Here is a 125,283-nt window from a genome sequence, read left to right as displayed (position 1 = left end):
TACATATATTCCACCTGTCATCGCCAATTTATGTTGATTACCTTCAAAATAGATAAGTGAAATAAAATACAGGCTACATTCTATTTCAGAATGAGTTCCTCTTTTGTCCCCCCCATTCAGAGAGTTAACTTCAACCACAACCTTAATGTATTTAACAGTTCAGTACTAATTCAGCACACGTGCAAAGTTGAAAAGGTCAAATATTGGATTGCATCATATATAGCATATTAAAACTGGAGTTAAATGTCTACATTAGTTTTGACTTTATTTGACTTTTTCATTTATATTTTGGAGGGCAGCTTCAGTATGTTCCTTGAATCAGTAGCTTATTAGATGACAGCGCCGCTTCCCGGTGGCTCAGGTTGCCAGGGAAATTAGCATCCCCCTCTTAAAGCCTTTTAGTGTGAATATGCCCCCGAGGTGATGTCATCGGAATGGGACATACACGCACACACACTAAATAAGTCCACATGACTTTGTCAATTAAAGGTTGAAAAGATTGATGGATGTGAGACAAGAACAATTTGAAAACACAAGGGTTTTCAAACGGCAACGCATGACACATGACTGAGAAACTAGTCTCAGTAAATGATCAGTCTATCAAATACATCCAAACTTGCATCCGATTGTGTTGCCACCTTTCATCGCCAGCGATCTTCCCTTATTGGAGACTAGTAAAAACTGAATGGTGCTTGTTAAAGTGTGTGAATCACCCACCTATATAAACAGAGACACATCCTCTTCGGTGATTCAAACAAATACGAGGAAGTAAGAGATCAAAGTGTTGGTGTTTCTTACCACATGTGCAGACAAGTATTTACTGTAAAAGCTTTCTGCAAGAGTAACTTACAGTAAATGGTGAAACAGCATGAAGTATGTTTTGCTTCCCATTTACATGAACTCAAATTGTCAATTTACAGCAGGTTATTTTACTTATTCTCACCATCTATAAGTTAAGGTAACATAGGTGAGTGGTTATTTGCGTTAGTGAATAATTTCATTGCTAACCTATCAATCTCTCAATTAGTCATCAGTCTTCATCATTTTATAAATATGCTGAGGTGTGCAAGGAGGGTTAACATTAGGCAATTGGTGTCATACTTGAAGACATTTTAGCAGGGTTATATAGTACTTAAGGTGTGTTTGCGTTTTATCTTGATGTACTTTTTCATCACACCACTACAGACTTACCTCATGGAAGAACAACAAAAAATTGCCTCTTCTCTTCGATTAGTAGTTTTTGCACGATTAAGTCACTATTAGTCACATCACTCAAATAAAGCAAAGAACAACTGATACTATCACAAAGCCTACATTTGTATGACTTTGGATACGAGTACCCATATATATATTCCTTGCACGCATCCTATCACAAAAAGGTACAGCTGTCCGGATTTGCCTGGGACCACTGGGGTGCCGGGTGCAAAACAAGGCAGGCCATTAGAAATGAATGCCAAAAAAGAAGGAAAAAAGGGAAACTGTAACAAATGGGGGAAAATAGCCACTGACATATTGCACTGCTCTAAGAGAAAGTATCATTGTTCGGATCTTTTTTTGTTAGCAACAGCAGGGGGAGGCTTCCAGCAAGGTCTAAGAAATATCATGTGATTCACTTAAACCACTGAAAGAGCAAATCGAGGGCCAAAACTTTGCCTGGACAGCTCTAGGGGACTTTGAAGTCAAATAAAGCTACCTCATCGATCACAGATTCAAAGGCCCCTTTTTCCCTCCTCTTGTCTTGCACTTTTGCTTTTCACTCTCGGGAGCCTTTTGTTTGTGATAATGCTGTTATAAAACCCCTTCACTTCCTCCAGAAAATAAAAATAAAAAGACATAATCAAATTTCAATATAAAGACATTTGTGACTATTTTCTTAAAACCATGCAGAATAACCTAACACAGCTGACCACCTGCATGAATGTCAAGTGTATGAAACGCTTTCAACTAGGTTATAGCTAACGTTGCATCAAAATGTCCAAAGTAACTCTTAACACTAATGGTTTTGAAGAAGAGGAAAAGATAGAACTTAGATTTAAATAGTCACAAAATGGAACACCGGTCAAATTAATGCAAAATTAATGTTTAGATTACGTAAAATGCTGTTGACATTAATGGCTCAGAATTGTGTGAATAGCTCTTTGAACGGGATGCCAAGATGGTGGCTGCTTCTAGATTGCATGATGTCAGAATAACTTTACAAAACTGCACGCTCATCAACCAGCGGAACCTTTTCCGAGGCAACTTAAAAACGTCATCAAAAACCTGGGGTCTCTCTGACGAAGGTCGGATAATTGAGGTGCCAATGCTGAGCTTGCCAACCTGGCATCCATTTCAAGAACTTTAAAAAAAGTGTATGATGACTCTGATGTTTAAAATATTTGCAGACAGTGAGGGAAAGAAAAGACAGGTTGATTTGAAGGTGAAGTACAAAATAGTTGTAAAATTAGTTGGTACATATGAAAGTCTGCATCAACAATACAAGAGGTGAAGTGAACATTGTATGCTGTGTCAGACAAATGAACTGGTTTTAGTTATGAGCTCTATTTTTGTGTTTAGCGCAAAGTGGCGGATCGTTCTTACTTTTGGGCTTTATACTTACTTTTAATTTTAAGGTGACCTTAAACACACACATATATATATATATATGAAGTCAACATAAGAAAGGCTCAATGTGAACTTTTATCATTCCAGGTCATGGAGTTAAAAAATGACTAAAGAAAGGAAAAGGTGGAGGATAGACGAGGATATACTTTTAAGCGATGATCTCATACGTTCCAAAGTCACCCTTTGGGAACACTTTCACCGAGCTAGTCCCAAACATTGAACCATTTTTAGAAAGTCATTAGTGGCACCTGAAATATGAAATAAGCCAATCGGATGCAGTTATTTTATAACAATTTGCGGTTGCTACCTGGAAGTATGCCTTCAGGAAGAACTCCTCACCCCTCTTCTTAGTAACCTTGCGAAGGAGAGCACACTGTTAATTGCTTGTGTCATGTTTTGGTAAACCTAAACCACTAATTGTTCTTGTGCCTTCTGTCTTGCGTTTTCCAGCCGTCCCCTCCGCTGTTCTCCCGCTCCCCCATGCCTTGCTCTGTTCTCGTCCATGCTCCTTCAGTCTTTGTTGAGTGATCCCCCAGCCTCCCCCATTTCCGCCCGGTGCAAAGTTGTGGATGGGAGAGCTCAGCCAAGGGTCACTGGTGTACTCTTGCTAGCTCCATCCCTGCGCACCTCTTTTATGTGCTTCATCTCTTGCCACAAATGCCCTCAAAGACCGTTTTCACTCTCAGTCACCCCAAAGTCAGTGAGGACACAAGCTGACGTGTGAAACAGCACTCGGGAAGAAAACTAGAATATTGTTCAATGACTTATGATACGAGCATTCAAACTTTTGAAAAGAAACCGACTTGAAAGGGGTTCATAGGCAACTGAGTCCTCTATATCAGTGCCAAAATATTGGTGTGACTACTTTTGACATATTGTAGGGTGTTGTAACTTGTTCTTAATGGTTATTAGTAAAAATTTGAATGAAAAGTAAATTGTAAAAAAAAAAATTGTGACAATGTTTTGGTTAAAATACTGCAAACAGTCTATATTGACAGAAAATTTGTATAACGCCGAATTTGTATGTGACTCAACAATACTAATTAAATACATAACTCCAGTATATAGTGTTAAAATTATTGTGTGATTAAGAATTTTAAAAAAATATATAAAAATGAACACAGGGTAACATAAACAGTTTTCTTTTCACTAATTCCCGAAATGCCAATGGCCAACAAAACTTGTGAATGTGTTTACCTACACTTATTTTTCTAATACTCACAATTTACTTTGCGCTATAAGAGTTGTCTTGACGTTCATACTTCTGGAATATTATACACAATGCATGTAGCAAGTTTGGGAAGATATTTTTTGGAAAATCAGGGTCTTCAATTACATAGCTGATGCTTCATAACATCTGTGATTTGCATAGACTACTGCTCATATTTACATTTTTAACCATTTATATTGGCTCTGGGAAACTACTCCAAATAATAATCTGACCAATAAAATCCCTTGTATAAATGACACGAGACACAAAAGATGACAAGATTAGGAGCTAAACAAATGTTGCATTTTTTCTTCTGTAGTTTACACCAGGTTGTCCCCATAACTTATCTTCAATGGATTTTAGTGTGTGTGTGTGCATGCATGTGTGTGTGTGTGTGTAGAGGGGTAATGAGTGCAATAATGGCTTACATCTGTTGAGCCCAGACTTCAAAACCAGCAATATCATTTGCTAATATGAGCAACTGAATTTATACAGAAGCAAGACATGGCATAACATCTCAAGTGTAGTAGTTATTTCGTATGTTTATTTATCAGTTACCAGCGGCTTGACAGAAATTGGCAAACTACAGTGAATGCGGCCGAATTCTGTGGGGTCACATTCTCCTCGGCATGATTTCATACTAACTGGCAGTAAAGATAATGTCTCTAATTGTTTCTTTAACACAACAACTGCAAGTTTAATGTGCTTGATAAGATGGGGGTACGTGCCTTATCCCCCATCTCGTCTGGCTGAATTGGAGTTCTTGAAAACATGTTGGATGAGGAGTGTGAACATGAACACACGTAGCTCAACATCAAAATGCAGAGTGGCTATTTGAAATAAAAATGTGGTAGGGCTTTAAATATTTCGGTCGCATAGCAGGAAAACCACAATACTCTCACTGCTTTTTAAAGTTGCAGTAACTGTAATGATAAACATTAAATTTGAACATCCAAATCACACCAAACCAAAAGCATATTCTATCACAGGCTCCTTTTGCACCTGACAAATACCATATTGGCCCGAATATAAGACAAGTTTTTTTTTCATTGAAATAAAACTTAAAAAGGGGGGGGGGGGGGGGGGTCGTCCTACATTCGGGGTCTAGACAAAGGCTTTTTTCAAACTTGAGTCTTGAAAAAGAGGGAGTCGTCTTATAATCGGGCCAATACGGTAGATGATAGAAAGTAGATGAGGCCTTAACAGGAGGCTCCTCAAATAATTTCAGATTTTTAAGCAAGCCATTCGACTGAGCTATCAATGTGCTTAGCTTGGAGCATCATCATCAAGTCGTGGGAGTAAATGGATGTTTCTGTCGGTACTCCGCACCTCTTTGCCTTCCAGAAAAAAAACATCACACCATCCAAAAGCCATTAAACCAAACCGGTCAGTTGCAAATGTTAACCACGTAAGGAAATTGTTCCAAGTTACATTCAACACACCATAAAACTCGGTGGTTGTGTGTTATATCTGAAGATATTTGGAGCTGTTCATGAACATGCAGACACAAATTTCAGTGCCTTGTATAGATCATAAAATTGCACATACTATACAAATATCTTCAGCAATGAATGAAAAAGTAGCTTTCTCACATGAACTGTCCCTGTCATTGTCTTTGTTTCTCACAATTATGTTTCTGCTGCAACATTACTTTGGCGTTACTGCAAAATGTTTGTCAACAGTTTTGTATTATGCTGGGTTTTATTCAAAAGTGCGCAAAACAAAAAATCCTCATTGTCTCACATTGAAATGTTTCTATTCTTTTCCTTGGAAATAAAGCAGGTGGGTAGTCAGAGCAGATTGTGGCTGTGAGACAACAATGACTCGAAACGCACATTGACCCTTATCATACAAAAACACACATAAGCCTTACGCTCACAGCAGCAGCGGCACTTTCAGACGTCACTGTGACGGAATCCCACTGTCCTGTATGTCATTGAAAGGCATTGTGAGCATGATGTATGACATCTGAGGGCAACAATCAATCAATTGGACCATCCCAAGTGTACAAATAATAGTTTTTTCCCCCTCTCACAGTTGCAATGTTTTAAAAATGTATTGTGATTTATTGACAATAAATGACACTGTCAGAAATTAGTTTATCATAGTGTTTGCAACAGATCTGCATTGCATCCGATTCTGACTCTCACGTACCTGAACCAGATAACCAGCTATTTAAAAAAAAAAAAAAAAAACATTCAATTATTGGGAACGTTTTTGTTCATCATTTTTCAACTGTTCAAACAAACTTGAATGTGTTTTGGATATCCCTTTCAGAGTAAGGAACAATATTACCATAAATTGGTTGTTGCCATGAGGAATTAGACTGGAAAGAATAAAACCAATTGTTTATATTATTACCTTTGGGCCTCGTTTGTGATTAAAGGCTAAATATGTATTGACCTCTGGGTTATGTGGTAGCTGATGTTGGGTGAGAAGCAGGATATACGCAGAACTGATTAGTACATAAAAATGTAAAGGAGCTGTGCTGCTAATGAATTTTTTATTTTTTTTTTTAACACACAGTGACATCCTAATCCCACAGTATATTTCCCTTAACACCATTTGAGAGAACCCCCCCCCTCCTCCTCCTCAACAACCTCCAAATATTTTGTGCATGCTTATAGTGTCTACCATCACTGCCAATGTGTGAGTTAGCAACCTCTCATACTCCTGACTCACCACACGCTCCAACACTGACTGCCCTTGCAGCCATTTACCTCAGGAGAGCTTGACTATCATTCATCCATGCTCATTCCGGATGAGCAGCCTTCTAAAGGTTAATTGCACTGGCTAATTGCTCTACCTCCCTTTTGCTAATGAGGGTGCCTTCCTTGATGATGTCACCAAAACGCCTCTCGGAGAACTTTGGTGCATGGTTTCTCATTTCAGAAGGGCACAGCAATGTCTAATCTGTGAAAAATCTTTAAAAATACAAAATGGGTTTACAAGAATATCAGCATGGTGGATAACTGGTTAGCACATCAGGCTCACAAAGGTTGAGGGTTTAAATCCAGGTTCTTGCCTTCCTGAGTGGCGTTTGCATGTTTTTCCTCCCACATTCCCAAAAATCCTATTTTACATCATACTCAACAGCGTTGATTCTGTTTTATGCCGATTTGCCAAAGTTGAAAGTGTAGAAAACACGTGCGCTCAGCAAATCTTATTTTAGGCCTAAACATGGAGGCGAAAAAAATAATTTCACTGCATGTGCTTCAATTGAAATAAGTACTCGCAAGCAGTTTACGATGGTCATAAAGAGGAAGGAATACTGATGAGCTTCGACGCATGAGGGCTTCATTTTTACTCTTTCGTGATGTCAGTTAATTCGTCAATGACCACGTGGTCACTCAAAGAGGCCAACATTTTATATTCTGAAAATAAAACACTGTCAAATTTATATTAATGAATTGGTGCAGTTTTTACACAGATTTGGTTGAGTTGGGCAAAGGTAAACTCTGCCGTTCCAATCAAAAAACACAGAGTAGATGTTGAAAGGGATGACTTGCACATCCGTACAGATCACACTCAGACAGAGTTTACTGTTCATTAAATATTTGTGTTGAAGAACAAAATTTAAATTTGACATCGGCGATCTGCAGCATATACAACATGGCTGACTAAATCACAGAGACAATAGTCAATGGCCAAGTAATGCATCACAGTGGTTAGTTCATTGAATCAAAGTCCCTGTTTCTTGTTACTGACAACGTTACTGACCATTTAATTAAATTATCATATTCACCTCAATCATCATCATCTATTCATAACAATAGCTATAGCTACAAAAAGCTCAAAAACCCATTTCAGCCTTTGGACTTGAATAATTTTGTCTCGGGCACAGGATTATCTTTACAGTATTTCCAGTGTAAATATTTCTGCGGGTTTTCGACAATGGTTTGCTCATTTCTCAGATGGGATCAAATTTGTCTTCCAGCATCCCTGTACTAGATTGCTTTTATTGGTTAGAGAAAACCAAGCCGAGTGACGTCAATGTTAAATTGTCCTACCTGTGTATGTATTTAATTTGACCTTGCCTATTCTCATCAGTGTACCACGTTTGTGCTCAATAGCCACATTTAATTTTTAACAGACAGATAGGCCAGATTATCCTTTGATGAGGCAAAAAAAAAGTTGAAGTTTAGATGTAAATTCTATATTATAATAAAAGAATAACTACTTATGGTTTTATAAATAGTCTCATCATCAATGTTTGGCCAGTAAGTCAAGCAGTCCTCATAATGCTGTTCTTCAAAAACTCCATTTTCCCTTCCCATTATCTATTGTTTTCTACTTCAATATTTTAATCCAACCTGTCATTTTCTGGGTGACCTGGAGCCTGTCCTATAGCTGAATTTAGGAAAGACGTGGATTACAATCTGTACTTGCTGGAACATTTTCACTTTGCATGGAGGAAGTTAGTCTGGACTCTTGTTGTTATGGCGCTCAGATCAAAAGCCAATAAAAGTATAATAAAATCACCAATCGGTTTGAATACATTCTGAGGACCCGCTTTGATTTAGTATTTGAAAACAAACTCCGCTATGCATGTCAATTATTTAAATTCTGCCGCACTCACCTACAGAATATTGGAACGTCTTTTCCACATGATGAAAAAAATATATACATGTACTGCCATAAAAATATTTCTTCCTGGCATTCATTTTGCATCTCAGACACAAGTTTATGAATGTTTTATTAAACTATTACCTATGTTCAAAATACACAACGGTAAGCATTACATATATCGCCTGCAGTAAAAAAAACTTTCCAGCTCGGCAGGTGCACTTGAGCTGAATAGCTGAAGTCACATCATTTTACACATTTGCATTTACTGATGCAGATGACATGAAATGCAGAGACTCCTGATATCCACTAAATGTGACAGTGGTAATATTATTGTACAAGCAGTCTTGATGTTTTACCAGTGGACCCACCCTGTTACAGCAACATGATCAAACAGAAGAATGACATGTTTCAAAACATTGTTACGCACCGGCCTGCCGCTGTTTCAAAGCTCTCCCAGATTAGATTGAGCAGGTAACTCCATGGAAACACATGATTAGGTTTGGGATCTGCGAGGTTAGGAAAAGGTAACAGTGCAACTGAAACCCAGATGTGACCAAATGTTAAGACCTGTGAGATTTTTCCCAAGAACTGCACTGAGGGAACAGGATGGGAATGGCAAAGATGGCCTATTATTGCTATAAATCCCCCCAAACACTGCGTAGGAAATGATTTATGTGCATAAATCTGCAGAATGGGGAAAGGTGGCAGATCAAATGACTGCTTCTGTAGTTGTGCATTGGGGATCTCGGGTGGTGCGTAACAGATCCTACTGTACACACGGTTTTGCATGCGTTGGCAGAGACAGCTCTCATATCATCAGATCATTTGTCCTGCATATACAATGATTGGTGAAAAAGAGCACGTTTGCATAAAAGGGTACAATTTGTTGATGTGACCTTTCATGTCTCTTCCAATATCGTATCAGATATTAAGCAGGTGTGTCAGACTGAGAAGCTCGGGGCAGTTTTGCAATGTGTTAATAACCTATTTTGTATCCTGAAGATTCCCACTGACTAAAACAAGCTTCAGAATTATGCACGCTTCATAAATTACATGATTTGTGGCAATGCACGGACAGTGCGAAGAGTTGAAATAACACCTGAACAAAAGAAAATGCAGCTATGTATACATCATATTCATTTACTCCCCCCATACCTCAAAGAACTCCTTGCCCCAAAACCTGCCACCCAAAACCTCCGCTCATCCAAATCACACCTTCGCCACGTCCCGAAAACCAAGTTACGCACCATGGGCGACCGGGCCTTCTGCCATGCAGCCCCCACACTGTGGAACTCCCTCCCCGACCACCTAAGAGGACCCCAATCCTCTGACTCTTTCAAAACCGGACTTAAAACTCACCTCTTTACTTTAGCATTTCCGTAATTTCTGTTCTCATATCCTGGTTGTCATCCAGTTGTTTTATACTTGCCCTTGCTTTGTTTTCTAGTTTTTACTTGCTATGTAGCACTTTGAGATCCCTCTGAATATAAAGCGCGTTATAAATATAATTTATTATTATTTAATTAACTTTAATGTCATAAATGACATGATTTGTGGCAATGCACGGACAGTGCGAATGGTTGAAATAACACCTGAACAACAGAAAATGCATCTATGTATATTACAATAGTTTATTCAACTTGATTATCTTATTATATGAGCACTTCCTTTACCCAAGTGCTTAGATTCATCCCATGATTGCTCCCTCAGGAAACTCTGATTCATGAACAGAGCATTTTTCCTATTGATGACTTAGAGCATCATTATGTTATTATTGTATTCAGGGCACACATATACGCGTGAGAATTAAAAAATGAGATGAAAAACCCACCCTATCTAAACTAGAAAGGATGTGTCAGCATGATGGACTTCAAAGTGTGAAAGCAAGGAAAGAGGAAATGAAGAGATTTTTCGGGGCCACTTTCTGAGCTCACGTTACATGTGAGAACTCCCATTCAATTTCAGCCACATCTCATCTCATATTGTCTATTATTTAATTGTACTGCAAGTTGCTTATCAGGTGGATTCAAAATGAGTCAGTAGGTAATACAAACAGATATCAATTACCAATGACTTGCATAAGGGTTTTTACATAAGACAGATTTTATAGATCAAGGGCTCTTATATTCTTCCTTTTTGTACATCTTTCACCCATTTTACAATTGCAAATGAGTACTGGGGCCACTGCCATCTCGCAAGCAAAATTGTCGTAATAAATAAAATAAATAAATAAAATAAATAAAATAAATAAAATAAATAAAATAAATAAAATAAATAAAATAAATAAAATAAATTTGTTTTTCACAAAAAAAAAGTCTTCAAAGAAGAAGAATTTTCAAAGAATAGCAGTTGCTGTTTTTTTTACTTTTGGAATTTTTAATGTTCTAGTAAAATAAAGATGTTATACATATACCCTATAATATTCTTGTAATCAATTGTATTACTTTATCCACACAATTGTCTCTTTTCAGTTTGGGCCCAATACAACTTTGGAGCACTTTACATCCCAAATAGCAACATCATTAGGTACTTTCACTTCAGCATAGCAACTTCAGAAAATATCAAATCACAATCGCAGCTCATATGTCTTTGCTGTCTCATTAAACGGACTGTGAAAGAAAACAAGGAAAAGGGCAGAAAAAAACCATCTAGTCTTTGTTACTACACCAAGGGAGAAAGTAAAGGGAAAAAAAGCTTAATACTGTAAAGACCCCAGGAGTCCTTATGTACCTGAGTTTCCACAAGACCACCTAAATAGCAGTTCTCCAACACCGGCAAACTGAGAATAAAGCTGAATTTATAAGTATAAGGATTTTCTTTTATGGACAACACCCTTGCCAGGTTTGCTTCGCTCAGAACAGGGAGGGTTCACACTGGACTGAACTATACTCACAAATAATGTGATGGCAGTCAGTCAAACTTGTGCAATTCCCCAAATGCCTTGAGAGCATCATGGCAGCCTTTCTTGTACGGGCGTGAAACTGAAATGTTCCTTTTCACTTTTATGAGATAACACGCAAAAGATAACACTTTCAACCTTCTCATCACTTCTTTTCATCTACAATATGTCTGTCTGTGTTTGCACAGTGCAGATGGTTAATCTGCCACAGCGCTGCACTCTCACCAAATCCAGTCCAACACCAACATTATGAAATGAGCAGCACAAATTACTATCAAAATAGAAGACCGCTTTAAAATAAACCTGGTTGATTTTACATTTACTGAAATATTCGTTCATCTGAGCTTCTGTCCACATTTTTAAACCACAATCTCTTTTTGTTACACTTTTCACTTTTTCAATAACAAGTGTATATATTTTTTTTCTGGTGAATGACTGAGCCAATGTTTCCTCTCCTGAAAATATCAGATTTAATGTGGTGTGCCATAATCTTAACAGATGTAGTGTTATAAATTGAAAACAAGGTAAGAATAGAACTTAATCAATCAACCTTTCATTATTATATATTATATTATATACTATTTAATACCAATAAAAAGAAATTCATATATATTTTTTTCCATCTCATTCTGCTGTTAAGGAAACAATTTGTGATGAGCAGAACCCCTTTACACGATAGGAAATGTAGAGTGCCCACCATAGTCATGATCTTTAAAAAATGGATGTGAATCTCAGAAGCTGTTTCCATTGAGCATGTGTTTAGTTTAATAAATGGAAGTGAAAGGTCTGAAGGGAACAGGAAAGGAAGTGGTTTTTCTGTCGTAACCTTTGCTGTTCATTAACAAAATTCAGATTTTATTCATCCGTTAGTGATGTCATTTTCTGAGTTCATCTGTGCTTGCATGGTAAGATGGAAATGTAAATAAATAAGTCCCTTCCGCTCATTATCTTTCCTCGAAATGCTTTTGTACATGCAAGCTATATGTGTCCTGGCTGTTATGGCAACAACCAGAATAAACGCCTATGTTAAAATCATTATGAGATCATGACAACAAAGCTGCCAGAGCTACTTCCACTTGCGAGGTATTCCAGGTGTACCACCATACCTTTTGACATATCTGATAGTGGTACCTATGCCAAAGTTTAATTAGATTTCCTTCTATATTATAATAATTCACTGTTTAAACCGTATCCACTTGAAGTTGTATGTTTTTACTGACTAGACCTATTGTATTGCTAGTTGTTGTGTCGGTGATAGCGGCAAGCAAAGTGTATTTCTTTTCTAAAATTTAAACAAAATGGCAAAACAGGCATGTGGACTCAAAAATACTGAACCGGTAGAATTAAAAAATATATATACTTTTGATGGCACCTGTCTACAGTTATCTAGCTTATTTGTTCCTTGTAACTCTTCCACTCCTGCTGTAAAACGTCACTCTGAGACAAATAATGTTCGGGGGATTACATCAGCTTTCCTTAAAGCCACATTTAAATGTAGATGGGCTGACATCATGCCTGGTAGCGAGGGCTTTTCTTATCCGATTGAACTTCCACATTCCACTCCAACCTGACTCCTTTTTTCTTGGACTCGGAGGCTTCCATCTGTTGACAATCATCTGTCCTTCAAACGTTGAATTGGGACACTTTTCACCAATTACCATCACCTGCTAGTAATCTCTATAAGGTGCTGGTAGTGGGTGCAAACCAGGGCCGCCATTTAATTCCCTATTCAGGGTTAATCACTGTTTTGTTGTGAAGGTATCATTTCTCAGAATATGTCATGACACATTGAGCTACTATCAAACAAGATAAATTGTATTTCACATGGGGACCACTAAAGTTGAACCCCGTAATATCTAAAATATGACCGAATTCACCAAATACATTAAAACACACATGGAATTTGAATTAATGTTTGGTGTCGCTTTTGCATAGAAAAAGAAAAATAGTAGCAGTAATACTGATTAAATGTCCTATATTGAATGTACATGAATCTCTCCGAGCCCATGTTTATCTAGTACCGTATTTTCCGCACTATAAGGCGCACCGGATTATAAAGCGCACCTTCAATGAATGGCCCATTTTAAAACTTTTTTCCATACATAAGGCGCACCGGATTATAAGGCGCACCTTCAATGAATGGCCCATTTTAAAACTTTGTCTATATATAAGATATATACATTTGGCCCGCGGGCCGGACTTTAGACACGCCTGCTGTAGTGGCTCAATATTGGTCCATATATAAGGCACACCTGATTATAAGGGGCACTGTCGGCTTTTCAGAAAATTTGGGCTTTTTAGGTGCGCCGTATAGTGCAGAAAATACGGTAAATAAATTTGTATATAAATGTGTCTTGAAAATAATATTTGTACAAGAACTGTAAATGTAAAAAGTTCAATATGTTAAAAATAACCAAACATTGTCTAATTATCAGATTACTGGGAGTCTATTTTGAGTACTATAATTAAAGCAACATGTTTAATATAGCACAAATTAAAGTCGTGTGAAACAAAACAGATTCCCAACATAACCCACAGGCTTTGGATTTGGTGCGTGAGCCAGAATTCATGTGCAACTACTGTACGGTTTTATTGCGTTTTGTGTAATTAAACGATTATTGACTGTATTCAAGTGGGAACATTAAAATGTGTTTGTTACTACAGAAATAAAGTAAATGTCAAGTAAACAGACCTATTATCTGTTCTAAAATGCACAATGATACCACGAAAGATCATGTGCTCACGTACACCTCTGCATGATGACGGTCACATAAAATTCCGTGTGACTTTTCTCAATATTTCCTTAATGAAAAGAAAAACAAAACAATTATGGATGTGCCTTGGTGAGCTATGGACAGCCAGCAGGGTGCCAAACAAATAAATCCCAGAATAATGAGGAAAGTGTATAAACCCACAAAGGTTCTGGGAATGGTTGTGAAGGCCTAGGCATCATCAAGGGGTCTTTGGCATTGCTAATCTGGGATGGAAACACATACTTTCCAATATCCCGAAGAAAAACAAAACAAAACAAAACAAAACAAGAGGAGAAGAAGTACACCAGGCTCCCTGGAAAACACCACTGTAAGCAGTTGCCTCATGGAATCCACATGGAAACTTTGCCGGCTAGAATTTGAAGACCTGCCCGGGACTCCCTTTTTCCCGTGGAGGGACACCAACTCGCGAACTAAAAGAGCCGGGATCATAGAGGTCTTTCTGTGTTTGGATTCTGTCTTGTGGCAACTGCCGCAGCAGGAAGAACAAATGCTCCAACGGAAATTACCCTGATCACTTTCAATGTTTCGCTTCGTAAAATTTTAAAGCTTAAGCTTCCTCCTCCAGTGCTCAAACAGAGCTTGAAGCAGCAATAATGAAGTGGTGTCTGACTTTTATCAGTTTGATAATAGTCTGTTAAACTCCTCCCTGAGAGAGCCTAAATGCACAGCGTTCTGTCAAACCGGATGATTCAAGAGATTTAACAGGTTTTTCTGGGATCAGTAAATATAGTTTAATCTCCTGTTTAGTATCTTGCAGAGAAAATTGGAGCAAACGAGATAATTCCATGCAAATGCACTCAAACCTAATTTGTCCTGGCATTTTACACAGGTAATCTACAAAGTGGCCGTGAGGACAGAAAGTCAAGAAACATGCTCTGTGTGCAGGATAGCATTTCCTTTTCCTGGTTACACAATTTATTCCCCCAAAGGATAATGTGATAATAACTGCTGATTTAACATAAACCACAACCTGTTTTTTCCAACATAAATATGATACATGTCATTTATGGACCATTTATTTTCATTGTGTGCGGGATATTATGGTCAATCAACGTATATACTGTCGATTAATTAACTAATACTACGAAGGAAGGCTTTCTTTGCATGATCTGGATCGACAACGTTTATTATATTCCCACTGTTAATATGTCAAGCAGTAATAGTTTATTTGAGCAAAAAAATAAATGAACAAAAATAAAGAAACCCAATGTTTGTTGATCTGCATCATAGTATTTTAAACTTGTGCGTATCCTAGTGGCAGCCAAACATGGGGAGCTCTACCTGAAAGGTTTTATGAAAGCAGGCAAGAGCCCTGACAAGAAATTTCCTTCTTCAAAACTCACATGGAACAAATTACATCGTCTTGAAATGCCCGCAGATCCTAAAGATAGCTGTAGGTAGGTCATTGCCCTGATGAAGTTCTTGGATCACACACTATGACTTATCCCACTCCATCAACCCCCAGAAACTTTTGACTTTTAACAACAAAATGAAAGAAAATCCAAGCTGATAAAAACATGTTCAGTTCAAAAACATCAGCAGGCTTGACTGAGGAATCATTGCAGGAGTCTACAGGGACAGCTCAGAGAATTAGCACTTATTTTCAGTGCTAATAATGTTGTCACCGCTGCTTCTCAAGTGGTAAGTGGCTCAACATGCCTCTCTGAGGTCATATCCTCTAAGGATTAAAGACAGGCCCATGCCCCCCGTTCCACTATTATGTGTGTTGAGCTCACGTTGCCAAAAGCAAGCTCGAAGGCTGTTGAGAGATCTAAAGAAAGTGCCATATAGTTTTTTCACGCTTTAAAGCTGCAGCAAGGAATATCAATTTGTTATTGTTTGCTACTGATTTGTATTGCACATCGCTTCTCAAAATTTGTCGTGAGTTTACACGGACAACCACAAGTAGTATGTGTTCTCCAAAAAAGCATTCTTACGTGATTTCATGCAACGACAGTGAATGATGAGCAATTACTTCTCACCCAGGGTGTTTGCTTGCTGTGTGTCAAAATAATGGATATAATTGACTTTCACTGCATGAATCAAATATTATATTGGAAAGAGAGAATGAATACCCTTTTAGTTTTTGTTTTCAAATGTTTTTTTTTTCTCACCAAGAATAATTTTTTGTATTTCACAAAACTCTCTAATTTGGTGTTTGTTGCAAGTCACTGTCTGTGTATGCACCTTTCCTAAGTAATTCCCGAGATCATCAGCTTTGCCGATAACTTTGTGGATTAATAAAACTATGAACGGAGTCAATGGGATCCAAAAGTCACTTTCTAACTCTATCCGGAACGCCTGCGCTACATTCATGCTGACTATTGGCTCTTGTCAACTGTCAAGGTTGCTAAGCGACCAGCAAGGCTGCTTTGTGTGGCAATGGTAAATGTGGGAAAAGTTAGTGACTCAAGGGGACATAGACCAGACTTTCTCCTTTAAGAATGCTCATTTCCGCTTTCTTTCAAGGATGTGGTGTCCGAATTGAGACACAAGTTGCACGTTGCACCAAGTACTGCGGTAATGCAGAGTCGTTGGCAAAGTCATCGGGGTACCAACCAGTTGCATAGAGCATTGGAGTGACTCAGTTTCATTTGCAATTCTTTGCAACAAGGTAGCCACTAGCCAGAGGTCTGGGGCAAATATTAGGCTTCAATTGGCCACTAATTGCTAAAACATTGGGAACAACTTTGGATAAAGCAAAAAAAAGTCAAAGTCAAAGTCAGCTTTATTGTCAATCTCTCCACGTCACAACACACAAAGAGACCGAAATTACAACAGGCGGTTGTATCTTCCACAGTAATTTGCTGAGACACCGTGTATGTACATAAGCGTACCGTATTTTCCGCACTATAAGGCGCACCTGATTATAAGGCGCACTGTCGGCTTTTGAGAAAATTGGAGCTTTTTAGGTGCGCCTTATAGTGCGGAAAATACGGTAGTTTAATACTCTTTGTTAAGCCCAAATCGGTTTTAACTTCAGTGAGATGTGAACACGTTTTATAAAAACATTTGAACGCATTTCTGTATTGACTTCTTACATCACAACGGTGATTCTTGTAAAGATAAAAGAAAAAGGTTGCTAACTCCTTACTCCTCACTTACGGACTTTATTTCAACACATTTTATGTCACCTTGCACTCAACTGCTGAATGACTTCACTTTTTCTAGCCAAATTTTATTTCATCATTGTGACCACTGAATAAGGTATGATAAAGGGTTCATCAATCGTCTACTGACACACATTTCCTTTCTGACTCACGGTACCAGTAAAGCCCAGCCTCTTAAGAAATAGTCAATCTTGATTTAAAAATAAGGCTTCAACCTTTAACTCACTTTGTTTAGGAAGGATAAGGGGAGCACTTGGGAAACTGCAGTGATTACTACGGAGATTGTCGTCATGGATTGTGTCACCAGTCTCTTCCTGTTGGCTATACACTTAAAATGCCAAGATAAGGGGCATCCCCAGATGTTGCAGGATGATGAAAAGAAAAAAGTACTTTCTGAATTGGGATTCTCATGGTACCCAGGCAGTTGGCCATGGGCCATCAAATGATATTAAAAAGTGACAAGTTCCATCAGGTGTTCCCTCAAATAGTCACTCGTGTAGTTATTTGTGGTGAATGCCCTTCTCATTTATATTCATTATATTCTACTTTAATGCTCCCCATGATGTACCAAGGATTTCAGTTTTTCTCATTTCCTTTGGATTTTGAATAAAAGTCTGACTCTAATCTGGTTGGAAAGTTAACTAAGGTCTAGTAAGATCCTATATACTACATAAGACTAACCATTTACAACCCAATATGATGACTCTTAATGTACATATTTCAGTTTGAGGCCTAAAAACGATGCCTGGTCACAAGTGGCCATGCAAATGAGAATTGACTAAGACAAAAAAATCTGCAGATAGTCAAACTCAATATTTAAATTGTCAGTATTTCTTGCCCAGTGTGGTCAGCCATTTTAATACGTAATCCCAACACACATAATGGAGGTCTCATAGTAGATAGATGGAGGTTTGCAAAAAGGTCTTCAGATCATTTTCTGATTGCATGCTATCACATATAAAAATATATATTAAACACTTTTGTTTGTTTTTCCAAAGCCCAAATCCATTTAGACAAGTAGAATTGCATTCATGTGTTACGATGCCAATCCACAAGTTGTAAGGAGACTGGTCATGAAATGAAGTACCAGTAATAAATTTTTATTGACAATATGTACTACAAGCAAAACATTGGCTTTAACGACAAGGAATTTGTTTTTTATGGTTTAGTTTTTTCTTGAGTCCTAGACTCCTTATGCAGGATTGAAACTATCCTGATATTGTTTCAAGTGTCAAATACACACAAATCTTTTTTTGTGTGTTTGGGCCTTAATTTCTTTCCAAGAAGGTCGCAAATACAAAAAGTGTTTTTTGTCTTCCTGCACTCAGTTTGTGAAAATGACAGTTTCAATTACTCATTTAGGTTTGACGTAAACAAACGGGCAAGCCAAAATGTCAGCTGGTTGGAGAGAAAGGAGTCTCATGATTGAAGCAATGTTACTATTAGACAGTGCGTACTTCCTCCTAAAGTATTGTTACAGGGTAACTCTTTTTTTTGCTGCACATTGAAAATATTTAGGTGAATTGGTATGAAATGAAAATTAAGTAGTCCCAGCATTTTTAATTTCATGAGACTAGTTTACAACAATTTCAATAAAATATCATACTCAGTCATATATTTATTTATTTATTCAGCATCTTAAACTATGAACTTGCCACTCTTATTTATAGGGGAAAACAAATCTTCTCAAAGCCAAAGACGGGGAATGTGAGTAAGGGTCAAGGAATATTAGTGTATTTAAGACATGTCAGTCTACAGAAATACAGAACACCAAATTATTGAGAATGCAATAGGGACGTGTGTGAGTACAACATATAAGGAGGAAAAGGTGTATTTTGGTTCACAAGTACTAATCAAGAGAAGATTATCTAAGGAAGTAAAAAAGTAAGTAAAACAGGTGGGGTAGAGGCAGGAAAAGGGATAGTCTTGGTTTGACTTTATCAAAGAAGCCCAAGGATTTCCACCTCCTAAACAATTGACGAGCTTCCTGACCACCAAGTACGTATTAGAGTCAAAATATAGAATTACTGCTATACACATTTCATTTGAAATGCAACGATTAGAATATTTTGTTGTGACTTACACATTGCTAGAAAGCATCCAAAAGAGAATTGTTAAGTTGTATTAGAAAGAAAATAAAAATATGGTGGTCTACTATCTACCATAAAAACATATACGTAGGAGTTTCATATATAGCACAGTCACATGACACAAATGTTGGGCTTTTATTTGAGCAATTTCTTTGGTAGAGTAAATTGCTTATGGTGACATATCACTTGCAGTTGTCTCAGCTTGCCGTGCATGTAAAAATCATACTGGAAACAAAGCTTCGGTGTTTAGTTTCAGGAAACCAAGAACTTACCACTCCCTGTGAGAAAGCAACCACTATCTCCAACCTTTTCCTGTTGGTTTGTACAGCGAGACCACTAAGTAATAACCCTGCAACTGTTTGGCTAGTGCAGTTAAAAAAGAGGAAACTTTGAAGGGCTACGTATCTGTATTTTCATTTATGAACTACGTTTTTTTACCTGAACAAAAAAAAGAAATACCTTTTATTTACCTTTGTTCTATTTGTTTGTTTTATTATAGCTACTATTTGCAATATAGCCAAGTATGCATTTTTGAAAGCAATTATTGTTACGGTGCCGTCACCACACATGTAATTACGTTAATAGGGAACTTTCATCAGCTATGTGATGAGCCACTTTTTCAGGAGTGCAGTGTCAAAGTGGCTAACGACTATCAAGTTCTATCCATGATTTTCTTAGTTCCCAAATAAACATAAAATGTCAGTTCTTTAATGGCCGCAACAATTGACACACACAACACAGCTGCACAAAAGTAGCTATGTGGAAAAGCTAAGGTGATGCAAAACAGAAACGTTCAACAGACGGCAGGGTTGCAGGCAATGGAGGGGACTCCGTCCGAGAAGGGATGACTAGTCACTCAACGCTCTTGGTGGATTTGGATTTGCTACACTATCAATCAAAAAACTTGGCTGAATGATCGTTGGTATTTGTAGTCTCATTGAACCGGCATAGCAACTACCTTTTGGAAATATGTTGAAAACTTAATGTGGAAAAATGTGTCATGATTTAACCGCACTAAGACATTTTGGCCACAATTCCCAAAGCTTTGCTGCAAAGTTTGGTGCGAAAACACTGTGCCTTTCTTGAAGAACACCATTTTTCCATTAAAACAAATTGATAGTATGGTAATGGTTATGTAAACACACACTTATTCAAACAAAAAAATGATGACACTTATTGACCCCATTCCTAGAAAGACACATAAATGATTACAGTGTCCTTTTGGATTCCGAAAAGCATGATTTATTCATTTACTGTATTTATTTGTCATTATGCTTCATCTCAGTGGAGGATTTTAATGTCGTTTCAGACCCCTTCAATTAAAACTGTCTATTCTAGCTCTGGACACCAACACAGAAACCTGCCCAAACACATATTTTACACGCTGGAAAACACTCAGCAACATTCCAGTCGCAGTCCAGTTAAAACAGAATATTCTAAAAACATTTGTTGTATGACAGTAGTATTTAGTGTTTGTCGTGTAGGATTTATCGTATCCTCGAAGGGCATTCTTAACTCAAACAAATGTGTAAACCAGAACATGTTCCCTGTCTGGAGGTGGTATTTAAATTAACAGTTAGACAACTCCTAAATGTCACTATAAATCTTAGTTGTGAGGCATTTACTGAAGCTTTCTGTTTGGTCATTTTTGCTCTCCATCTAAATAGATTAAAAAAGACAGGACATTTTGGTTCAAACCAGTTTTAGAAAGGAAAGTGATGGCATGAATAGAACAACAACGAGCACAAAATTCCAATCAAAAAGTGAAAATGAATAGTAGAGAAAAATAAAACATTTGCATTGAAAAGTCATTTGGTGACGTAATGCAGAAATATATTATCACTGTGATATAATGGCCTTGGCTTCTAATGAAACAGAGGTTTTTATTCAGTGCCAAATTGCACTAGCCTAATGCCCTTTGGGTGTTTCTTCCTACTTGTAGCACCAATATTGGGTTTCCTGTTCATTTTTTGGTTCAGATCAACATTCCCGCCCAGAACAAATGGTCTACCTCAGATGACTCTCCAAATACAAGTTGGGCCCAGCAGGTCTCCAGCCGTGTTTCCTATAACCTTTGATAGCCCTCGGAGGAGCCTCTTCTCATTGAGTGTTAGAGCGGAGGTTTTGGTGTTTTTCTGTCTGCTGTGTGTTTCCTGTCTATTCACTCGGCCAAATGACTTTAATTCAGACGGGGTACAGATGAAATTCAAAATACAGCTGTCATGTGCACCACAAATGAACCATCGGTAAGTGAGACCATTGTGAACTAGAAACTCATAGTTGAAGACCACAATGTATCCCAACGGATATCCTTTTGATTTTCTCATGCTATCCAATACATTAAATGAAAGCAACCATTATAGAGCTATAGTGTGGAACTGTTGTATGAAAACTGTTAAACGAGTTTATCAACCAATCAGCTCCTATAATTATGTTTCGCTGTCAATGCACCAAGTTCACCGAAGTAGCACTATGATGTAAAGTACATACAGTGTACAATCAAATTCCCCTGAAATCATTTAATTCAGAATTCAACCCATAATTGTGAGTAATTACCTTTACATGTTTTGTAAGATGTTCTATATTAAAAAGCATATATTGTGAGGCTATTAAGGTGAACGCGTAATAATGCACTGTTGCACCAGTTATATGATTTCACCTCTATGAACGTAGTATAAGATTAAACTGTGATCTAACTTTTAATAGAGAGTAGTTTGCCTACAAGTGGAATCGTTTATTCTCTGGTGTAAATACATAACAGACTTTGGTTGATAAAATGATCCTCAAATTAAATAATCGGGTAAAAAGATATTGAAATTAATCTGTACTGCCAGTGTTATTGTCCATTGTACTGGCGTTTCCCGTCAAACTGGGACAGTGCCCTGCATTTCATTTTTTTTTGTTTTTGAAGAAGTCTGTGATCGACTGATGATAATTTCGGGATATACCCTGTCATATTCAGCTTCCTTGTGAGCCTAACAAGGATGAAGAAGTCCAGAAAACGAATGGATGGATGGATGCATGTGTGTGTGGGTGGGTGGGTGAACTGTCACGGATGTTATGTTCACAATCATACAATATGCAGAGAGACAAGAAAAAATTGACGACTGAATTTCCACGCAGATTACGACAACTATCTTAACCCTTACTGACACGAGACATTTCAGGGTATTACAGGATTTTCAAGCACTATAAAGCATAGGCTCCAGTCATGGAATAACAAGCAGGATGGATGAAGTAGCCAATTACTAACATAATTAAATTGTGGAACATCACTTTCTCCCATTGATGTCTGCCTTTTATTTTATCTGTTTGTTGTTTTAGTTACTAATCCTCTAGATTAGCTCGTAATGAAACAAATCTGGCAATCCAGCTCAGGAGCAAGAACCAAAGGAAACGCAGATGGGAAATGTGAGGTGGCCTACACCCTTGAGTATAATGCCTCAGACATGGACCTTAGGGCCATTACCAGTTCCTAATTCCGCTGAACAATCCGGAGCAATCAGGAATAGCCTCGTCTTAAAGAACGACTGGTAAAACTCAGGCAATGGAAAAGTCTGTCTGCATAGCAACATGCAACAACAGGCTGGTTCATACCCCTCTTGAGTCAGTCGTGTTATGAGAAAACAGACTCAGGCAAACCGTACACCTGAAGTGGACATAAAGCAGAAAATCGCCACGTCATGTTAAAATACTGTAGACCCATCTGACAAATGTGTTATATTATATTATATTGCTCCAATGACATGAAGATTATCATTATTGGAGACAGGTTGACAACACTTTTGTGGCTCTCCGACCTTGTATACGTCTTGAGTGGGGACAAGGTATTGACGGTTTAAATCTATAATAGAGGGAGCAAAAAACTCAAACAACTTTACCTTAAACTTGAATGACATCACTACAAATGCTAGACAAGCATGAGAACAGATCTTCATATACATAATTCAACAAATTATTAATTTTGCATTGTCGCTGTTTTTATTTCACAAAAATATTTTACTAGCTATACATACAGTCGAAGTATTTGTCATTAAAAAAATATCCACTTTCAAACTGTTCCCATCATCAAACCAAATGAGCAATGTTTTCAGTGTTTTAACAACCTCTGCTGTTAAAATAAAATAATTAAAATAATAAGACCTTTGAAATATTTTTCTCTTTTGATATCACGGTCAACTATTTTTTAACTGAACACCAAGGCCGCCAGTACAACTTTCTTCTCTATGTTCCATTTCCTATTTTTCCAATATTACTGTCAAATATTTTTCGCTTGCCCTCACTGCTAGTGGCATCACATGAAAACATTACCAAATCAAAAGCAAACTAACTGAGGCAGACTCTTGCAAGTGATGCTGGACGCTGCTTATTTAGCAGAAAGAACCATCTAGAAAAATTCTGTTCTTTTCAGGCCCCTTGCACAAAAACCTCATTATATTTGCAGAAACACAATACATAAAGCCAACAGCTTTGTTGTAAAGCCGAGGATCCTAGATTGTTTTACTAATAATACCTATTGCTTTTGTGTCCTCCAACATCTGTGAGTGAGTGAATGACTTCATGTGAACACACTAATGTGTTGCCACATACACGTAGTCCACAACCGCACCCCAATTTCTCTTACTGGCCATGATCTTTCACTTGGAATCCAACATGACCTCGCATGCTGGTTGATGATGCGCTTGTGGTTACTTGACTTTATCGCGAATGCGATTAATTCAAGTTAAGGGAACCTAGACATGCAATGTCCACTCGTGAGCCAGATAAAACAGTCAACTACAGTTGACCCCGAAAAGTGCAAGGAAAGAGGTCACTCAGAGGTTATGTGAGCAGTTTGACAGCAGAGCTGAGATTGTCTTCAATACTTCCAGTCAGCCGCCCTTTTACAGCATTTAAAATGACTGCCGCCTTTCTTCTCACATTTTGCTGCAGCATATGTGATGAAAACAGATCTTTATTGAATTAAGTGCTGACTGTAAAGTTACCTACAATCAAGCAAAAGGAACTCTCAGGTCTCATGCCAGCAAGTTACTCTTGTGCCCTGTTCCGTCTGTCACACACAATGTTCATGTAATTCAAACAATTCCATTCAATAAACACTAGTTCAAAAATATTTTCTGAGGTCATACATTAAACCTGAAGCTAAAGAAGCTCATGAGCCAAACCTCTGTAAACGTGTTGCATTCAGTAAAATGAAAAAAGATAAATGCAAATATTCTCTCAATGCTGTATGCAAACGTGCTCGAGATAAACATGAATGGCATTTGTGCAGAACTACAAAGTTTGACGTCAGCAATCGCCCACTCAATCACAGACACATGGGACAGAGGAGTGTTGGTTTGAACCCCCTCCTACCTGCCCATACCAGACTTGATTGATTTGTCTGATTTGAACAGGAATTCGCATGATTACGGTCACATTAAAATGGTGGGGATATCCCGGCAGCCAGTGGCAGCCAGGTAGACTTGAAAATGCAACACCATAATGGTACCACATTTCCAGTCAGCCAGAACTTTTACAAACGTTTTTCTTCTGATTGGCTGCAATATCAGACTTCTTGTTTTTGGCACTCTAGGTTGCGTTATAATCTTTTGACAAAGAAAACCCATTACCATTTTGGTGACTGTAGACATCACGAATCATAGACATCCGTATTTCCCCGACTGCTCATTATTACCTTGATAAAGGACAGTTACATTCAAATTTAGTAGATATAAAATGTGATATTAATAATTGGCAATTAATAACATTCACTGAGGGTGCAGTTTATTCACAATTCTCTTCACACGTTGTTCTTTTAGAACTTCCTGAGCACTTTGGAAGGATAAAGCACATCGGTGCGTAATTACTTTTTGGAGATTTGTTTTATTTAGTATTTAAAAAAATCCCGTCCATTAAAATGTAAGGCCTTTTAAATTGTAAGTATTTTTTATTATTCATTTGATTTGTATGTTGATTTTCTCCTTGTTTTGTTCATGCTTTGTTTTCTGTGGTGCCTGATTTGTCACGGAACGGAGTGTGGGGATGAGTCGTGACATGATTAGTCTTATTAGTCTCAACTATGTCACCTCTGATCAGTTTCAGTTTCTTCCTTCCCCTTGTGTCCTGTGCACCTGTTCACAATCTTAATGTCTTCAATGTGTTTGGTTCTCTGCTGTTATTTAGTTCTTGTCAGATCCTCGTTATATGATGCGTGATGTTGTGTCATGTCAATTTTTCCCATCAAAACAAGCAATTTGATTAATTTCTAAAAGGTGACCTCCCAGCACAAAACACATCACTTGGGTCGAAATTTAAAAACGGCGATATATACATGAACTAAAATGGCAATAAAAGTACTTGACAATAATGATTTCTAGATTGTAGGATATTGGTTGAAATTACATTATGTCAATTTAAATATTTGGAATTAGCTGGTAAATAGAGAAAATCATAAAGTTGTACTCTTTGGCAACGCATATTTTCACTTATCAGAAATAAATTAAATACATTTATAATCTATATTTAATATAATTCTATAGAATCTCACAATTCTATATATCCAAACAGGGACTTGTATAATACTCTTTTGTTTTTAATATTTTTTCACTTGTTTTTTAATGTTCGATTATTTTGAAAAATTATTATTATTATTAGTAGTAGTAGTAGTATAGAATCCATACGGGGCATGTGCAAAGTAATTCTGGCTAATCAGAAGCAGCCTTTCAGCATTAGCCTAGCAACAAGGATGTTTTGTTTGCATCATGAGGGATCGTATCACGGCAGCTTCTTGATGGACTGTATGTGTAATGACATGGATTTAAATTTACTCCAGCACTGTACAGAACATGGAGCTTTCTGTTCATACCGGATGTGGTTTTCCTTGTTTTGTGCACTGCTGCAACCATTTTTACATACAGTAGTAGCACCAAATACGACCCTGTGACTTTAGTTGCAAATCTCCCCTGTGGGATACCAAGTCTTCTGGCTCCCTAGTCATCAATCCCTCAAATGTCCCCGCAGGCCCTGATCCCAGCTCCTTTGCAAAGCAGACAATTGCTCGACTTCCCACTTACTTCAATATACTGGTCCACCCCAATGACCCCAGTTCTGGTTGCATAGTACCCCAGGCCCCCACTTCTGACTCCAGGAAATACCAGTCCAACTTTGTACAGTACTAAGGCAGCAGGGTTCACCCAATTTCTGTTCAGTTCCTGCCCAGCTGGGTGGTCGCAACCTTTTCTCAGCCAGACCTGCACAGATCTACCGTAGCTTGGTATCAGAGGCACTTTCCAGAGCCTCCCTAGAAGTTTTAAGAACCCCATATTGCATGCATCTAAAGTGGCTCTTTAACAGGCTCTGTCAAAGCACTTGTTCCCGCCATGTTGGTGGGCCCCCAGAACAGGCTCTTTCTAGCTCAGCCCACTGTCTGTATGTTCTCCAGGCTCCCTTCTGCCATCGTGTCTTATTAGTATTACCCATGGCTTGTCATTTATTCTCTTGACAGCGGAGCTCTCTCTCTGTGTCTTTTCCAATCATCTCCTTTTTTTCTCTGGTGTCCTCCACAGATGTTAATAGCCTTGTAATAAATCTTTAGTGTATTTGGTTTGTTCTTGTCAGATCCTCAGTATGTGTTTGCAGTGTGTGTTTCTTTTGCCCTGGGTACTTTTCATTGATTATTTTAAAAAAATGTTCTTTGGAATTTGCTTCCTGGATTCTTTTTCTGTATTTGGATGCTACTAATGTGGTACATTCACCTGATATCCATGCAGGCAACATTGGTTCAGTCCCCATTCCCATGCATTTGCTAATCAACAATTTACTACAATGAATCTACTCCAACATACCTGTTCATATCGAAATGACATGGAATATAACAATATCAATATTAGTTTTCAATTTTACATTCTAAATTGTAAAGTACTTTATATTTCTAAATTCAGGTGTGTTTTTTTTTAAATTAAAAACAGTGCTATTACATTTATATTGTTTGGAAACATATGACATTTTAGAGGACATGCTCTTATGGTACTCGAAATGTTATCCTGGTATTGGAGGCCAAAACTGGTGATACTGCAATAACTGTTTAGACTTTTCATAATTTATTTCACTGTATTTTTTCCAGGGCATGTGCTTGTGTGTCTTTGTGTAAATTACAATGGCATGGCAGTCTCCATGCTCGGTAATATTTGATTCACCAGTTGTTTAACATAATATACAGGAAACCTGTCACACGCTGCTCTACTTCTAATGTCTATTGCTCTATGATTCATAGTCAAATTAAGCAATGTTTTCATATCCATCAATGTGGTTTGTACAACATACTGATTCAGTCTCACATGGTAGGGTTTTCCCAGTTCATGAAACGTTAAGGCGGAGGGTCAGTTGTTACAGTGTCTGGTTGCTATCTCCCGCAGAAACGTCAACTCACCTATTCCAACATTTATTTCTGGGAATATTAGGATGAATAAAAGTCGTCGGTAGTATGACTATGCCACCGAAATACCCCAACTGCTCTCCAGGAGCTGGAAAGCTCCCCACTGCTCCACTTTCTCACTCATGTCTGTGTTGATGATTAGGTTAAAAGCAGAGGGCACATTTTGTAAGTATGGACATGAAAATAAAAAAGGGTCTTGTGTAATGTGAAATGACGTTTAAAGACAGGTTGAAGGTTGAATCTCTTACACTTATACGTCAAACTTACTAAGTGTTTTCATATGCTCACATGCTGCTATTAATCACTTTCACTTTGGATGATAGCGAGCCATTAAATTTGCACGAGTGCAATTCCGTTTTTCGGCACAGCAAACACTGCCACTTTGTGTTTCAAAACAGACAGTGCTGCTTGAGAATCCAACTTTCAGACTCTAAAAGTGTTCCCAGTGATTATGGGCAGTGATGTTATGTCATGGGCATCCTACATTTTGAATAATAAATCATAATAAAAATAATAATACAAATAATTATTTAAAAACTGTTCAAAATGTAAGACCTTGTAACATAAATGTCAGATTTCCCACAAACTTGCTTCCAATTGCAAGATTGGTTGTAGGTCAAAAGTGGAACCTAATACTGTTCACAAATGCAATCATTTGTGATGTCCACTTAGAGAAGAAACGTGAACTTGTGCACCTGATTTTCATTTCTGACTTTATTCTTTGCACCAAAGTTGCTTCTACAATTCCCAGCCTTTGAAACCACCTTCAGTTTCAGATGCTGCATCCCAGCCAGAGTTTATAAGTGGGGGTTTAAAAAAAAAAATAGCCTATGCATATTGATAGATCAAAGTATATCCCATTTCCTCCGATGCCCCCATGACCGAAGCTTGTATCATTCAATTAATCCTTGGCGTGACGCACTCAGGGGCAGGTACAGAAAACGGAATTGGCGAGGAAGTACGTCTATTACGCAGGTTGTCATGCATGACATCACCGTGGGCTGGCTATAAAGTGCTCTATGGGTTCATACACACAACCAGAGGAGCACTTGAGAAGCTTTGGACAACAGGACGAATCCGAAGCTTTTATTGGCTTCCCGCATTAATCGTACGCCCATCCTCTTGTTGCGCTCTGACCAGAGGAATCCCCCTCAGAGTAGAGTTTTGAAGATGAACTTGTCTTACTTGGTAGCTTGTGGACTTATGGTCACGTTGCTTTCGGGGAGGATGCGCGCAAAACCTTTATCTGAGGCGCAGCAGAAGGTAAGAATGTTCGCTTTGTTGAGTGGGGGAGCTGATGCTGCCGCGGGGGAATCTGTTGATTTCTACTTTGCGTTTTAGTCATGCCCGCGGCCACTTCCACGAACGTTTTAAAATATTTTTTCTGCACTTCAGATGCCCTTCTAGTTATACCCGCGACAGAATGCAACGTACGAGTTATTTGTTGCTGTTTGTTCGTAAGATCACCATTACGCACATCCATCCAGACCAGAGGCGCGTGCACAAAAAGCACCTGCCCGGCGAACTAAGCCTTTAAAGGGCAAAGTGGGGGGTTTGATCTGATTGTGGGTGATATTGTGCGGCTTTCGAAGACGTGCGCCCATTGCTCCAACTTTAAATTTCCCGTTATGCTGCTCGCGTTATCCAAAATCGTTTTTGTTGTGACGTCATTAATAATCGATTTCTGATATTTGTGTGTTATAGTCTCTCAGAGGTTTGCTGGGGGACGAGCTGACGGATTTTCTGGAGGCGGAGGAGCGGGACAGGCGGGTAGATGCTGTGCGCGCTCGGATGCGCTTACTGCGAGATTTACGCATGGACACCCGGAGAGGGATGTGGGCTCGGCTGCTCAACGACCAGCCCCCACCGAGGAAGCACAAACCTGGAAGCAAGAAAGGGGGTTCCACGGCGCGGAGTGGCTGTTTCGGACATAAGATGGATAGGATAGGGACCATCAGTGGTATGGGCTGCTAGTATTGGATCACAGCTATTTGACGGTGAGTGTTGACCATATATACAATTTACCCTTCATCAAATTTGCACTTCGCATTACTAGCCTTTACATTAATGCAGAAACACAAAAGCTATCATAGAAAAGTGAGAAAAAAAGATGGAGGGTGAGGCTTGAAAGAATAACTGAACATCCAGAATGTGTTCAATAGGTGGTAGCCTCTTGGTTGCAGAAAAGCGAGCGTCTCCAAATATTCCCTAACAAGTGCACTCCGTTTATATATTTTCAACACTTGACTTGTGAAGATAGGGCACGTATGTGTGAATCCCAAGAAGCGATTACCTTTGGCTTCAATAATTAGTCCTATGAAATAAATTACTAATCCTACTGCAGGGACGCACATTTATTCTAACCTTGTCAAGGATATACATTCTATTCTCCTACCTATACTTTATGTTTGGGTTGATGTAAAAACACATCACAACCATTTTATTTGTGATGTCTTTTGTATTGTTTTTTGTTTGGTAGAGCAGTCATTAAAGCTTACATGCTCAAAGACTACCACAACTCGACTCATGACAGGTCACTTCCGCTAAAAAGCCTAGGAAGCTAATTGAAGTTATATGTACGATGCATTCCAGGTTTTTTTCTATCAAGAAATGTTACCACCATTACTGATAATAAAGTAGAAAGAAAGGTGGTGGTTGCAGCAACACTGGAGCCGCATTTTAAAATTCTTATTGCGGAAGTACACTACCGTTCAAAAGTTTGGGGTCACAAAATTGTTTGGGTGACCCCAAACTTTTGAACGGTAGTGTAAATATTATTATAATAAAATATTATGAATTAAATATTATAAATTATATCTTATATTTGTATAAGATTATATATAATCTATGAATATAAGTATACATATACATTCTAAGATTTTTTTACACAGAAAATTATATATATAATCTATAAATAATTATCTAAATAAATATATACACTACCGTTCAAAGGTTTGGGGTCACCCAAACAATTCTGTGACCCCAAACTTTTGAACGGTAGTGTACATACACCTGTCTTGAATAAACTAAATGACTCACCTGTACAGTAAGTCAACATTGTAATATAAATGGGGTGTGTGTATATTTGATCATGGAACACCCACCAGTCCTCCCATGAATTTCAAATGCATCATATTTGTCAGCTTGTGTGTCTTCTCTTGCAAAAATGGAAGTATTCAGTCACTTTGTAATATGGAACAATGCAATGCAATGAGTTGACATCACTAACATTTAATCTCTTCTCTTTTCCCCAGATCTCTGAAGGATGGGTTTGGAAAAGATCATTTTGTTCTCACCTGAAGGGAAAAAAAGAAACTCAACAAGTGTCAGATTTTCTGTACGAAAGTCATCATGACCAGTATAAAAAGAGACTGACTGACAGTGCTACAAAAACCTCATATAAATATATCTAATAAATATGCAGTTACCTGTATATAAATAGATATATACCATAAAAAATATTCAGACAAGGTGTAAAAACTACCAACTGCAAGGCTGTATATTGCTGCTACTGTACATCCATGTACTACATCTTCCACCTACAAAAATGTATTTATGTTAAGAACTATTTATATGTTTATAAAAAAAAAGAGGTATTTATAAATGAGTTTTATTTATGTAACATTTTGAAAAATGATGCAAACTGCAGGTCAATTGTGTTTGTAACTCTTTCTTTTGTCTCAGTTGTGATTGTTTTCAAAAATGATAAAAAAAGAAAGAAAATCCCATGTGTTCTCAGGCTTTTATGTTTTCATGAATAGAGTATAAGCGCAGTATTTGATTCCCAAGCAGGGTAAAAGGTGTGATGCAACTTCTGGATGAATCCAGCTACGGTATATGTGATCCAGCAATGCGCACAAGTGTCCCATGAAATATCAGCAGTGCTGCAGGAAATTATCCAACTTCATTTAAGTTCTCTAAAAAATACTTTTTTTCATTATAAAATGATCTTAATTAGTCAAGTCATGCATTTGATGTAGTATAGTGAGTGACAAACGGGAACGATTCAATGTTCATCCACTAGATGGCGGAAGGTACAATGAACCTGTGCCATGCATGGTTCGTTCCCCTTTGTCACCCACTTACAGTTACCCTTATATCATTTGACACGTTTTAGATTAGCTGAGTTAACACTAAATAATGTAAAAAAACTAACACATTTACACATGCTTACCTAATAAGAGGCATGTAGCATTCACTTTTTTACATTGTAAAATGTGTACAGTGCAGCAGTACTACAAGTGATGCTATCAGTCCATGAAGTGTAATACTGGGGCCCTCCATTGGAGGGCAGACTGAATCTGAGGGAGCAATAAGACACCAGTTACATTTGATAATCCTTTAATGAGTTTTGTACTTATCAGGTTCTAAATAATTGCAAATAGCAAAGTCAAATGAAAAAAATCATATCAAACATGTGGCTAAATCTAGGATATTTTTACTTTGATTTATAGTGTAGAGAGGGTGAATAGTCTGTGCAGTATCTCCCCTGCGCTTGACAGATCTGTAACTTGTCCAATTTGTAATCTGCCTCTTGCCTGTAAATAAATTGGAATAGACTTCAACTACACAAAAAATGCATTGGTGGATGTTGAGAGGAGTTGATGTCCACTCTTCACAGTGTGCGCAGAGATCAAGAGTTGAGCAATGCATAACGCAATGCTGCCTCGGTGTGGTTTTGATGGTCAATTACTCAAACATGATGTTTGTGTAGCATCTGAAGGGTGACTTGAAATTCAACTATTCATGACTTGAGTGAGATGCACCCCCAAACTACGAATGGTGTCATTGTTTTGGAATGCATAATGACAGTCGTTATGGTGCCTTTTGTCCATCAATGAGTTGGTGGGTGGAAACTCATTACTATTCCATTCCACTGTAAAAGAGCCACGGAGCTGCCTCCAAGCCAAACGAGGTCATGTATACATCTATATGGTGAAAGCAGAATTGCTGAGTCTTTTTGGAATGGAGGATAGGATGCCGTTGTATGTGGATGTACAGTAGATGTCCTCTCTCACCCTTATTTTAAAACAACTTTCTTCTTTGTCCAGAAAATGCACACTTATAGTCCTCAAAAGCGTGTTGTTTCTCTTTCAGGGGCAGGTCAACAGCATGAATTGATGAAGCCCTGTTTGGACGAATGGCAAAATGTCCAGAAGAGTCCAGTTGCAATTTAACGCTTCAAAAACCCCAAAATAACATTTCATCAGTATTCTGGGTATTAAAATCCTAACCAGAACGTGGGATCAGGATCTCATATACTGGTTTAAAATATCGATTTCTTGATTTAATTTTATCAACACAGATCTGATCCAGACTAAATGCTCTAAAATATGGATGAAGGCCCACCTTTACTACTACTCTATTACTACTCTGACTACTCTGAGCCAGAGATGAAATTGAAATTATTTCATGTCATTATAAACGTGTAAATATTTGCATGGTCTACCAACAGTTGTTTGCAATAAACCATCGATGCAAGAACAATCCAAACAGTTCAACACAACTGTACAACTTCAACTAGCAAACATGTGCTATATAGAAACCACGTGGTCTTCAAGACAGCTGCATTTAGTCCCCTGCATGGCCACATGTGAAACGCAGCCTGAACGGAATTCACCAAAATGGTTGCCTTACAGAAGTAAACGATTCATTTCAAACTTTATTTATTTTTATACAACAATAACTAGTCTAACTTGTATTATTTAAATGTAGTACATATCAAATAGTTGGTTATGGAAATAAAACCCCTACTTTCTCCATGAAGGCGAAGCGCGGGCGCGGTTCAAAAGAACTCCTGTCCGATTGGACGACACAACCACGTGGGAGGGGCCTCACGTGAACGCGCTTACTAAGAGAGTAAGGAGCGCGTCCTCTTCTCTGTCTTTCCTGCGCAGTGCCCCATCGTGTCGGCACAACCACGTGCATCCAGTAGTTATTTACTTGGTTCTTTTCTACGTCCTGTTCATCGAAATACACACGCTATCACGATGGTGAAGTTAGCGAAGGTAAGGCAACCAAAATTTATTTTTTTCTTAAAAAAAAAAAAACGTATTTTCACGAGTCCCGCGCACGAGGCCTTAATGTTGTAGTCCCGTTTTTTCAGAAATACGATTATAATCTGCGGCAAATTGCATTTCACCTCTGCCAGTAAATGTTGTATTAAATCAAACCCATGTCGAATGCCAGGCATGAACCAGGCAAATATGATATAATTGCACTAAAACGAGCGCATCTTCCTAGATTTTGAGCGGCCATGTTGCCTTCCTCTTGGCTGCTAGCGAGGCCTGCTAACAGATAGCAATTCAAGATGGCTTACATGCGCGTCCTCGTCTTGATCCCGCAATTTTAGTGCAAAGATTAATTGTGTTTACAGCCCGATTTGTGTCGTTCGACCTCGATGCCGCACATAATATCTGATTTAATGTCTTAATATCTTTGAGGAAAATGTTTAACGATTACATTTACACGAGGCTTAGCCGATCTCATGTATTACGGTGGCAATTCATTTGACGTCACTCGTTGCGACGTGTTTTCTTTATCCTGCTTTGTTTAAATTTTAGCGCCATCTCTCATCGTGTTTCTTTGGTAAAAAAAAAACGTAGATTATTTATCCCAGCATGGTTTTGATGTCTTTACACATTAGCTTAAATGCTAACGGGCTCATCGGCAGTGTTCCACGTGGGTTTTGCGCCTCCTCCATCGTCACACACGAGGCAGAACACGCGTGGCCCACGCCAGACCTTCAAACTTATGGCATACTGTATAGTTTATTGAACATAAACATGATGTTCAATATTCAATTTTACGAAGATTTCTAGTACAGTAAATCTGTTTAGGCGGAACGTTCCGCATACCAAGCGAGTTGAATGAAATGACTTAGAATGAAACTTGATATTATTTAAGCGATTTGAATGAAATGACTTAAAATGAATCTTGATATAATTTATTGTTTTCTAATTTTAGGCAGCAAACAAACAAGCAAACCAGAAGAAAAAAGCCCCTCCACCTCCCAAAGAAGTGGATGAAGAATCAAGTGAAGAGGACAGTGAAGAGGAGGAGGAGGAGGTATGGGAACTCTTCACTTTATTTGTCATGAATGTTTTGTCAGAGAATTAACCACTTGCCTAATTGTCATAATTTACAGACTCCGCCACCAAAAGTGGTAAAAAAGGCTACACCAGCTAAAGCCGCCAAGGTTAATGCCAAAAATGGCCAAGCTGCCAAGAAAGCAAAAAGTGAAGATGACGAAGAGGAGTCTGGTGAGTTTTTATTTTGTGTCAAAGATGGAAAGGATAAGGAAAGCCTTGTGCTCTACCACCTAATGTATTTAGTAAAAATAAAAAAAAATCGTGTTTGTTCATACTCTATTATCCAGAGTCTGCAGGTATGTCCTGCAAGGTTGTTTTAATATGTACCCACCCTCCATTTCTTGACTCGCATGTGGTCATCAGTACTCATGCGGGTAATGTTCGGAGGAAAAGTAACCTACAGCGCTATGTCTTCGGTGCTGGTGTGTTTCATTGTCCACCAGTTCTATCCTCAATCGCTGTTACATGACAAATGCTTTCAAGATAACATCTTACTTTCCACCCAGTTTGGGAAAATTTCTAATTTGACATGTTTGTAGATGAAGAGTCTGAAGAGGAGCCCCCACCACCCAAAAAAGGTGCTAAGCCTGCTGCAAAGGCCAAGCAATTGAAAGCCAAACCTGCAAAAGAGCCTTCAGATGATGATGAAGATGATGATGATGATGACGATGAAGAATCTGAGGAAGAGGCCCCTCCTCCAAAGGCTGCAAAACAAGGTGCTAAGCCAAAAGCTAAGCCAGCTAAACAGGAGGAAGAGGACGAGGAGGATGAGGAGGAAGATGGTAATCAAATGCAATTTCTTAAGATTTGGGGTGTATTGCAAGTGATGATCAATGGGACTTAATACTGACATTAAACTGTGATGTCACCTTATTTACTTATCTGATGCAACAACAGGTAGTTTCTGCTTGGCCCCCTACATTGTCCAATGGTTGAATAACTTTCTGTGGTTTCAGAATCCGGCGAGGAAATGGACACAGCACCCGCTCCAGCAGCTGCCAAAGCAAAGAAGGCGGGCATGGTAAAAGCTGAGGAGTCTGAGGATGAGGACGACGACGAGGAGGACGACGAGGAGGAGGAGGATGACGACGAGGAGGAGGATGAAGACGACGAGGCAGAGGGTGGGTGATGACATTGAAATGTAATGTTTGAAACAGGTTTAAGTGTTTCCATCACCCTACGCTATATGAAAACATGGAGAATGGAAGAGCTCATATTATAAAAGTGTCGCAGTAAATTCAGCTTTTGACTCATTTTCATCATGGTTTTTGCCCACCAAATTGTTAACTCTACGGGCTAGTTTCAAAATATTGTTGAATTGTGCCAACCCAACCGACTTGGGCAATTTGAAAGCCTGAAAGCCAAGTCTCTGACCTTAATTAACAGACGCCCCAGCAACTCCTGCGAAGAGGAAGGCGGGCGGCAAGAAGGACACACCTCCTGCCAAGAAGGCAAAGTCTGATGGAGAAGGTAAGGATTTTCTAACTTGCTGATTAAATGGCTTTTTCAGTCATGTCATTTGACAATGGCTGATGTTGCTTGTACTAATGAGCATTCTAACTTGTGTTTTAAGGTTTCTGTCTGTATGTTGGCAACTTAAACGCAAACAAAGAGTTTGATGAAATCAAAGACGCAATGAGGAAATTCTTCTCCAAGAATGACCTTGAGGTTTCTGATGTCCGGTTAGGTGGTTCCAAGTAAGACATTTTATTGCAAATTCAATTAATAGGTTAAATTCAGAAATCTTATTTTCATTCTGCAAACATTTCTACTAGTGAATTGGTTCAAAACTGTTTTGACAGAATTGCGACAAATTTAAGACGAAACATGTTTGTATTTTGCGCCATTTTGATTCTCGTCTATTCTCCAACAGGAAATTTGGCTATGTGGAATTTTCAAGTGAGGAAGATATGGAAAAGGCACTGGAACTCAACGGCAAAAAGGTTATGGGCCAGGAAATCAAGATAGACAGGGCCAAAACCAAGGGTGCATCCCTGGATTCCAAGAAAGGTACTACTGGTGGCCACTAGATTACATTAGGATGACATTGACCATGTTGATTTTTGTGTTCTTAGAAAGGGACTCACGGACACTTTTTGTAAAAAACCTTCCCTTTGCAATCACTGCTGATGAATTAAAGGAGGTTTTTGAAGATGCAGTTGATGTCAGGGTGCCATTAGGCCAGAATGGAACTGGTAGAGGGTAAGAACGTTTACTAAAGACTTGGTAAATGTACCTACTTCGGCTATGAAATGTTTATTTTGCCCTCCCTTCCAGAATTGCCTACATAGAGTTCAAAAGTGAGGCTGATGCAGAGAAGACTCTGGAAGATTCACAGGGTTCTGACATTCAGGGGAGGTCCATTGTTCTTGACTATGTAGGAGAAAAAAGCCAAAAAGGACCCAATGCGTTTGCAGGTAAATGCACAGCTGATTGCTTTTCCTTGTGTAAACTTGGTGTTGAATATAGTGGAGAAAGGGGCATCTACTTGGTTGGTCTAACGTGCATTTTGTTTTTCAGCAGCAGCTCCAGCCTCCAAAACACTAGTGGTGAATAATCTAGCCTTTAGCGCCACTGAAGAGACCCTGCAGTCTATGTTTGAGAAGGCAGTTTCCATTAGAATCCCACAGAGAGATGGTAGACCCAAAGGGTAAGTAAATTGTTTGGTAACATTCAGCATGCAGTTTTGCTACACCTTCTCATGAGCTCCTCACAATCTTGCCATGATTGTGCATGGATTCGTAAGAGAAGGAGAGCTATTGCACGGTTATGCAGGTTTACCCCAGTCATGTAGGGGTTGACTGTCCATGTTTGCTGTGCGACAGGGTTTTACCGCATGGTGAACTTGTGTAGTATGAAACCGGTGAGCTCATTTTGTCTTATATTCCACAGGTTTGCATTTTTAGAGTTTGACAGCACCGAAGATGCAAAGGAAGCCATTGAAACAATGAACAACACAGAGCTTGAAGGTCGCACAATGAGGCTTGAATTTAGCCAGAACAGCGGCGGCAGGTCAGAAGGAGGTAGGTCTTCAAAAAAGATACTTGGATTATGTGCTTGGTCAAACATGATGAAAACTTCATCTTCTGAAACTCCTGATGAGTTCAATGATAGTCAAGTGCTGATCTTGTTTAACACTGTAGCTTGATGCTTGTCTTCATTCTAAATTTAAATGAGCCTAACAATTATGTACTTTGCGTTTTGAAACCAGGTCCAACAAAGACTCTTTTCGTCAAGGGTCTCTCAGAAGATACTACGGATCAAACCCTTAAGGCTGCTTTTGACACAGCAGTGGGTGCTAGGATTGTCACAGACCGAGAAACGGGGTATTCTAAATGGTATGTTAAGTCTTCAACACTTTCCTGGCCCGCTGTGAAAGTAATGTTATAAGTTGTAGCTATGTCCTCCAGGACTAAAGTGAACTGGTTTCTATTTTAGCTTTGGCTTTGTGGACTTCGATAACGAGGATGACTGCAAGGCAGCCAAGGAGGCTATGGACCAAGGTGAAATCGACGGGAACAGCGTGACCCTGGACTATGCCAAGCCCAAGGGAGAAGGTGGCTTCCGTGGTGGGCGCGGTGGAGGTGGTTTTGGCGGTGGCAGAGGAGGGCGTGGTGGCTTCGGCGGTGGGCGTGGCGGCCGCGGCGGAGGTGGTGGCTACGGCGGCCGTGGCGGCGGCGGATTCGGCGGTGGATTCGGCGGCAGGGGAAGAGGAGGTCCTCGTGGAGGGGGACGTGGACGCGGCGGCTTTGGGGGTAAATACATCTAGTTTTGGGCCCATTTATTTCATCAAATAAGACTGTTACGCTGTAGTGTAAGGATTGAAATATTCTGACAGACCCACTGTCTTTTTAGGTGGACGTGGTGGTGGAGGATTTGGAGGCAAGCCCCAGGGGAAGAGAATTAAGTTTGATGAATAAATTAATTTTCTTTCTTTTTTCTTTCTTTTTTTTTACTTCATGGACTCTGGTTTAATCTGTTTTTCAGAGCTTTTGGACATTCCAAAAAGCATCCTTAATAAATATTTAACTGTAAGCGGGCATTTTAGCCCTTGTATTTAGAATCTGCCAGCTTCACCTACCCTCCTGTGCCAATATGGCGCTATGACCTTTCAACTCGCTCGAGTATTGAATGTCCTGAGTAATATAACCTGTGCCCATAGACCTCCTTCAGTTTGTAATTCTTAAAGAGGGACCGGGTCTGGCAAAACAAGTTTGCTGTGAAAACTGAGGCCAGTCCCTCACCCATTACCCCGCCCGCCCTCTCCCTCCGATACATACATGTGTAAATTAAACTGCTTGTATAATTTCTATTTTACCATTTTGTAAAAAAAATACACTTGTATCCACTCTTGGTTTTGTTTGTCGTTTAGTTTGCTTTAGTCTTACTGTAATGTGTAAAGCATTTTGATAGGATTTGAATCTCCAAGAGTTTAGTGTTATGGCGCTGGAATATTCATGTTTATCGGGACGTGTGTTAAGTTTGGAGAAAGACTGCACCTCAATTGTAACATGTTTGTAGTGTTGACTGTTTCCCATTTGAGAATACAATTGTCTCGATGAATAAACCTTGAAGGTGGTGATTTTTAACCGGGTGATCAATTCTGTCAATTTTTTCCAATTTCAAAATCACTACTGACTTGTGTGCAACCAAGCTTGCACTCAATGTTTCATCAGAATGCAAGTTCAAAAGATTCTCTATTTATATGCAAGTTCAACGTTTCAAAATCAATGGTTTTTGTGACTAAAACATTGATTTTGAAATGCTGACCGCTGTTGATTTTCATGTGTGAACTACGTCCACTAGGGGGTAGTCAAACGACAGCTGAAAGATCTAGTTAGCGTAATTGCTATATCACTAATTTTAAAAGAACCATGACAGCGCAATGGATCCCGTAAAGCTTGAGGAGACTTAGAATTTCTTTATACAGATTTAGTTTACTTTGCCCAGCCTTACCCCGTTCCATGTTTGATGCTTGCTGTGATGTGCTTGATCTATCTGGTCACGTGATTCCTGTCGGTCAGTGCTTTACTAAATACTAGTCATGGGAACATTCTAAATTAACTAGCGATTAAATACACTACAAAGACTATACTAATGGTGCAGTACATTCATTATACTGTACTGTCACCTTAGTTCATTACAGTTCTGCAACTAAGGAATGCTTTTAATTTGAAACAGTTCTTAACATTCTCACCTCTCCTTGTACTAACAAAGTTATTCTTCTTTGGGCCTTTGGGTAGTGTGAAAGACTACTGCCCTCTATTTAACCTATTAACCAGACTGACATCAGAAGACTCCCCCAATTCATGTCAACAAACACGGTGCTGATCAGCAGGCTACTTTGGGAACCTGGGTGTGTGGATTGCGTGGAATAGCTTGGGATAGGGCCAGCCATGATATCTAATTGCTGTTTCCACCAGGTTAAAAAGATAAAATCATTCCCTATTTTAGTTATCACAGCTGGAAATTGCGTGTGCAGAATGTAAGGGTTAAAATCTCCATATCTTAAATGGCTTAAATTAAACGGTAACGTAGGAAAACGTCGGGATTATTTAGAGCCAAGACAAAAACTGCTGATCGAGGACATATTTAAAACACCAAAAATAATTGCTGGCACCAAACTGGGATATTTATTCACACTTTCATATTCGCATACAGAATATTGCTTAACATCCACTCCCAATATGGAGTTATCATGGATTCCATGCTTTAAAATTAAACATCAACCCCACATTTGTCAAGGACAGGACTCTTAAATTAACATCTTACATATTCGTACCGCTAATAATTTAGTACAGGGTCATAATATAAACCTATTTTTTAAATACCAACAATCCCAGTACTATGGAGTAGCAGATGTTCATGGCAGTCACATTATTTGCCAAGTGCAATACAACAATTGATTCAAATGTTTATGCTTGTCCAAACAAAGAGCACTGGGGATTTTATGGTATAGGCTGATGCCTTTTAGCCACACTCCTACACCCAGATAAAAGATAGCAGGCGTCTTTTTATTGCCAAGTCATTTAAAAAAAAAAGTAAGGATTTGTTTCTTTGGACAGGCATAAACATTCATAAGTTATTTACTAGAGGTCACATTTGTAGGTTTATTATCAGTTATATCATTGACCAATTAGACAATTATGCTCAAGGATGGAAGCCCACAGTGTCACTGAGCACCAAGCAATATCACAAAGATCACTTTACTACATTTTCTTTTGTGTTTCCATTCTTAGATCTTGGAACTACCTTATAAATACCACAATTTCCCACGCTATAAATTAGGGGATTTTAAAGAACCTCTTTGCGGAGCGCAGAGCTGGCAAATGCTGTCCCATTTTCTCTCCACAGAAAGGAGAATATACATTGCTCGCCAATTTCAGCAGAGATCAACATTCAGCTAACGTTCTGGGCGCTGTCCATTCCCTTGTCCTCGTCAAGCTATAGGATCTCGACTTTCTGCGAGCATACCAGGTCACTGTTGACCAGATTCCACATATGTCGAAGTTCCAACGGGAGCAGTTTGTGAACAACAATCATGCTCCTAAAGAAACAAGGTTCTCTGTTCAACTTACTGCTCTTGTTTTTCACAAGGCCAAACGTCTTAAAGGCGTTGTGTTTTATCGGAGTGACCTGAAGCACCTCGAGGCACATACCCAAGAAGACGTCATCAATGGGGTACAACTCCAGGGTGTCTGCCACCCAGTGAAGCCTCCGTGCCACCGTTCCATCCATCAGAAAACCTCCTCCGCCAGCATATGGAGGGTAATGAGATTTGTTGTACAGAGCTTGTGGGATGTAGTACTTGTTTTCCTTTCTGCGGATTGGCTTGGCCTTAAAAATCACATCCCCAACAAATAGATTCCTCACATGGCCCGTGCTGTCGAGAAACTCGAAAATGTTCTCCACGTTGACGAAGACGTCATCGTCCCCTTTAAAGATGTAGCGAACGTTCGGGCAGTAGGTGTGGAACCATTTGAGGAAATGAGTCTCCTTCAGGGTGAGATTGAAAAAGCTATCCAAGAAGTCCCACTGGAGGATATCGCCGTAGATTTGGTTCTCATACTCCACAAGCTTCTGATGGTTTGCTCTTTCGGCACGGTTGGAAGGTGCAGCAAGAAGGAAAAGGGTCTTTATCCTCTTGCCATTCAACACTCGCTCCTTTCCCCAAGTTTTCCGAATGACCTCTCTACGGTCATACTGGGTAGCCACCGACTTGATCACCATGAGTAAATATACGTCCCCTGAGCACTTCTCAGGATGGTTGAGGAGCATTGGAAAGTAACGACAGTGTCGATAAAGCATGAACTGCTTGAAATTTTCCTCCAAGCCCCGGAACCAATGCTGGCCTGAGAAATTGAGATTGGCGCTACAGTTGGAGTTGGTTACACCCCAGGTTGTAGGAGTTTTTTCTTCAGTGACATGGGACTTCTGGGTGGTTGACCGACCAGGTGGAAAAAGACGGCGTTTGCTCGTCTTCCAAAAACTCGTTATTCTCCGAGAGGAGTGTAAAGCGCCAGATTGCGCTCCGTCCGAGGCATCCATGCGAGCCAGCCTCTCGAGTTGGGACTGAGCCACCATGTTGATGCTTCCCCTGTGGACAACAGTCAGTGCCACCACCGCAAGGCAGAACATGACAGCCACACTCTTGTACACCTTCCAACGATCTCTGTTGTTCATCCTGGTCAAGACAAAGAAATACATTTCAATCAGGTGCATTGTATTTTTAAAATATTTCCATTGAACAAGAACTGTGATCCCAAATCTAAAACCACAAATCTCGGACTGCAGCCAGACACTCAACTCACACTTTAGCTAAAACTCATTCACTGCCATTCACAAGTGGCTACTTAGAACTTTTGTAAATAATTGGGATTGGTATGAGAGTGCCTGATGCTACTCCATTGTAAATTTCATACTTGGAAAAAACTTTACTGATGGACAACCGATGGAACTTCATAGATGGAAACGGATGGAGAAAAAAAAGCTTTCTTTTCCTTTCATTTTTTAAACTTTGCTGGAAGATAAAAAAAACTGCTGTTTAGGAATGTGACTATTGATACCTAAAGAGAATTCAATGGGTGAATAAATACCCATTTATTCATTTGCATTTTCTTTAGGAGAAATTCTGTGTGCGCTGAGTAAAGAAAGTTTAGTTGCCATGATCACATATTTTATTCTTATGTATACGTTTTTGTTTGTGTAGCCTGCAAATCAAAGAATGTGTTTCATTAATACTGTACTCATTTTCAGTTTGTTGTTGTTTTTGCGTGCAAACAATAGATGTCACATACTGAAAACTGACCCCACCCTCGGCCCCTACCCACCATTCCATTTTTGGTGGTCATTTTTTATTATGATGACATTAAGTGCTAGAATAAAAACTGTTCATTTGTATGGTATAACTTTTGTAAGACTTTGTAATTGTCACGTTTCCATCATTTCATGCCAGGGCTCGTTGCGCTCTCCAAAGACACTCCTATATGAGACCTTAGCTCTTTTGTTTCAAATTAAAATTCACCTTCCCTTAAACTTGATTTAAATACAGTTCTATCCAATCCATCATTCAAAAAACACTTACATTGTGCCCGGGTCTGTGGAGTTGTCGAGGTGATGTAAGGAAACAAACCAGTTAACTCAGCGCAGAAAAGTCTGGAAGAAGATTGTAAAAATCCTTTCCATGAGAAGTCTTCTTTCAATTTATTGCAAACACAGACAGACACACAAATGAAAGAAGACGTGTATGGTGCAGCTGGATACTCCGCTCGGCGCTCACTCCCCTTCCGACTTGCCTTTTCAACACGCACCCACTGCACGCACCGCATCCGCGCATACGTCACACGAGAAAAGCCCACCCAACGAGAACAATGCAAACAAATGACAATTCATCAATATTTTATGGAGCATCTTCTGATATTATCGGGCCGAAAATTATATTATTTTTCTTTTGTCTGGAAACTTGGCTTTTTTTTAGTTATAAAATAAAACATCGCATATGCTTTCCTACTTACTGTAGCAATTGTGGCCATGTTTATAATACCAAACTCAACAGCAGCAGCAATGCAGTGATCCCTCTCTACTTCGCGTTTCGTTTATCGCGGCTTCACTACATCGCGGATTTTTTTTTTTTTTTCAAATTAGAAAAACATTTAAAAGTCCAAATAAAACTTCTAAATTGAGGATGTGTCTAACCTTTAGGACAATATAGTATTGCTCCAAATGTTCGTTTACATTCCTTAATCTTGACATCAGCAAGAGGCCTGCTGTTAATGAGCAGTGACTGTGCAAACTCCCAAAGTTTTTACGAGCCTGTAGAGTCCTTTCTTGGTCATTGTGTGATTTAGGCTTATAATGGGGTTAAGATTGGGGCAGGGCTATTCAATTACGAATTCAGTGGGTCCAAATTTTCAAATCAAGAAATGTAGCCAGGCCATGCCCAGCATTCCTTTTAGTTTCTTATGTTTAATCTGACATCAAAACATAAAGCAACAATGACAAGCACAATACTGGGACCAACAGTGGTCTTCCGCTGCTTTGTCAACTTGTGAAAGGACAACAACATTCCTCGGTGTGTTTCAAAATAGGGATTTTCTCAATCCGAACACAGCTGTGATCGAAATGGCCCCCTTCCTATCGTTCTCTCTATTTCCTGCATCCTACAAGTTATCCTTCTCAGGGCCATGTGCATCCTGTTGCCTGCCGACGCTGCTTTTTCCCATTTGGATTTTTCTCCCCCCTCTCTTGCAGCTGCGGAGCGGTGACATTGTTCATCAGTGACGGCCCACAGTCCTCATCAAGAAGCTGCATGGCAGCCCGCATACAATGCGGCTTTTCTCACCTCCACGAGGCATTTTAGCACCTCTCGGCTCTTTGTTTTACTTTTATAGCTCGCGTACGTCAGCTTGGTTTCCTACAGGCGCAGGAGGTTATTTTTAGTTTAAAAAATATTAATGGATATAAATATTTTGCAACATTGTTGTTCACGTCACGCTACAGCACAGGTGTCAAACTCAAGGCCCGGGGGCCAGATACGGCCCGCGAAAACAAAAAAATGCGAAATCTTCAACAGGTAGAATGACTTGGTTGACATCTTTGCCTTGCTACGTCTGCACCAGTTGTTCCTTTTTATCTTTTGTTTATCTTTTTGTTTACACAAGAACAACAAAGATGTCAAGGTGAACAGCAATGAAAAAAAAAAACAGCTGTTAATATGAAGTGGAAATTTCCATCTTTTAACCCACAGGAAGTTTACCCTGATCCTATTGTTGTGTTAAGCCCACCTGAGAGGATTACCTCGAGTCTGTCAGGTGTTCACCATGAAGGAATTTTTACTGCTGAACTGGGGGCGTGTGAGGGGGACATGCTCGAGGGTATACCGACCCCCTCCGCACACACCTTTTCCATTCAGCCATCAAGTGAGGATGTTCGTGTCTGACAATTAGGAACAGAGATACCATCCTCTTTCCCCAAACACCCCGAGGCATGGACTGATGTCATACACACAGCAAAAAAGCTTCCCATCCTGTGTGCACAAGTCCTCATTGGTAAGCTGATGCAGTCGCCAGTTGTGACACTGATTCTTATTCCTGTTCACAAGTCAACAGAGCAATATAACTGCCGAGTGACTCTGTGTCCCACAAACATGCTAATTCGCTCTAGTGTACACACACTTTCATTCAGGCAAAAGGTTAATGGTTGAATTTGTAGAAGCATTCCAGAGAAGACAGAGCGTGTGGTATCTAAACATGCTCTCCTCTACTGGATGTATAAAGCAGCAAAATGTCCATTGTCTTACTGACTTTTTATTTGATGTGCTCACCAAAACTACCAAATATGCCCTGAAAGTGTCAACAACAAAGTCACAGACTTGTAAGAATGGGTGGAGGGGTCACTTGGACCTATCTATTTCCCAGGACTGATTAAGAGGAAACAGGAGGTTTACCAGGGTCATGAAATGTTCTTCTTGGTTTGCGTCACCCGTTATCAACATCGCACAAGGCCGTTTACTGATAAAAACATCTAAATGGGATTCTACTGATCCTAACACCTTAAATTGTTGTTGGAAACTTGATTTTTTTTCTTAGGAATGAGCTACACCATCACCGTGCTTCACTGTAGATAAGGCGAAAAAATTCTCACAAACACTCCAACATCAGAGTCGAAACAGCAGATGGGCCTTTTTGTTTTTACAAGCATGGCAAATGGAAAGAAGACAAAGCCTGCATATCTGAGCGGGAGCTTTCCGGTGCATGATTCCAGTTGTCTTCTTTGTATCCAGCTTGACATTTCCGTACTGAAATAGCACATGTGACACATATCTGTCCGCACTTGACCCTGCAATACAGGCGTAATGCAGTGGGAAGTGTTTTTCATCCTTTTGTGTTACAAGACAGAATATACATCTATTTTTTTCTTTTCATATCTTCGTTCATTGTTTTGTTTTGATAAAAAGCAGCGGCTTCCTCTCTGCTGCGATTACAGCTGGACAGTACCAGCATGCTGGAGCTAAGGGTTACTAAGCCACCTGCATGCAAGTGCGTCAATGTGTCATGTGCGACTTGTTTCCTCACATTGTGCTGTTTCTCGCTGGCAGCATCCTCAATGAGAATCAGTGGACGTGTCATCCCTCAGGAGACTAAAAGTGAGTCAGGGAAAAGCCAAAACGAGCCATATCGCACTTCATAAAAATCTAAGTGTTCATCTACAACTATAATAATTTAAATATCACTTTGCTGAACATAATGCTGGTTATTATAGTTACATTATTAAAAATGAGTGGATAATGACAAATACAAGTTGGATTTCAAGCTGTTTATTATTATTATTTAGTGACAATAAAAAAAGTGTTCCACAAAAATATACATGACTGCTGGAGTTTGAACAGTGCAAATGGACATTGTAAAGAATGATAGCTGAAACATTCACAATTTCTTTTTTTTTAGGGAGGGGGGTGCGTAAACATTGCCACGGATCTAAAAATAAACATTTAAAAAGATCATACAACTAGAAAGTAGCAGTGTAGTTTCCAATAAGATGTCAATCAAAATGGCAATTAATCCGATAATGTCGTAGATAATAGATTCATGATTGCTTTAAAAGTTGCGCCTGGTTGTTGTGACCCAAATACCAACTAATACGTACACATTCATTCATAGCCACATGACCAAATAGTTAACAGGTGAGCTGTGATTGGTTACCTGAGCCCTGAGCAATTTATGTCATTTTCAGTGATGGATTTTTTTTTTGCTGCTTAATTCACAGAAAAGCAACATTAATCTGAAAACAGTATTTAGACTAGTGAGGGTCACACTGAACATATTAAAATCAGAGCGAAATCCATTTCTATGATCATAAATTTCTGATGATTGCGATGCAATCATGATTGACAGCATGCTACAATTACAATATCATAATGTACATAAAACAGCCATTGGCTGACCAAACTGATCTTTGATTTAAAAAAGATCAGTTATTAACTATTCATTGTTTTGTGACAGCATAAATGCTTAACTCATTCAGAAAACTTTAAACCAGTGTGATTTATACTACAAGTACTTCCTCATACCTTGTTGGAAATAAGATGAAAAGTTAAACAAATAGTTCCTGGTAGAGCTAATGTTTCACTTGTGATCACAAAATAAAGTTTTTTTTTCCCTTTTATCCCCCCCCCCTTTAAGTAAGCTACAAAATGCCTACATGACCAAGTGCAGGTGTGGTAGGAGAGAAAAGTTCGTCGGATATCACAATCAAACCAAAGGCTAACAATTTACCATTAATGTCACAGCTCTTTGTTTTGCCATGGTCCCTTATAAAGTACCAGTAGGCTGAACATTGGGCTTCCAGACTTATCAGTTCTGTCATAGTGTCAGGAGGTTCCGCATATTCGAGAATGCCAAGTGACCTTGTTGAGAAAGAAAGACAGAGCAGAGAATTGAGGGCCAAATGAGGCCACAACGAGCACCGGGGTTGGCCGGCTGGGGGATGTGATTATTGTCTGACCCCATATCGGTTTACAAATATCTGTGCTGAAGCCGGGAAAAAAAAAAATGCAGGATCACAATCCTTTGCATTGTTCGAGCCCCTTCGGGAGGGGGTTGGTGATCCTCAACCCCCTCGTTACCCTGACCCTGATCAAAACCTGAAAGGATGATGTTACAGGAAGCGTGATGTGCCGGGGGAGATAGATCTTTGCCGTGGTGACAGCGGCCTCCTCACCTCCGTGTTGACTGGCTGCCTGAAGGGGGAGACCGGGAGGTGAGGGATGAAGCTTTGGAGGGGGGAGGTACAGAAAATGGATCAAAGGCATTTATGAAGTAAAACAATGACAGGACCAAAGAGATTTGATTGTGTCGTAAAGGTGTGTCATAATTTCCCCCCTGAAAATGTAGACTGATTCTAAACTATACAATCTCACAGGCTAATAAGCTATTTCTAAAATGGACTTACTCAATTGTAAACATGAATTCAATATTACAGAAATTTGCCACTATGGTGCAAATTTATTATTAACACAATGTGGAAATCATTTCATGGTCTTTCCATTCTTCCATCATCCTTTGCTCACTTGCAGTGTGGGCGGCCGGGGCAAGGCACATGTCTATTGTGTAGCAAATAAGCCTAAAGGGGTATGCGCCATAACATGCAGCTGCTACACCAGGAAACTAGCAAGCTGCAGATATTACTGATAATAAAACCAAATGAGCAGCAGAAATTGTACTCGTGTAAACTAATAGGACCGATAGCAGACAAGTTGAGGATAAAAGCAATGGAAGCGCAGAATAAATGTCCACTTACTCTCTTTGTTGTGTCATTATTTGCCTCAAAGGTTCGATTAAGTGACTTCCGTATGACTTCATTGATGTATGACAAATGCCAGAACCTCACAAACACACTTATGCTTGGTTGCATGATTGATGGATGAGGTTACGGCCAAAACATAAGATACTACAGCTACAGTTACTGTATAAGCGTTGTGACATTTATTTATGATGACACTAAATGAATAAATTCTTACCTCTACTTTGTTGTTTCCCTCCGCTCGTGGAGCTTGTGGAGCACTGGTTGCACTGCTGAGGTTCAGCCTGGGAAAATTTGGGCGCCAGACTATATGCAGTGTTTCTCTGAATGTCTCCTGGGTCAGGAGTCCGTGGTAACCTCGGCTTGCTTGTGAATCCTTTTATTGAATCTCCACTGTTGACAAGAAAGATGAGAAATAATATGTACAGGTTTGGTTGGTCACTTAGTTTGTCCACGGCTGGTCTAAACCTAAAATAAGCAACGTGAACTGGGCTACAATTGCTGGGTCATCTCCTGACAATGTTATTGAGTCACTTTGCAACATCAGTTTTAATTGAAGCCACTTTCACTGGGTTGGTGAGATCCTCCTATTTGACGAGTTGCTTCGTGGGCACAAAGCTCACCTTGTACATGATCTTTGATCTTGACATGTGAGAGCATTCATTCATTTTAAAACCTCTGCTTCTTCATACCAGGCTTGATTACTGATATTTTAGAGGTAGCCATCAGTGGGTAGATCATACCTCAAACTCTTGTTACTATATAATATTGGTTTCAGCAATAGCACGGGTTTAGAAATGTGTAGTGTAGCAGTAGTTGTAATAGAAGTTTAAAAAAGTCCTTAAAACTGATTTAATGAAGTGTTGAGCAAATTTGCCTGCCAGTTGGTTCAATTTTGTCCAGAAGAAAAGGTGATGCAAGCAAGCATTGGTTGGACTAAGGAATGTACAGACAGTCCCAATTTCATGGCTGTTCAAACAGGAAATAATACTGTAACATGAAGCCACATCACCAACTCATATACTTAGTCTGGAAGTTAAAAGTATGGAGCTTGAACAGACCATTCATTGTCTTACAACTTATCTCTTTCAGCCAGAGTAATTGCAAGTAGTTAGTAATGAGTCTTAAGTCTACCTCTAAGAAGGGAAGACTTATTTGTAGCTCTCTTAATAGACCAGATAGTTAAAATAGAATACAATAGAAAGAAAAAGTTTCAACGCCAAAATATCTTAAAATATTATAAATAGTCTGTGATTATGCACTTTAGTGTCAGATTACCTTTCAAAATGTCCATTGTGTTTCTCTCTGAGGGCTCCTTTTCGGACTCGCACCTCATAGTGCTCAACGTCAGAAGCCTTGACTTGCCGGCCGGACTCCAAGTCTGAATGTTTGTGAAAAACTGTAAATACAATGATGTTACAAAATTAAATGCACCATGACAGTAGTCAAGAAGCCGACTGGCTTTTCTCCCCATCAACTCACAGTACTGAAACTGCTGTCATATTAGTTTATGCGTATTTGCAATGTTCTACCCACCCAGGCTTTGATGCAGGGAATCGGCCGTGCGTGGGCGGTTGCCAGAGCTCGTGTGAGGTCGAGAATCGCTCTTGGGAAAAGGGGAGTTTGCCTTCTCGCTCCTGTGTCCAAGGTGAGGAGATTCCATTTCTCGGTCAATGATGCCACCCTGGATACCTGGATAGTTATTCCTATTCATGACCCATAAATACAGATCAGATTGTAAGGAGGTCCAGATAAAAAGCAATAATCGTTGATCGTCATGTTCTTTTTGTCTTGAGCTGCAAGTGCGTCTGCATAAGTATTAATAAGGCAGTCTAGTAGAAGTGAGAGCAGCTTAAGTGCTGACCTAAAATTGCGATTTAAAAAATAAATAAATCTTTATTTCATACCTCAACCAGAGCCCACAGAAGCAAACAGGCTTTAATTTCATTGTTATCCTATTCACTGCACAATGCGGTTGCATAAACGCACAAGGTCCGATAACAAATAATAAAAGAAAGAGTAAAACTCAACACAGCATGCATATTTTTTTTGTTTCACTTACACAACATTTGTGTTACGATGGGAGCTTGGGGTCACCGGTCGCTGTAGAGGCTCATCTATGCTTGGTTGGTGCTGCGGGCTCGACTTCTTCTTCACTTTGGGTAGGTTGGTAATAATCTGTACAATCAAAACCCAGAAAAATTAGCATGGCAGACTTTATTTTTTAAAATAATTACTAAGAAACTCCCACATCTTATGAACAAAAACACAGAGAAAACAGAATAACACCATTCAACGAAATCTTGGAATTTGTCCATTCATTTAGAAAATGAGAGAACCTCTGTGTGTGTGTGTATGTTTTGCACTTACACCCAGGTACTCTGTAGTGAGCAGACTTTCGCCAGACAGCTCACTGGGCTTTGGCTGAAGGACTTCATCTTTATCTTGGTCCGATTCGATTAAATCTTCCTGTCACAACACAAACCACGCAGCACCTAATATAACATCTGCTGTTTTCTAATCTGCATTTTGTAACAATAAAAATCTTCCTGACAACCTTTCACTGAGCAGTTCTAATAATAAAATTAGTTTCCTTTAAAATGTGTACGCACAAAACCTTTCATTAACATTTATCCAGGTGGGGGCGTTTGATTACCTAAGACACATGCATAGTGGGTAGAAAGTTATTATTGCTATGACTGCTTTTACCACTGAAATCTGAAAAAGAAATCAGCTGTAAATGTTACGAAGACGACAGAACAGACTTGTGAAAACAGATGCAGTAAAGTATTAACATCAGCCTTACGTCATAGTCATCCTCCTCCTCGTCCTCGTCATCGTCTAATTCTGGTCCATCTGTATCCACTGGATGGAAAACAGCATTTATGTATTTAATGAAGAAAATTCTCAAATTCAATCATATGTTCAACTAACGCAGCGAGGTGTCTGAATAACAAAATCTAGATATTAATGAATGGAATATTTCAAGTTGATTTAGGAGTTTTACTGCCTGTCATTTCCACTTTGATTTGCACATCAGCAAGTGAAATTCAAATTCAGTGTCGGTCGCTTCCAAATTGGATAAATTGATATCCCAGAAATGTGATTGTGTTACATTGCAATGATTCATTATGTTCCCCTTAGTGCATGAGTACATTCACTGACCTGAGTTGAGCTGCTTAATTATACAGCCAATCTGTCTGTGAAGAACTGGATTATCCTCCTTGCGGAAGCAACAGAGGATCTCCTCCACACTCTTAACGCATTTGAGCAAAACACACATTATCAATCTGACCCGAGCAACAAGTATAAAAAAAAACACAATGCAAGTGCAAACGTCTTCAAAGACTAAACATCTGCTGGGTGTGCTGAGACATTTCATGCAAAGAGAAAGGCTAAGTCAGCATCCTGTAGAAGGGTGAAGACATCTTCAGTACTATCTCACCATTTCTTTTGCTTCCTGTCTCACGGAGGGGATACTCAGGATGCTGTACAGGGCTCCATTCACATAAGTAGGAATCTAGAGAAAACAACACAGATGTGTCTCCATTTGCAAAATCAACAGATTTGCACACAAAGAATAATTGCATTCAGTTTGCGTGTTGGAAACATCTTACTGTCATAAATACACACATGCACACACAGTTTTCAATGAGACCTAATGTATCACCTCGTGGTTGTCATGTCCGAGGAGGTTAGTTAGCACACTGAGCACATGTTTGGCATTTTCTGCACACTTCATTTTTCCTGTACAAAGACAGCCATCTTAGAAATGTACACAAACCCATGACTTCACAGTATGCGCTAGTTGAATATTTCTAAATATATATACACGTGAAACTACAATCTCACTTCTTCATGTTTCTTCTTCGTGTACCTTTTGTTCGCAGGCACAAGTTCATGAGAAGAGATGCAGAATACTCCAGAGTGTAATCGCTCAGACAGTCCGAGTCATCCAATTCATCCACCAGCCAGCCAATCAGATCACCTTCAATCATGACTGTCTGCTGGCTCCTCCTAATAAATCAAATGCAGCGATCAAAGTGGCTAAAAGGACATCACATATTTATGCATTGACTGCTGAAAAATGGCTGATTGAGACTTTGTTTTTGATGCGGTAGGGTGTTACAAACACACTTACATGAGGCTGAGTTTCTGCAGAGCCACCAGCACATTCTCTCTGGTCAAGGAGTCCTTCTCCTCCCTGAGTGTTTGCATCAAGAGTTTTAGAAGCGATGGGATTTGGGAGAGGTAAACTCGACCTGTAAAATACATTTGTCAGTCTCTAAGGTCACTTTTTACTTTAAAGCTGCTTATTTGCTGTCCTTGGTCTTATTCTATGATTGAGAAATTATGATGAAACATCAATACCATCGCTTTAACTTTTCTACAACAAAGCACATATGAAAATGTCAACCAATGCTGAAAGGCTTGCCTTCTAAACCACCTCTGTTGTTATTTCAATCCCCGAATCATGCCTACGACCATACCAAACTCTTATGAGACACACTTACCGTCTACAAAGGAGGAAAACGTATTGATGAGACGAGCCATGTACTGCCTCACCATTTCGTTCTTTGAAGTCAGTAACTGAAGCACAGTTTCCTATCGAGAAAGAATGTGCAGTCTGATTTTCATTAGATGCCTTGAGATGAAATCCATATTCAAAAAATGCAATTAGGACTTGGCAAGGAGCCACTGCAGGAAAGAAAAATAATCAAACCTGGAACTAATTGCTAGATATGTACCATTTTTACTTTACCAGGATTGTTGAAGTTTCACAATTGTTCAACATTTCATAATAAAGTTGTAAAACACAAAAGGAAATATTCAAAGGACTCCACCTGCTTGGTACTGTACTGTTCCAATAGATCATTGGTTATGTAAGCTTGAAGCGCAGTATCCCTCTGTTCACCAGGAAGTGAGCGAGTAAGTCTCTAAAATTGATCGACAGATTGAGAGGATCAGGATAAGTGGTCAGGAAACAACACTCTCACAAAAGCAGTGCTCGAATATTTTTTTTTTAAACCATTAATTGTAAAATGTACAAACCCAGCGCAGCGCCTGAAGCAAAAGTGACTTTAGACGGTCTGATCCTTCAAGCAGGTCCTTTTTAAGTTTCACATAATCCAGAGATGGCAGCATTGGCACATCCTTATGTCTACTGAGGATTGTCAGAAAAGACGTCCAAAATAAATTTCATTATCAGGATGTTCAAAAGAACCACAAGTGTAGAAGACCAAAACACTTACTATGGTGCAATGGATGCTTGAAGTATTGAGGAAGCCTAAAAAAAAAAAAAAAAAAAAACCTATCACGTTTTTATTTCAATTGTTAGACAAACGCGAGTTTCAATCATTAGTAAGCGTTGCATGCTTATCATGCGTGTGGGCACATGCTCAAATCCCAAATCTATATTTCTGTTTGGAAAGATACCCAATGCAAAGACAAGTCGGATAGGATTGTTGGAGTTAATAGTAAAAGCGCAACCACGACCATGAATTGAATATTATGGCCATGTTTTATGTATGTAAATAAATGTCATCTTGGTAACAGTCTGAAACAAGTCTGAGAAACGTCATTTAGTACATAACGAATATTATGTATTACGCTTTCATATTGTTGAGATCTGAGCTTGGTCTCAAATGACATTTTAACACATAACCCAAGGCTTACATAAGTGCTGGCTATTCTGTCAAGTAACCTTTACTATCTTGTAAAGCCATTTATTGTTCATGCTATTGACTTCACTGACAGCTCTGCGACGACTTTTTTCCAGCATGTAAAATGCAAGCAAAGAGACAAAACAAACAGTCCATAATGGTTAATCATGGTGTTAACATTGGAACATCCGCAAAGTACAATGTGGCTTTTCTGTGGAAGAGGACACGATGACCAGAGCAAAAGAGCAAAACAGTAACGGCGGAAGAACTCAGCAAGAGAAGTGAAATACAGATGAAAGTATGAGAAACTTACATCATCATAGGGACTCAGAGAGTAATATCCCTTTTGAGGACAAAAGTGTCACACACACGTACAAACACAAAAAGAAAGGTTTTTCAGTTCAAAAAATAAAGTCTACCTTTAAGAGATAGAACATCGTTCGTGTCGGAATTGAGCAGCTATACTCGTTATTTTGCGTCACAATCAAAATCACTACACGTTATAATTGCCTGCAAATCATATTTAATGCATTGATTTCTTTTTTTTTTTTACCATCAAGTCCACTTTTATGTGACTCTCATCAGAACCCCCAACAAACCAGATTAAGTAAAGTGTAAAAAAGTTGTTCTACTCACAGTGCCAGGCCTGGTAAGGTCAGTCATCTGCACTGTGCTCTGCCTTATCTGGCTGCTGAACAGGCGAGCACACACACTTTGCAGGTACTCGGCCGATATCTGCAAAAACATAGTAGGCCACATTCTATAAATAATATAAGTATAAATATAAGTAAATGTCATTTTTGTATTTCTAACTGTAATCGCACATCCACTACAGTAGGTGACAGTAGCACATCATTGTATAATTTAAACAGCCATGAAAACATAATTTTCCACAAGTTGTCAGTTTGAATACAAAGCTTTTAGCCAGTATTAAATTATTGTTGTGGGCATATTTGAATTTGCAAACGGCACTACATTTTTTCCACTGATGGAGGCCTTCAAGGTGTCAACCAGCTCAGCTGTGATGCCAATGAGCTGGTAGTAGTCTGCTTGCATCTTGTTGAACTTGCGCATGAAGGAGGTGGCACGGCGCTCTGACTCAAGCAGCTGCACCTCGAGTTGCTGCAAAGCTTCTGTGGAAAAAGAGAGGGGGCGTTTACAATGATGCAACAAGGGATTTGCAATTTTAGTCTAATGTTAATACATTTTAAATTGACAAGATAGTCACTAATCACATACTAAGCATCATTTACCTCTTGAGCTTTTTCCACCCTCCTTCTGCATACCGTCTGTTAAAGACCACGTCATCACACTCATTCAACATTTCTAATGTGTATCCATTTCTCTGAACGTCACATAACGGTGCGTAAAGAATACATGATAAGTGAGTCATAGAAGGTCCTATATCCTGTTAGAAGCTGCCACTGGCCTCACTTAGACAGTTTGTACAGGATTATGACAATTCATTTTATAGTGTGACGGCAAACTAGTGTCAATATGTGATTAATATAAGTTTGTTTTGTAGGGAGGGATGCACTTCGTTTTCTTTTTAAATGTTCATTGACCAACACCCTCTGTATGGACCAATACAGCTGTCATGCATGACTTTACATACACTTTAGAGTGGACCTCTTACACTTAACTTGTAGGACAAATAGAGGTTTTCCAAGCAGCAGTCTTTTTATTGTGTGTGTATATATATATAAGCATTTGACACGTCAGCTGTGTGAGTGCTTGCATAAGGAACTATTATATGCGTCAGATGAGCTTATGGTGGTTTGGGTTATGTTGTATGGAGTGATTATAGTTACGTTACACATTATACATTAATATGAGTAACTATTAATATTTTTGTAGCTATATTTTTTCATACAAATCACCCAGGGAATGTTGGTGTGACATGAAATGACCAGATTAGGACGGGTTCTTCTGTTAAGTGATAATTAATGTTCATGGACCTTGAATCGTCAAGCATTAGGTACATTAACGAAGTGATTTCTTATTTTAATTTGCAGCAAAGGATACATATAATGTTAGCAGTCTCGGGCAGTTTGGAGGCTTCATAGTCATGGACAAAAACTCTTGAAGTTTATTCTTCAACTTTGGTACCCAGGTTTCCTAGAAAAGATAATAGCTGATTGAAAATGTTCCCCTGACAAATAATCATTACAAACATAAAATAAATTAATTTAATAGACAACCTGAAAGAGATCCTTGAAGAAGGGATGATTAGTAGGGTTGGACACATAAGGCAAAGCATAATAAGGCAGAAACTCGGTGGTTTGACTCAGTGCTCTTCCACATGTCTCCAAGTATTTTTTGAAATAAGAAATTCTCTCTTCAAACTCCGCCTGGTCCTGTAGATGATAGAATCTGTTATGTCATGCCAAGATTCCAATGACTTTTAGGTGAAAGACCAATTTAAAGCACATAAAAAATACTACACATTATTTTTAGTATTATAAGTGTGTCTCTTGATTAGTAACTATTACAAAGCTTGTTTTGAGGGAGCAGACCTGTGTCACGCAAATTAGTTATTTCTAGTATTTTGCTTGCTGATGATGAAAGGACCGACCAAGCAGCAGCGCACACGCCCTCCAGTGGCCACCATTTTGTAAAGTAACTCTGGACTGTATGTGCTACATGGCTTTTAAATAAAAAGTAAGTGGATGCCTTTGGAATCATGTGGATTTCTGCATAATTTGCTCATAAAATGCATCTTGATATTCATTAAAGTGACAACAATAAATAAATACTATACTGGCTGTAATTGCTCTACTGCAACATGTTTAGTGGACGTTGAGCAGTTGATACTTGATCCAACAGTATAAATACAAAATACATACTTGTCTTTCAGAATGGCTTCTCAGTGGGTAGATGGTAAAATGGATATAAAGATAGAACTCCAGCTTTTGGGCCTCAGTATCGGTGCAAACTAGATCAGTATCAATATTTTCTTCCCACAACTGAAAAAACACCTTATGGGCTCCATCATCGAAAGAAGCGAGGAGATCTTTCTGCACACAGATGGGATTAGAAGAGAAATCAGTAAGACATCTGAAATATACAATCAAATTAGCCATGTACTCTAGATCCAAAACAAAGCTGTTAAACTTGTCATTTTACAGATTCTACTAACAAAGTATAATGCATCAGTTTTACAATTTACCTGGACGATGTGAGTCTTTACGTCTCTCAGCGCATTTCCTTGAGGTTTGGACACAAGCTTTCCTTTACTTTTGCACTCCATGTCAAAACTGTTTACTGTGGTATCAAACTGTTCAACCTTGAGGTACTATGGTAGGTAAAATAAACAAGAAATAGGGATCAATGACATATTTTGATTAATGTGGACACAACATATTGACTTATTCCATCAGATTGATTGATTGATTTATACCTCCATGATCATCCCAAGCAGATTGGCTTCAGTGGCTAAAATGTCCCCCATTCTGTCTTCCTCCTTGGAACTCATCTGAGTATCCACAAGTTGTTAATTAAACCACACATGAAAAACAATTTGCACTTCTTGGTAGCTGAATGTTTCTGGTTTTCTACTAAATATTTGGCTGATTCCAGCGTGTTCATTACCGACGAAAATGAAGTGAACTGTTCGATGATATGCTAGCAGCACCAGCAGCAGCAGCAGCAGCAAAGGTTCTGCATACGAGATCTTATTGTCGCCGTCACTCTTCTCAATAACAAAGATAACATCTAAACGGGTGCTGTCGTCCTTGCTCCAAAGGTCACAATCCAATACCAAATTATTGAAAAAAATCTCATGATCTTCTACAGTACCTCGATATTACTGCGACATCTATTAGCTAGCAACCGTGAGCGGAAGGGACGCTGACTACATAGCAACGAGAGTTTAGGCTGGAAAGTGGAAGTAAATGTCGTAAAACAATTATTTAACAATGGAAAATTTTGTTTTTGTTCATTTTACTATAAGAACGGCCTATGTATGGGTGTGTATTTTAACCCCCAAAAATATGTGGTGGTTTAAATAGATTGGATATGTTACAATATCCTTTTTAACATAATAAAAGCATATGGAGCTCGCCGGAAGTAGATTATGTGTCAAAGGTTGAGCACGTTGTTTGGGTTAGCCGCCGCATGTTGTTTTGAATGAATGACGAGGTAACCAAGCAAGAAGTTTAGTGCACACTATATTTTCACTTTTTACTACAACCTGCAGCCGAGCACCGCAAACGCCTTACTGTGTACAATATAGAAGGTAGTACACTCACGTCCAAGAGGTAAGCTTCGGGAAATGGGCACACGACACGCTAAAGCTACCAGTTAGCATATACCATTTAACATTATGGACAATCGAAGTTTAAAGTCAACGACTAGCCCTCACCCGATATTTTGTATTGACATATTTCTAATAATTTCCGACTAACTACGATCATTTCATAACTAGGACACATTTTCTGCTCATCATGTCAACATGAACGCTACTGTGTGCACTGTTGCCCCACACAACTTTCTAGCATAATTGTAAACTGCATATTTTTGTCATTCTTGTACATCTGTGTGCAGAAACAGGGAACCAAATGGCAGGAATTTTGTTTGAGGATATATTCGACGTAAAGGACATTGATCCAGATGGCAAGAAGTTTGACAGAGGTGTGTTATGTCTTTTGTTGAAAAGCTCCTGAAATCACACAGTGTAACATATTTTTTTGTGTTTTATTTGCTCCCTTTAAGACTACCATTGATGTTTTATCATGAATCCAAACTGATTATAAACATCATACCTGCTGATATTTACTAGGCAATCTAAATACGTTTTTACATTTTATTGCTTATTTTCCACAGTATCTCGTCTGCATTGTGAAAGTGAGTCTTTTAAGATGGACCTCATCTTGGATGTGAACATTCAAATCTATCCAGTAGATCTTGGTGAGATCTTACATCTTCATACTAAAAGTGCACAAGTCATTTAATTGGTTGTTTTTATCATGGAGTAAGGACATTAAAAGCATATGTATGGTCAGTCAGTGAATCTATACAAAAAACACATGATAGTGCTCAGTGAAAATCAATGTTTTTCTTATTAAGGTGACAAATTCAGATTAGTAATAGCCAGCACGTTATATGAAGACGGAACGCCAGATGATGGGGAGTACAATCCTCAGGATGACAGACCATCTCGGTATGTTTCTACTAATTCTCAATGAGACATTTGTCGTATTCATTTTTATTTGTCTAGTTATGAGAGACAAATTGCGTGTTTCATGTACACAAGATTCATCTTGCATGTAATTTGTTTTCCAGATCAGACCAATTTGATTATGTGATGTATGGGAAGGTTTATAAAATTGAGGGTGATGAGACGTCAACAGAAGCTGCAACACGCCTGTGAGTTATTTTATTATTTTCTTTTCCTGTTGTGTAATGCTAAAGGTTTATGAACTTTCTTGAATATCCTCTCTCTCCTTTCAGTTCTGCATATGTCTCTTACGGTGGCCTCCTCATGAGGCTGCAGGGAGACGCCAACAATCTTCATGGTTTCGAGGTGGACTCCAGGGTGTACCTTCTCATGAAGAAACTGGCCTTTTAAACCACTCCCCTCTTCTCATTGTTGCCCGTATCACAGTCTGCATCAAAATCATACTGAACCAAGTGCAGTGATAAATAACAAACTGAGGATATATAGAAGTAGTGTTTGTATTGTGCATTTATAGATAGGAACAAAGTTGGATTGTGAAAAGATTGTACAATTTAAAACCTGTTTCAACCTTCATCTCCTCAAAATCTGTAAATAGATTTTTTTATACATATGTTCTCACAAAAGGGCTCTTTATTTTTTGGATAATGTACATTTGAATCAATTTTGTGGTCCCAGAATTATGGAATAGTGATATTTGCAAGAACTATGCTGTGGATTTAGGTTTATAAAACTGTAGTTTTTGATGGATTTTTCTTTATTTTAAACAAAGTGAAACCTCGATAATTGAACAAACGCACATTTTCTTCGTGTTCAGTGCAGTGAAGAATTCCAAATTACCTTGATTTCTGCATAAATTTATTATATAATGTGATATGATCTTCATCTATGTTACAATAGACAAAACAGTCTACTTTAAGTAATACCACACTGACCATTATGTTTTCATGTTTTTCTTTGGACAATCATTTAAGTATTAAGTAAGTAAACTATGTGAACCCCTGAATTTATTTGACCACCACCCAAATAAGATAATTTGTTTCCTTAGGCCTATAGTTAATACACCAAAATGTTGAAGCTTTTTTTATTAAACCAAATTATAGTTGTACTGCCAAAATATTATAGTTCCTCATCACATTCTTAACAAGCACACACAATGCAGAAAAAAACCATACACCATGACATAATAGAAATACCTCTTCTGTCCTTGCACAATGGATACTGAAATTGCAGATTCTACTGTAAAATCAAACGTTTTGTTCCCTAACTGGCAGAGAATTATTTAGTCCCTGGCATGATGGAGCCTGTTACACTGATAATAGTGGACACTCAAGAGTCAAAATTTAATTTAGAGTAGAACTGAAAGGGGCAGAGTGTTATGTGGAATTTCAGCACAATGTCACGTTGGTAATGGATGTCACAGGATGGTGATACCATGAGAGCACTGAAGAAGCTTGCACATTTAGATGTGAACGAACATGGATTTATTCCTCTGGTTTTGCAGTATCAATATAAAAATGTTCAGATATTCTTAATTCAACCACATGACATTATTTTAGTATATACAGTATCTCACAAAAGTGAGTACACCCCTCTCATCTCTGCATTGTTTTAACTATATATTGTCATGGGACAACACTGAAGAAATGACACTTTGATCCAATGTTAAGGAGTCACTGTAGAGCTTGGATAGCAAAGTAAATTTATTGTTACTTCAAAGTAACTCAAAATACAACAGTGAATGTGTAAAATGCTGGCAACAAAAGTGAGTTGCTGGAGATGCATGGAAGATGCATGGAATTCCACAAAGTCGGTCGATAGAGATGACGTGCACCTTTTAAAATCGGATCAAAAGAAAACAGTTGGCATGGTGATATTTTCGTGTTACGAAAAGACGTATTTGAATGTTTCGTTGAAAAACCTTTATTACGGCTCGGAAGTGAATCCGAGTTTGTTATTGGTCGAGCTGTAACAGGATACCCGGAAGTGATGTTTGCGGGATTAAAATGCGCAGGAATGGGCCGATTGCTCTTTTTTACGTATGCACTGGCAGTTCTACTCGTCGGACTTTTAGATTCAACTAGGCATACGTCGTTAACTCACTGGCTGTAATTGGAAGCAGTTTCGATAGGATTTTGTTCACTGCGGTGTTTTATTGGTGACGCAAAAAATTATAGCTGCGGAATAATGAGGATGAACGTTACAAGTGTATAGCAGCCCATCACTATGGATCATAGACGGAAAAGGAAACTCACATTTTTCACCATTGGACTCATCTTTTTGCTGAGCGGCATTGAATATGGTAAATATTGCTTTGAAAATGCTATATGGCGTTAAATCTTGCATGTTCAGTCTTTTATCCCTAAAATAAATACTGACCATAAACTTGACCCAAAGTTAATCACATTATACCTTAACTACTACACGTTGTGTGTATACATGGTTCGAATAAAAGCTTGAAGGGCTAAACTGGTTCTACAGATATCTGATTGGGCTGTAGCACCATCGCTATACAAGTATTCCCAAATTTATATCTTCGCAGAAATTGCCGATCGGAAGAAGTCTCACTGAAACAGGCTTGCACACATTGGAACCCATCTTCTTAAGAGTCTCACATACACGCTTAAAAATGCTGGTTTATGACCCAGGAAATTGTGTCAATTTGATCCTACTTAAAAGTAGGGTCAATTTGACCCAGCAAGTGTCTATTTGATCCAACTTCAACGTTGTGTCAATTTGACTCACTTCCTGGGTTATTTTGCCCAAAAGAACCCAAAGTTTGGTTGCATCGACCCAACTTCCTGGGTAGGTCCAGTTTTAAGGTTTTAAATACATTTTTCTCAGTGAGCTGTGACAATGACATTCATGTGACCAGTGTCCACAAATTTCTTCTTCCTGTGCACACCCATTTAAGTAATGTGAATCAATGAGTCACCAAATTGCATTTGTCCATTTATGCCAAGATTTGAGTGGAAGTAAGTTAGTGTAGAAGTGCACTGATAGGCCTTGAATAATTTCTAGTATGGGAAGATTTGATATTTGTTTGTAAATCTTAATTTATAAAATATCTTTTCAAATCATCATGTGGTCCAAGAGTCACACAATAATTTTATAGTTGTCTAAAAGCTGTTACAGCTCTTGTATTCGCGCAGGCCTCTCTACGTATCTCTTTGACACCATTCTTGCATATCTAGTTTCAAGCAAATCCTTCTTCTCTTTGTCCTCAGCTGTGATACTGCCCACAATATGGAGGTATTTGCAAACATTAGAGGCACCATCATACTTCCTGGGTTTGACCCTATCAGCGTTCAGCCTGACCGGCCTGCTGTCGGGGCCACTGTTTGGCCACTGGTCTGATAGAACGCGAACCACCAAGAAGATAATCTTATTTGCCAACCTTTTTGAGATTGTGGGTGAGTTCACTCTTCTCTTGGACGCAATCATTGACTTGCTCATATTTGTAAAAGCAAATGTTTTTTCTTCTGTTTTATATTTCATTGTTCCCTTCTTTTGACCGTTCAGGTAACTTCATGTACTTTATGGGCTTTTCCAAGTGGCTCCTACTGTCAAGCAGACTCGTGGCAGGTAAGGCCTCACAATGCCTTTGTCATTGTTTCTGGTCTATTTGAAGGGTTTGCTTTACTTTGAGTTGTGTACATACCGTTTTTGAACCCAAGCTTCTTATTGACTACTGATTTATGCAAAATATAACTTTTGAGACTACTTCAGGTTTAACTGAAGAACTGCAAATTATTCATACTATAATTGCCAATCCTGATTACTTCATAGATCTAATTTTTTCTCTGGAGTTCCAACTTCCAGAACTGTAATAAGTTTATGCTGGGCATGCTCTCTTCAGGCATTGGCACAGGCGCTGGCTCGTCCATCTTCGGTTTCCTCACCAGAAGCACAGCTTCAGAAGATCGCTCCACTGTGTTTGCTGCTGTCATGATCTGTCGACAAGTGGGCCTTCTGATTGGTGAGTGCTACGAAGTTGCTGTATCAAATGAATTGTTTCTTATTTTTTTTTTTTTAAATAGTAGCTCACCATGAAGTGAGGGCTTTTTTTTTTTTTTTTTTTTTTTTTTTTCAAAAACATTCATATTTAATATAGAGCAATGATTACAATTTTAAGTAAATGTGTCTCTTGCTCTGTAATTTATTGGCAACCAGTCTGATGATTACCATAGCCAGTAATTATAATATGGTGACTTTGAAAATGTTGACCACATTTTACATGTACCCTCGACGTAGGTCCAGCATTTAACATCTTCCTGAGACTCTGTGATTTCCGTTTGGGTCCTTTCGTGGTCAATACATTTACTGCACCGGGGGTAAGTCGTCAGTCAGTCTGTCTAAATTGAATTAAGTTACTAGTTTCTCAAAATAGAATAAAGTTACAAATTTGTCTAAATGGATTTTTAATTCCACGATGTTTCTCTTGTCTGTTGTACAGTAGCTTGAACCAGCTCAATCATGCATTATAGGTTTACATTTTTGTCATTTTTATATGTGCCAGTTAGTCATCATTGATGAAAACAAGCTTCAAAAGCAAAATCAAGTTTTTACAATAAACACAATGAGAACATATCCCAAATGCTTAACACTAATTTTGTGGAACCTCTTTATGTTTGTTCCCTCTAGTTATTCATGTGTTTCTTGTGGATTCTTCTTCAATTGGCGGTGATCTTCATGTACTGGGATGTCCCACCTCTGCAGAGTGGGAAAGAGACTATTAAAAGCAAGTGTAGTGACACAGTAAATAAACAAAGGACTGAGGAAGAGAGAGAGGAAGCTGAGGGTGAGGAGGAGAAGGATGAGGAGGTCCAGCCACTAATGCAATCGCAGGAGCTGGGGGGCTCTTACGGCTCTGTGCCCGCCACCGACGTGCACAGGAATCACACTACTGAAACCTCTGATGTAACCTTCAATCAAATCTCATCATCTCCTGAGCCGTCAGTGTCCCATGAGTCCTCCAGTCCTTTTAAGAATTTCAGTCTCTCACGAGGTAGGTTTGTAATTAACTTCACACATTCCGACATGCACTTCCATGGATGCTTTGACCGTGATCTTTCTCAACTGTAACTCTGCAGAGTTCCTAAGAGAAGAGGTGGTCGTGCTGCTAGCTGCTCAATTCATCACACTCTTTAATCAAACAGCATTGGAGGTACAATACTTAACATTTTTTTCTCTGTTGTCTCGATCCTACGTCCTAAAATGACACACGGGAATTGGTAATGCTCCATTTTTTTTCCCCCAGACCATGGTGACACCACTGACCCAAAAGTACTTCAACTATGGGGAGTTGGAGAACAGCATTATGTACTGTCTCTGCGGCGTTGAAGTGATTGCTGGCTTCCTGTTTGTGCGCTGGCTGAGTCGGCGTGTCGCTGAGCGAGTGATTCTGGCTGTTGGACTCAGCATTTGCAACATTTCCTGCGTCTGGTGCCTCATCTTCTTGGCTAACCCAATAGGTCAGTCCACATTATGACCGCTGCATCATCTGCTTAATTTTCTTACAAAGTGTCAGACGCCTAAAGAAAAGCTGCAATAATAGTGCACCTTCTAAAAATGAGCCTTTCATGAACCTGTTCTGGTTTGTGCCTTTTGTGTAGGTGGTTTCCCATGGCAGTTGGCAGAGTTTGTCATAGGCGTGTTTCTGCAAGTTCTGGGTTTGCCATTTGTAGCTGTTGCCCAGGTTTCCCTCTTCTCCAAAGTTACATCAGAAAAAACGCAAGGTAAGAATGACACCGTGCAACCCAATTGTTTGCGCTAATTAGTATTTATAATGTGTTGCTGGCCTTGCAGGTTTCAGTCAGGGTGTTCGTCGCTCAGTCGGAGGTCTGGCAACCATTTTGGGCCCGCTGTGGGCCGGTGGCCTCACTGACAACATGTATATCATGATGGGTGTGATGATGGTGCTGCTGTCACTCCTAACGGTAAGCGATATCAAAGGAAAATAAAGGAAGCCTTTGAACGACACATTATAGAATGTCGCTTTGTTCACAAAAGAAAAATAATTGTGGAGTCATCATGAAGATGGGCAAATTGTTGTCAATACTATTTAATGACATTTGAATGAGAACTAAAGAGTTTATTTCACTGTGAAACCTGGATGTGACATATTATTTCTCTGCAGATGATGCTGGCCTTCTCTTACAAGCGGCTCGTTGAACCTTCTCGAGAGGAAGAAGCGGAGAGCAGAGATGTCTGATAATTTATTTGGTGAGCTTGATAGAAATCTATTGCGAGTTCATATCCTATATTTTTGTTTTACTCTTGTTTGGGTGAATTTAAAATTTGATATCTTAACATTTAAATGAGACAACTATTGAATTTATTGCGATCAAAATGGGACAGCATTTAAAAGACTTTGAAAAGAAAATCCCCAAATGGTCACTGAATCATCAGGAGTTTATTGCAGGATGTTTGCATCTTAACTACCTCACATTCTTTTGCTTGAAGATTCTTCAAACGCTCTCTACAGGTTGAGGTCAGGGGAGGATGGGCTCGCATGGCTTTCTCCCTTTTTATGTCCATAGCAGTCAATTTATTTATTCAGTGCAATAACTCTTTCGGAAAATAAGAAAAAAAATAACATTTGTGTAATATGAAACCGAGACAGCTGGAACGGTGCCAGTTTCATCAGCTTGTTTTTGAAATATTGTTGAAGCATTTAGTAATTCAGATTTGTATTTTTAAAATGTATTATTACTCTGCCTTTTCAATTCCAAAGTAACTGCAGTGACCATTGTAGGTTTTTCTTTTTTTAAACAAAAGGTTGCCCCAAATGTTATTTATATACTAGTTTGAGTGTGGAGATGGCTTGGATTTCTTGAATCAATTTGCTCTAACAACCCTACCCCCCTTTGCCAGAGAAGAGTGGGATGTTGAACTAAGTTTGGCAGTTCCACTTTTTCGTGGCTCCCACCATAGGGCATGTTTGCACACACATTCAAGAAGCACTTTGTTGAATATGTACATTTCCCATGGAAATATGGAATCCAAGTGACATATGTGTCTAATTGTCATCTTATATGTGCTCCAGCACTGCAATATTTCCTGATTTAAGTTATTGGTTTAGAAAATGCCATGTTGTTGAATTGTTCTGTATTTATTAACAAGTGTGAGTTATATATGCCTGCCATATAAACTGTTATTGCAATTAATGCCCATTCTATGCAGTAGCTACTTTCAAGGCATCCTAACAAAAAAAAAAAGATTTCTGGTGGTGGTGTAGAACCTCTACTTAACACTAGAGGGCGCACTTGGACTTCTAAAGTGGATGACAAGTCTGTCATGAAATGTTGTCAAACGCTCCAGCGATAGTAATTTTTGAGGCAAATACTTGTACATTCAGTTAAAAGCCAAAGCAAGCATTTTAATATTGAATAATTTAAGTAAGCTCAACCAAACTAAAAATCTCAAATGCAATTGTTTTTAGGCCAAATGTATTTTTCTGAATAATAGTAATTATGAATATCGGTCAAACTATTCATTGCTTTTGCTTTGTGCGTCTCTGAATTAATTGTTGCTATGATTTTTTTTTTTTTTATCTAAAGTTATAAATGATTTAACTGCACATTGTGTCCTTATTTTGATATTGTGTTTATTATTTCAATTGAATAATTTGATTATTCATACGTAACGGGGAAATTGCTATTGCTATAACCACAGGCAAATAACTGAAACTAATTGTGTAGTCAGAAGTGAATTAATTGCCACAAATTTTAGTGCATACTTTTTTTATATTCATTTTATATTTACTTTCATTTATTATTCATGAGGAAAAAGATTGTGGCATCTATATTACTGAAAAAATCTCATGGGGAAACTCTCCCAATTAGCATTCATATACATACATTATTTTAAAATGCTATTTACACTTCTATCATTTATACTGTATGAAATGAATACATTTCCTGATTACACACACACACGCACGCACACACACACACACGCGCACACACACACACACACACACACACACACACACACACACACACACACACACACACACACACACACACACACACACACACACACACACACACACACACACACACACACACACACACACACACACACACACACACACACTAAATATTCATAACATTATTAATAATTATCACTCTTATTAACTTATTAACATATTCATATATTATGCAAATATTGATATTTGTTGTTTAAAAAAAGTCTACAATGCACTAATTTATGTACAGAAACAAATTGATGAATGTTTATTCGTTTAAATAAATGCACTAATTTATGTACAGAAACAAATTGATAAATGTATATTCGTTTAAATAAAATAGAATGAGAAAAAAAAAACCCATTGTCATTGCTGTGTACATAAAATCTGCGGCTTTCTAACAGTTCAAGAGCGTTAGTAGCTGAAGGTTCAGGTCCACTGGGTGTCATCATCGTGTCAGAACTGGAAACAGGCGACAAGTGGAGGCGTTTCTTGCTCGTGACGTCACTGCGCTCGCCTGACGACATAGTGGCGAGGGGGTGTGGCTTCAACCGTGAACTCTTGCTGAACTTGCGTTATTTAGGGCGGTATGGACTCTGAAATGTCACACAGCTAGATACAGTGATATTTTGAGCTTTTACTTCTTGTACCCCCCCCGCTCCCCTCCTGTAATTGTCACCCCATCTATAACCGCACGCACATAAACAAACCCCAATCACACTTGGCCTCCAGCGGCATTCTGACCGAACAGTGACCCTGCATATCGGGGTCAGAGGTGTAGAACACGTCAAGTGTCATATCAACAGTAGTTTGGTTCCTTGTTTCCAGCCAGTCACAGGGATAGTTTGAGGCGTATGATGGTAACAGACGTGAACTTTTAGTGAACTGTGTTTTTCTCTCGAAAGGGCAACGAGGGCATGTAAAGCTTAAGTATTTTATTGTTTGTGTGCGTGCGTGTGTGTGTGTATCTTCTATGCTTCATTAATGATTTGGCTGGGATACATTTAGATGACGTGCTGTGCCTTACACTGAATGTGGGTTAACCTCCGATCCTTCGGGTAAAACCGCACTGCAACATAATTTCCCTCCATTTTCACCTTTTTTTTCCCCCATCTGCACTGCTGCATGCATTGGGCAAGAAGTTCATAGTTCAAAAAGGATACACTGTATTAGACTTTTATGACACTAACCAAAATGGGAAATAAATAAAGGTGTACTTAAAAGCTTGAGCAAGTAATGTCAGGCTTGTAAAAAATTTAGCTGCGCACTTGTCACACTTTCTTTTTTTGTCAAGGTGTTCCACCACACAGTCAAATCAAAATGGTGGCACCAACGGAAACCTGTGAAAGGATGTGAGTGTCCTCACGATGGGGCGCACTCGAATCCTTTTAAATTAATAAAACGTGTCACTCTGGAGAGGAGCAATGTCTCAAAAACAAGACGTTTATGGGTCTTAAGAGTGGATCAGAATAGCATCAAAATTAAGAGTGCACAGTGATAAAAGGTAGAGATGTGTGGAGGACTTCAGTTTTAATTTAAAATGTTGGCTAAACTTGAACTCTATTTAGTTTTGCTACATAAAGCTATTTGATGTTTATATATATATATATATATATATATATATATATATATATATATATATATATATATATATAGATATATATATATATATAGATATATATATATATATAGATATATATAGATATATATAGATATATATATATATATAGCGCCCGCGCACACACACACACCACACACATACGTACTCATACTCACTGCTGGTTATTTATTTTCAGAATAAATGAATAATGAAATATGTTCAGCCTACAGCTATTGAATCAAATGCAAACTGGCCAACTGTCAGCTTCCCTTGCTTTGAGAGTTACAGAATATTTTTGCCGAACAGACCATGCGTCAGTCATCCTTTCCTCCTTCTAATAATCCCCGTCTTCAGTGTTTTTAAAGAGAAATTCCACTCTAGATGTGAATTCTAAGTCGGTCTTCCGTCTCTTTGCTCAAAGTATACACCAGAGAACAGACTGTTTTCTTATACTTAAATGGGATTTGTATTTAAAACCTCATCCTTGTATGATTTCTAATGCTTTTTAAATCATTGTGTGGGCACTAATGTGCTGACTTTTTTCAGTTTCAGTTGTTGAAGAGCATTTTGTTTTAATTTTAGGAGGAAGGCGTTAGAATACACTTTCTAACCTGAGTTTGACCCATGTAATGTTGACCCATGTGAGCTTTGTCATTTTGTTTAGGGTAGTTGTGACTTTCATTGTAATTTGTTGGTGCTTTATTTTATTGGTTATGCACTTAGCTCTTTAGAAACACAGATTTGCCACATTATTTTACAGGGCCTGCAAAGGTTGTGATAATTAAACTCTATTTTGAAAATAATAATAATTTGTAATAATAATTAATTTGTTTAAGCACATTTAAGGATAGACTAGTTTGACTATCCCACTCATAATCCGTGTCTTTTGGTCCCTTCGAAGATGTGATATAAGGCATATTTTGGTGGTGGTGTTTTGGATTACAAAGAACAATTGTCATTTATCTTAATTTATTATTTTGAAAGTGCTAATGAATCTGTATATCATTGACTGACAAATGATTTTGTAATTCTAATTTAGGCTTAAATTAAAAAAGTACAATATATTTTTTTTATATTTTAAGATTTAATTGGTTATGGTTATGTGATCTGGATGTTATTTTAGGAGCATTGGTAAAAGCATGTACATTATCTTGTTAGAAACCGAAACCAGCAAAGTGAAATGGTTGAAAAAAAACAAACAAATGAAAACAAAGATGTATTTTCAGTGGTATGCCACATGTGTAGAAATCCACGTATAGTGTTCTGCGTGCACATGAAGTTGAAATAATGCGATCAGACAGACGAACAGTGGCGATAAAAACATCCATGCCAGATAGTGTGTGAGGCTACCATTAACATTCAAGAAGTCAGGCAAGCTCCTTTGTTTAATTTTTTATGTTATAATAAAAAGGAAATACAAAATCTGTCACTTTTTCATTTTATTATTTCTTGTGATTTCCAATTTTTATTTCCAATTAAAAGTAGAATGATCATTTGATATCCACATTATTGTCACCTCCAGAGCTGGAGTGGAACATCAATTTGAAAACTGTTTAATTGGATCGGGTGTTGCATTCGTAAATAATACAGCACGGCAGCTTAACAAACAGAAAAAAAATCTCAAGTTCACCTTATTTTGTCTCGTCACCGTATTTCTAACTGCATGTCTGAGGCCCTGTGACACCGTTTTAATTTTCAACTGACCAGATCACCCTCAGCCAAAGCTAGGCAATCAGCCTGCTAAGATGTGCTTCCACTCTCAACCAAAACAACGATTAAAGCCCATCTGGATCACCAGAGCCAGGCCGCGTTAAGCCGATGGGAGCCCTGCTCAGCAAGGCACCGGCGCAGTTGTTAACCCCGATTAATGTGATGTCGTTCAATAGAGGGAACAGTGTGAAAATCAAGCTAGTGTCGTGACCCACTGCCCTGCCACTGAACTGTACAGAAATTGGGCAAACTTAGGGAGGGATGATGAGAGCAGAAGCATGGAAAAAAAAAAAGAAGAGGCAAATAGCAGTGAGAATAGAAGACGCCTTAGTCGTCCGCCTACCACTAAATGGATGAGAAAAAAAGATACATGAATCTGGTGGTAGAGCTATAAAAACAAAGTGTCAGGAGCAATATAGATTCCAGCAGTAAAGCATAAATTTGTGTGACTTTCAGGGCTGTGATGATGGTAGCCCTGCATGGCCGCCGGGTCCAGCCAAGGCTATTAAACAGTCCGTTACTATTATAGCGAGGTTATTATCACACAGTGAACAGTGAAGACTTGGAGCCGTTTCCTGTATTGTGTTCATTAGACGAGCTTGAGAATTTAGATTTCAATCAAACATTGGCCACAAGGCACAATAGAATTTAATTTATCATTCACAGTCTCTACCCGTTAAAGGATATTGCAGCCATTGCTTTGTATGAAAGAGTAATAACAAGGTAAAACAGTAGTAACAATGAAACTTCATTATTCTACAGTTTTAACTAGTTATCAGGTTAAACTTGAATTAACCTGATTCATTTAATAATTCACTCATAGTCACCTAAATGATGTGCATATTTCACAAACTGAAAAACGGGGTGGGGTATCTCTTCCATGCTGGTGCTACTTGTTCTGTAGTTCGGCTGAATCTGCACATCGGATTTGTCTCAATAAACAATTGATACATACTGTGCCCTCACTTGGGGAGTAGCCATTTTGTAGGGTTTCATATTACAGTACCTCTGTGACCAACAGAAAACAATTTTATACCACGCTAACAATTTTGTACATTACGATGCCTTCGGGCTTTTTAATAATTTATGAAAACATCTATTTTAATTTTAACTCATTGTGTATATAAAAGCATTTACTAATTATTTCTGGTATAACATGAAACATGTTTACTGATTTTCCCTTAAATACTGTGTCAATATTCAAGGAAATCTGCAAGTCATTTCTGTGAAGCCTCCCCCCCAAAAAGCTTTTTTTTTTAAAGCTTTTTTTTAAATTTAACTTCATTCGTTCAGTTATAATTTATTTGGCTGATGTCCAATTTTATAGGGCATTATATTGATTTCAAGCTCTATCAGAATAAATCACATTGGTTATAAAAAAAAAAAAGTCTGATTTAATTGAATTGTTGTTTGACGTCTTTGTGGCTCCATTAGCACAACTAAATAATTAATTATACAAACGTACCAATTACAAAACAAGTTCAGTAGGGATTTTTAAATAGGAATTGTTCATATTTATTATGTGAATATTATTGTATTATTAAATATATTATAAATATTACATTACTACATAGGTTAATATCCAGTGTGTCTCACTCTCTCCTTAACAGATTGGGTATGTTGGGATGGATGTAGAGAATACCTTTCTACATTCTAAGTTTTTGGTGATCAAAGTTTTTGGCGATCGACATTCTGATCTGATGCCACATTTGAGAAGTCATTGGGAGTTTAAGATCAGGGGATGCTTTGAGAATAATTGTCAATTTTTGTCTATGTGAAGCCCTTTGAGACGGTAGATGTTTCTTTTGTGATTAAGGGCTATATAAATAAAATTGACTTGTGTTACACTGCTGTGATGTGAACAAAATAATATACACTAATTCAATTAGCCATCTAGCAGTCATCGAACTTCTTTTTTTTTCTTTTTTTTTTATCTCCTTTAACCTACAGGTGTAATCGCACCATGAGCTCAACACAAGCCAAAACAGCCATCTTTAGGGGCCACCCGTGTTGTGAGAATGTTGACAACTATGTGGGAGCAATGGAGGGTGAGAGGAAAGATAGAGGAATGAGTCAGGAAGGCGGGAGTCCCGCAGAAAGGGGGCTACTAGATCATGCAGTTGTCTAGAGCACTGACCCAAACGTAAGTGAAGTGGACAGTAGCAGTTTGATTTGATGGGGCAGCGCTATGTTAAATCACTCATTAAATCCAATTAGAGGTCGGTAGATTGAGGCAGACTGTTTGGAGAGTGAATATGACCGATGCAGCTTGAGTTTGGCTTCTCCTGTTGAACAGGTCCCAAGTGAGCAGGTGACTATACAAATCTGAAGTTTTGATCAAAATAATTACCCGCGAGCTTTTTCAACATACCTTTTTTAAAAATGTATTTATTTGGCCATTGTTAGACTTCAAGAGGCATGGTACACCCTTGAGTCGTCGACAGTCAATCACAGGATCGGCAAATAGTCGGCAAACACGTGTTAACTGAGCAAATCTGAAAATATCATCTAATGAGCTATTTTATGCTCTATTTCCTTTGTATTGCATGAATAGCTAAGCTATAGGGAACTCTGCCATACCCCGAGCTGATGTTTGGCCTCAGTGGACGTCTGTTGTCATTGCACATTATTGTCTGAAAGCCTGGTACAATACGCATATAATACATTTGAAAATCAATGTATTATGATTATTAATATTATTATATAAATATATTAAGTTCTGAAAAGGTGGCAGGGTCAGCCATGAGGGTAGAGAATCTTTGGACTCCAGCAGTGTAGTGGAAACGAGCGGTGGTCAGCTTGTGAAATGCTAAAAGTCTAATTGGTGCGACCGGTTGTTCACGCAGATCCATAATCACAGTAATTAATGTCTGCTCAGATTAATAGTTTTACTCTCACTTGTCAAACAGACATTTGAGTCACACCAATGCGGTGTAAAGACAAATGCCAGATAATTGGAAAGGATGACTTCCCTCTTCTGTGGCCTCTCAATAACCTCTAACATAAAACCACTGGACATAGACCAGACTTTTTCAGCTCCAGACACAAATTACAAAAAGTGGTTCCTCACTGGGATATTAAATAATTATATATATATATAAAAATAAATAAACTGGTGTTAACTCGGTTCTACCCTTGATCATGAACTACCTTATTTCAAAATGATACATTTTGTTTTATTTAAAATATAATTCATAATTGTTGGCGTATGCCCCCCATTTTTTAATATCAAGGTATATTTTTGCTAAAGTCTGTTAGAAAGATACAATAAAAACAAATTCCCTAAACACAGAATGGAAACATTGATAATAATTACCAAGGGATATCAATGTGTGTTTCGTTTTTAGCTTGCTCGTAGTCTTATTGCTCGCATTTTGATACACGGATCCCATCATCCATGTGATTCTGATATCCTATTCCCAGAGGAGACGTGTTAATTCCTTCAAACTCTCAGGGTCCCGCTATTCATAAATATTCAATTTTACATTTGTTGCATTTTACATTTGTTGTTTTCCGAATCAAATATAGCTCAGAAGACAACAAGCTCTGATAAAACACTCACATGAACATTTTGCTACCTTCACCTTGCTACTATTCGCCTCTCAGCGGCATGCAATTAATAAAACTGAACTACTGAATTTTATTTTATATTGCACATTTTTGTTTGGGGGACAATTTGTAAATGCCTTCACATGGATTTTCCTGTGAATTATGATTCTTATTCACTTAAAAAAAAAAAAAGCTTCACAAAAAAAAAAAATTCACAAGCAGCTAGATATCATTGTCAAAGAACAGAGTTTAACGAAATAATAAATCATGCAACATACAATGTATAATTAATCTTTTATATTTCCTTTAAGTGTGGTATGGCTTTGAGTTTCTTTCTAGAATCTTCACTAAAACAGTCTTTTAAGACTGAATACTGTATTAAAACTGAAGTACGAAAATGCTTCAACTATAAAGTCATGCGGTGCTGGTTTGTGTGCCAAGCTTTTCACATTTACTTCTGCTCCATAGCACGGAAAACATCTGCCCCCTGCACGTCAAAGTTTATCATCATAAGACCGACATCAACATAGATGTGATGGAGGCAAAGGGACGCAAGGCGCCCATGAACATGCCCACTGCAGGCAAAGCGTTAAGAGTATACAGCCAATAGGGGGAAGAAGAAAATGGGCCATTGCCTTTCGGGGGCCTCCTTGACCGCAATTATTACAACGGGTCTGATTTATCTTAATGAGGCCCGATCCTTTGTCTAGTCTAAAGTGAATCCAAACTCCTTGCAACCCACATTCTGCTGAGATATAAATTGGACCGAATCAGGAATTTGGGTAAATTTGATCCAACTTGTTATTTTTTTTTTCAAAAAACAACCTAATTTGTGGGGTCAATGAGGTTTTTTTTTTTTCCCCCAAAACAACCCAGGAAGTTGGGTCAATTTTTGAAACGAAATTGGGTGGTTGTTTAACCCAGCATTTGTAAGAGTATACGCGTAAGAGCATTTTTTTTAAGTGCCCCTCTCTCACTACAATACACATTCATGCTAAGGCAGCATTATAAAATACCAGAGGCAGCATGATTGAAGATCAAAATCCAAGCGTGGCAGGAGGGCAAAAAGAGTTTCTGAGGGGGCTCTGGTGATCTTCTTGTGACTCTGAAGTTACCTCATTAGTGGCCCCAAGATGAAGCGTGAAGTAGGGTATAAACAGTCAGACATTAAATCCAGAAGAAAATGTCTATTGGATTGTATTTTCGTCTAGGAGCACATTGATTTCAGATCAATGGACTGTAGAACACACTTTGTGCCCATTAGAAATGCTCGTAGTTCTTTCCAAAGGACATCAATACGTAAGGTAATCGGTTCTGCATATGACTCCTCGTGTTAAACATTTTATGAAGCAATATTTGTGCCACATTCCATTCAATCTCCAAGGGGGATACTCGAAGAGAGAAGACCCTCATGCACTAGCTAATATTTTATGTATCTATTGTATAAATGGAAAGGGGGCAAATGGGATCATAAAGAAAGAAAGAGATTTGTGCAGAGCCTCCTAAAGCAATTTTGAGCCACAACATAAGGTTAGAGCTGTTCTGGGCTACTGGCCCCAAGATCGGAACGCTTGACTTAATTGCAGGATTTAGTTTTCTGAACTTCAATCAGTCAGGTGACGCATAGGCCCACTGATAATAATTTGAATTGTTCCCAGAACAAGACAGGCTTTTGGATACTTGGCTGAATCTGCCCTAAATACTATCACACACTTGGCTGTGTATGAAAGACAGATTTAGTATTATTCACTATCTTTAACTTTTGCCTTTAACGTTTGTTAGTCTAAAATCAAATATTCGATGATGACATTTTAGTTCTTTACTTAATCATATATTTATTTGTATTTATTATATATATTTTGTTAAGATGTGAACATATTCTGTTCTATTTATATTGCATTATATTGTATTTATAAATCTGCTTAATATGAAATATAATATGTTCTTTTCAAAATTGTCATTATGTGCACACGTTTAACATTTAATTTGACTGCATTTATTTATTTCCATAAAAAAATGGATGCATATTTTAATTCACTTTAAGTTGATGACATTTTAATTAATAAAAACAAGTATATTCAATGAGGGCAATTTATTATATAGTCTCTTTTTCTTGCTTTCTTGGTTTTAAAACTTTTGTTTCATCAATGCAAAAATAATTTTATTTTATTTTTTTAATTTAGGGGGTTCTTTTTTTTTCTTTTTGTATCGCCCTTTTAATTAATGCCTTACTGCATGTTAAAGAAACACAAAAGAAAAACACCTAATGTGCATGTAAGACAAAAAAACCCAAAAGAAACTGAAGGACAGGAGGTTTCTTTGTCATTTATGTTTGTAATAACAATAACACAAGCTTTCCTACATTTTTGCAAACCATATTTTTCTTTGTTCCATCTGTAACCAAGCCAGACATGATCATGAACCCAAATGGTGATTCCACCAAACAAGGCCTGTCACATCCGCCAAGTGTTTGATGCTTTATTATTATAAAAGAAGCTTACACAACAACTCAGACACCATGAACTCTGAATGACTCAAGGTTCACAGCAAGGTCACTTGTTGAAATTAGCTAAAAGAGCTGGAAAAACTCATCTACGTATATAATAGTCTGCCTATCCTTACCACAAGAAGGCAGTATATCACCGTAGATTTGGGGTGCTTAGCTGTTGAGAGTTGAGGAAATGGTAGCATGAGAGAAAGAGAGGAGTGGTGGGAAAGACGTTAACCACTGTTAAATGATAAAATGCCTAAATATACCAGCAAATTGTAAACTAACAAACTAACCAAAACCTACCACTTCATGAAAAATCAAGTTCTGCTTGGTTTTTGGTTCCAAAACTGACAACCTCATCTCATTATTGCAATTAATTTTGATGTATCATTCCGGAAACTCACAACAGAAAGGTCCTAAAACATCTCAATAAATTACTCAAGTTGCAATTTTTGTTTAAATGTAGAGGAAATAATGCATCATAAATACACTCGTTCTCTGTTGCGATACGTTTTTAACAGACATGAATAATACAATATTATTCAATGCAAAAAATACTATTATTTTCACATTCTCATAATTGACAACATCTAAAGGTAAAATATAATATAAGAAATAGTATAGTAATATATTAATCATCAATGGGGCTACATACAAATTAATGCAGCTTATGTTGCACCAAGTTTCATTTTTGGCTCTGGTTTTTCACATTTTTAAAAAACTCTTACTGGCTCATGTTTTGTGGTAGTGTAAAAAAAGCAAAATGAGCTTGTTGAAATGAATACGCACAAAGCTAAAATGAGGCATAGCAGTAGCTCAAAATTTTAGTCAAATTCTAAAACTTAGAGACATTTGATTTTTGAGGCAGTTTTTTTGTTGAAAACTAAAAGAAAGCAAACAACTTTAATATACTGCCTAGAACAAAGAAAAGAAAATACCAAAATTCCAAAAGTACTTCAATTGTTCGCTATTCCAACAGGTGATTTACACGCTATGAAACAATTCTACCTTAAGGTCTGTTTGCATTTATTATACACATTTTTATGCTTAGTTACGTGCAGTAGGTGGCCGGTCCGGTTCATATAAAAATGTCTTGACCGTGAAAAAAGGAACCTCCTGGCCCATTTGTTTTTTGTTCCACTTGATGCTTTTTCCTACACCTCAACTTTTTTTGTCTCTGTCTTTTCTCAATCACCGTTTCATTGTAAATGGTTGTTGTTAATTGCTATCAGATTGTAAGGTTTGGATTGTCACCGTTTTGTATCCCAAAGTGCTGCACACATCTGCAGAGAGTGAGACTCTGAGTATCCAAGTGTCTCAAACTCTTTGGCCCACCATCAGGTTCCCCTCACAGAGCGCTGGGCCTGCAATCACGCGCATTGCTTCCTGGCCCAGATGGCCCCAAAATGTGCACATGCATGACAGGTTTCACGTGAACGCCAAAATCTGGTCAGGGGATCTCCTCTCACGGGTGGTTAACACCTTAGCAGAGACGAAGCAGGACAGCTGAGTTGTCTGTGGTTTGAGGTGAGAATGAACCGAATGGGCTGAGCGGGTTGATCTGCTTCCCATATTTTCTGCTTTTATGGCACCCGATAGCTCCTTTCCACAATCTCATGAAATGCTGATATGCACTTGTGCTTGTAATTTCAAAGGCATCCTGTCAAATTTTTCTTGGGGGGGGGGGGGGATTTGTGCTTTTGTTGTTGTGTGTTTGCTGAATCCTGAAATTGGCTGTGGGTTTGAATTCGTACTGTGGGGTGACAAATTGGATGTATTTTTTTCTTTTATTAGAAATTAGTGTGTGAAAGATAGTGAGGGAATATCCTCGAAAAGAAAACCCCCCAAACTTGACACCCCTAATTATCACCTACATTTTCTCTTTCTTTCTAATGTTTCTACTTATTTGAACTTGTACAACGAATTTTCCAGAAAATGAATGATTTACTGGAAGAACATAGTGTCGTTTTCAATTGCTAGGAAAATGAACTCCTCAAATAGATCTTAGAAAAACCAGCCAGAAGAACGATTAGAAAATCATGAATGTCCTACACATTGTATACTGTACTTCTTGATTGAAATGTAGCTTTAGTAACCTCAGTCTCGTTTGGAAAAACAAACATTACACGTAATGCAGATGTATTCATTCAGAACAGTCTTCAATTCCTTTTTGATTTCTTCTCCCATATATAGCTGAAAGTTAGTTGTGACAACCTCTCAGTTATGACCACAGGAGAATTTTTAACAGCTCTTTTCCAAACCTCCCGCAACCCTCTCTTCCAATACCTGAAACCTTCATGACTCAGGACGTTGTTGTTCTTTTGCCAAGCACTCTTTTCCCCTGTTGGCAGGTTTTGGCAGCCAGCACTTTGGGGAAAGATACTGGGAATGAGATCTAGTGAGAGAATACCTTGAATATCTTCCAGGTGAAATGTGAGATGGGAAACGAAGCTTGATTGTGCAAAAACGTTTGAGGGAAAAGTTAAAACAGAGCTATTTTCACAAAATGAATATTTGAATTACTATTATTTTTATTTTTTCTATTATATTTTATACCATTTTAAGATGTTCAAAAATAGAGAAAGTATTACTTATAGATTTAAAATTGAAATAATAGGAAAAAACATCTGTATTGAATGTTGGTAAATTTCTTCTTTGTACAAAAATCCCGCAATAGCCACCATCCATCTCTTGGGTGACCTGACTTCAATGGGCATGTAAAGGATTGATTGCACTTTTTTTGTTGATTATTCCAAATGTCATTCATTTATGAGATGACTTTCCTTCAAAGGAAATATCCTCTCTCTGCATGAATGGTTTAGAATGTCACATACAGTACAACCTTTACAATAAATAAAGGTTTTCAGCATGCTTTGCCTTCTAGTTCGGATCATTTCAATATTCATGATTTCTTATCGAAATAAATCCACTGTAGCTGCCTTTTATGATGTGTCTGACTTTAGAGGCTCAACTGTAAGAAACTGTAATGTCTTCAAAAAGAGAAAGACACGCTCCCCAAATGTACCAAGTCTTCATCCCAATCTGTATGTGGGTCAAGAAAAACCCTGACTGAAATGTGGTCATGAAAGGTTTCCTCATCAAACCAAATAAGTTTTGAATTGGTTAATATAAAAGTATTAAAACATATGTAGGCTACTTGTCAATACGCATATTATTCTTGCGAGATGATGAGGTGTTGACATTTTGCTCTAACAACCAAGTGATATTGCATCATTGAAACAGACTAAGAGTAACCTAATTAGTCTCCATATTACATTTCCATATACATACAGGCCAACATACAGTCCAGCTATTAAGCGTGCTGTTATTTCCAACTCGACTTCTCTAGTTCTTTGGGAACAGCCTTTTTATTGTGAATCAGCATCAGATAAGAGAACAATGCAAATCAGGCACTTTGATTTTTATGAAAGACAAGTTCTCCGTTGGCTTTCATGCACAACTACAAGGCAAGGCGTGGGCAGGGAGGGGAAGGGGGGTGGCGGGTTCTCTTAAAACGTTTCCATTTGGTTGGACCTCCAGTCATTTCTCTTACATTTTAATTAAACTCCAGTGAGGTCAGACAGATCGGCATGTTATTTTGTAAAAGCTTTTTTGTAGAAATACAATCCCGTAGCCATTTTACTAAACTGGAGTCACCTTATCCTCGCTGTGTGCCCCATTGCAGCCATCTCACATTCCGAACGCCATCCAAACACAACAAGAGGACACCGTACACGGCGTAAAACACTCATAATATCTCTCTTTTATTTTTAAACTTTTATTGTCATTCTCCCTTTCTGTCTTCACCCCTGCTGGCACATCCGATTAAATTAAACCTGAGGAAAGCGGAGCCAAATTGCTCTACTGCGGCCTTCGATTCAGGATCACCAGAGACGTGGCTCCACTTGTCACCACCCCTTTACCCCCTTTTTTTATTTCTTGTAATCCCAGTAAGAAACCGAAGAGAGGAAGAAAGGCAACATGTGACGCCCAAAGACGTTACAATAACAGAATGGAAACCAAGCAGCCTGATACACCAAAACCCTTCCATAATCTCGGGCATGGAGGGAGGCTTTGGAACAAGTGACAAGACTGGCCTGTATGTGTATTTGTGTGCGTGGACGGCACACAAGTTGCACTCATGGGTAACAGATGGTGCCTTATCATTGGCTACCATCAACTGTGAGCACACATTCCTAGACAGGGGAGTAATGCCTTTTATGATGTTCACTCGGTGTCACTCTTACACACAAACTTACTATCCATCTGTTATTTGATTCATTATCAGTACTGAAATCATCAAAGTAAGAAGAATGCAAGTCTTTCAATGGCAAAATTGTTGATTTGGTATGCAAGTGGATGCGATCACGCTTCCATGTCCGCCGCCTACAAGGTCCATAAACACATTTGCTCACTTTGCTGTCCTTTTTTAGCCTCTTTGCTCACGGATTGTTTTTAAATTCCCACCAATGTCAATTTCACCAGAGGCACAAGATTAAACCCTGTCACTCAGGATAAATACCTGAAATTGTTGGATGAGAGCCTGAATGAGACAAGGGCGGGGGATGCGCAGAGGAACTTTGAGTGATGGATCGGAGTCCATAAATGCTGCTGTTGTGACCCATGAGAGAAAAAGATAAAGTTGGGAGGCGGTGGGAGGACTGGATGAAGGCCAAGTGCATTATGGGTGAGGAGTTCACACTAGAATGCAGCAGGGGAGCTTTTGTGCACCCTGGCTGGCCTACGCACTGCCTCGTCAGTTTGATGATTGATACATTGCAGGACTCATGGCTTGATCGAGAAATTCAGATTGAAATTCCAATAGATGATGATAATTGTTTAGGATTCTGAGATTGAGTTTTGAGATGTGTGACTCACCTGTGACCTGAACTTCATTCGTTTATATACGTCGACAGTACCATTCTCTGGATAATTTCAGAAGAAATTTAATTTACATACTACGCAGATTTATAACTGGACACTCAAATATCTAAGGTTTTCCCGCAAACTGTTGTAGGAGAAGCTTTTCAAATAAATCAGTGTGCAATTTTAGTCATTTTTCCGATCAAAGAGCGACTCCACCCATAAGTGTTTTTTCACCTCCCCATGGTTTCAGTTTGATAAATGTTGAAATAATCCAATATGTCACTGATAATAAAATGCTATATAAAAAGACAGCCTGGAGATGTTTCTCCAATGACTTGACTTGGCAGATCTCAAAATAACTGTATTAACTCTAATCTGTATTAAATCATCCCTTTGGAGGCAAACCGGGCGCATAACAAATGCAGTAATACTCCCTACACTATATGTTAATACATTTTGCTGTTAATATTCAGATGGAAACAGGACGGAAAATAAAATAAACATTCCTCTGTTTGCTGTCGAGCCTGCCCGAAAGAGCATAGAGTGACATTTGCAGCTCCATCGCACCAGGAAGCCAAACACTATTCTTGCCTGCAGCAATCAGAGCAAAAAGTTGTTCAGGTGTCAAGGATGAGGATGTTTACCGAGAGTTTACAGTGAGTTACTTTCTATGCACAATGTGTTTTCAAATTGTTAAATTCAAATTTATTGGGGTACCTGATCAATTCACCCTGAGAAAATACAATTAAATCGCTATGGCTGCACAGCTCTCAAGATGTCACAGAGGCATAGTACTTGATCAATCAACTATCAACTAAGCACTATAAGGCACACCTAAAAACGTCGAATTTTCTCAAAAGCCGAAAGTGTGGCTTATAATCAGGTGCGCCTTATATATGGACCAATATTGAGCCACTACAGCAGGCGTGTCCAAAGGCCGGCCCGCGGGCCAAATGTATATATATATCTTATATATGGACAAAGTTTTAAAATGGGCCATTCAGTGAAGGTGCGCTTTATAATCCGGTGCGCCTTATATATGGACAAAGTTTTAAAATGGGCCATTCATTGAAGGTGTGCCTTATAATCCGGTGCGCCTTATAGTGCGGAAAATACGGTTGGGGTAACCAGAGTATTGATTCATTATTTGATTCGCCTGTTGAATATTAAATACTGTGTATTTTACACCATTGTATCTTTTTCTGACAGTGGCCGGAACCCAGCCGACGTATTTGGATACAATTTGAAGAACTACCCTTTGTACACCCCAAAAGGAAACGATGCTGTCTGTACATTATGTGGTAAGTTGAACCTTTATTAGACGAGTAGAAGCTTTTTCATTCATGTGTTTTGCCCTTTGCTTTCTCAACCCCTGAAATACAAAATCCCCTTTGCTTATTTTTTTCCAACTCACCTCCTCCTCCTCCTCCTCATCATTCTCATCATTTTCCTGCCGTCTTCCTCATCTCGCTGTGCTGTGATTGATTGTTTGGCTGTGAGGCCTGCTGAGACTGCGCTTTCCCAAACCATTTCAGATCGTTATTATAATTCATAGAGTCTCCACGCTATGTTTTGTAACTGTTGCTCTGTGTTTGCCGTTCCAGGCAGAGAGACTCATGGGAAATGACACTAAGTTGAAGCTATTTTAAAAACAAAAAGACTCAGGGTTTGGGAGAGAACATTATGAGCTTAAGCCAAAGCCCCCATGCGGCTCAGCTTCTATCCACATCTGGAAAGATTTTAAACAAGAAAGTACTTTCAGGTAATGTAACACATCCTCTGACAGGCCAACTGCAATTTTGCTGTACATAATATTAATAGTGAATGCTGGATGATCATCTTAACAGAACAGAACAAGGTTAATTTTTCTGACACCATTTAAGGAATAATTTCATCGTTTTGGAAATGTATTTATTCACTTTCTTGCCAAAGGTCGGGAGAAAGGCAGCATGGCTGTCATATACAAAGTGTATCAATGTGGAGAAGAGTTTGGAAAGTAGTGGTAAGTAAAACTATACAGTGAATAGTGAAAATGGACAAACGTGGGCTGTATAGTTTTACTTTCAGTTGTTTTGCACTTGTTGGAGGAATTTAAAGTAACTCACAAAGCCAAATTCAAGTACCATATTAGTTATTTTTATTTCACAGCAACCAAACCAAACCAAACCAAACCAGACCAAACCAAACCACTGAAGTAACTAAACTACTCTACCAAAGCGACAACCTTAATTGAGGGGTAAATATGAAAAGTTGTCTTCTTTGCCACAAGAGTTCTTTATTGAATCAGTTGACGCAGTTCCCAGGTGGGAACAGAGAGGGAACAGTGTCCCAGACCATTTTTAATTATTTTAAAATTAAATTTAAGTGGGGCATGGAACACATGCACCGTCTGCATTGACCCATTTATTCATCATTAATAAATTACACGAATAATACATAATTGTTCTCAATGAAAGAATTTGAAAGCAATCTATTATTATGAATATAATCTTCACTTTGGTGTATGGTTACAACCCTACTCACATTGTTAGGGTCGTGGGGAGCTGGAGCCCATATGGCGAGCCCCTCTATACATAGCAACATTTTACATTTTATCTGTGATGGTGAAGACATTTGGAAACGTCACACTATGGGTGACACTTAACTACTAATAGCTAAATGCAGATTTGCAGTGCAAAGACTCTATAAGGTAATTCTACACTAGCAGTGCATTACATGTTGACACATTGACTGATGTCAGGACCAAAATGGCCTTGTTTTGATATCCAATCCTCAGTACTCTCCCACTGAGAGACGAAGTGCCCAAAAGTGATTCTATGACAGACTTACCTCATTGGATACTGTAAAGAGTGATCGGCCAATAGGAAAATTAACCTCTAATGCTCTATGAGCGAGAGCGCTGAAGTATACTTTTGATTAAGAGTTGGGCATAGCATGCACACACACACACGCACACACACACACGCACACACACGCGCACACACACATGCACGCACACGGATCACCTGTCTGGAGTCAGGGTGGATCATGGGGAATTAAAGGGGGACACTGTGGGACTTGGCTCTAAAACTTGGGGTTCTGTTGTTGTTGGCGTAAGATCTGATCTTCTGCCAAAGCGCACTTAGTGGAAAGTGGAACCTTTAGATATGAGCATTTGAACAGTGCTGATGTACAACTGTGCCCATGAGCGTATCATGCACACACATGCACACAAATGTGCACACACCCAGCAGGCAGGCAGCGTGTCTCCTGTCCAACAGTAGCAACTGTAACAATGATGAGGCTTAGTGGCTAAGTAGAAACTGCCCCTGTAGATTGACATATGAGACTGCTGTTCATACAGTGCAACCATTCACGGGCAGAGAGCTTAATAATGTACTTTTAGTCAACATTAGCCTGCAGCTGTTGCAATTAACAGTGAGGCCCCGTGCATGAAATGTCAGTTTGTATTTAAGGGTTAAGCAAAATTGTATCCAGCAAGCATAAAAACTATGCTGTGGGGGAAGAGAGTGTCGGAATTGATCAATTTGCATTTTTGGTAATTATTTAATATACTGTTTTCCATCCTCTAAATTAATCTTCTGGTTACTATGTTTATGCACCTACTTGCAGCCACCGATTTTCAAATTTGCAAAAAAAAGCTTTCGGAAATTCAGTCTGACTTACATGACTGCTTTAACATGTAATTCAAAAAAGAGACGTCAAATAGAAAAGGCCCGCAGACACAATCCAGCCCTCATACCATTTTATGGGGCCAGCAGGAGCTGTAGGGTTATTTTAAATTGTGTTTCATTCCGCTTTATTGTTTGTAAAGTCCATAAACTGCATGTGTCAGAATGTAGCTCAAGTTTAGACCTTATGGAATGACAGCGTCAAGCCCCTATACATATTTCTTTGGTTATCATCCAGGTTCAGAATTAACTGCGTGGCAGGTGACTATCTAAAGTTATCAGCCAATCATAATTTCCACAATTTATTTATTTTTTCTTACTTTATCTTAGCTGTTTTTATCTATCTCCTCACTATATGTGTTAAAATTTTACACAATGGCGGGTCAACACGGGCAAACATTTACAATGTGAATGACGACATGTAATTTCGCCTGCAAACTTGACATAATGAAACCTGTCCTCTTTGTTGCTGATGTCATGACAGAATTGCGAGATTGTCAGAAGACAATATTTCATCATAAAATAGATTACCTATCATTCCAAAAGCCAACACTGCATTATGTTTCTAGAAGCAGAACTAATAATCTTCCAGGCTGATGAATTCCTTGAACCATAACAGCAATAAAACAAAGGGCCGTCTAAACTTCTAGATTTCCTGAAACCAAGCAGCAAAAAAGGCCACCAGTAAATATTATGCATTTGATTGAATGCAAATAGATTCAAAAGAAGCCTGCTTATTATTATTTTTCTATTATTGTACATATGAATTCTTCATGGCCACATAAAATGACAAGTAAATCGTCAATCACGTGACTGGTAATAATCAATGTCTATGGCCCGGGAAGTGAAAGCTATCTAGAGGTGCATTGTCTTTTGGCACAGACCTTTACAATTTTTGATCCGGTCCGCTGTTGTTTTTTACATCTCCGCTCTCCTGCGTATGACCTTCGCAGCTGAAATAATACAGCGGTGACGCGATTATGATGGGTTTATGAGCTAGTTCCTGCAATGTCATGGATGGGTTACAGTTGACTAAGTCAAAACTGCCTGAATTCAGTTTGCCAAGCTCATAGCAGAGACTGCACGGTAGGCTTTGCATCACTACCTCCATATGGCACCCATGACGTTATGGATACAAACTTACACATTTCTTATATTAATATCTATTTGGTATGACAGCCGTATTGTTTTGAATTGATTATATCAAATGATGTATTACTGCATTTGCGTATGTTTAATCGTCTGCCTTGCTCCTACGTTCCCTCATGTTGGCCACTCTTAAGTCAACTTGTGGCCACAGTACGGTTGTTTAGCATTACGTTAAATAATTGCTAATCCAAACAGTTATTTCTCTACCTGTGCTTTTGTGCACATGAATGTGCATAAATGCAGAGTTGGTTGAGTTTAATGTTGAAGGATTACCTGAAACATTTTAAGCCTGACTTCCTGTATGATTGTGTAATGGCCAATCTTTTGTCCTAATACTTTATTATTGTTCAGGGAAAGTGCCAGTACAAGTTTTCTTCTCCAGTCAAAACTGCCATGTTGTTAAATTGTGGCTGTACAATACTACTGCAATATTTGCAATGACTTTGTCCTTGTGTGAGTAATCTCTATGAGTGTGTGCCTTTTGGCACTACCGCATTGTACATTTGCGATGAAGACTCCAACAGACTCAAGGATGCGGCCCATCTTTCTACCCTCCGACAACGATTTGTCATCTGGTTTTAGTAATTACACAGGCGTAAATAGTCAGGAGACAGTAGTTTGATGGCTGAATAAGATCTATGTGTAGAATGTGTAAAGTGCCTGGCAAGCTCAAAAAGAACTTGAGGTCAGGTCAAAGCTTTCCTCTCAGGAAGTCATGGTAGATTTTATTGGACATGGCTCAGACCGTTCACCTTTGAACTCTTGACATCTAATGAAGAGTAACTTTAAATGGGAAAGACGAACAAACAAAAATGCATACATAAAAGTTTTTTTGTGGGCCCATTTGGTCAATCAATCATAATTCTCAATCAGTTTTGAAATCTTTGTGCCATTCTATCATTTGTATTTAATTTTCCAGAGAAGCTCTGGCCTTCTCCAATAAATTAATCATCAGTCTAACAAACAAATTGGAAGTTAAAACTACAGAACTTTGTTGTATTCTTTTTGGAAACATTGATTATTTTTATTTGTGACTTAAAAAGGAAAGAGTGCATCCAAAGTTTAAGCAACTTGTTTGGGGACACTGTGAATTAGATCCAGAGGAATATTTTGCTTTCATGCTGTTCTCACAAATATTGCTTTTGTTGTGAAGTGAGTCCTGTTTTTTTTCTTTAAACCGCACACTTGCACTGCTCCCCAATCGACCACCACGCAGCATTCCCCCTAAGTATAAGACAGAGAAGTCAGTAAGTCCCCCTTGAACCATGAAGTAAAACGTCCTAGGAATAAAAATAATGTTTTTATGTGTGAACATCTTTGACTTAATCACCCTAGAAACAACTCATAGAAGCAATAAAACTGAGGGCAGTAAACTAGTTGAGAGAGATCACTGAAGGAGACGTTTGACTCCTGAGCTTAACAGGGAGCATAAAAACACCTTAAATCTTTCATTACAAGCACTCTATTTTAGACTTTGTGGTTGGATTTGTTATCTTTATGTGTCTGTAGTAATAAAAGATAGAAGTAGCCTTTATGCTGCAAGGGTCAGATGATCTTCACCTCCATCACCGCAACTGAGTAAAAACTAAGAAAGTGTTCTACTTAGGTGCCCGCGTTGTCAGAGAATATAAAGTGCAAAATGAGGTTACTTCATACATCAATGAAAGAGCTGTTTTAAAATGGCCGGTTCTCTTGCATTGATTGACATTTTTACTCTGCCCTGTGGGTCCGTGTAAGTTTTCCTCCCACAACGAAATGTAAGTTCATTTCCAGTCGACCAAGCAAGGTGTTGATGTAAGATCACCTGGCGGGACACGGTTGCCGGCCGATGCTCCTCGGGGAAGGGTTAAATGTACGATATAAGCATCAAGAACCTTTAAAGATTAGGAAGTATCAAAATGTGTGTTAGTGTACCGGTTGCAAAGTGGAAGAAAATTTCTAAAGCATTATCGGAACTTGAGGCAAATGTGATTCGTTACTCAGATTTGATCCTGGATGTCTACTGTCAGCATTGTGAGTTAAAAGTGACCAAACAGTTTGGATTTGTTGCCACTGTAACAGTGAATTAGTAAATTAAGATGACATAATCATTATCTCTGTACAGTGTCTTCAGCGATAGAGAACAATAATAATCTTAACATTTTTCTGATTTTGTCATTCTCTTTTAAGTGATCACCAGCTCACTCAGCATTTCTGTTTCTGTTATCAAAATGTACCCAAGCTCACAGCTTCTTTTTTCTCACTCCATCAGCATTTTGTCTTCCCTGATTGTGTTTGGCTATAAACCAGTGCCGATTGCTGACTCAGCCGCACTGTAGATTATCCATATTCGATACATGCATTTTAAAAGGGAGAGATCAAGGGTGATAGGTTGTGTAAATTATTGTTGTAAGCTTAGTTTAACTTTTTTTTTATGGTGATAATGAGCGACTGAATGTTTTCTCTTTAGGTGTGGTTTTTATAATTGTTGTTCAAATGCTTGCGGGATGAAGTTTGTCAAGGCAAAATATTCCAAAACGACAATGTAGTTGTCTTTTAATGAGGGGGCATCAGTAGGTTCTCTAAATAATGAATCAGTTTGGTTTTACTTGCTTTACAACTTGGTTGAATCAAGAAATTCACTTGAGTACACCAACAATAGAAACAACAGCAATTGACATTTAATAAACACAAAAAAGCAACTTTTGATGATGGCTAATACAGACAGTTCCAGCATGGTGAAACGTCCTTTTTCCATGTGCCTCACCGAAATAACAGTGCCTCTTTGTCATCTTTATGACTCACCATTGCCACAATACATATAAACTGGGCTAGCCAAAGTGGCTAGTCAGAGTGGCAATTCTACCCGCATGAAAGTTAGTCGCATTTGGCGGATTTGTGGCGGTTCATGTCATGTCCCATATATATCCCATCTTGTTTTTCTTGGCAACTCCACTGAACAAACACAGAGTATGCAGAATAACAATTACAAATGTGATGTCTCTGGCTCAAGGGTTTTCTTCTCAATGGACCACCACTCATAACTTGACTCAAAAGACCAAAGAACAAAAGTGCTGTATGTAGTGATGTAGCTCGAGCTCAAGTCCAAAAGGGAAGCCAAATGACAAATAAAATAGTAACAAAAACAACAAACAACCCCGCTGAGAGTCTTTTGAAGCTTTCTGCTAGAAAATATTCATGGACCTGATGAAAGGTTGCACTTGAATTCACAGGACATTGAGGATTTCACAGTTTTTAAGGGGAGCATCGTCGGTTTCTCATCACGCAGCTTTGTTCTTGCTGCTCCACGGTGCTGCTATTGTCTCACTTGATTTGAAGTTGCTTATTAATGCCTAAAATCGAAGTATTAAAAAAAAGTTCTCTTATGTGGGAAGGGAATATTTGCCTGTTTAGAGGAATCGCCATGCAGAGGCTTAAAACTGGAGCAAATAACTGAAAAAGGATAGCAAACAAACCAATCATGACAGAATACATCGGTCCGATTTTGGGGGAATTGAGCAGCTCTTTTACTGCCTGTCAGGGACCTCTTCATGGCAAAAAAAAAAGGATGAAAAGAGTGGAAGGGAGAAAGGGATGTCTATGAACACCAGAAATACTTTCTGAAATGAAGCATGAGAAAGAGAGAGAAAGAAAGGAGGATCTCCATATATTTTGATTGTGTTGCACTCTGCAAGATCTTTTACGGTGGCCAGTTTTACACATTGTTTTTATAAAGCTGTGAGGCTGACCTAGGGTGGCTTGATTGTATTTGCAATTTGACAAGATCTAGCTGTGCTTTTATGCTAACATTTTGTTTGTCAAGGACAAACTATCAGCTAAAATGGAAAGTGCAAACAAGATGGGCCGCTACAGAAAGTCATGTTTGTGTGAATGGGCTGGATCATGCTTCAGCATTATATTTCCTAAGCCCGAAGATGCTTGGAAAGGGTAACCCATCATTGCCAACACAGACCTGCCGGATACAGACAAATCTCTTGCCTCCCCTGTTGCTATAACAAAATGTAAAAACTTGTCATCAACATCTGACCCCAGATGGTTGCTCCAAGTTGTAAATTTGCCCGGTTACTCTCCAACCTTCACCTTTTCATGGTCGTGGCCCAAGCAAACAAGTATCTCAAAGTGAGTGTAGCCCTTGAACACCAGAGTAGAAGACAATACAAGGTCTCTCTAGATTTGCTCCTTGTTCCTAATAAAAGTCGAAAGGTTTTGAACTCTTCTTTGATCTCTCCGAATCAGACTTGGCTTTTATTCACCTAGCAGCCGTTTAAATCCGTCTTGGTTATGCGAGCCTTGATCTTTGTTTTCTTCACCACCTAGAGAAATGGCAGCGCTGCCTGTAGAGTGACAGCCAATACATCCAGCAGTTGCAAAGATGAGTCATGCTGACAAAGTGTTTGAGACATTTCAGACAGCTAATCTGGAGCCTGTTCTACCAAATAGTCCTGAAGCCTTTGTTTTGTACGTATATGTGAGATCCTTAAAACAACAAAGTCATCCACGATTTTTCAGTCTACAATGTTGGTCGGATCAACTGCGATGTCGAAACAATAGCTTTGGCTTCCTGCTTGCCTAAGATAGACAATTGGACATGCAAATTTACGGTCTACTATTTTCCAGCAGCTGTGTTTATGGTGTGGTTGCTTTCATTCCAGGGGAGGTTTATCTTTCAGATGCCGCGTGACTCATATCTCTTATAATTTGCATGCATATTCAGAGAAAAGTAATCTAGCGTCATGAGCATAATAAGATTTTCAAAATAGACAAATAGCAAGCCACGTCAAATTGCATCCTTGATAAATTGCCCGGTCTGCTGTGTAGAACCGTCCACAGTTGATCAAATTGATGTGTGAACGATGTGCAAACTGTTTTACCCTCTAATACATTAAAATTGGGAAATGTGACAGGTGATGGACATAATTGAAGGGGACAAATGATTTATAGTTCATGAAATTATTTGTGATGACGTCTCCCCCTCTATCCGGCGAACTTGTGTTATTTTTGGCAATGAAAGTCACTCTTTCCTGCCAGATGAAGTCAATTATCTGAAAATATTTTGCTAATTCAGTCTGCTAGGCACATGCACGCATGCACACACGCACGCACGCACGCACACACACACACAACAACAATCTCATTCAAATCAGCTGCAGATTGCTGAACGGAAAGCTGTCACTTGTGAGGAACCTCATGAAGCAAGTGGACAGACAGCCTGTGTATATTTCCCAGGCCTGCCCCGGCTGAGTGGATGTTAGTGCCAAGTGGAGCTGTTGCTGACCTCCCTGGGGCCAGAGGCAAAATTCTGTAAAAAAGCATTACTTTTAGCTGACCGTAGCTCATACTGAAATCCTCCCTTAAAATGCTTAGGGGCTAAAATGGAGCTACACAGATATTTGACGGAGCTATAATCTTTCCCTAGCCCTGGTGCAACGCTACTTAATCACACAACAAAAAGGCCCCTCTAACCAAATTGATGCATATTTTTTATCAGTTGCAAAAATAATATATGTATACTTTCATTCTCTTAAATAATAGATGCAGTTGTATTTGTGCTTTCAAAATGTAATTCCTTGCCGGAAACAAAACGCTGACAGGGAAGTGATGCTAAATCCCGCCAGGCCAACAAGACAAACCATAGCTGGAGATGCACCACAAGGAGCCATTACTTTTAGGTTGCCCTCTTAAGTTAATATTTCTACAGTTCATTTCCATGCTTTCCTCTTTTCATCACAAGGGTTCTTTTTTGTAAACACCCATTTTTCTGCCATCATAATACATAGCTCTAGTAGAATGCTATATTTATCTGTTCAAGGTCTACCAAGGCTAATTTTGAACTGGGTGTAATTAATAATTCAGTTTGAATTGAAACAGACATAATTACACTTATCCACAGTTTCACTACATTAAGAATTCATCCAAGTTAATATGTCAGTTTTGGATTTTGCTCACGTACCTTAAAACAATGAGACATTTGCGGACTACTGTAATGAAAATCAGGTTGAGTGAAAGACATTACACGAAGCTTTTCATTTTTTGTATAAAACAAGAAAAGTATTCTGTTTTTTTTCTTTCTTCATTCTGCCTCAGCAAATACTAGTGACTCATCTTTGCTGAATGTGCACTAAAGAATGGTCTCTTCTCTAACGGACACTGTGATATAGTCATTCAGACCATAAAAGAATAAAACTAGCATAAACTAATCAAACAAAAAATTGGTCTCATTTAGCCTGCCCCTTTTCTATTACAATAACAACTGAGAATAGTTTTCAGAGTTTCTTTAGTTTCTCTAAACTTGACCATATCACTGTTCAAACTGCTGTTTTTTATTTAGTCAAAGGGGCCTATACGGCATTCCAGTTGACTAATTTCAAAGATTTTAATGGGGATAAGTTAAAATTTTACACATGAAAACTTCATACACTCTATCTTCAGATTCAAATGTGGGCTCATTAGATTTGTGTACATATTCTCGCCTCTCTACTTTTCACACACCTGTAATGCATAACAGAGCATAATCTCTAAATGCTTACCATATGCCGCTGTTTGCATTCCAAATCCATCTTTCCTCTTGATAAATCGGGTCTATAGATGTAATCTGGGGGTTTATTTGCTCAATTTAATGATTTGCTGGACATTTTTTTTTAATGCAAACACCAATGCACACTCACCTGATTTCGTTTTATGAGGGACTAATACAATACATGAGCTTTTGTATGATATTTATTTTCTTTATGCACAAAAATATTAGGCACCATGTCTATAAGACCAGCAAAAAGTGAAAATGAAGGACAGTACATATTGTTATATTCTTTATAGACGACTATCTACAAAATTCTGGGGTGTGAGACTTCACCTTGTCCTTCTCCCTGCAGTGTTTAAATGGGTTGAGGTCGTGATGTGAGTTTCTTCCACAACTGGGGCACTTTCATTCTGGAAAGAAACATGTCTTCTCAAGAATTCACACAAATTGGATGCATCTTCTTACTGCAGTGAAAGTCTACGTAATAATTGGAAACATTCATAAAAAATATAAACAAAGGCGGACTATGACAGCTTCCTTGATCTGAATTCATAAGAACAAAAATTGTCTCTGCTCATTCCACAGTCTGGCCAACATCCATTCAAGGACTTGCGATGAACCCTGCATCGAGAGCTTCATCTTAATTAGTTCATTGTTTCTCTGTGTTTCTGCGATATGCAACTTTCCTGACAGGAGGTTTTGTGTGAGTTTATTCAAACCATCACCTGGGGCAAATTTTACTTGTTGGCCCCCCCCCTCTTTCTGCAATGACTTATTTTTTTTTTTATTCTACTCCAAGTCTGTGCTGACAAATATGCATTCAGACAGACAAATGTACTGCTATCAAGGTTTACCATCTGCTTTTTCAGCACAGAGGAAAAAACGTCAGGAAAGTGGTGGAGTGGAGAGTCTGTTGGATTGCTCGCCTGTTAGTTTCAAGTTTGAATGGAGTCCGACCGATGTAAAGAGTATCAATTGTGTCCACTTCTTAGGATGAACTCGTGCGAGGTTTCTCTGGAGATGTCAAGCAAGAAAGGTGTCAGCCTCTCAAGAAGTGTCCTCAACATGGATGACAGGCAAGCAGGCAGCAGCCTCAAAGAGAGCTCATGTTTGGAGCACTTGAGATTCAAATGTTAAGGTAAAAAGGTTTTTTTTTGTCTCACTAATTAAAGAAGATAAAGTATTTCCTGATATTGTTGATGTATTTCAACTGATGAAAATGATCTTGTAAAAAAAAATTCAAGGCCATAGGGTGAGACCGAGCAATTATTGATGGCATTTGAGATTAAATTGACTTCAGTACATGGAATATTTGGGAGACAAGTCAGGCACTGCTGAGCCTCTTTACAGAAACCACAGATCTCAGATCACTGATGAGAATTGTCACTTCACACAAGTCCATACATTGTGCAGTACAAAAAAAAGAAAAAAGCTTTCCTGGTGGCTGTGACCATTACAAGCCACGATTTTGTTTTGGTATATGCCAACTGGGGGCGCTGTAACCTTTCTAACAGTATAAAGAAGGCACAATGTGGTTCCAGGATCTTCCTCATTTTTGGCTTTAACCATCATTTATGAATCAGCTTCTTGAAACAAACTGCATTCATTAAAGTAGGTGTATTCAACTCCATTACAGTATTCTAATGGGCACTCATTACAAAATATATTTAAATAATTATATGTATATATATATTCAACTTGTATTATTTAGAAAAATGACACTAGCATTGAGTAAAATAGTCCAAACAGCACCTGGTAGCAGCGGAGAAGGATCGTGAGAATTGAGAAATGTGACCATATTTGGTCAAGAGGTTTCCGCCTAACAATGACGATATACGGTTTGAAACAAGAGAGCCTTAGTGACTTTGATTAGATTAAATCTAGCTCAATCATTTATTACATCTTGATCAATCACACTAATGACCATGGGCAGTTAAATTCTTAATTCACCCCGCACTGCAATATTAATAGGACCTATGGCTCATAGAATCAATTAGTGATGATAATGCCAACATTACAAAAATTATAGCTTTTGATCAATTATAGTGCGGATCATCGTCCATATAAATGTAACAGACTAAGAGATGCATGTCACTTGAGAGGAACAAACCAAGTCTGATTAATATGATCATGATCTGCTTAAACTCAAAATTTCCTCCTAAAAGCTCTCTCAGTCACAAGACCTTTATCACAAATCTTCTACTCTTTACTCATGTCATCACCTCCAATCTCCATTTTACCTCTTGTGCTCACTGCCAGCAAAAGACCTATTAACCCTTTGCAGTGCTCGATATTGTTGTTAAATAATTGAACATCTCTCTTGCCCCAGTGAAAAGGCAACTAAATAATGAATAAGATAGGTGTCTTTAGAAGTGGAAGAGCTATGTGAATTATTCACTTGGCAAATTGATAGTAAAAGATACTTGTTGCATTGAAAAAGATTTCACCAGCCTTAGTATGTTAATTTCTCAGATCACGGCCTGGGAACCAAAGTGGAAACATACAATCATCTGTCACTACAAAGAGACGCAATCATTCAAAATGCATACAAATATTTTAAGCAGTGCCGAAGCCCTTCCTTCTTTATGCTGTTACAAAAACCCAATTTCAAACTGCATATATTATTTAAGTGATATAAAAGGATCTTAAGAGGCCGTTCCTGTCATTAAAAGTTATCAAAGACGGCTGCAATCACAGATGGGAAAATGTGTCATGTGGTTGTGTCATGCAGCAGAAAGACTTCTGTTTGGGGTCACAGCCACTGCTGAGAGCACACCTGGCACCACATCCATGTTTATTTCCTACAGCGGAGAACTGTCGGCACACCCATACAAACCAATATATGGATGTGCTTAAGGGACAGATGGCAACAAGGAATTAATGTGCACATTCGAGTGGGAAGGAAGCAAGGGTGAAGGCAAAACAAGGGAGACTGTGCATTCATGAATGCATTTATTTAGGCTGAAGTCGGATGAATACTCAAGGTGCGAGGTTACAGTTTTCAGATGGTGAAGGTAAAGGGCATTACCAGGTTTGAATGTTCAGTGTTTTGTACAAAGGCTTCAGAAAGGCACCACTACATTGGAAAAATAGTAAGGTGCTAAGCTGTGTAATATTTTAAGTCTAACAAAACCTTGAAATCACCTCTCAAATAGACCGGCCGTAGCTAATGCAGGTTCTCCACCATCGGAGTAATCCGTTAATGGAGGCCGGCTGTTCAACCTTCATGTTGTTTTGATTTCAAATACATTTTCCTATTTAAATTGCTATCACCATTCTAAAACTTTGAAATAATATACAAATAGGTTTTTAAGAAATACTAAACAAATTGTCATGTAAGTGTTTAAAACATTATGCTGTTAATTGTTGAAAAAAAAAAGTACCACACACTGTAATGCTATTAAATAAAGCGAGAGAAATCCACCGGATGAAAGTTGGTGATTTGTTGCACTCGTAAGTGAAGCTACCACTGTACTGCTGTGTGCTACTGTCAAATTGAAGTATTGGAGGCTTTTATACTATTTTATCCTCACCGTCTTTAAGGAAGTCTAAATTGGGAAGCACTTAAACACAGTTGTTGGAGCTCTCGTTGACATGCACGTGGGCCAAGTGCAAGTGGACCTGGTTCAGCACCTTGCGGCACTCCTCTGCCACCATCTGCTTTGCCAGGTCAGGCATCTCAGATGTCACAGGACATTTTAATGGAAAAAGATTAATCATTTATAAAGCAATGTTACAGAAGCTGAAAAGATCCACATAGTCAGCTTTTCAAATACAGGCACGCACATTTATAGTGTCCATAGATATATTAATTAAAACTGACACTGATATTCAAAAGATTTTGATTGATTATTCCTGTTTTTACAGAAGAGATGCAACCAAAAATGTATGTGATTTCATGTGACAAAGAGGATAAAAAATAAGTAGGCTTGCTCTGTTAACTGTCAGTTAAACTAAGGCGAGCAAGACGTATTGATTATTGGTGCGACCCGTATTGTTACAGCCACGATCTTACTGTTTTGCAGCCTGTTCTCAGTCTTCACACTTGTTCTCATTCATAATGAATAAAGACGGTCCTGTAATATTAATAAGCCTCCATTGCCTTTGGCACTGGGTTTACTTAAGGTTTCAGTAGAAAATGACCATAGAGGTGAAATAATATCTCTGTGATTGTGCAAATCTATTTGAAATTAAATGTATTTTTAGTAAACTGAGAAAAAAATTATGAAATCAATCCCAAATTACAAAGTTCCTTTTGTGTTTCTTAATTATCTTTGGTGATTAAGAGTTAGAGGGGAAGTTAAAATTGAAAGACTATTGGTTTTCAGTGGATACGTTTGTCAACAATTCCTGGCCACCAACATGTATGCTGTATGAAGGATAAATTGTTTTCAGTAGGATCTAAGATGACTGATAACATGGCACAAGTGCACTTTGTCTTTTTGATTTGAAAGGATATTGCCTTTAAGATGGATGGATGGATGGATAGATGGATGGACGGACGGCCGGATGGATAAATGGATGAAATCCAACATTTCAGTAAATAAGGAATTGGCTTATTGGCGTATTGTGGTTCATAAAAGAATTGATGAAGCCATTTACGGCTCAGACACATCTACAATGTGCCTTACTCTCTCCAAGTTCCTTCCTTTTAAATTGTCCTTCAGCCATTAGTCCTCAATGGTGCACCCATTCTTTTTTTTCTCTCTGCCATTAAATTGTAATGACACAGATGTTAATTTTACATGTCTAGTTTGGTTTAATTATACTCAATGTCCTAATTCGTTTAAATCAACCAATCCCATTTTGACAGAGGTACTTCGAGAAAAGTGTCTGTGGAGTTTGAAGAAATATTCTTTATGTCACTGAACATTGACACTGTAGAAGAAATCTGTCCATGACTCTGCGTCTCCCATTGCTAGCACTGTGGATCACATGACTTAGTTTTATGCAGATAATCAATTGCAGATTCTATTAAATCTATCAAATTGGACCAGAACATATTGACACTGGATTTTAATTCATTACGTCACCATTTTGCCTCATCTGATTTCGACCCTACACAATGACATAGTACGATGAAAAATGAATTATTCAAGGCACAGTCCAGAGCTTTAAAACCAGAACTTGAAGAGAAATGACCTCAGTGGAAGTCAAGTTATTTTACATAGGCATCAAAAGTGAGCGACATACCTTTGCTCTGTTAGCGGCTCCCAATGGGAAGTGGCAGCCTATAGGCCAGCAACTGATGGTGGAACGGAGTGGCTATGGCAGCGTTAATGGTAAGTGAGAGGTAATTAGAGAGAAAACGACTCATGCGCAACTCTCCATCCGGCAAAAAGAGAGGGGAGCCGGCCTCCCCGCTGCCTCATTCATCATCATCTGCTTAGCAGGCGGCTCGGATATAGGATGAACGGAACAGCCCTTGCCATCTCTCTCCTTATTTTTGTGTCTTTCTGCTGTTGCTAAGAGTCTTCTAAACGTCCAATGTACTATACATGTTTCACTTGATCTAGAACTTTGTCTAGGAATAGTATTTCCCAATCTGTTCTAATACACCCCAGTCAACTTTGTGTCTGTCTTACACCTTACTTCTTGTAACCTGTCATGAATTTAATATTCGTTATTTTTTCTTCAATTTCCCTTTAGGTTTTAAAGCTGCATCATTATCATTGCTGTACTTAACAAGTGGTACAACTGGAATAACATAGCAAGGCTCTGGAAGGCACACAGCAATATTAATAATTGGTTGCTAAGGGTGACAAAGAAAAATGGAGCAAAGCTCAAAGAAAATGAAACTGAAGAGAAAGACATGGACAGAACTCCAGGGTGTGACGAGCAAACATAACTAATTTGGAGCAGAAAGTAATTTGTGGAACTCTCGACTGGCGGCAGTTGTTGGAGCAACAAACAACAGATACTTCCAAGGTACCTCATTTTGCCACTTGAGCACTTGCTTCCTACCTCTTCTTGACTTCTAAAGTTGTCCTTTTCCGTTTCCATGTATAGCTACACCATTTGAAACTTTGTAGAAACTGACTGATTGAACATAGTTATAGTATTTATCGTATTTGTCTATTGGCATAATGATGAGGTTACAAATGGTCTGCTGCATCGAATCCCATAAAGAGATGTCACCATGCAAGATGTGAGTACACCACAGTTCAATGGAATGATTAGTGGCAATGGCTTTGACTGTGTTTATGCCCACACCAGCACAAACTGCCCTTCTTTAATTACTAGACTTTGGCCGTAATTTAGAATTTCAACCTCAAACCCTAAAATTGTGAAATTGCTTTGTGGAGGGTACTGTTCTAACAACCAGTGAAGAAAGACTCGACACTGTACATTTGTTCATATCAGATTATCAGCCATTTGATATATTGCCCAATCTCACTTAATGTGCAGCCCATTTAGAGACTGAAAATAATCTTCCCCAATAAACCCCAGAAAGTCTCACATATCACAGTTGCCTATTGTTTGGAATTTGGCCTCCAAAGAACAAAAACTATTTTCAGCTGCTGCACTTTTATATTCATGCTGCCTCTTTCAACATGCACTGGAACACATAAATAAAGCTATTAGGTTGCGGAAAACTTACAAACCTGTCTCACAAGGGACATAAAGCACATATGGCTCTCTGATCAAGGCCTCAAGGTATCGCCGCCCAAGAACGCCAGCCTTTTCCAATCAAGCAGAATCTGATAACATATTTATTTAATGAGGGAGGCTGACATCATAGCTGCATCATAACGCAGCAACGTTTTTGCTTCAGCATGTTGCTCATAGATGCTTCATTCAATTTTCAAAGGAAAGGCTGAGGATTCCATTCAAAGCAGTAGAAAGAGGCTTCAGTATATTACTGTCAAAATACAGAAAGTTCAACTTTTCAAAACAGTAAAAAAAGGTTAATGCCAATTTAGCAAAATATGTGATTAGAAATGCTTAGTTCTTTTGACTTAACCACTTTGACTCAACAACTTTGGCCTTGTCTAAACACGAGTTTATCTTGAGCTTAACCCAGATCACAATCTTGCGTAATAGTGTGCCCCATGCATCACCAGTCTTGCTGAGGGCATTATACACCAAGATACTCTCAGGCATCAGACTGTCTCAATTCTAAGGTTGTTTGGTCACATCCTTGATAAGCCGCTGTGATCCGATCCTAACAGTGTGTTTAAGATGGTTTGTTTGTGCGCTGGTTTGTCACATATCACCCCAGCCTAACCAGCATAGATACACTGTACCATTCTAAAAAGGCCAGCGGTAGCTGTGTAGGCACTGGAAAAAAAAACATGGATTTTAGAATCAATATTGTTTGAAAGATAGCTTAAAATAAAATATTGGTCCACCGATCCTTGAATCTTTTAGAAAAGCTGCAAATATGAAAGCAGAGCTGTTTTATGAGGACGAAAGTTTGTCAAAAGAGTGGACATTTTTGCTGTGTGTTTGACTCTATAACAGTCAGTTATAATAAATTAATTGAAAGTGTATCATGCACATTTTATTCTAACTTTCCCTCACATGATTTATTAATCCTGCACGACGACAGGGACAAGTCTACACAGTATCTGATCATGGTCCTGTCAGGATGGAGAATGTATTTTCAAGATGGTGTGAATGCTTGCTTACTCGCCGACACAGAATCCGCAAGATAAGAAAATGATGACGCTCACAGGAAAAGGTAAGAAAATAAAGTAAATTAGAAATAGGTGATTGAGGAACCAAAGTATTTCATATGGTCATCCTCGACTTAATCCTTTTGTTGCTATATTTGTAAATATGTGCTGTCACGTCTCATTATGTCCCAATTTCCCTTGTATCTTTACTAATCTTACTTTTAAAAGAAAAATTTAATGTTAATGTATTAAATACAGTCAGTACTTGTGTCGTTTTCATTTCAGACTCCCACGTTTTTTTTTTTATTCCAGTGCAGTGATTTGGGCGTAAATGGTTCACTCAAGAGTATCTCAGTTATTTGCACGAGAGAAAACATGACTCACTTACTCCATCAGAGAAAGTCCATGGTCACTATGTGGTTTTAAAGTGAAAAACCTTCCCTCTCCAAACTAAGACCTGGGGTTATAAGACCATACAAACAGAGGCCAAACAAGTGTTCTCGTAAAATTGACAAATTCTTGTTTCAATATCAAAGTGTAGCAGTTAGTGAGGTATGGACTCTGGAAAACTTTTCTCTTTGTTTTGTTTCTTTTACTTCATGGAGGTAATCGACCCACCTCTGCTGTAATAGTGATATACTGTATCTTTATAAAAGAAGATGCCTGGGAGGTGGCCTCCAAATATGGGTGCAAGTGGTTTGTGTATTGTGGAAGTGGGTTTAAATCAAAGCAAGGGACCACAAAGATTATCACTGTGGTACAGATGTGCAAATCACAGGGTAGCTACTTACTACACTAGAGAAGAGTTTGTCCCCAGACACCATAAATACAAAATTGCATGTACTGTACTTACCTCTCCGTGTTCCAGTTCAATGTGTTTTAGAGACCTTCTGGTTTTTAATGTTCATGTGGTAGCAATCACAACCCCTCCTATCACTACTACATTTAATTACTCCTCTCTCATTCAAGTCGCTATAGGGTTATGTATTTAACAACACAATTATTCCTTCTTGACAACATAACTATTCATCGAGGCCTTTATTTGATGTGTAAGCATCAGGAAAGAAATGCTGTTACAGTTCAGCTTGAAATGATTGTCACCGGTTCCATCAACTACGCAGTGTTGAAATATCTCAGCAAGTTTTTAATTTGCAGCATGTATGATGTGTCATCAAATGCAAAAATAATAATATTAAAAAATAAATAATGATGAATAAAAATATCACCTATTCTAGTTCCAATGGAAGATAGCAAATTCTATGTGTTCAAGAACACCGAGATGTGCGTTATGAAGTTTAGGAATCCAATTGCTTGTTGGAGCCGCTCCTCCTTGACCTACATCCCCTTTCTCGTCAGAGCTTTACAGGGCCTAACAAGCTGTCCTTATATGCCGTATATACATATATTCCTTATTATCTCTTGCACTGAAGATGGGCAACTGTGCATATTAATAATTTAAAGCGTCCGTCCGTCCGTCCGTCCATCCATCCATCCATCCATCTTCAACACTACTTATCCTGTTCAAGGTCGCGCGGGGTGCTGGAGCCTATCCCAGCTGACATCAGGCGAAAGGCAGACGGAATCCTGAACTGGTTGCTATTCAGTCACAGGGCACATATTGAGACAAATAACCAGTCACACCCACATAACTTTAAGCAAAATACTTGTTTAGGTTTGACCCTCTGCCACTGGCTCCTTATCATTTTTGCTCCATTAAATGTACTGTCATGCTCTGACCCGGAAGAGATGCAGTTGACCTATATACAGTCAGCTGTTAGTGAGCAGCCTCAAGCCATGAGAGCAATCTGGTTCCTTGGCTTTCTCAATTTTGTTGCTATCTCTCCACGCCTGCTCTTGGTGCTTTTGTTGGCCCTCACACTTTGGACTCTGAACTTACCGCTCAACCCCCACATTTGTCTTTTTGGCTCTCTTCTAGCTTGATGCTGAATAGCCTTGGGAGATGACCTTTCTGGCAGCCGGTGGACTGTCAAGCCTGATTACAATTTAGTGTTCTTGTGTCAGTGTACACAGACTCCCGAGTTTGTTGAATGTGACATCATCTGGCATATACCCAAGGCTCCAGTGTCACTAGAGGTCGGCAAGCCTGAACTTTTACAGCTAAATCATTCTAATGATTATTTGTTCTCAAAAAGAATTTGTTTCAAATAGACCTCTTTTTCAAAGCACGGTGCACGGGATTTTCCAAATAATTTCCTCTGTGATAAGTATCTCCGTCCGCCCATCCGCCAGTCTGTCCATCCATTTGTCCGTTCATCCATCTGTCCAGGGTAGTCCCAGGGAGGTGTCAAAAAGAGATTCTTCCCACCTCATTTGGCTCCTTTGTGTTTGAATGTTTGACAATGTTTAGCTTTTTTTTTTTTTAGCTTGTTTTGCAATCTCATGTTTTTGTTTGTTTGTTGTTGTTTTTTTACTGCAGGGTTGTCAAACTTATTTTTGTTGCGGGCCACATCATAGTCATAGTTTTCTTTGGAGGGCCATTGAAATCCAAATATGTGTGTATGTCTCATATTATATATACGTAGTGTAGACTGCACAACAAACTAGTGAGTAACTAGATGAATAACTAGTATAACAAAACAGAGACTAATAAAAACTGTTTAAATATTTCAAAAAATATGAATGGTAATAAAAATTGCTAGCCATATCGCTATTTTCTAAAAGCGAAAACAATTTGTAATTTTAGCATTGACATGAATTTGATGCACAATTTACCTTTTCAGGCCACATAAAATGATGTGGCGGGCCGTATCTGGCCCCCGGGCCTTGAGTTTGACACCAGTATTTTGGATTGCTACTGGGAGCCAGAATTTGCCTCTGTAGTCAAGTCTATCCTTATACAACAGCATCACTAATAACTCTGACTCACCAAACACAAGGCTTTAATTGATGCTGTATTAGTGTTGCCTGAATAAATATTTATGAAGCAAATGGAAATTACATGCAAGTGGTAGTTGAATTTGGACACAATGCCTGGTTGCAGGTGCGTTGGCTGCTGTTTCGTCAACTCCACGCCTGAGGTAGAAGCAGGTATTTTGGGAATTTTGCAGACCAGTATATTGTGTATGGAGAACATTGGACCGTGACCTGGCTTTGTAATAGGATATTGTGCTCACGCTGAGTAATTGGCCTCCGGGGCTACATCCAAACTTGAAGAAAGGTAAAGTAAGAGCTTGTCAGAAGACGAGCCAAAACCCAGTACGAAAATAAAAGACGGGTAGGCCTTAAGGTGTTTTTTTTTTTTTAGATTGGCTGGTCTCTGAGACGGTAACAACCTCAGTGTCATTCGACTTTTCTTGCAAAGATCTTTGAGTTTGGCTTTTATAGTTGGAATTGGAGAGGAATCATTCACTTTGTTTGAGGGAAGTTGGAAAAAATAAATAAGCCTGCACATAAACATTTTTTGTGAAAATCACATTTACATTTGGCAACCTTGAGTGCCTTGAAAGGCGCCTTATAAATGAATTGTATTATTATTATTATTATTATTATTATTATTATTATTATTATTATTATTATTATTATTATTTGAGTCAGCACTTTTCACAAGGGCAACCATGGTGAAATGAAAAAAAAAAAAAAACCCTACAAAACACAAAAACATGCACACACACTGATGGGTGTAATGACTAATCAGTGAACCCAGCATGTAACCTCAGTAACCCTAAGACTGCTACTCCAGACACATATTAGGTATGCAAATCTGTAACCTTGGACTCAAGACACTCCTCTTGCCAGACTCTTCTGTCTTGCAGCAGCATGAGCTTTGTCTTTTTGGCTGCTCATCACTTTTCCAATCATGCTTATCACCTCCTATTCTTTCCATAGCCTACTGTGGTATGGGTTTGTGTATTAGAATATATTTAGGGAACTAAAATGGGAAATTGAAGCCTAAGAATGTTTACGTCTTTCCTCTTGGCTCATTTAAAAATTACTTTTGCTTCCAATGTAATATCGATTTAATATTGCGGGAATGGCCCGGCAACGGGCCGCACATGACCCGGAGGGAGCATTCATTGTTTTATTACAGATTAAACAATCTGAGTGGTTTCTCTGTGGTTTGTATAGCCGATTGTCCCTGGGCTTTTCTTTCACAGCAGATTGTTATGGTCATTCAAACTTCACTGCAATGCAAACAGCAAGGAACAGCCTTGCTTATTAATCATTAGTGATTAAAAAAAAAAAATCATTAGAACAGCTTTACCCAAGAAAGACACTTCAAATATTGAAGCATTATAATAATGATTTTATATAAAATTGAATGCACTCAACCAGCCATCTAGGTAAGACAAAACAAAACAAACACACTCTATTCCAGTTTGATGTGCTTTTTAAATTCAAATGTGTCTTTCAATGTTCACAACTGCCATAAAACCTAAGCTTTAGAACAAGAATACTGAAATTTTATTTAGCCTAATTTTGCTCGATCAATTGTATTTGTTGCTGGTTACTGTACGTTGGAATAATGTCTATTATCTCCAACTTATTTTATCATTCACAGCGATCAGGTCAGTTATTCCACCGGCAATAATTTGCCCTGTCTTAATTCCAGACTTGATATGCTGGCAGTGAGATGTTATAGCGGACTGCGCTGACAGACCCTGGCAGGTTTGGCCTTTTCCCCCTCAGGAAGACTTCACTGTCAAGGGTAGCTTACCTCTGCAGGCAGGGGTGGCTCAAGTGAGAGACATGTGGGGGGGGAAAAGAAGACAGGGAAGTGGGCGAGAAGGAGCAGGTTGTTTAAGAATGCCACTCAGGTTTTCAATTGGAAAGAGGAGGGGCCTCTTTGGGATGACAGAGTGTCTCGAGCATCTAGCGGGAAGGCCAACCAAAATGTGGGGATGAGATCGTTGGCGAGGTGCTGAGAGAGGATGCAAGTGATGGATGGCAGTTGTTAGTCTCAGTAATTGTGTTCAGGTAATTGACCCCGTTCGCCCCTTCCTTTTGTGGCTCTCTTCTGAGTGAGCCAAACACTCTATCTTGCTTTTACTTGTGTTGCACAGATGGGAGAAAACATCAGCAAAGAGAGCCCAGCGCAATTACCTTGGCAGCATCGCTTGTTTAGGAAATTCACATTTCTTCCTCAGTAACAATTACAAACGCACATTGCCAGTTCCTCTTTTTGGAATGATTTCTTGCGAAACAATGGGAAAACCCCTTCTATGTCCATTTTTTAAAATTCCTCTGAAAACACATTTTTTTATTGTATGGTTTTGGAATAAATGGTGTGTTTGTTTACCACATTAACTTTTAATTACAATGAAACTTCAATGATAATTTGAATAGTATCTTATAGTAATTTGATTGAAAATAATTGTCTTTCGAACAGCACATTCACAACTAAAGTGATTAAACTCAACATCTAAAATGCTTTAAAATGGGGAAGGAGATTTTAACTCCCATCTTCATGCATCAGCAGATTATTGTGGACTCATGTCCTGGACTCTGTGCTGATAATTGCGTGACTCTATTTTGATCTATAACCTCTGATTTATACTGAGCTCTGCAGGGTGTCGAGTTCAGTTTAAAAGTCAAGGCGGGTGAAAGCATGTTACTCCCAAAGCTCTGCCATTTATGATATGGATATTCTAGCAAATGCTGACAATTGCATAGTTAAATACCTAAATTACTACATTTATTTCACCTAGACACAGTTGTAGTGATTTAAGTATGCATGTTTTATTGAAGGAAATTCAAACAGTATATTGATCATCACATTTTTTTCTGATTATCAGCCACTGTCCACTTAAATTTAAACTGTAAATCTTTATTTGGAAAAATTATTCACTTTAACACAAATTTAAAAATACAAGGGTGAGATTGATTTATAAATATTAGTGATGCCCAAAATCTAGCTGGGATAGGTTAGAGCAGGGGTGTCAAATTCATTTTTTTCGCGGGCCGCATTGTAGTCATAGCTTCTTTCGGAGGGCCATTATGACTGTCAACCCAAAAATATGTATGAGCACCTCATATTATATACAGTAAAAGCTACAAAACAAACTGACAAATAACTCATTTTTAAATCAGATGAGTAAAAACTGGTCAAATATTATTATTATTTTTTATTAAAAGTGAAGACAATTTGCAATTCTAGTAATGACACACGAATGATGCACAATTGATGCACAATTTGTCTTTGCGGGCCACATAAAATGATGTGGCGGGCCGTATCTGGCCCCCGGGCATTGAGACACCTGTGGGTTAGAGCTAGCCAGCGATGCTAATGAAGGGTCTTGTAAAATTTGCACCATGCATCCCTCCCTTGCCTCCTGCAACTTGAATTCGGATCACATCCCTCGCCATGCACCCGCACACATTATGATTTCTATTTCATTCACAAGGTTGTTATCGTCTAAAAACCAATAAGCTATCAATCCATCACTTTACAACTAATCATTTTTTAACTACCAGACAAAACTTAGGGATGTAATTTGGTAGTAAACATGATTTTTTTTCCACACTCACTTTTATGTTCAATCAGCCATTTTAGGACCAGGCGGTAAATGCTAATGACACGCTACTGACACAGACCATAAACTGTACCCATCGTCAACTTTGTAATTTGCCAGACCCTTTCGGGAATCGCAGTGTGACGACATCAAGTTGTCTCATCCGACAGAGGAATGTCCTGCTGATGTCCTGTCTTTCTTGACCTTGCTTGCATTGATTCACAGTCACTGTGCTGAGGCGTTGTGGGCGTGCAATACCCTTGCCTGGACATTTTCATTACAGACACAGACTATAACAGTGGCAGATGTGGTAAATCGCAAAGCCTTATTTGTGTTCAGTATAAAAGCGTGGTTGGTTTGGTAAAACGTCACGATTTAGGAAATTCTATAGTGAAGTGTGTGAGCTATTAGTTACCGTATTTCCTTGCATACAGGGGTTCCGTTCGGACAACATTGTATGATTTTGTGTGAAGGTTGTACCACACAAAGTCACCGTCACTAATCTATGCTAATGCAATAGTAAAGTCAAAATGACAATGAATATCATATAATCAAATAACATCACCATCCCCCGCCCTTAGGATGTCTGGTCCTCTCCACTACTCATAAGGAAATAAAATATAAATGTTCAACTGATTTAAAGGGTAGTTAATAAATGCACGGCACGGTGCCTGTCATATACACGATGCCACACCTCAACAGATTTCTAACAGTAGCTGGCTTATACGATTACAACCACTCTGTGACCTTTAACCTCAGATGTTTAACCGCCAAAATTCAGGCTGTAACGCCATCATAACATGAGGAATGGCCCATTCACTGTTTTCTCAGACTGAATAACCCCAGAGGAGACTGACCTGAGGTGAATTCCACCAAGATAGATATGTGATTAACATCAGTTCTGTGGAAAGTTGCCAATAATTAGGGAAAGATAAATCAGGATCATCTCTCTCCAAGGTTAATGAGCACTGACAGTTTTGTCTTTGAGACACAGTCTTTTTTTTTAACTCCAGCGCTGGCTCAGTTTCAAGACTTTTAAATTAACAATGCCACTATACATTACAAGACAAAGTGAAATTCAATGAAAAGCTCAAAAAATGATATTCAGCAGCTTCTTTTTTTCCCCCCCTTCTTTTTTCAGCTTCCTCAAAGTACCCTCACTTCCTACAGATGAAAGCATATTTCCTTTCAATCTCAGTGCGTATTAAATCGAAATAAAGGCATGGTCACACATCCCGAAATGATCATTTGCGCCATCTAATATCTGACATTCATGTGGGTCACAACGGACTTCAAAATGACACTGCACCTGACATCGCTGTGAGTCAATTAGCCAAAGTGTTGGATCTAAGTGATGGCAGACGGCATTTGGCAGTGTCAGCCAACACTCATAACAGCCGGCCTTTATTGATCTCACTGCCGGATAAATTATGAAGAAGGGTGCTGCATTTCTCCTACTGAGCTAAGCTCACAAGAGTACATTTATACTCTGAGAACATTTCTAAACTAATTAATTGAGGCTTAGTATTCAAGACATTGTGGGATTCAGTAGAAATCACTAATTAATTTAAGCAGAAACTGTAGAAATATTTAATGTATGGAAAATAAAGGGGTGCCTAGGCACAGTTGAAATACAATTTTGCAGTCAGTGGGACTTGCAACAAAAGGCTCCACTAAACAATGTGTTTCCTTGGCAAAACATACACTTTTGAAGAAAGAAACTATCTTGCATTCCTTTGTAATAAAGTAAATAGTCATTTTGAGTTTATTTTACATCGATGCCTTAGTTAATATTTATTGTATTTCAGAATCTCAGGCAACATAATCATTAATTGAACGTGCATGTTTATGGAACATGGGATAAAACAGGAGTAAAACCCATGCACAAAGAGAACACAAATATGTTACCTAGAACAACATCAGCACCACCATGGTGCCCTTTCAAAGGATTTTTTTTTTAGTAGCCTCCAGCACTATTTGTTAACAAAGATAAAGTTTTGTTTTATGGCTTCAAAGATCAGTCAGCTGTCTTTACAAAGAGTGAAAATATACTCTCCATCAACAAAGACAGGAAATGAAAGCCAAAACTAACCTCTTTAGAAACAGACTTCTAAAGACATTTTCTTCGGATAGCTAAAAGGGGAAAACAAATCATTTGAATTATATAGCACTCACCAATCAACTAAAATTCTGTAATTATAGCAACTAAATGCTTTTTGAATTAAGGGGGACATTATAATATAATAATACACTGATATGCCATCTAATTTTTTGCAATGCCTGTGGTTCTCATTTCTCCACATGACTAATCTCTCTTTGGCAAAAACTGATCCAGTTCAGCGGCTATCTCATTTTGTAGGCAAAAACAAAAAAGCTTATCTCAAAGCCTATAACCCTTAACCATAATGGCAGGGGACTTTGTTTTGCGTATTGGGGAATAGTCATGCTGAAACAAAGAAGGACTTCCAGCAAACTGTGCAAGCAAAGTTGGATTAAAGTATTGTCTAGAATATTTTATTATAATCCTGTATACCCAGGAATGTGGAAACTAGTTATGTCATCTGAGCCTTAAGCAAATGAATATAGTGCAGAAAAGCATGTTTCATTTCTAATAGGAGCAGATAAAGACGGCAAGCTTATTATGACATGATCAGTCTTGAGATGCTCACAGATGATGCCTCTAATCTAGGACACAAGCTCGAAAGCCCTGAAGCTTAGTAAAGCCACTGAAAAGCTAAATTTTTATTTAGGTCAATGATAACTTCAGGATCCACTGACTAACATGTAGTATATATAAAAGTTTTTGCTGTGAGTTTGTCTTTTATTTAATGCATTTGGTGGAGACATATCCATTTATGATCTTCAAGATCACTGCAGGGACTCGAGCTTGTCCATGAGAATTGGTTTGGAATCCTTTTCCAGGAGGAGAAAAGTCAGAAACAAACCTAACTTAATTTGGATCTCAAATGAATTCGTTTATATAATATGAAAGAGACTGACCAGAAGTTGTCGTTATTATCTTCTCAACATTAGCCCTGATATTTGTTTTTTTTTTGTTGATAAATTTGGCATCACCCGTGAATTACATTCAGTTTGTAATTTTGCCTGTTCTTTTGTAGATAAACACTAATCATGAATTAGTCAACGGTTTGGCCAAGCCTTTAATTATATACTAAACAAACAGCAATGATTTACAGCACAGTGGCAATCATTCAACAAGAGTCTCATCAGATTGATAAGAATAATCAGTGCTTTCCCAACATGGTCTCTTTTGGATCATTTTCATTTCCTTCTTAAATTCTCATTCAACTTGGTTATCCAGTGACTTCCTTTGAGTTCTGAAGCTCTGCTCCGTATTTATGATATTAAAACCCATACTAATATTTAAAAACCCACCACAGATATTGCATTTATGTGCTTCGAACAAAATGGTTCATAATGAAAATCTAAACCCTCTTTTCCCTCAGTCGAAAGATATCGCTGAGTACACAACACACTAAACAAGCCAAACGGTTAGGGCCTTGGCAGCTTCGCTGAGCACAGCTTAACCTTGCCTGCTGCAGCATTATCAGGACCAACACATTGATGGAGTACTATACCTGATGCTCCTAACAGTGCCAACCCTGGCCTTGCCCCCTGCCAGACCGAATCAGCACCTTGTTGTAAGCTCCTGTGCCACTTGAAGGAACACATCTGCACACGGAGAAAAAGGTTGTGTGGCTTTTGAAGTCATCGGGCTGTGTAGCTTTGTTCCGCTTATTGATGAGTGTACAACTAGAAACAATAGAACAATAAAAACGTCCATACGGTACAGAAAACGTTGAAGAAGGTGAATACTATGCTGCAAACTCCCACAAAAACAAGTGTTGGATTGAGGGGATTTTAGAACGAGACTGGCAGTGTTTTGAGTTGCAACAATAAACTGGAATAAGTAAATGTACTTGTTCTAACAGGTTTTTATTATTGAAAACGAAATGTTGTGGGAATGAAAGATGCAAGCCATAGTCATTGTGAGCAGGTAGGCGAAACACAATAGGATTAGAGAGGAGATTTATCCTCGCTTTGTGTTCTGCAGTTAGACCAGATTATAATCGTTTTATTGTGTGAAAATTGCCCAGAAATTTGTTTTCAATTTGCCATGCACTTGGATTGCATTTGGACACGCCCGATTGTGCAGAGGGGTTCTGCGTAATGCACTCTGAATTTCGACAGGATTAAACACTTTTGCTCTCACCATGATAGTTGTGTCATTTGTAACATCGTTTTTGTTTGATACTTGCAGACCTGTTAGCATTAGCTCATGACTGAAAGACCAAGTGTTTAATATCATTAACAAGTTCAGTTTTACAGTGGGTCACATGACATTCACCCTCTGATTTCCACCCGACAGATACTTTAAAATGCAAAAAAATCTAGTACCGTATTTTCCGGACTATAAGGCGCACCGGACTATAAGGCGCACCTTCAATGAATGGCCCATTTTAAAACTTTGTCCATATATAAGGCGCACCGGACTATAAGGCGCACCATTAATGTAATCACAATATAATAACTTGAAATAGTGAAAACAATAACAATATATCAATAATGTTAATATCACACAACCCACAAAATAAACATGTAAAGCTTACTTTAATAAGTACAAAACAAAACAGTCAGATAGATCAGTAAAGTTAAAAAGGTAAAGTTCCATCCATCCATCATTCTCTATTTGGTCCATATATAAGGCGCACCGGACTATAAGGCGCACTGTCGGCTTTTGAGAAAATTTGAGGTTTTTAGGTGCGCCTTATAGTCCGGAAAATACGGTACTTAAACGTCCTTTGCTTGCGTCAACATGGACTCCAAAGAGTCTCTGTCACGTCAAAGCTTTTGTGCACCTCTCTTGCGCTGAATTTAAAGGGACTAAGAAAAGTCTCTTTCATTGGCCGGCCGGGAAGCAAATACTCTCTCAACGGCGCAAACATCCCTTTCTAAAAGCACCTGAAAGTATCAAAAGAAAGAAAACTCCACCCATATGCACAGTTAGACTGTAATTTGAATTGCGCTGGGTGTGAAAATAGGTTTACACAATACATTGAATAAGCTCAGCATGTCGCACGTAACCATCCAGTTATACCTCATTTGTTATTATTAGTATTTGAATTGAATTGGACTGTGTTGCCCGTGAATTGGAAATAGGATGTGAAGCTGAGGCCATCTCAGTTCCAGTACTTTAGCCAGAGTTCTGCCTCAGTGAGCTGGGCTGATTGGGATGCGGTGGGGTTTCTCCATTTCTCCCCCACTCGCTTTCTCCTTGTGTGCCTCATTCTGCCTGGCCTGAAAGACATTGTGATGAAAAGATGGGGGGCTTGGAGCTGGGGGCAGGTATTTGATGAGGCAGGGCACATAGCGGGATGCACATACATTTGAATTTGATTGTTTTTTGACATAAAGTCAGTACTACTCCCAAAATGACACAGAAGCACAGAAATTGAATTTCCAATCTTTCACCTCAAATTATTTAAAGGCATAATGGCTGGAATAAATTATTGCTCTTACAGAATGGGCTATAATAAAATCTCCGGCAGTAGTTTGCTAATCGCATTACACCTACTTGAAAAAAAGAAACAAGTGTGTCGCTCCTTTTCTGAGGACAACATTTTGGGGTGTTTTTGTCTGTCCATATAGCCTTCTATTTTTCAAACCGCATGTCCTCATTTATTGGAAAAAAGGAAGTCTCTAGTGCTGTTGGAGACACGCCCAGCCTTCATTACATATGTAAACCCCCATGTCTACACATTTGTCTGAAGTCAGTGAGGCAAATAAAGATTAACCAGAAATGTTTGTGTTTGCATCGTGTGTACATCCAGGCTGCCTGTAAATCGGGGAGAACAAAATACCATCCGAGCATGTCCAGGATTACCATCATCTCCATGGCAACTGCCTCCACCTCCCTTTTTCCTCGTCTTTACTCACTGCTTGGTAATTGTGGCGCTCATTCTCCGACACCAACTCATTGATATCTGAGCTGCAAAAATAAAATATTCAGAAAGCGAAGCTAACCGTAACCCTCACCCTAACCCTAAGCGATATGAACTAAAATTGAATACAATCCCTCTCACTGATTACTATTCCAATGAGCTTCCTTGATTTACAATATTTTTTCACTCACCGAGCTCCTTTTACAATAGGACTGGATGTTTAAGTCACATGGAGTCAAGGCAAATTGTGCTAGATTCAAGTTTTGAGGTAGAAGGAATTACACTGCATCTGGAGGTTATTGTACTGATATCCAGAATATCTCATGACTAAATTACCTTTCTTATAATAGAAACTCAAAAGATTATAACATAAGAACAGAATATTACAAAATAAATAGCACATATTTTCCAATTTCTCAACCATTGAACCAGAACATCAACTTTATTGATATTAGGTATTATTATATTGCCTTTTAAACGTTTTTGTCAACAAGAGACAGGACAAGCATTTTAATAATAATGATAGATGCAATTTAACACTAGAGCTGTGAGCAGCATTAGAGTACTGACACATTGGAATTATTTAAACGAAATACATCAAATTAGAAACTTGTACAGAAAAATATGACCTTTGTCATATGCCCCAAATATGGAAATATTGGAAAATATTGGAGAGATAGGGTTTAAATAGAGTCTGTAAATATCTGGTACTGATTCTACCCTCACGGTTACTGTCGTTCTAAAGATAGTTTAGCCCTAGACGTACTGCCCCTTTAATGGTACATGTTTCCTATACCAGTCTGAAGTCCACTCAAAACCATTAGAATCCTGTTTTACACCATGCCTTACATGTTTACAACTTGTTGGAACATCAAAGCCTACGTGGGCTTAAGTAGCAGCAGAAAAAGTAGGGAAAAGAGGAATTTTGAAAACACCTCAGTGAATGCATTGATATAAGAGGATCAGACATGCAAGAGTGGAATCAGGCCCTTAACGATACCAAAGGAGAATAAAGGGTGACTTATCATTTAATCCCTCCATGGTCAGGACAAGGGAGATGAGGAAAGAAGAAGCATGTGTTTGTGAAACAAGTAAAGGATGGAGGGTCACTAGAAAAAATTGTCAGACAAAGGTTGGTGACTTGGGAGGATGCGTTGTGTATCGAGTGGCATGGGAGAGGGCGGGAATGATGCAAATTAACCTGTTTCCAGAGTTCACAAGGCAGTCTGGTGACACACTGTCAGAATTACATTACTGTTTTCATTTGAGCAAGCAAAAAAACATTCTTATTATATTTGAGCGCAGAATCAGACAGAAATACTTGAATCAGGAGTCTATAAGCATGCACAGCTTTCGAAAACTTTTCTTAAAAGTTCCGACAGCATTGAAAAATTTATAAGAGTGGGATGAGAGCCATCGGGAAAGGGAGGGGGAAGGGTACTTCTTGGTGAAGAATAGGGACTCAAGGTTATGGGATGTAATTATATCTGCAGGAATTAAACATTTATTAGACAAATTGAGAGTTTAAAAGTGCACAGGCACAGGGAATACTTGGTTTAACTGGAGGGGAATTAACAGGAGCTAACAAATCAAATAGATTTAGTGTATGTTTACAGTGTTCCTGACTATGGTGGACTTTGGAGGCCCAGAATTTAAAGGAGCAGAAAGGTCAGTTAAAATATTCAACAAAATATAATCAACATAGTGTAGGCTATCAATGTTGTGTCTTTTAAACAGAGATACAATTTTGTATTGACAAGCAACCAAGGAAGGCACTGTGCCTGCAAGTTGGATGATCTCCTGGGGGTCTATAGCAGCGAGCTTTATGGTCACATGCAAGCTGGAGTAAGGGCAAGTGCCTCCAGGGATGATAACAGCGACCTAGCCAAGAAAGAATAAATATCCAGGAGGACAAATCAGCAGGTGGTCAAATTCAACGGCAGCAGGTTCACCCTGGCGGGTGGCTATCCAACCGCTGGATCCAGTGAGTCCTCTAAAACAAATGATCCTGGCTTGAGAGGCAGTCCTCCCATGCCACTGATAAGTCCAACACCTTTCCTGTCTCCATCACAGCATGCAAATTAAATGGGGTAATTGTGTGAATGCTGTGAGACAAGCATTCCCAACAATGCAATTGTGACTCACAGTATTAAAACCATGCATAATAGCAGCACTTTTACTCACTCAAGTGTTTTTCAATTTCCCACTTTTTATGCCTAATATTGGAAATGGAAATATAAGCATAACAAATATACTTGGCAGGAGTATAAAAAAAAACAAAAAATAAAATGATAAATTATGTTAACACTGTTTGCATTTCAGCTCTTCATCATTTTTCTGGGTCTTGTGGTTTTCCCAATTAAGAAGAATGCTGAGTTTTTGTTGAGATTGCCCAACACAAATACTATAGGCATTGATATCAATGAAATGTTATATTTATGTATTAGAGACTAGGAAACAAAACAAAAATCACTGTCATGCAGTTCTACTTTTTGTCGTTGCTCAGCACAGTTCCCATTTGCACAATTTCATCTCTAAAATGGCTTCATAAAAATTGTTTACTATAATATTGTAAGATAGCCACAATGGCTAATACTTCTTTCTCCCTAAGTGCAGGTCTGATTCATTATGCAATGGCTGAGGAGATAAGATGCTGAGGCCTATGTGTTTTTATAGAACAATACTATCTGACTTGTGAACATAAAACACTGTATAAAAGCAGAGTGGCCATGGTACACACTCTAAAATTAATGATTGTGGATCACATTTCCTCTATGGGTAAAGCATTATAAACAACAGGTGGAGGCTGCCCTTTAGAAGAACTAAAATCTTTCCATTTAAGGAAATATGCTGCTTTACTTTAATCCCATTTGTTTGGACAAAAGCGACACCAAATTGGATGGTTTTATGTTCTGGACTCCTTTGCTAATATATAATGAATGTTTGCTATGCTTGCAGCCTTGATTGGATTTGTCAGCTATCAAAAAAGATTTTTCTGTCAGCCAATCTACTCCGTACCTGCTGATTTATTCTTCACCATTCATCTTATAATTTAATAAGGAATAACCACACACATGATCTGGCATGAGGAGTACGGGGACAAGTTTGGTCCAGGGCCAGGTACACTACTTATGTGTACTTACATTGTTCTTTTATTGTTTTGCTGAAGTCCCAAGGGAGGTTTTCTGCATTTATTCATAAGAACCATAGGGAGCCTTTTAAAGATGATATTCTACAGATCAATATGAATGAGTTTTGTTTTTGGGGATATGACTCTATTTGATGTAAGTGCCCTGTTGTGTATGACTATTGTTTGAACTATGAGCTATGAGATCTCATGACTGGCTCCAGGCACTGGTCTGGTTTTCAATCTCCTTAAAGTAAATCACACCTGTTCTATGTAATTCCTTCATACTATTTTTGGCTGGAATATGAACTTACAAATGTAAAGCATAGGGTTTCCATAAAGTTGGACAAAAGGGAAGTTGATGCAGGGAAATTGGGAGAACGTTTTGAATGAAGGTTAAAACACAAGTGGTGGCAGACATACTCAGGCTTGGTCTGTCTCCCTTGTCGTGACAGTTCCTTTTTGGCTAAAGCTGGGGGTGGAAGTCCCGGTTTAAGTTTCTCTGATTTAGAAGATTGCATAGACTAACGCGCAAGGATAAAGGATCGACACGCCTTGCTTGATGTAACCCTAGCTTGTTGCCATTCTCCAGGTTAATTACTAGGATTAGAGGGGCAGATGTTCCTTACTTGTTAGAAGACCAGGTTACACCTGAAACACAGGTAGCTGTGGGCTTTTCAGAGTAGCATGAAATTGCTACACAAAACACAATTGTGTTGTTAGGAAACATCCATGTAAAGACTTAGAAGCAATCTTGCATGTCTTAAGACTATATATATGCAAATATGAATACATTTGGTCTTTTTTAAGTCACTGACCCTGTGAAACAAATCTCTTTTTAGTAACTATGACAACTGGACGTTCTTTTCATACTAACGTGAAATTTAAAACTTGAACAAAGTCCGTGAAAAAGAATGTGGCTAGACTACAAAGAGGCCATTTGTGCAAGCTTGGTTAAAACAATGCCTGAGGGTACTCTTGTGCTTTTCAACAAAGTCCGATCAGGTTCTTTCCATCAACCGAATGTTCTCAGCTGTTTGCTTGGTCATCATCTATATTTTCTTAAAAATTGTTCCCCAGATCTTGAGACAGTATTTGAGTACTTAATCAAAATCACTTCAGATTAGATGAATTTGGAGCGAGTGACAGATATACGCGTGTTATGATTTATCTTGATAAAGTCTAACCTCCAAAATTGTTGTGGAATTTTTATTTTTTTTAAATTACAATTTAGAGAGCAAATCATGTTTGACTTGTGAGGTGTGAATTTTATTACTCTTATTTTTATGTCTTTGTACTGGTTTACAACATAGACTAGATGGATTCATTTATTTAGATCCGCTTGAACTCCTACATATCGGAATTTCTAGCCAACTGGGAAACAACTGATTCTTAATATTTGTCTGTGGTGAACAATAGAACCCCCAGCAACATATTAAAAAATGCCTAATTTTTTAATGCACTCATTAAATATGGTTTCATAATCGTGTTAAGAGCTTTCTAAAATGATTCAAAGGAGGCCGAGATATTGTGTAAACAAGTAGCTTGCATGACTTCATATAAAAATTAACGGCTTAAAGAGTAATTATAGCTGAGTGACATATTGCATGCTTTGAATAGTTAGGCCTTTTCATTCCTTTCGGAACATAGGCCATCGATGAAGAGTTTCCACCCTCGTCTGTCTTGTGCCATTTTCTCCAGCTGTTTCCACGACAGTCCCATCTTCTTGACGTCCAGCTCTGTGCTCCTTCTCCAGTTGTTTTTGGGTCTCCCTCTGCTTCTTTTGCCTTGTGGGTTCCATGTTAACGCCTGTTTGGTTATAGCCATTTTGTTTTTCCTCAGGGTATGTCCTATCCAGCTCCACTTCCTCCTCAAAACCTGTATCTCTATTGTTTCTTGTTTGGTGCGGTCCCATAGGCTGGTGTTGCTGATGCCGTTGGGCCAGAAGATCCTGAGGATGCGTCTTAGGCAATGGTTTGTGAAGGTTTGCAGTTTAGCGGTGATGTGTTTTGTGGTCCTCCATGTTTCTGATCCATATAGCAGCACTGTTTTGACGTTGGAGTTGAAGATTTTGAGTTTAGTATTGAGTGAAACAGTTTTGGTTTTCCAGATCTTATCTAATATGTTGAAAGCTGTTCTTGCTTTCCCTAGTCTTGATTTCACATCTTCCTCCGTTCCACCGTCCACTGCAATTACACTTCTTAGGTATGTGAATTTGTCTACCTCTTCCAGAGGGCAGCCCCTGAGGTTGATGGCGTTTGTGTTTTTGTTGTTCACTCGCATTATTTTGGTTTTTGTTCCGTTTATTTTTAGTCCCAGTCCTGCTGCTGTTTTTTCTCCTGTATCTGTTGGTGGCTGTGTGAGTTGTTGCCTCTCAAAATCCAACGTCCCCGTCGTGAGAGGTGGTAACAGGTCAAGCTGGCAAATAGGGCAATGGGTCAATCACCCGTGTAATGGATTTAAAAACAATTACAGAAACATTGATGAAGAAAAAGAAATCCCAGCATGCGTTGAATGCTGTGTTTAAAAAATAAATAAACCAAGCTAAATAATTTCACATTTTAACTGTAGCTTCCATTCGACAGTCTGTTATTGAAGGGTTTGCTTTCTTTTGAACAAGACCTTTGTGTTCAGGTCAGTGAGCATACAAGCATCATGTCAAAGCATGACACTTTGCAAGCGCAACACTCTGCGGGTTCCCTTAATGTTGTCACATGCATGACATGATCTGCACTCAGACCAGACATAAAGACAGCCATTTAAGCATCTAAGGTGTAGCTATTTTCCAGCCTTAGCATATTTTCTCAGACTTTCCGGAAATTGTCCTCATTTAGTCATTCGTCTCAGCCTTGTTAGATGATTTATTTTAACTTCCCTGTACATCTGTTCGGTAAACCAGCAAGCCCAGCTTTACATTGTCATTAGTTGATGATTTTAGACAAGCCTACAACCTTAAAAAAAATTATGATTATGATTATGAAAAATAATGATCTCAATTGAAGTACCCAAAACCGATCTCATCACTAATGTCACACATCAAGTTATCATTTAGTTCAGCACGTACAGCAAAGCATTATGTGAAATGTAACAGAGAGAAAATGACATCTTTGAAGATTTATTTGTATCAATGTTTCTGATACTACAATGCTGAGGTATCCCAAATATACAAGTTAAGATTAAATGAACAATAGTATACATTTGATGTGACTTGAGGTGAAAAAATATCGGGGTTGGCTGAATATTATTGAACTATTGAAGTTTTGATTTAAACCCAAGGCACTGTTCTATAACTGAAACTTATCATGGCCTTAATGTGTGAAACTTTAATAGTGTGAAGAACGAAGCACGTTCGTTCTAACCCACTGTAAATGCAATCGAGAAGGAAGAAGTTGATTAAGAAGGGGCCGATTGAGTCAGTGTGCCGTATCCAGAGGCCTGTTGCTGCTCCAATAAGTGTAATGACTTTGAATGTAGCACTCAGCACTGGCATTTTACTAATCCCGTTTTGTAATGTAGTCTTTCCTCTCCCATCTTTTTAATTATCATTATCATGAAGTGGAGTGGGGCCAGAGAAGCTCCACGTGCTGCAAAGTTTTATCCAATTACTCGCTCGAAAGAGTTGTATTTTTGTCTCTATTATAGATTAATTTTGATGTTTGATGTCATTTTAAATATTGCTTTGCTATAAATTACAGTGAACCAACACACAGCCAAATACTACATGGACAAACTAACATGGGGATAACTGATTATGATATTATTATGATTATGAATCATATTTTCTGCTTCATGTTTTTCCCTACATCAAGAACATGGTGAGATGATTTATTTTGGTTCATTTATAACCAGGCTACTTCAAAAAGTATATATTCTTGTATAATTTACATGCATTTGAACTGTTCAAAGGCTGTTTATGTCTTTTTCCATGTTCTTGATACAAGACACGCTTAGTTTAGACTGAAATTTGTATTTGTGTTTGAAATTGCCCCACTGAAAATGTTTAAAGATGAGAAAACGTTTGCTGCTGTGCAAATGTGAATTCAAGAACTAAAATAGTTGACTGTAAAAAACAGGAAACTAATTAGTGATTTGTTATTAAGTGAAATGTTGTTAAGAAAAAATATAGTTCATCTGAATACACAACAATTATTCAATAAAAATTTCATTTCGATCATTGAATGCTGAAACATTCGAAAGCTGCAGCCATATATTCAACTCCCCCATTATATTGACATATTCATTGTTTACTAAAACCCTTTCTTAAATTCCCTGAGATCCCCCTGCAAAACGTCATTTAAATCCTTTAATGTGTTCTCCTTTTGGCTACAAATAACTCTTGCAATCTGTTACTTGTTTTCACACACACCACTAATCATGTGCCTGTCCGAAATATTTCTTGTTGCGGTTTTGGATCTGCCAGACCTCATACAGTGATAGTGGAGGAACTTCCTTTTCCAGGGATTTTAGTTATTATTTGAGATGACGTAATGTCCTATCAGCCATTGTCCCTTTATGGAAGGAAATATGCCTTCCTGCTGTAAATCATGTGTCAATATTTCAGAAAGTCTAGCAGCACAGTCAGTTTGAACATGGTTTTTAAACAGAGAGAGATCTTTTAGAGCTTCAATAAAATTTGGATGACGCATTTTACTCTTCAAACTGCACCCCCAAAAAAAACAATTTATGATAATATGAACAGGCTTATTCTAGCTTTGGGCATTTACCTCTTTGGAACTGCTAACTTTTCATACTTAATAATATTCTCTGATGGCAGTACACATGATACATTTGTGACGATTCTTTGCTGAGTTCATGAAGCCCACAATTAAGGAGATAAGATCATTTCCTCTGGGAGCCAAGGAGAGCAGAACTGTCTTTTCACTCTTAACAAGCAGTTGTAGCCTTTCCATATCTGGCTGTGGATGGGGAGGCGGGGGTTAAAGTATGTCCTGCAGAAGAAGCCATCAGCTCACTCACCCAGTCTTTGGTACCCTTTGGTAAGAACTTTAAATTACGCGTCTATAGACAGGGCTATGCCTTAATTGTATCGTAGGTCTTCATCAACTATGCATAGACACCAACTGGTAATTACTTAAGACAGCTCCAGTCACTTGGCTGTCTACACCCAAAGGCAATGCGAGACAACTCCAAGGATGGAAATAGCGTTCATTCTGTTCTTCAAGCTTCCTTCATTTCAACCTTCCACCAAGTCTGCATCGATCTAATCAACATGGATGCCTTCTGACAGGAAATCAATCTGTGTCTTCCTAATAAAGCACTCCTCATTTTTAAGTTGCACCTCTAGACTGCCTGGGGAAGACCATGAAGAGCTGCTGATTTCACATTTGTAAGGGAAACTTTCAAACGCCTCTTGAATATGAACTTTTAGTTTATTGAAGTGCTTGCGTGTGTGGCTCCTTCCAATACAAGAGTGTGCCGCTTTGTGTTAAAGAGGGCATAAGGCAGTTTGTAAAATCTTGAACATTGGTTTTAAAAATGTATTTTTATGGAAATCCGAGACATTATTCAATTTAAATGCATTGCCAGTGCTGAGAATGATTGAAATAGAAATGTGCTCCCAACTTTGTTGATCCCCTGCTCGCTGCTGAAACGGACCCAACCCTTCAGCTATCTGCCAAAATGTGCATTGGAATAGCAGATAATGTGATGAAACTGAGAAACCCATCAGGCCAGTGGTCAAAAGCAGCTAAATGCTCAACAATCATCAAATCAATAACCCGTCCACTTTTTTTTCCCCTCAAAATTTCCTCATTAGAGTCGTGAGCGAGCTATACCCTATCCGTGCTGACTTTGAGTGACCCTTCGCTGGACTTCAGTCAATCACACCCATCGGAAAATCTTAGTTGAGGATGCCAGATAATATCTCATCCATATCTGACAGTACTATTAAACAAAGTATCTCACGTAGATAATGCAGATACACTCACAGAAAAGTATAGAATATAGTATAGTGCATGATAATATTTTTTCAATGGGTATTTTATACGTTAGCTTTTTGTTACAGCAAATATTGATGCCAATAATTCAAATAATTGGATTGTATCGTGCATATCACATGTTAAACAAAATTCCCAAGTGTATAGACTGAATACAGACATCTAGTTTCTTGTGTATGCCAAGTGTTGGGAAGTAACATCATAAAAAGTCGAATTAACCTGAATTCCGTGGCCACCAAGCTTGGCTGCGCCTAATACCTTCAAATCCCAATTAAAATATGGTAAATCTTTTCACAAAGTAAATTTGGAGATTTGGGTGGATGAATTTGATGTGAATGGCCTGAAGGATTGACTGGAACAGAGATTAATGCAGAGCCTCTTATCCTATATTAGTGACCTCCTGAGAAATGTTGTTTTGGATAAATGGACAAAATACCCACGCAACTCAAAGTCTTGTAGAAATTATTCCCAAGGGAATGGGAAATCCTGGATTTCTTTTATTATCACTTGCACTGATGTAATGTGTTATACTTTTAATCATGCAGTCCTCTTTCCATTTTATTTCAAAGCGGTTATGATTAAGAAATATTATTTTGATAACATTTTAAAAACTACTCTACTCAGGGGGCCATAGGATCTACTAAACTGCAGGACTGTATTATTGAAGGAAATAACTCAAAACACCACATAATGTCTTTTTACTGGCCATAGTTTTGATAAAACCTCTAAACCTTATCATTTATCAATACAAACAAGAGTCAAATTGTTACTGAAATATCCCTTTGTGTTGTAGCCTCGTGCTTATTATTGTGTGAAATATAGGCCAAGTATATACTCCCAAACTGTATTTTGACGATCTGCAGACCTTGATTAACTACTGCTTGGCTAAATGCCTTGAGAAAGAACTGATATGGAAGAATTTGGCAAGGTTTTATCCATGAAGAAGCTTTGGATTAAGAAAATCGATCATAATAAAGCAAACATCGCACTGAGCCAAATCTCTGCCTGCTATATGGCCCTCGCCCCTGCATATCAAAAAAGTGACATGTGAAGGAGAGCAGAGAGTGTAAATGTGAGGTGCTGAAAGTGAGAGAGTGGGGATGTAGCCACAGAACCATCTGGCTGCTTTGGGCAGACTTTCATTTCAGTTCTCAGGAAATCACAGACATACCTTGCAGACACAAAAAGTTGGGACCTGTTATGCATTAGTCAATAAATGTCATCTATTTTTGTCTTGACTCTTTACTTGGGGGGTTGAATCCACCATCCGAATCGTTACTTATCGTATTTTCCGGACTATAAGGTGCACCTAAAACCCCAAAATTTTCTCAAAAGCCGACAGTGCGCCTTATAGTCCGGTGCGCCTTATATATGGGCCAAATTCCTGAATTTAAAATGGCCCGAAACATTGTGTCATGAAATCAATCATAAGTGGCCCGCTGAAGACTATGAATCAAGAATCAAAAAAACTATGGATCATTATTTTGTGATTATAAAGTAATTTGTTGCATCTGAAGTTAAAATAAAAAAGATAAAATGGAGAATGATTTGATTTGGATTAAAAATCTGACATGATGCATTAATGGTGCGCCTTATAGTTCGGTGCACCTTATATAAAGGACCAAGTTTTAAATGGGCCATTCACTGAAGGTGTGCCTTATACTCCGGTGAGCCTTATAGTCCGGGAAATACGGTACTTACTTACATTGGTTATAAACTTGGAGTAGTTAGAAATGAAAGAACCTAACAAAAATCTACATAGCTCAACATATTTGTACAATACACGGCAGTGTAAATTTGGATAGTATATTCTTTTCTCATGTAATTTACAATAGCAGGTGAATTTTACAGCTAAGTAAACAGGGTTGTACGATACACTATGTGTTTTTTTTTTTGTTTATAAATCACGTTGACCTGCACATTTTCTCTAAAATCATTGCCATTGCTGGTTGCTATGGAAAACTGGCGGCAGCATCCCAAAAGATTTACATTAAAATGAATAGCGCTGTGTAAAAATAATAACTTTTTATGTTTTTAATCCACCTTTTGCCCCATGAGCCTTTGAGTTATTTACGTGTGCAATTTCCTCTATACCAAAACCGGCATTTTATTTTTTAGAAGACTAACATTGATATCAATTCTGCATTACTGTGGCTTACCACTCTTTAATATTTTTTTTCTTCTTCACCGAGTCCACGCCGTCTTGTGGTCCCTCATTGTTTGGTTCATTTTTGAAGAGAAAGAAATTCTTTGAACTCCACTTCACCAGAGCCATTTTCTCTCTCCTTCAAACCAAGCCGACAAAAAAAACAGACAGAATCTGAAATAGTGGACCTTAGCAATGTGGTGTGACAAAATAACAGGTTTTAAATTGTCTGAAAACCAGTAAAGGGCAACATTGGGTGCCAAGTGACGTAGGCACATACCCCAAAACGTAACCTCTACTGCTCTTCTGTTTATTGTTGTGTGTCATGTCTTCTTCTCCTTCCTCTGATGTGCTGCCAGTAAATGCCCGGTTTCTTATTTGACAAATGGTCCTCTGGGATATCCCTTTGAAAATAGGAGTATTATAAGATACAGACTAGAGGACACAACAAAAAGGAAGCAGTGACGTATGTACTGTCACTTTGTCAGGCCAAAGATTATAGGAAGCCTGTCAAGCCCGGACAGCATATGTGCAAATTTGTCTCCAGATCTCTACCAAAGTCTCCAAGACTTAAGTCCTGTCCCTCGCCACCCCCTCGGTGATTTCTGGACTTTGTAATACTTCATTCTGACACGAATTGCTCCCTTTTCTAGCAGATGGCCCGGACATCTGAGACCTCTAACTGAGATTACCCTCAGACTGGTGGATGTCTGCATATCATGAGTCTGGGGTAGAGCCCTGAGAACGTTACAATTTGGGAGAAAATTGCTTCTGTTGTATGAATGACATTCTCATTCATCTCAGTGATCAAGAAACTCTCACAACTTTTAAGTCTAACCGTGACATGCTTCTTCATGCGCTGTCCAGGAAACAGACCAACGATTTAGACGAAGAAATTTGAGAGGATCCTCTATATGGCGTCAACAGACTCCTGGCAGAGTCTCTTTAAGAGGGGCGGAGAAGCAGAGTAGCATGTTGTTGGAGGATTTTATCCATTTGAAAAATCCTGGCCTGGCTTTTCTCTTCTCAAGTTCCAGTCTCCCCCTTCTCCCTCTGCTTAGGAAATACATCCAC

At 38.5% G+C, this 125,283-nt stretch overlaps 6 protein-coding genes and 1 non-coding gene across 11 annotated transcripts; 5 read left to right on the top strand and 2 right to left on the bottom strand.

Moving 5' to 3' along the window:
* The first annotated feature begins 28,726 nt into the window (after positions 1-28,726).
* Positions 28,727-31,304, top strand: nppc (natriuretic peptide C). Its single transcript, XM_061298148.1, has 3 exons — positions 28,727-28,935; positions 29,377-29,669; positions 30,927-31,304. The coding sequence occupies exons 1-2, from the start codon at positions 28,843-28,845 to the stop codon at positions 29,644-29,646; spliced, it is 363 nt and encodes a 120-aa protein (XP_061154132.1). The 5' UTR covers positions 28,727-28,842; the 3' UTR covers positions 29,647-29,669; positions 30,927-31,304.
* Positions 31,305-33,520: 2,216 nt separating this feature from the next.
* On the top strand, positions 33,521-39,352 carry ncl (nucleolin). Of its 2 annotated transcripts, none has more exons than XM_061297494.1 (15): positions 33,521-33,680; positions 34,639-34,740; positions 34,820-34,934; positions 35,303-35,545; positions 35,720-35,884; positions 36,150-36,233; positions 36,337-36,460; positions 36,637-36,773; positions 36,839-36,965; positions 37,041-37,180; positions 37,287-37,413; positions 37,656-37,786; positions 37,975-38,101; positions 38,202-38,518; positions 38,619-39,352. In XM_061297494.1, exons 1-15 carry the CDS (start codon positions 33,663-33,665, stop codon positions 38,681-38,683), a joined length of 2,022 nt encoding a protein of 673 aa, XP_061153478.1. In that variant the 5' UTR covers positions 33,521-33,662; the 3' UTR covers positions 38,684-39,352. The 2 variants fall into 2 exon arrangements, with proteins under 2 accessions (XP_061153478.1, XP_061153477.1); XM_061297493.1 differs by having other exon boundaries at positions 37,284-37,413.
* LOC133167561 (small nucleolar RNA SNORA57) lies at positions 35,095-35,232 on the top strand. Its single transcript, XR_009718025.1, has one exon. It is a non-coding gene; the product is annotated as a small nucleolar RNA SNORA57 (small nucleolar RNA).
* Positions 39,353-40,373: 1,021 nt separating the features above from the next.
* On the bottom strand, positions 40,374-43,559 carry b3gnt7 (UDP-GlcNAc:betaGal beta-1,3-N-acetylglucosaminyltransferase 7). The gene is made up of 2 exons (XM_061298304.1): positions 43,348-43,559; positions 40,374-42,447 (listed from the first exon to the last, which is right to left on the bottom strand). Coding segments are annotated over exons 1-2 (1,242 nt in total). The 5' UTR covers positions 43,350-43,559; the 3' UTR covers positions 40,374-41,207.
* A 3,003-nt stretch (positions 43,560-46,562) lies between these two features.
* Positions 46,563-58,102, bottom strand: LOC133167292 (lisH domain-containing protein ARMC9). 3 transcript variants are annotated; one of them, XM_061297988.1, is made up of 26 exons: positions 57,818-58,102; positions 57,627-57,701; positions 57,396-57,521; positions 57,073-57,243; positions 56,428-56,583; positions 56,252-56,344; positions 55,480-55,504; positions 55,202-55,359; positions 54,863-54,961; positions 54,540-54,569; positions 53,816-53,850; positions 53,616-53,727; positions 53,408-53,500; positions 53,078-53,168; positions 52,705-52,825; positions 52,441-52,580; positions 52,234-52,310; positions 52,009-52,083; positions 51,729-51,819; positions 51,370-51,428; positions 50,934-51,032; positions 50,626-50,741; positions 50,100-50,269; positions 49,842-49,962; positions 48,781-48,956; positions 46,563-48,033 (listed from the first exon to the last, which is right to left on the bottom strand). In XM_061297988.1, exons 2-26 carry the CDS (start codon positions 57,699-57,701, stop codon positions 47,978-47,980), a joined length of 2,565 nt encoding a protein of 854 aa, XP_061153972.1. In that variant the 5' UTR covers positions 57,818-58,102; the 3' UTR covers positions 46,563-47,977. The 3 variants fall into 3 exon arrangements, with proteins under 3 accessions (XP_061153972.1, XP_061153974.1, XP_061153973.1); XM_061297990.1 differs by having other exon boundaries at positions 46,563-48,000; positions 57,818-58,101; XM_061297989.1 differs by lacking the exon at positions 54,540-54,569.
* A 177-nt stretch (positions 58,103-58,279) lies between these two features.
* On the top strand, positions 58,280-60,148 carry polr2h (RNA polymerase II, I and III subunit H). The gene is made up of 6 exons (XM_061297991.1): positions 58,280-58,485; positions 58,772-58,858; positions 59,051-59,134; positions 59,294-59,387; positions 59,510-59,593; positions 59,678-60,148. Exons 2-6 carry the CDS (start codon positions 58,786-58,788, stop codon positions 59,793-59,795), a joined length of 453 nt encoding a protein of 150 aa, XP_061153975.1. The 5' UTR covers positions 58,280-58,485; positions 58,772-58,785; the 3' UTR covers positions 59,796-60,148.
* Positions 60,149-61,364: 1,216 nt separating this feature from the next.
* On the top strand, positions 61,365-94,036 carry mfsd8l1 (major facilitator superfamily domain containing 8-like 1). Of its 2 annotated transcripts, XR_009717940.1 has the most exons (14): positions 61,365-61,704; positions 62,630-62,815; positions 62,925-62,987; positions 63,262-63,381; positions 63,657-63,736; positions 64,047-64,410; positions 64,496-64,569; positions 64,663-64,876; positions 65,018-65,140; positions 65,211-65,341; positions 65,542-65,627; positions 82,800-82,891; positions 83,195-83,352; positions 93,920-94,036. XR_009717940.1 is itself a non-coding variant. In XM_061298024.1 (11 exons), exons 1-11 carry the CDS (start codon positions 61,629-61,631, stop codon positions 65,614-65,616), a joined length of 1,506 nt encoding a protein of 501 aa, XP_061154008.1. In that variant the 5' UTR covers positions 61,366-61,628; the 3' UTR covers positions 65,617-67,506. The 2 variants fall into 2 exon arrangements, 1 of the variants encoding a protein (XP_061154008.1); XM_061298024.1 differs by lacking the exons at positions 82,800-82,891; positions 83,195-83,352; positions 93,920-94,036 and having other exon boundaries at positions 61,366-61,704; positions 65,542-67,506.
* The last annotated feature ends 31,247 nt before the right edge of the window (positions 94,037-125,283 follow it).

The sequence above is a fragment of the Syngnathus typhle genome, linkage group LG14 (assembly GCF_033458585.1).
Source record: "Syngnathus typhle isolate RoL2023-S1 ecotype Sweden linkage group LG14, RoL_Styp_1.0, whole genome shotgun sequence".
Lineage (NCBI taxonomy): Eukaryota > Metazoa > Chordata > Actinopteri > Syngnathiformes > Syngnathidae > Syngnathus > Syngnathus typhle.
Note: the sequence above shows the minus strand (reverse complement) of the source record. Positions and strands in the feature narration are given on the sequence as shown.

Coding starts and splice junctions, on each gene's coding strand:
- nppc (XM_061298148.1), top strand. CDS start 28,843: ATGAACTTGTCTTACTTGGTAGCTTGTGGACTTATGGTCACGTTGCTT. Junction 28,936..29,376: donor TATCTGAGGCGCAGCAGAAG/GTAAGAATGTTC, acceptor TGTGTGTTATAG/TCTCTCAGAGGTTTGCTGGG.
- ncl (XM_061297493.1), top strand. Junction 35,885..36,149: donor TGAAGACGACGAGGCAGAGG/GTGGGTGATGAC, acceptor CTTAATTAACAG/ACGCCCCAGCAACTCCTGCG. Junction 36,774..36,838: donor ATCCCTGGATTCCAAGAAAG/GTACTACTGGTG, acceptor TTGTGTTCTTAG/AAAGGGACTCACGGACACTT.
- LOC133167292 (XM_061297988.1), bottom strand. CDS start 57,701: ATGAGTTCCAAGGAGGAAGACAGAATGGGGGACATTTTAGCCACTGAA. Junction 54,570..54,862: donor ACCTTACCAGGCCTGGCACT/GTGAGTAGAACA, acceptor TGTCCTCAAAAG/GGATATTACTCTCTGAGTCC. Junction 48,957..49,841: donor CACAATGGACATTTTGAAAG/GTAATCTGACAC, acceptor TCTTGTCAACAG/TGGAGATTCAATAAAAGGAT.
- mfsd8l1 (XM_061298024.1), top strand. CDS start 61,629: ATGGATCATAGACGGAAAAGGAAACTCACATTTTTCACCATTGGACTC. Junction 62,988..63,261: donor GTCAAGCAGACTCGTGGCAG/GTAAGGCCTCAC, acceptor TGCTCTCTTCAG/GCATTGGCACAGGCGCTGGC. Junction 64,411..64,495: donor GAATTTCAGTCTCTCACGAG/GTAGGTTTGTAA, acceptor GTAACTCTGCAG/AGTTCCTAAGAGAAGAGGTG.
- polr2h (XM_061297991.1), top strand. CDS start 58,786: ATGGCAGGAATTTTGTTTGAGGATATATTCGACGTAAAGGACATTGAT. Junction 58,859..59,050: donor TGGCAAGAAGTTTGACAGAG/GTGTGTTATGTC, acceptor TATTTTCCACAG/TATCTCGTCTGCATTGTGAA. Junction 59,388..59,509: donor CAGGATGACAGACCATCTCG/GTATGTTTCTAC, acceptor TTTGTTTTCCAG/ATCAGACCAATTTGATTATG.